Source organism: Epinephelus fuscoguttatus, linkage group LG7, assembly GCF_011397635.1.
Source record: "Epinephelus fuscoguttatus linkage group LG7, E.fuscoguttatus.final_Chr_v1".
NCBI lineage: Eukaryota > Metazoa > Chordata > Actinopteri > Perciformes > Serranidae > Epinephelus > Epinephelus fuscoguttatus.
In genome coordinates, this window is record NC_064758.1 from 10,721,227 (window position 1) to 10,865,405 (window position 144,179).

General features: G+C 40.5%; 1 protein-coding gene across 1 annotated transcript; it reads right to left on the reverse strand.

The window, feature by feature from the left end:
* Positions 1-497: 497 nt before the first annotated feature.
* On the reverse strand, positions 498-105,916 carry ctnnbl1 (catenin, beta like 1). The gene is made up of 16 exons (XM_049581821.1): positions 105,755-105,916; positions 104,571-104,810; positions 97,430-97,536; positions 96,987-97,126; positions 95,250-95,347; positions 81,947-82,040; positions 77,633-77,724; positions 75,247-75,319; positions 70,624-70,682; positions 69,917-70,065; positions 61,013-61,194; positions 42,978-43,075; positions 40,362-40,442; positions 16,380-16,517; positions 14,841-14,913; positions 498-1,562 (listed from the first exon to the last, which is right to left on the reverse strand). The coding sequence occupies exons 1-16, from the start codon at positions 105,782-105,784 to the stop codon at positions 1,474-1,476; spliced, it is 1,743 nt and encodes a 580-aa protein (XP_049437778.1). The 5' UTR covers positions 105,785-105,916; the 3' UTR covers positions 498-1,473.
* Between the last annotated feature and the right edge of the window lie 38,263 nt (positions 105,917-144,179).

The window sequence follows — 144,179 nt, forward strand, 5'->3', positions numbered from 1 at the left end:
TCAGCTCTGCACTTCTCTCTCACACTCAAAATGCATGAGTGATTGGGAATGTTTTTTTTTTCTTACTCCTAAGCATAAAGACTGCAACAGTGAAGTATGGTGCATAGACAGGGAGAATAATACAGTAGGTTTGTTTGTGTGTACAGCTCAACCATAATACACCTCCACACTGATGTGTGTGAACAGCATCACAAAGAAAAAACAGCAGTGGGCTGAGAGCTCCGGGAGGCTGCTGAGATCCAGCAGTGGGTGGGTTCAGACAAATAAAGAAGAAGCAGGTCTGGCTTTCTGCAACGATTCTGTCTCTCTCTCTCTCTTTCTCTCTCTGCAAAGGAAGCTGCAGATATAGGTTTGTTGTCTCCATCTGTGCCTCTGTGCAACAGTAACCAAGCGAAGGCATAATGAGATTCATGTGCACAGACGGTTATCAACAAGCTGTGCCAATCTCGCTCGCTAAACCGTGACATTAATCAAACAAACCAAACATGCAATCAGGATTTTATTACCAAATGTTTTATTAGAAAATATTTTACACGCAAATCCAAAACAAACAAACAAACCAGGTAAAGTGGGAGAGCCGAGGGATAGATATTAAGTTTGCAGATCTGTGCAGAGTCTGTCCATAGCTCCAGGTACACCTTGTTTTTGCTGTGTTTCCATCAAGCTACAATATTCTGCTACTGTTTCTACATGTACAGTGAGCAGCTTTACATGCACAGCAAAATTTCATGTGGACCATTTCTCTAGCACATAAAGACTGTTTACGAGATGAATTTGATTAATTAATTAAGTGGTGCAAGGATGACCTTTCTGTGTAGGACAGCGCTGCAGTTAGCGTCGCCCTGGTTCCCTCGTCAAAAAGCTTATGGGATTTTTAAATTGGATTTTAAATTATGGCACAAACTAAACTTGTGGCCAACAAAAGTTTATGATACTTACACATTTTGTTCAGCAAAATAAACACCACTTTTGTGATTTTTGAAGGCTAAATGGTCACATGACTTCTCATTTAGCCACTCATTAGCAACCGCCTTTTTTATGCCACAGAAAGCTTCAAATTCACAGTTGGGTATTTACTGAAATTCATGTCATAGAACAAAACGTGAAAATAGGGGACTCATTCCTGCAGTTATCAGGTTATTTGAAAAATTATATTTCTTTGAACATAAGTCTGGTCCAGCTTTTAGCAGACTAGTAATCACAGTGTTGCTGTGCATGTAAACATAGCTAGTGACTTTAGCTACAGAAAAACACACCACTGCCTTTTGGTTCGTATACTGGCTCAAGGTCACCATCAGTCCCAGCTCAGGTCAGATGGGTCTGAATGTGTAGGAACATATTGTTTGTGTTTGATGTTCAGTGTGTGTGTGTAATGTGACTCTGTGTGTGTGTGTGTGTGTGTGTGTGTGTAATGTGACTCTGTGTGTGTGTGTGTGTGTGTGTGTGTGTGTGTGTGTGTGTGAGAAAGTGAGATTAGAAGTTGTCTACAAGGTCCATGATCCTCTTCCGCTCGGCTTCTTTGAACTCGTCACTCTTCCCATCCCCGATGCTCTCAGCGTACTCTGCCAAAGACAAATAAGAGTCAGAGGATTAGTTAACTTGACAGCACGGGCGTGACTGTTTGACTTCTGAGGTTATAGAGAACATGTTTGGAGCCAGAAACTGGCTGACTAAGATCAACTCGAATCACTATATGGAAGATAAATGTGAGTTTGAAAATAATAAAAGTTTTATGAATGTCTCTGGGTATGAGCTAAAGTTACTCCATCACAAAACATAAGGAGTAAAAGATGAGGCCCTTTGTGTTCTCGCATAATTCCTGAGGGCACAGGTTATGTAGAAGTGAAGAAGAATTTAAATCACAACATAGAGCCTGACCACCAAAACTGTGTAAATTATATTCAGTTTACAATAAAATAAAACACACAAAAGCAGCATACTGTCACACATTGACACTGAAACCAGCAAATATTTGGCTTTTTTGCTTGAAAATGGACTCAAACTTTGTATATCAGAACAACTCTTATTCTAATGTGTTCCTTTCATTGTTAAGCACTTTGTAAATCCTCTTGCTGTGAGGAAACAATGTCAACCACTGCACCACTGTGCTGCCAGTTTTTTGAAACATAAAATGTGTCTGAAAATACACATTTACACGAATCTGACATTAATAGTGAAGTTAAATTGACCTTTTCATAAAACCTATTTAATTCACTGTACACAACATTAATGACAGGCTAACTGTTACCCATGCTGCCTTGTGCAATCGTGAGCTAACACTAAATCACTTTGTGGCACCTTTTATTCTCCACATATTGGCCATTTAGCTGCATTATTACCAGGATATCAAGTGTACAAACATTCTTGTGAGCCACAATGGGTTGGTTCATATCTTTATCGATCAAGAGATCTGACATACCATCCAATTCAGAAACCATCAGTGAGGGGTAGAGCTAACACATCTAGCCATGCTACATCTGATGCTGATTTAGCAGCTACAGGCACGTGAAAACGAAAGACCTGAAGACCTGACTTGAAAATATTCAGGGAATTATATCAAGTGCAACTCAGTGTTATACGAAATATGTACTAGGGGGTCCCTGCTCCATCTCTCCTTGAGCAAAGTTGTTCTTCGCCTGAAAATGTTGAAGACCCCTGCACTAGACCTTTAAATGACCGCAAACTAATTGCCACGCAGTGAACCTGATGGTCTGGGGCCCTGGTGCAGTTGCCCTCTTTTCCTGGTTCACTGGTTCCTTAGTTGTAAACCCGGTCAAAGATCTCTCCTTCCCCCATTTAAAATGCATACTTTGAAAGAGGAAGTCAAGAGATGTAACTTTAGGGAAGAGTGAACCCTTTCCAGTAGATCTCATTGTACTCACTTATGAATGAACAATGAAATGAAGCTTTGTATTAAAAGGACAAAGCTGAGAGACACAGTGCATTAAGGAGCTACCTTTATTAAACAGCCTTTCACAGTAGTCTAAACAGTTTTGAGTCTGTCCATCACTTTGTAACAAAAAGTCATATTACAAGATCTTTCCTTTGAAAATGTGCTTATAGACCATGAGCGGTCCCAGGACATCAGCTGTACTGAAATCTGCTGTGTCCTCTGGCTCTGAACAGTAGCCAGTCCAGGTGTACCGTGCAGTGCTCGTACTTCATTGTGTGATTCTGAGCATCTGACTGTTTTCTTCATTTTGTGCATCTGCCTCCCACACAAGGCCTTCGAGACCGTCCGACGGTCGATTTGTGAGTCTAATGTGCAGAAAGAGAAAGCTGCAGCTGCCGCAGCCCCGGTGGAGTCCAGGCATTCGCTCTGTCTCTCAGCCAGCCTCTGAGGCAGGGATTACACATTAAACCCAGGGATGTCGAGACGGAAAGATGAAAAAGACTAGTTTTCTCTGGGAGACACTGCAGTGAGAAGAGAATGAAGGGGGCTTTCCTGACAAGAGCCCGCAGGGTTTACGAGGACGATACATGGCTGTCAAAGACACTGAGGAGATTTTGTTTTTTGAGGGGGGAGGGTTGTTTTTATGTTATTAGATAGTACATAAAGGATAGTGACAGACATAATGGGACTGCAGAGAGACCTCAGAGGTATTGTGGAAGAACACTACTTGTCTATACAAGTGCTGGAAGAACACATTTCTAGGTTATTACAACTAAAGTCTTATTTCTGTAGTTTTGGTCATCATTTATATGGCATGCTATCACCGTACACACTGATGGTATTGCAGAGATGTTGGAACATGGCACTAACACAAATTAAGACTAGTCAAGAAATGTGCACTGAGATGACTGGTCAAACAGGTTGTAACCAAGCCACCAGTGTAGCCTGATTATCTAGACTAGTTCATCTGGAGGTGAAACCAAAAGTGAGGGCATCCGTATGGTATACACAGAAAAATGATAAGCGTTGATATGCAACAGGCCATCTGAGTAGGGAGAAGTGGAACATACTTTTAAAGGTTGACTTCATTTAATTTCTTTACTGAATACATTTGGGTAACCTAAAGATTTGTTTAAAACCTGCCTGATCATTTGATTGCTTTTAGCTGCATCACCCCATTAACTGATCACAACAAGTACAATAACAATAGGAATGATGGCCAAAACTATGAAAAAGACCCCCCTTTTAATGAACCAGAATAGTCCATTGAGTTACTCAGGTGATAACAAGGTTGTATTCTTAAACCAACATTTCCCCCAGAGTTAAATATTGGGAATTTAGAGCAATAATACCCTAATGTTTAACCCAATCGCCATAATAAATGTGATATTGTATGTTTCTGCAATATTTGTATGTTTATACGTAGCAAATTTGTTGAAACTTCATGCTTCAAATTTATATTTTTTTGTGTTTTAAATGGCTAACTTTTGGCACAAACGCACAGGATCAGGGTTCGGACAAGATCATGCTTGGCTTAAAATACCCAGTTTGGTAGCTACATATGTGGCTGAAAATGCCCTGAGCCCCTTTAAAAATACCTTCTTTTGTTGCTACAAACACAGCTGGAAATGTCCCTAACTCCTGTTAAAAAATACCTGCTTTTGTTGCTACTAACATGGCTGGAAATGTCCCAAACTCTTGTTTAAAAACACCCACTTTTGTTGCAACAAAGATGGCTTGAAATATCCCAACATGTACAGTAGCTCAAAAATACCCGCTTTTGCTGGTCTCGAACAGTCGTATGCTGCCAACAACAATGCCAACATTTTATTCTGGCAAATGGGCTGTGATGTAGCATCTAAATCCAGACCTGAAGTATGCAGGCACTTTCCTTAAAGCAATACTTAGGATCATTTGAAGTGGGGTTGTTTAAGGTACTTCTATAGTCAAAATATGGCATACAATACAATGTCTGTACACAGCAAAACGTATTTTAGCCACATAAAAAATGCCCATCTAAATTTAGAATATTGCCATCAGACAGCCCTTTCTGACTTGGAACTGAAGTTCTGATCTATGTGGTCTTCAAAGCCAGACTCCACTGACAAAAATATTATCACCATTTTACCTTGCAGAACACGGGAGCTGCTGTGTACAGCTGCCTCTGTTAGTTGGTCTGTATTACTAAATGACTTTTAAATAGTGAGTTCGGGTTCACTAAGTTACTTTTCACCACTGCACAATAGAGGAGTGAAGAAATAAATCAGGCAGGTATATATTTAATTTGAGAGAAGCATCAGATATCAGCAGAGTCAGAAGGTAGGTTGACCAGTACAGTACGTGAACAGTTTCTTGAGAGACGCATTTTCAGTTCAAGTCAGACACACAGCATGACAATCGTCCACTCTGGAGTATGGAGGTCACCCCATCATTGGGTATTCTGAGGAGAGTTGGACTACGAAAGACCATAAAGTTGGGAGTAAAGTTATAAAAGTGTAAGGCTGGACAGCTATCTGGAGCTTTGGGGTGTGGGAGATATGTGCCTTCCACAGCAGCCTTGAATGGCAGTGACAGGGATTTGCATTTGATCCACACAAGTGTGGGATGTTACTGAAGTAAAAAATGGCAGAATTTTAGGGTTGACTGAGAAAAGCAGGTAAGGGGACACGCAGAGAGCAACTCAACAATAACACGAAAATCTACAGCCCCTTTCATTGCCAGCCTGTCATTGTGCCTGTGTGTGTGTGTGTGTGTGTGTGTGTGTGTGTGTGTGTGTGTGTGTCTCCACGTCTCTAAATGGTGGTGCAGTCAGCCACACAGACAGAAAGGTCAGAGATTCTGTGACTCTTCAACTCTCTGCAGAACCTTTTCTTTGGCATGCTGCTACTCTCTCCTTCTGTCACCACGGCAACGCGGCAGAGGACAATACAGTACTGAGCATCGCCATTACTCAGGTCAGTGACTGGGACTGATCTGCCATGAGTACAAGGAGAATCATTTCCAGGAGCAGTCTCTGCAGCAGCAGCCAAGGATAGGGACACACTGGAGGACTTATAGTGTGATTACAGCTGCAGCTGGGACACCACCACTCGTTCAAAACACCGTTATACCAGTCTGAAACTGGTCTGATCCAGCTGGCACACCTGTGGTGTGACAGTGTAACCACAATAATACTTTTATGAGCGTCAGTCGCCATGTAGAGTGGCACTGACACGAACCAGTTGATTAACAAAAACCAAATTGAAGCCTTTCGTGTTCTGTTTTCAAATCTGTTACTATGTGAAGCTTCAATGAAGAGGCAAATAGGAAGGTGCAAGGTCTAATATAATGAATACTGCAAAGAGATCTCTAAAATATGACCATCAAAAGTACACCTTGAGAAAGATCCAGCTGATCTGTAAGGCTCCATTTAGTCAGCCATCTGCAGAGCTGTTCTGTGAAAAATCTAGATCTTGGAACAGGAATAATGTTTAATATATTTCTTAAAAGTAATTAACAACTCTTAATATATACCAGAAAGAATGTATAAAGTTATAGTACCTTATAGTAGCCCTAAATGACTCAGTTCAAGAATACAAAATTTGGCCAACAAAAACAAAACCAAGTGACTCCTTTTGTGACTAACATAGCCTGTTTATACCTGGTATCAACATGCCTCTCAGGTGATTTGATCACATGTGGACAGTTTTAAAATAAAAGTCAACAACCACCAAGACATGATGTGATCTGATCACTCAAACCACTTGCTGAGTTGGTTTGGGCTACGTATGGCCACATTCTTTAAGCAGTGTGAACGTTAATGTGTCCTGGGCCACACTGAACAACCGACTACTTAGCTGATATCCTTCCTTTTCTGACGTCCCACCGGATTAAAAAAAACTTTTGCTGGTGCAGTTTCTCTCTCTCAGAGAGAATGGGAGAGAGTGGAAGGGAAGAGCTGTCAATACAATGCGCACATCCCTACAATTAAATACGGAAATAAAATAAACATAAAATAAAATTTTACTCCCTTTACATAGTAAAGGCTGTAGGGGAACATATAGCGCTACAAATGGGTAAAGACAAAACCACATTTGGTCAATGCAGGCAGAAATGATTCACGTGTTTATTTGCATATAATGCGGGAAAATGACATCTGATCACTCAAGAAGCATGTGGAGACGTATTCTAGTGCCTGGTGTGAACAAACAGACATAGAGCTGTCCACTTAAGATCAGATCATCCACGACACATAATAATACGTATACGCATACACAGGCTCACGGATAAGCTTAGCAAAGCTCTGACAACACTGCAGTTACCTCCATAATCTGGCTGGTGTGTTGCAGTCAGCTCCCGGGGACGGACGGCCTGGGAGCTGAGCGGTTTGCTGGTTGATTTATGGAGTGGAGGAACTTGTTGGAGGGTAAAAGTACAAAGACGGACTTTTCGGATTGTTGCTAGGGGTTGCCAAGCTAATGATTATCAGGACTGTTCCCTTCCACTCCAAAAGTGCAGCTCAAGGCTACCGGTAAGCTATGCTGTATCATCTTTGAAGTGTTGTTTTATTTTTCTTTGCATGAGTAGGAGAGGGGACAGGAGAGGAAAAAATGGAAGAACTGTAGCGCCCAAACACAATATTGAGGTCAGCAAAATGATTGCGGTCATGTCCATATATTGTATCGTATTAGTCGATAACGTAACTATCGTGAAAGACCAATAAACCCGTACTGCAGGTGTAACTATTCAATAAAAAAGCCCTGCTTCTGCATTTGCATGACTTGATTATTATTACTGCGTTTTTAGAGAGTAAGTCTATGCTGGGCAGATGCCACTGCACATGCTCAGACCCTGATCTATCTTAATACCATTTTGCCAATTTTGTCAAATTACATATCCCACATCAATGTGGCTTTTCAATAGTTTCTGGACAACAGTGGAGTTCTTTGGCACGGAAGCTGTTTTTCTTGTCTTTTCATTGGTTAGAAAAAGATTAAATAACTACAACCTTCCCTTAATGTTTTGTAACATCATCTATATGCCAAGATTTTGAGCACCAGAGGGGGCAGTGGATACTTCAATAGTGTCTGAAGTGTCTGAAGGATACATACAGTACTCCAATACAGGTCCACTGCCCAAATTAGGAATCCCAAAGCACTGTGACTGGCCCACGAAACCAAAATACTCTGAGGGTAAAGGCGCAAATATGCTTCATCAGAAGTGCATGTCGGGTGATTGAAAAGCTTCAGAAACCCCCTTCCCCCCACACGCTTTTTGATGTTGGAACTAGGGGGGAACGACAATTTCTGTAACTTTCCAAAACCGACAATCTGACATTCACACCCACTTCACGCACTGCCTGGACAGCTGTGCAGAGGTGAGAACGGAGCCAGGCTTTGAACTTCTCTTGCAGGCTCTCTTTTCATGTGAATAATCGAGAGCAACACTATGAATGTCTTCCAAGAGAGACTGTCTGAAAATGTGTGCTGTTATCCCTGTATTTAAATGATGTCACGTCTCTCCTCTCTCTATGACAGCCTGCTTCTCACTTCACCTTCCAGTGTGGCCATTTAAAACAACTATAAACACTTTTCTTCCAATGAGTTGAGGCAACATGTTGTACAAACTAGTTCTGATCAAGCATAACCTGACCCTAAGGCAAAGGAGAAACTAGCTTGTCACTCTTGAAAATCCCTATACAAGTTGTTGTGGTGTTGCCCAGAGCTGTGGACTGAAACATGTCCACCAGAATGTCCTTGAATCCTATTCATGTCATATAGATTTAGAGTTGGGTCAATTCGAGATACTGTTTGGCAACCGACTGAACCGGCATTTGTCATTATGAGAAGTTTTGACAAATAAAAAGTACCATGCATCAGAAACGTGTGCTGATGGCATCACAGCATTAAATTCAACTCATATTGCATTAGTAATAAGCAATATGACAATGTGATTAATATAATATTATATTAACGTGTTTATAGGGAGTTAACAGAACCACTAGTATCAGGCTGTGCGCAATTTGCTGCTGAGTCCAGGCAGGTGTTGGCAACATAAAGGAGATTAAATTTCAGTAGAGCGGGGAGGGAGGATGGGCGGTAAACACTGTTTACTAAATGTGCATGTGTTGCGCCCATGTTAACCGATTGTGTCATCCACACCGGCCGCGCCGCGCAGCTCCACGGCTGGTGCTGCAGCGATTGTTTCGGCGTCTGGTCTATTTTCTCTGCGAGCCGCGAGCGAATGTGTCAAGCCGGGCAGGAATATAGGCTATACATATTAGTCAGTGGTATCTAAACAGAGCGCGAGAGAGATGAACACACACACACACACACACTCACACCCACTAACAGACAGAGACACACACACACGAAAGAGAGAGAGAGAGAGAGAGAGAGAGAGAGAGAGAGAGAGAGAGAGAGAGAGAGAGAGAGAGAGAGAGAGAGAGAGAGAGAGGCCCCGTTTAGACGACAACGACTTCAACTGAAAACGGTAAACGTTGCGTTTTGGCCGATCGTTTACACGACAGCGGCGTTTTGGCTGCCTGAAAACGCAACGATTTGAAAACGGGTTCCAGAGTGCAACGTTTTGGAAATGGTACCGTCTCCGTTGTCATGTAAACTTGCAATATACAGTTCCTCTGGAAACGCACTTTTCGCACATGCGCATTACGGTTCCAGTCACTAGGCATGCCGATCGTCACAACAACAATCCTGAGCTCTGTTTGTGCTGCTCACCCTGCTGATTTGAAGTGAAGTGTAGATCTGTTACTGTAGCAACTCCACCTCATCGTCCATCCAGACAAAGTTATCTGTGCATGCTTTCGCCATTGTGTCTTTTTTGTTTGGGTTTGTAATCACGGCGTCGTAGAGGAAGGCGCTTCAGCACAGGTGCATGGCGTCATGCCGTGGTGTTGCTTTGCAAATTTACACTGCCACCCATTGGCCTGGTGTGCATACTACAGCGTTTCCAGTAGATTTTGCGGCTCCGTGTGAACGGGGATCGTTTCAATAACGTCGTCATATAAACGCAGAAGTTTTTTAAAACGCAAAGGACAGACTTTTCCGTTTTTTACTGAAATTGTTGTCGTATAAACGGCCCGAGTGTGGGCCAGCTATAGGGGGTGGGGGTTGGGGCACACAGACACAAACAGAGAGAGATACCCATGATGGAAAAACAGCCCCAAATGTGAGGGAGACAACAGCTGGGAGCAGAAGGGCTTGTCGACTGGCGTGGAGAAATGCGCGTCTGATGTGAACGGGCTCGCACGAGAATTTCGGTGCGCTGCGCTTCCCAGCAGTTCGTTGGCAATGTGGTCCTGGCGTTAGTCTCTCAAGAAAACTGAAACTGCACCAACATGTACGTAAAGCCGACAAAAGAAGACATGTCACTGGCTGCAAGCTCTGTTTTGAGCTGAATTTTCATAACATGCTGTGTTTCCATTTCCTGTCATTTGCTTTGAAAGCATTGCAATGGACAGGAAACAGCTGATTCGTACAGTTAAAAGGAGGAATTCCATATAGGATACCTCCTCATTTCATTACAAAAACCTAAATAAGGTGGAGACTGGCTTGAGGGAGATCACTGGGGAGCTGAACCTTTCTGGTAAGCTAAATGACAGTCGCTAATAAGGCTACTTGCTGTTTGCTATATTGTATGCCATTTCCAGTAAATATCAGAACATAAAACTTGTGTTTTCTGTTTTAAAACATTACAAACATAGGAACGAAGACAGCAACTAGGCTACTCACCCATCTTTACATGAGCATGTTTCTAGTCTGATCCTGAGTGTATATTTAACAGATTCAGTGTGGACAGAGAGCTTTGATGTTACACAGTAGTCAGACACTAGTTTTCTGTTAGGACACAGTGTTACTTCACACCTGAAAAAATAATCTAACCTAGCTTTAGTTTCTGAGGAGGAACACCTCACAGCAGGTTTTCACAACATTAGTGAAATCAGTGTTCTCACTTCCAGTGTGCTAAGCCTTCCTTCCTGCATAGCTGCTTCTTATTCAGTGAGCTAAAGCCATTAAGGTCAAGATGGCAGAGCTGGCGACACACTATGCATGTGCTTAACCTTTTTATGCAGTTTCACACTGACCGGGTAGGGCACTTGAAATGGGAGAGGGCTCCACAGTGTGGCCTAATGGAAAGGGTGAGGGCACGCACTACGAACCACACACACGCTATGATGGACAGATGCAGAGGCGTAACAGCATAACACAGCGTAGATGTACACACACACTCAAACACCTCATAAAAATACACATGACCGCAATTTATGACAAATAAATAAATAAATAAATAAATAAGTCACGTCAAGATCATGCAAGGACAAGTACACACAACATGCAAATGAATATGTATAAAGTGTTGCATCTAAATATACACATGCAAGGGTACACATGAATAAAATATGCAAGGTGAACCACAAAGGAAAACTGAACATACACACCTGTGCAGGCGAAGATATGTTAAATGCAAAACATATGCACACGCAAGCAAGCAAGGACATGTTTGCAAACATAAATATGTAGACGTGCTAAAGGCAAACATGATGTGCACACCAGAACAAAAAAAAAATGTTAGTAAGCAAAAATGTACTGTTGAAACTACCTTGACAAGCCAGGCACACGTGTATGCAAATATACAGATGAAAACAAAAGTAACACACTAACACATTTCACATTCCCACACACACACACAGTGACTGGAGAATTGCCACACTTGCTGGCAGCGCCATGCGTGACGGATGGCTCTATCTACAGTGCTACATGCCACAGAGAGCCAGAGGGTGTGTGAACGGAGACTCGTCCTCGAGCTTTATCCGACAATGATACAGAAAGGATGGATGTCGCACCGGGAGGAAAATAACACACCTGCTAGGTCTTTGAAAACCAAGCAGAAAACAAATACGGCAGGACAGAAAATCTTTGGGACGGGGAAAATAAAGGATGAATGACAGATAGACAGGCGGGCAGGCAGCCTCCACTCCTCTCACAATGTCAATATGATTAGATTACAATGCATATTTACACGCCGGGATGCATTTCTGCATATTGTTTTACCATCTGTACACAGGTAATGTGAAAGGCAATAAACACTTGTACATATACATTCCTACGTGGATATTTCTGATGCTGGATTTTTCTGTTATTTACTGCTGTCATAACTTTAATTGTTAATTAGTTTTTCACCTGCATTTTATATCTTATGACCATCCGAAAGGCTGTCAGCGTTAACACGTTAATTGTGATGCAGTTAAGGCCCATACATAATGTCTGTGTTATTGTTTTTAAAACCGCAATAATAACATGCTGCTATTTTGTCTCTTCGAGGCACCCTGACTCGTAGTCAAGCCGCCATAGCAGCTTTCTGCTGCTACAGTGAATATAAAATAAGACACCACTGTGCTTTTAAATGGCTTCTTGCACTTTAAAAAACTCCAAGACTGCTCAGTTGACGAGTCAAAAGTAAAATGCATCTTGTGTCAAATGGAATCAAAATGCATCACCAAAGCTGTTGGGCTGCAGACTGTTTCCCTGTCGACACGTCTTTCCCCTCCAGCTAAACCCTTAGCGCTTACCCTAACCACCGAGGGGGGGTGGGGTGGGGCTATATATCAAGAGGGAGGGGAGGAAACACTGTTTGATGGGTGAACACATTTCAATACAGCACCGGCAAAGCACTATTTTGGAGTGTGCGAATCGCCACAGACCTGTGAAGAAGTTAATTACAGCACATGCTAATTTGTGGCAACTGCAGATCTGCACTTCAAGTCCAGCGTGTGATTTTTCCTGGCTTTAGAGGAAAACCTCACAGGCTGCTAGGCTTATTTACGGAATGTGACATGTCATATGCTTATGCTAATAACGTTAGCATGTTGTATTTGTATGGAAAACGTGTCTAATAGAAGACAATAAATTTGTCTGTGAAATTTGTGAGTTGCAACTGAAGTGAATTTTGTAACATTATCTCTGTTAAATGTTGCTGTTGTTCCTGGCTTAATATGAGTAGTTGAAAATTCTGCTAGCTGCCAGGCTAATTTAGGTAATGTGAAACGCCATAGGCTTGTGCTAAAAACATTAGCATGTTGGAATTGTGGGGAAAATGTGTCCAGCAAAAGAGAAAAGTGTTTTGTCTGTGAATCTTGTGCGATATAATGAAGCCACTTTGTGTACTTGTGTTTGAAATTGTCTTTATTACGTCATGTTTAAGGACGTGAGTTTGTGAGTTTTGAATAAATTTAACTTTACAGCACTTCGCAGAAACCCCACCACCACAGACACAACACTGCATAAGTATATTGTGTCTTAAGGGGTCATCCTCAGGTCGACATGTTGTGACCAGTCATATGCTTTACTGAAGTTGTCTACCTCTAAGTCATGGTTTCAAGACCACAATGTTGGAGCAGTGCAGCACTGATTTGAAAGAAAGAAATCTAAAAGTCAAGATCATAGTAAAAAAAAAAAAAAAAAATAGTAAGTAAATCTTTTTGTATTCATTTGATTCCCACTGAAGACAGTCTGGTAAGACTTGCTTCACCTTTTGACTGTTTTGAAATGCAAAATATTGGAATTTTAAACATGCAATTATAAATGTGATTAACTGCAAATAACTATTAAAATTCAGCATTTAATTGTGAAAGCAGAAATGGTTTGATAGCCCTAATTATTACCTATATGCTCCCCTGTCCCTCTGCTCTAGTAGGTCTCCTAATAACTACAAGTGTGTGAACAGCACTGTTTATTTGTGTAAGTGAGCACATGTATGCTTTTAGGGATGTACTGGACAGAAACATGCACAAAACAGTGGCTGGGATAATGTAAAAACACAGACACCACAGTTCCAAGGTTTGCCTGGGCCTTTTCCCTTTGTGTCTAAAAGAATAAGGAAGAATGACATTATTCATAGTATTTCATTACATTCCATCACAACCACTTTGGCAGGCAAACAGCATGGGCTTACTATCAAACAACAACCACAGCCAAAGAGTAGTGATTATACCAACATTCCCCCCCTGAAATGTTGCTTCCTCGCCAGGCTGCAAAGCACTCGGAACCAGGATTTAAAAACAACCGTCAATAAAATGTTTCTCCTAAAGTGATGTGAATTGTTTTTGGTGCGGCTACCTTAGGTATAATGTGTTTTTATGCCTTGTAAAAATATGTTTTCTTATTTTATTCATTTTCACTTGGAAATGCAGGATGTAGACCTGTACATCTGATAAGGACTTATAGTTTTACTCAGACACTCCCACTTAGGTTTGTCAATGGGGTCAAACCATACCTAGTTCATTCATACATTCAACTTAAATGTAGGTAAAATAGCTGAGTAAAATACAAGTTGTGATGTATGTTAACATAAACTGCATATAAGAAGACTTCTTTATGTCACATGTTAGAATAACATGCTTGAACTAAAGACAAGCCTTTGTGGAGCATTTGAGGCAGTTCAGCATTTAATTAAGTTGATGTAGTCCCATGAGTCTTGGAATGTTTGGGTTGTATCCACACAGCTGAATACACTTATTGTAAGTCATTCTGGATAAAAGCTTCCAGCCACATGCCTTTATTTTTCACCCTCTTATATACGTTTATTTTTTTTATTTTATTTTTTTTTATCATAATTTAATAATAAATCATATTAATTTGTTCACAACTCCTCCATATGTTTAACATTAAAAAACCCCCAGCAGTGTGAAGAGGTATCATCTCTTGTTGTGAAACATCTGCAAGAAGTGCTGCAATAACAGCAGAGGAGCACAGACAAAGCAGAGCAAAGTAGAACTGATTTAAATTAATTTATCAGAGTGTGGAAATTGTGTTTTCTACTAAAAATAGACACTGAAAGCAGCATGGCTCAAATATGTTATTATACTGGAAACATAGCAGTGCATGGGTTTATCATTAGACCTTGATTATAATTAAGAAATGTCTATATTAAAGAAAATAAAGTGACTTACCTCTCATGATGTGGCGCACTACTTTGACAGAGCCTCCTCTCAGGTTGAGAATTTGATGGACCCTCTGCTGCAGCTAAACACAGAGAAAGAGAAGATCAGGAACGTACCGTAAAATTACAATTCATTTTTACTAAGAAATCGCCTTTGGTGTTTGTTTGTGTCAGTATTTGGTCAACATTATGTCATTGTGAGTGAAATACAAACACGATGGGTCCAAATGTTGAATGTTGTTAAGGTACAAATTGCTTGCTAGCACCAGGTAACATTACCAGGCTTGTTAAAAGGAAAGGGATGTACTGTATGAATGTTCATAAGCTATAGCACATCACATAAGTTGACAACAAGTCTCCTAGCAATGCTGATTCTCAAACACCTGAACTGTTAGTTTACATATGTTGGGTACTGTAATTATAACGGTTGCGCATACTGCTTTTTTACATCTTTCCCCCAAGGTCGCCCCTTTCTTGAGATGGATTTTTAGCTTTTACAGTGATCTCTCACGTTCTTCCACAACCTACAGCAAAAAGCCTTTTCTTTCCTCAGTGCGGTGGCTGTTTCTTTTCAACAATTAAAGGCCATTTGACCGTCTATGTGGTCTTTGAAGGGAGAGTCGTAGAGATGTCTCTGCAGGCGAACCTTCTCAGCCAGTTTTCTCTGCGTGCACAGTGAGTGCCTAGTTACAATAATTGAGAGGCGCCCAACGAAGTGCCACAACAACTTTTAGAGCCTTCACACTTGATGTAAAAGGGGTTATCGGACTCTATAAAGATGCTGAAAAATGTACTTATTCTTATGCTTTTATTTTAAATAGATCAGATAATTGTGATGCCTTTTTACTGGCCTTCTGAAACAGTCAATTGGAAAATGTCTTATTCAGAACTGTGCTGCTAGACTTTTGACCACCACAAGGAAAAAAGAGCATATTTCCCCACTTTTAGCAACAGTCCACTGGCTCCTAGTCACTTTTAGAATAAATTTTAAAATTATTTTTTAACTTGTTTTTAAAGCTCTTAATGGTTTGGGAAAACTGGAAATCACAGACTGTTGTTTTGTAATCCTCTACGAGCTCTTGGATCTGCTGCTGCTGGGTTTTTAAATGCAAACAATTATACACACAAGAAAAGAGGCAGCGCAGCTTTTGTTAACTATGCTCTACATACTTGAGACACCACCTAAAACCTATTTATTTAGTTTAACTTTTGATTTATGTCCTTCTTCTTCGACGTCTTCTTTTTACCTTCACTTACACATTTTGTCTCTTATTGTCTAATTTTGTTGTCCTTTTTGCTTTTGTGTAAATGTGTTGCTTTTCTATTGTGAAGCACTTCTCTTGTATTAAAAGTGCACTATAAATAAGCTTTATTAATAGGATTATTAATCAGTGGAGTCTGGTAAAAGCCACACTTGTGTTGAAGTGAATAAACCGTCTGACTCCTGCCTGCTTTTAAAGCTCGGCTGATTTGATGTCCTAACAATAATTAATGTGTGAAGAGTCCACCTCAGACCACCAATGGTCAGTGTGTGTGTCTGTGTGTGTACCTGTGATATCCCTGAGTTGCTGATCTCCACCATAATATAGCAGATCAACTGAAGGACAAATAGTCCAGCATCCAGGCGGCGAAGGTAGAACTCATCCTCCATGCTGTCATCGAGGATCTCCCCCCGGCGAACCATCTCCTGCACACACAAACACACACAGACAAAAGGGTAAAACACACTCATAAAAAGAAAACATTTTTTTATGCATGACGAGGTGAATAAATCACAATTTACTTTCTATTGTTCTCTGCACCCTTAAAACAAATTCAACAAACAAAGAAAACCACAGACTAAGTTTAATTTAGGTGTTGTTTTTCAGCGTTTTCCACAAATCCATTTTCTCCATCGACCAGAGACACAAATCAATTGATTTCACGGCTAAGCTGCAAAAAGGTGGGGGCTCCGCTGCTGGGTCTCGCACGCTCACACATACATACACTCTCTTGCATAGTTATCCATCTTAACAACCCTGTCAGTATGCCAATAACACAGTGCTGCCAATAAGCACACAGCCCACATTAATCATCATTAGAGATTAAGAAGCAGACCTGAGGGGGAGAGGGGAGTCTGGAGTGTAAACCATTGAAGTGGTACAAAATACAGACAGTGTGTTAAATATTTTGCTGTCACACAGTTTTACCTCTGTGCATTGACAGGAGCAAGAAAGTTAAAGGGTAAGTTTGGTCTCTTTTTTTTTCAGCCTGGACCCTATTTTCCCATGTTTTTGTGTCCAAGTGACTAATGGGGACAACAGTTTTTAAAACTGGTCCAGTATTAATGGAGAATGCTTCAGCCAGCAGCAGCAAAACAGGCTGCAATGTAATCCCTGCAGGTAATTGAGTACTGTCAATTTAGGTCCACTAAAAGTGCTTGTTTTTGCCACTGTCACATTCAGATTCTTACAGTAGGTGTCCGACAACATTATGGAAAGGATCCCTACAGATGCTGACCCTTTTGTTAAAGGGTAAGATCATATTTGTTTAAGCAGAAACAGCCCAAAAACAGTAGCTGACAAACTCACCAAATTCCATTTAAATAGACAGTAATTTTAGCATCAATAAAGCCAGCATATTTTTCTATCTAAATGGGTGAATTAAAGGTTTATTTATATCAGAGTTACTGAATGTTGGAACAGCGGAGAGACAAACCAAGACAACTTTTGTGTTTTATTTTGGTCATGTTGACTTTAAATCAAACATGTATTACAATAAGATTGCTGTTTTTAATATGGAGCCTTATGAGTTTGACGATAGCAATTTCGGGGCTATTTCTAAACAAAAAGGTCGACTTCTGTAGGGATTGTTCCCATAATTCTGTCAGAAACTTTATTTACTTACTTAAAGTGCATATGAAGTGACAGTGCACAGTTGCCTGTGGGGATTACATTGCAGTCTCTCAGTCTTTGGTCAAAAGGAGGATGAAAAAAAATATTTTTAAAGCCCTGATGACATCTATTACAATCAACTGAAGCCTTTATTTGATTATATGACCCTTCATTATAAAGTGTCACTGTAGGCTATCAGTATTTCTAACAGAGTCCATGTCTTCTCTCTCTCTGAAAAATCATTTAATATATTTTTTTTCAATGGATTTAATGGAACAATTCATACCATATACTAAAGGATTATCATTTCCCAATAGAATTTAACCAGTCAGTTTAGTTCATAGAAAGAAACATAGTACCTACTGACACATTTAGCCTAACATACTGAAAGTCTACCTTAAGAAATTTCAGTATCAACTGTATTTGATTTATGTTCTCAGGTCGGCTCAATCTGTTTTAGTCTAGGAGAGGATGGCCCAACACACGCACACACAAAAAAATCCAAAATGTGCTACAGTATGTGACACAGTAAATCAAGAAAAAGGGCAACTTTTCAAACTGTTCCTAATGAAAACAAATAGCTTTCAGCGTGGAGCTAAAGGGTACTGCACATGACATTTACATCCCAATGATTTAATCTCAGGGAAAAAGAAAGCTTTCAAAAGGCCTTGTCCTTAAAGAGATCAATTACACTGTAAAACTCAATTATAGCTGTGAAGTTCAGCTCATTAACATGCCTCAATCAAAGGGCAACTCCTGAGGACTACAGTACAAGACTATTCTGGGAAAACCGTCTGAGCTGCAGGTTGCTGGGACACAAAACAACATATCCATTTTTGTGACATTGCCTTCTAAAAGCAGGATGTCATCCAGCTTTAATGACTTCATCCTGAGAGGAAAAAAAGACAAGCAGATACAACCTCAGAACAAAGCCCTACTGTACAATGTCAACTGTAGCTTATTAAAGATGTAAAACAATGCGGATAATTAAAACAAGAACCTTTAATAAAGCCAGTGAATGTAGGGCATTCTCTTCTGTGTCCTCTGGGTAAAACACTGGCCCAGAATTCTGTTTTATTACAAAGCGGAGAGTTATCGCATTGTAAAATAGTCCCAAAGCTTGGCCTTGTTGCTGTCAACTAGTGCCCATTAAAAATGCAAAAAAAAACTTGAAACAAAGCTATTTGAATGTAACCTGTGTTTCCTCTCTTTCCTGTAGGAAAAAAAAAAGATTATCTCAGTTTCCAGGACAACTCTGCTCATTATTCAGAACCGATACAGTAGCTTGCGGCAAAGTTATACAAATCTCACAAGCCAACTTCAGCAAAGATACAACACACAGGATGTAAATGGCTAATAGGCAGGGCACAATACATACATGTGACCCCTGAGGGAGAGTGAAAAACAGCATACATATATACACATATATGCAATACACACTCTTGTGTTTGCATTTTTGCTAACTGTTTTACACAGGCAGTCTTTTTCCTATTGTATTAATTACAGCTCATGGCCACCACTGCAAAGCAAAGCTGGATGCATATTCTTAAAAGGTCTTGGACAACTCAATTGCTATTTATTTTACAGCTGTCAGCCTATCAGCTGCTGAGGGATGGGACTTTATCCCAACAATATATAAAACAATGTGACAGCAGCTCAGTCTGTGATGTGTGTACTGGAAAGATTAGTGGAAATACAGTGAAGTGGAGTTAAGTGTTTGTCAGTAATCAGAATTTAATTCTAAGACAAGGTAAAAAAAAAATTGAAAATAAAGCATCAAAAAATGGAAATATTTGTGTTTAGGTTGAACATGGGTACAGACATGACAGTTTATGTTGGTGCTCCAGCAGCATAAGCACTGCAGTCACTCACTTGGCTCGAGCTGCATTCAGAGACAAATCGCAGTGTAGGTTTGTTTTTCTTTTTTTGACAAAGATCAGTCTTTTAAAACAGTGTATTAAGCCATTTTGAATTTAGTTGTAACACTAATTACTTAGAAATATAAAACTGCAGACAAAACCAAACTTTTCATTCCAGGTTTTATGAAGGCCAACCTCCCGTTGGGGGCCTGGTAATCAGTCCCACTGTTCCCCCGACTACGACGCCTCTGCCAACCTGAGTCAATTGAAACACTATATAACCATGTGTTGCTATTAAGAGTACATGAAAACTAGTTAGCAAGCTACAATAGAAGTCCAGAAAGTTAGCTAAGAGTAACAAATAAATGGCTTAAAATGTAGCAAATAGATATTTGAAAGAATTCGGCAAAAGTAATGGATAAACTATTTAAATAATTAGCTAAAAGAAAATGATAAATGGCTGAAATAATTACCTTTACTTATCGGATGAATGGCTGAAAAAAGTAGTAGTAAAATGGTTAAAAAAGTGAGCTTAATGTAATGGATTAACAGCTTAAATATTTATCTAAAATGAATGAATAAAGGGCATAAACAGTTAACTGCAAGGAATGCATAAATGCTCAATAAAACTAACTGCCTAAAATGGAAGGAGTCTCTGTATGTACGTACTGTGCTATGTCCTTCGATGTCTCTAAAATCATTTATCAGATCAACTTCATGCTCTCCAGATGTATTGGTAGGAATCCATGAAGTGCAGTGTCCAGTGTGAGCTCTTGAGATCTATGGCATATATCAATTAATAGTGCCTTACTACGCCACAAGTACATACTGTTGTGTATTTAGAGAGCACCCCATTACAATTTGCACCACTAAACAGTATGCTGGGTACTCTCCGTCACTGCCTACAGTGCATTCAAGAACAGTTTAGGAAGGAGAGACTGGAAAGGGCAACAGCGCAGAGATGTTACATTGTACCAAACTCAAACATTTAAGCACCCGGAGCGATGTAACTTTCAGAATCAATGTTTTTGTTCCTGGAGATAGCCTGGCTTTGACTTCACTGAGGCCATAAAATGTTCATGTGAGTTTCTGCACCCAAATGAAACATACACCCTAGCACTGCTAGGGGATGCAACTATGTTATGGCAGGTGTATTGATTAGGACCCAAGGCAGCGCAGTGTTGAGTATGAAGTTGTTCGGATGAGTAATTCTTGAGAAAGCTGCAAGCAGAAATACCAGCGGCCAAGCAACCGGTCCCACTGTACGACACTGCACTATAAAAGAAGTGTTTGAAAGAGCCAGCCTATGCTACTCCAAGTGGTAGCAGTCCAGATGCAAACCAACCTAAATAATACTAATTCAATTATTGCATGAAAAAATTGTAACAGTATCCAGTTTTTGTAGTGTTATTTAGCATCCACTCTAAAATCAATTGAAATGAACCTATTTGGGACATGATGGGTGATGTTAATGAAGAGAGTTCATCTGATAGCGATACATCAGATAAAAAAAAGGGAACAACTGATGTAGAGACTAGAGTCATCCTTGTTTAATCATTCTGCTACACTTCAGCTACACATATGCTGCATGACTGAGGGTGTAATCAATGAAACTAACAGCTTCCACCTGGATTCACCTGGTTAACCTTCAGACAAAAATCATGTTCCTGAACGTCTTATATAGTCACTGTAAAAAGAAGTCTCAGCAAATACTACTGCCGTAGCTTACACTATGGACTTCTAATATTATACTGAAGGCAAAATGGTTTTAATGTGTCAAGATTTGGAGATTTGTAAGTACCAAATTGTCATGATTTGTATTCTGTGAACCTGCAGTCAGAGGCTCTGTTTATTTTATTTAGTGCACAAAGAATCTGCCCAGGAGGAAGATGTGGTTGTCAAAATAACAGAGGAGGAAGATGAGAAAGCTAGAGAAGGGGACAACCCTCCTCTGTATCAACTTGGCAGGGACAAATGTAGTCTTAAGTGCTTCATCAGCTCCACCTCTAAAGGAGAGAGAGAGTGTCCTCAGATACCGACCCAAAACATATTCAGTGTATACGTTTTAATGTCTGTCTTTGGGTGGGACTGTGTGACTTGTCCAGGTTAGGAAAGGCAAGAGAAGTCATGAGGAATCAAAGAAAGAAATCAAATTACAGTTAAGCTTAAAAGTGTGACAGAAAATGTCATGCAAAGGCATGAGTGAACAGATACATAGTTTCCTTGCTGCTGCTATCTGAATGAGCTAGAAGGGCAGAAAGGCAGCAGAGCTGAAAGCTAAGCTGATGACCACTGTGGTGTGTTGACTGGCCCTGAGTCAAGCAGTGCTAGAGTGTCCCAAAGGACTCATCAGACAGTTCATCAAAATAACTGACAGGTGTTAGGAGCTTGTCCCAAATGCATTTCCTACTTCAAACCAATAAATGTAGCCACCAATCAGAGCTGTGACAAATCAAGAATGCCTGTTGTTGGAATTGTCAAGTCTTAGTTGATGTCTCCTTGTTTTTTTATGCCGCTACACTGGCCCATACCTTTGACTTTCTAAAACAAAGAAGCAGGTATTTCCAAACCAGCCCAGTCACCAGAAGAAAACACTGGCATTGTACGTTTCTGCAAACCATGGATATGTCACATCTGTACATTTCATTCGTATCATATCAACGTTTCTATGTATAAGAGCTTACTTTTGTCATCAGGAGGTGGAGGGAATGGTGTATGGCAGTACACCTAGGTAAGACTCCTGCCAAGCTGGAGAGCACTGTTCAAGACCAAAACTGGCCGTTTTTAGGCGAGTCATTGTTGTGTGTACAGCAGCTTTTTAGTCACCAAACGGGTGTTTTTAGTGACCTGAGGCTGTGTTTCCACTAGGGGATTGTGCCATGACAAGTGGCTGTTTTTTTACACAAACACTGTTGTGTTATCTGCCAGGATAGCTCCACAAAAAGCAGTTGTTTTTGCCAAATCATTGGTGCACTTCCTGCTGGAATTGTGCCACTAAAAATGGGTATTTCATATCAGGTCAAGTCATGATCATTTTCTAACCATAACCAAGCGTTTTTGTTTTTTTTTTTGGTATCAAACCACATGGTAACCACAGCATTGTTGAAACTCAAAGATACTTTAGTTTCAACAAATCTGCTACATATTTATTTACAAATGTAACACATCTGTGGTTAGCAGAAACATACAAGGCCATCATTCATTCTGAGGATTGGGTTTTTTAGGGATGATTAACCCAGAGGAGTTTTATGTCCATCAAAGCCTTAAAAATGCTCCAACTGCAAGTTACTTTACATTGTCCATGCGGGACATGTACTGTACTTCTGTAACCCTTGACACCAGCAATAACTCCTCCCTCTTAACCACTCTGTAGCAATAAGTGGACTCTTCAAAGAGAAAAAGAAAGAAAAACATTGTCAAATAAGGTCTCAGACAAGTCAATTGCTGCACCCTCCAGGGAGCATCACCGTAATGGAAAGGAGAAAAGATGTTCAACACACATGATGAATCAAGCCAGACCTTTGAATGTGTATGGGGAGAGAGGAAGGTTTTGAACAATGACAGCCGCATTAAATATTCATTATTGTGAGCAGCGGAGCTGGACATTTGGGATATTAAAACCCGAGCCGACGCGGGCAGTGTGGCAGTATTCATTACAGCGGCAGAGTTTTGTCCACTCGTGAGTTTTGACGTTGCGGCCAATATCTTTTGTGTGGCAGCTCGGTCCCTCTGGCAAACACCGGACAGAAGAAGCGGAGAAAGAATAACGTGTTGAAAGGAGGGATTGGACAAGTCAATTACTGCAACCTCAGGGGAGCCTGGCAGCCTGGCTACAGTACAGACAAAGTAATAAGTAGTGATTTTCAGTCTCAGTCCCTTTATTGTAACCCAGCCGCATTGTGCGTGTGTTTGTGCTACAGGGTGTGTATGATTTATGGAAGACTGTGTGTACAGTGTTGTTGTGCATATCAGAAACCATGTATGTGTCTTAGTGCCTGTGTATGACATGCTTATAAGGAATGTGTGTGTCTTTGAACAAGAAACTTTATCGTATGTGTTGTGTCATTGTGTGCATGACAAAATGTGTTTGCTTTCCTGTGCATAAGGCAGTGTGTGTGTGTGTGTGTGTGTGTGTGTGTGTGTGTGTGTGTGTGTGTGTGTGTGTATGTGTGTGGCTGTTTGTTATTCCTGTGCTTTCTTTTCCGCTGGGATGCTTAGATGCAGAATTAAAGTGATTTCTTTGTCAGCACTTTGCAAAAACCCACTGTGACTGTGCGTGTATGTGTGTGTGTGTGTGTGTGTGTGTGTGTAGGACGTAATGCTCTTTATGAGGCTTAAGCAAATACCAGAAAGACAGAGGTTAGATATCCTCATTAAAAAACACAGATACTGAGGTTGATAATGAGGTAAACTTTCAGGGAAAAAAAAAATGGAAGTTTGGGAGAGTGCAAGGCAACATGCTGATTTAAAAGTTATGATAATCTCCCAGAAAAAGAACAGCCCTGTGCTTTGGGTGCACATCAATTAAGAGTTTGTTCACAAAGTGGGGCGAAGCAAAACAGCAGTGTTGCCGGGAGGGAGGAGGTACTTGCTACCAAGAACACCTCGTCATTCAGCTCCACTCAAACTGCCAACATATGGCAAAAAAAGACTCACAAACTACGCATGTGACTGCAGTCTCTGATGTTAAGCATGATGAACTTATCTGCGCTGCATCAATAATTTATCTTCTGGGATGTCATATTAAAGGGATAGTGCACCAAAAATGAAAATTCAGCCATTATCTACTCACCTATATGCCGAGGGAGGCCCTGGTCAAGTTTTAGAGTCCTCACAACACTTACGGAGATCCGAGGGGGGGGTGGGTAGCAGCACAACTGCACACTTAATAGCTGTCGGCGACCTAGATTAAAACGTTGATACAAAATATCTCCAACATGCTCGTCCATAGTGATCCAAGTGTCCTGAAGCCCCGACATAAAAAGTTGGGACTGCAAGCGCACACACGTGAGCGCAGTGCACAGAGAGGCAGTCAGAGCTACAGGCTACAATGAGGCTAAAAACAAAGTTTAAATGACGTTTTTCCAAACAACTTTTTATGTCGGGGCTTCAGGACACTACGGACGAGCAGTATGGAGATATTTTGTGGTTTCAATTATATGTTCTTGGACGTTTTAATCTGGGTCGCCCCCCCTCGGATCTCCGTAAGTGTTGTGAGAACTCTAAAACTTCACCAGAGCCTCCCTCAGCATATGGGTGAGTAGATAATGGCTGAATTTTCATTTTTGGGTGCACTATCCCTTTAATGGTGAGGTGTGTAACATTTAGGGTGATTTGATGGCGTTGAGCAGTGAATTGCAAATTGCAACAAGGTAAAACCGCTTCTAGCTAGAATTCCTTCAGTGTTATTTTTTCAGGAGGAGCCTAATTAGCTCTCCTATGGCAAGGTCTTCTCCTCTCCCTAACAAATGTACCATGTGATTAAAACCGGTAAACAGACTTAATAAAGTAGTTTCACCTTACCATTCAGGTTATCTCTGATGCTGTTTGACATGTTGGTATGGGCAGCTTGTCCACCTGCTATTGTGTGCTCACCTTTTTTCTCCAATAACTTGAGATCCAGATTTTCAGGAAGTTTTTACTATGACCCAAATTATCTGAAGAGGTGTCCTCCTCTCCACAACAAACGGACCCCATAAATTAGACCGGTAAAAACACTAAATAAAGTAGTTTCATGTTACAAACTAGTGTAACCCCCCATACTGCTAGTTGCAGGTGGGTTTCTAAATATGGTGGCCGATGCAAAAATGTGAGATGCAAATGGTCCTATCTAGAGCCAATGTTTGGTTTGTCCGTTATGGGCTTCTGTAGAAACATGGTTGTGCAACATGGCAATCTCCACAAACGAAGACCTGCTGCCTATGTAAGATATAAACAGCTCATTCTAAGATAACGAAAAGACAACAATTCTTTTTTTCAGGGAATTATACACTTTAGAAAACATTCTTATTGTATTATATTCCATTTCTGCTAATATATCCCCCATATCCTACACAGTGACCCGTTAAAACATTGACCTAGCCCTGTTCAGGACCGTCTTATCTACTGCAGTCCCAGAAACTTCACTCAATTTAGGCAAGCAGCTTCATACTGCTCTTTATCAGAGGTGGGGAAGCTAACAAGATAAACATTTGCAAAACCAACCAACTGAGTGTTAATCCTTGAAGTCTGTTCTCTTGTTTGGAAAAACTTCAGATAAAACATTAATCTTATGTTTACCTTGTCAAAGTTAGTTTTGGAGTGTGGAATGCTTGTTGTTGCCCATTGTGGCCCCTGGGGGAAAAATACTCCCGACAACGGTGGTTCTCACCACATTTCAAGTTTTCAGGGAGGTGAAGAAGCTGCTTATCTCTAGGTCTAAAAAGTGAAGCCAACGTGAAAATGCCTTAAAACTGTATCTTTCTAATGCCCAGCAGGGAGCACTCCACTGGTTGCAAAAAAAAAGGCTAACTGTACAGAGTGCTGCAGGGATGATGCTTATTCGTAGCATGGAGCTTACCATCGCCCCGGCTCTCTCAACAAAAAGCCAATGGGATTTTTATTTTGGATTATCACAGAAAATAAGCTCTGTGACAAACAAATGTTTATGATACTAATATGTTTTGTTCAGCAAGATAATCTTCACAAATAAACACCACTTTTATAATTTATTACTGATTTATTTTATGTTGCAGAACAAAAAGTTAAAGTCTCTCACAGACCAGCTTCTCATTTGAATCACTGACAAACATCGCTGGCAACAGGACAAATCAGCTGTTGCTAATTAACAATAATTTCGCAAGTAACTTGGTGGTAGGCCAAAACTTTGAACTTAAAATGCTCTCTGTGCAGCTGGTATTTGTACTCAGCCAAACAGAAAACTCCACTCTGTAACACCACTTCACAACCCTGAGTGGACAGTGTTTTTGTGGTTCCCACAACACAGAGTGACACATCTTCTCTAGTAAAATGATCTAGCTGATCATGTCTTGCCACATTTTAAACTTAAATTAAGCTCAAATCAACAATTCAACTTTAGCAGGTTAATTGTTCTGAATTAGGACCTCCAGTATTTGGAGAAAGTTAATAGCTACTGTTACATCAATGTGTCAGATAGATTATCAAAATTTCACACCTTTTGTCATTATGAACATTCACAAAATTTTATTATTTAACATCTTTGGAACAAAAATATATTTTGCAATGAACTGAGTTCTATATTATCATATCTCATTTTCAGGCTGTAGCTACAGGTTGTGAACATTTATTAGGTTGTCACTCAAAAGTGTTTTTGTCTTCACCTTACAGATTTCAGCTGTAGTTATTCATAATTTTAGTTTCTTCAAAAATTGAATGCTAAACCTAAACAGATTTAACGAGGGATTTGAACAGATTCAGATTCCATAAGCAGATTCAATACTGACATTAAACTCAGATTGGATAAAATGCTGTCAAACCCAAACGCTAATTGTAACGGCTCACAAGAATAAGCAACTTCTACGATGTTCGAAAAGACACAACGCATTCCTGTCCATTGTTAGGTCTCCTGTATTGAAAAGTACTCTTTTTGCAGGAAAAGCACAGTTCCTCCGAAACTCAGCATTACAAATCAATTGCGTGTGAACATTATTCATAGGAGATACATTTAACAAGCTGCTCCACAGTTCTTTAAGCAGAGACATTTTCAGGCATCTTGGTGCCATTTTTTGGTGCAACGTAACAATGAATAACCTGAAAATGAACTGGACTTGAGATGTAAAGGCTCTGAAGTTGAAATAAACCAATCCAAATGCGAAGGCGCTGGTTGCACTGCAGGAGCAGTACACTTTGGAACCAAATTTGTCAGCACTGCTGTGTGCTCCACTCAGTAAATTAATGAATGGTGATTTTTGAAGGAGTGATAGATGAGGAAAATTGACGAGAGGAGTGGGCAATCATGGAGGAAGGATAAACAAGCTGTGACACAAACACAAGTTCACAGAAGATGTGAGGAAAAAAAAGAGGAGAGAGAACATTTACTCTTGGCTCTTGGAGGACATTTAAGAAAACTAAATATATCACATCCAGGTGCAAAACCAATTCCAACTTAACGCAGACTTGTGTTAAAACGTCTACTGTCAGCAGTGCTAAACCAGCCCATTTCTGCACTACACTCTTGCTACAGCCCAGTAGAGGAAACACACACATTCTCTCTCTCTCTCTCACACTCACACACACACACACACACACACACACACACACACACACACACAAAACACGGTGGGCAACTGGGTTCTTAGGTGCTACGAAAGTGCACTCAGGCATTTTACAGTATTGAGGTCGGCCTCAGCCATGTTTTGCTGAGCTTCATCAATCTCCAAGAGCTGTTTCCAACAAGCTGAGAGCAGGGGGAAGGTTTGGACTGAAAAGAGGTGGAGAAAGAGAGGTGAAGGCAGTTGCATTAGAGGGGAAGAAGAAATAGGAGAAAGAAGAGGGACGGAAGGTCCAGGAGATGGTGTGAAGGGGTGATGGAGGGAAGGAGGAAACAATGTGAAAGATGGGAAGCGAGACAAATGGAGAAAGAGACAGAATGAAGTACAAGAAAAAGACACAAAAGAAGGAAATGGTGTAATATAGTGGATCACAAGCAAGTACAGAAAGCAGGTAAGATGCAGCAACAAGAAAGAGAGAATGTGAAAATGAAGGGGACCACATAGGGAGAGTAAAAACAAGACACTTGAGAGAGGAGGGAGAAGTAATGGATGTGGGGGGTGAGTAAAAGACAGGAAAAGAGGGTTAGAAGAAACAGAGGGGGGACAAGGGAGTCAAACATGAAAAATATCGAAGGATGGCAAAAGCAGCTTTAAGGGGGAGAAGGAAAGAATCAGAAGGATAGAAAGAGAGGAAAGATACTAAGGTGGGAGGGAAATAAGCAGCTTATTAAAAGGGACTGGGCTGGAGACGGAGAGAAAAAGCAGCAGCAGCTTTTTCTTTGCTATCCTCCTGAGAAATCTGTGGATAATATGTTGCAGAGGAAAAACATTTTGCTTACCGCCCCTTAAAAACAGGCTTAACTAGGGGAAACCAAAAGGCACAGCAGAGAGAGATAAAACACGGTTGCTGACGGCAGCCGATTCAGCTGAGGCGCTGGACAGAACTGGGTTGGCGTCTTTATCACCTTATTTAACATAACGTGACATTTGGTGGGAGCTGTGATTCGCACAGACTTACAGTATCATCTGGGTGTTTAAGTATTAGACTTGTGTAAAAAGAATGAAACCGCAGCCTTTTGCTTAATCCACTGGGCTACACGAGGAAAGAAACCCAATATTTAATGTGTTACAGCAGAATCAGTTTAGACCCAACACAATACATTTAAAAAAAGGAATAACTACACTGAAAAAAATGTCCACCCACAAACAGCGAGTAACAAGCTGAAAGCATTTCTTGAAACTAGCTTCAAAATTAGGCCAATGCAAAACACTATCCGACCTTTAAACTAATCAAAGGAATACTTTACCCACAAAATGATCATTTTTATGTCCATTACTCACCTGTGTTACCTTGAATTCATAAAGAAACATTGCTTTTCTTGCATGCCTCCACAGTTAAGGAAGAATCCAAAAACATTGAAAACTCTTGATGAATAGCAGTAAAATGGAGACTGTGTTTAAGAACAACAACAAAACTATATCAGATCATCAGTTTATGAACCTAAAACACTTTTGCATTAACAGTCACAGGCACATAGAAGTAGCACGACTGGGCAAGCGTGTGCGTTGGAACTCTGCTCAGCAGATTTCAAATTCATGCCCAGATGTGCTTTTGTATGTATGTGTTTTAAATAGTAAGGTTTTAGTAATGAATGTGTTAGGATATACTGAGAGCATACAATTGGATGAATGAGACTTGGATTATACTGCACGGGTTGTGTCAGTGTTTGTACACAGATGTTTTGATGTAGTTCTGCTGTTGTTGAATAAGGTTCCTGTTACTACAATTCCTTGAGAATTTTCTCAGTTTTTGAATCCTTCGTTCACTGTGTGTACTTCGTTCAGTATGCGAGAAATCAAGGCCACGAGGGGCAAGTCACTGACAAACAAATTGATATTTTGTGAGTCAAGTATTCCTTTTAAAAGTTTTGAAATAGACAGTGAGACTTTAACCTCTCTAACTCCGCCAGGACGCCGACGTCCTCGCTCCACCCCTCCCCCCCTCCTCTGTTAAATGGTATCTCCCAGGTGCACTACGTCATCAAACCATGTGATGTTTGGTATTGCCGGATTCAGGAAGCTCTCGACTTTTCAGAAATAGCATTGTTTTTCTTTTATTTATTATGTATTTCACACCAGAGCAGCCTAATCACACAAAGTCCAAAATTGCAATGAGTGGTGACAAGTCATGTCATGGCATTTTTCAACGGGAAAAGTAAAAGGATTACTCGCGATCTTATGTGGAGCCACTAGTGGGGACTTAGCTCTTTTATAAAAGGTAAGAGTCTCACTCCTACTACTATTTTTGGCTGAGATATACCGTCTAGAAAGTGGGATCATAACTTTCACGTTTCATATGGCTTTATTTGGTGATATTTTATGGCGTTTCTGTGTCAAAAACAACGTCAATCATAATCACACCTGATTTCAATAAGGTACAATGTTTGAAGCTGGCTGAGTGCTGCTTGATAACTGATAGTATTGTTTTGAAGCCGAGTGACCGACTTGTCTTTTGATACTCCGCCTGGATCTTTTCATGGAAAAAACAATGTAGAATGGTCATACTTTGAGCAATCTTCTTCAAATTTGAAACAAATGTTCATTGATAGTGTCCCTACAGCCCCACAGTGTCATTTACCTGCTCAGATGAAGCCACAGACAGTTATTCATCCTGAAAAACATTTTTTATTTTATTTTAGGCAAAATCTTCAATTTTTTATTGACTTCGGAGGCCCATTACTCTGTCTCTATATCACCTAGAGTGTTTCAGACAATTTCACAAGAAACTTCAGAGAGTTTTCTTTCTGGCAAGACCTCATGCATGCATGTAGTCACAGCGGTTCAGAAGGTACAGTCTTTTAATTTGGGTATGTCATTTTAGGCGTTTTTGCTACAAAATGGGGGTGGAGTATTAATATATTATTTTAAAATAAAAAAGTGCTTTATGAGATGCAATAATCTGTCCTTAGTTTAGATTAACAAAACATCAATTCTTTAGGGGTGAATTCTGCTTCTTTGCACCTGTATACTCACAAGGCTATAAACCTGAAAACATTCCATTGAGCCGGGCTCAGACAACATAAGTTTTAAAATCCTAACCGAATTTGAAATCAGGTTGCATCATGCTCACAGGTAGACACTTCACAGATGTTTTTCTCTCCCATCTAAAACAAGCACACACTACAAGCCTGAATGCACCACCTCACGTCTTCTCACGGGGAAGCAGATGTAAATAAAGAGACTGACATGAAGCGACAACTTGCTGTAATGCTTACAATGCTTTGCTTTGAGTAAAACAAAAGCAGAAGGCTAAATGAGTCTGGATGAGAAGAAGATGGTTGGAGAGATGCAGTCAACACTGGCTGTCTATTCTTCAGCGAGATCTAGATGTGAGATTTTAACTGTCAGTTTTAATATGTGTCAACAGCTAGCTCACGTTAGCCTCAAGGCCTAGACTGTTTCAGCTACTCTGTAATGACATTATCATAACCTTAGCAATGTAGATTTTCAATCCTAAAGAAAAAATATCTCAGATATTTGAAACTACAGAGGCATTCCAATGAGCCTGCGAGCAGCTCAGGAGGCTTTAAGGTTCAGTACAAAGGATTTAGAAGGATATATTGGCAGAGATAGAATATAATGTAATAAGTATGTTTTCTTAAGTGTACAATCACCGAGAAAAAAAAAGAAGAAAAAAAAAGGCATGTGTTTGACACCAAAGAATAAGCCATTTATATCTACATAGGAAGAAGCTCGTTGTCCACTGGAGTCCACCATGTCTCTGCAATAGCCCAGAACGTACAAATCAAACACTGGCATTAGGTATGGCCATCCACGTTTTCACACTGACTATTGTAGTTAGCAGCCACTCAGTGACAAACTGTTTTAGTCACCTGGTCCCTTTGTTTTGGAGAGGAAGAGACAGATAATTTGGTTCATGGTAAAAACCTCCTAAAAAATGAACACTGAAGGAATTCTAACTGGGACAGTCTTCACTACTAGACGCCACAAAATCCCCCTAAATCTTACACAGGAAATCATTTAAAACTGGATCTGTTCACCTGTCACATTACCTGATACTATGGGCCAAACATCAGTACCCACCAAGGTCCATGAACAAATTTCTCCTCTGACTGACGGGAGGGGTGAATCAGGGACAATAGTTCAATTAATTTTCTAGCATGGGGTGTCAATTTTTTCAATACTAATGCAGCAAATATATCATTTCAAATATATCATTTTGCATATTTAGATATAGTTTTGCTCTTAAGACTCTACCTTTAACCAGTTCAACCAAAATTTTGCTTTTGTCTTGACTATTTTTTAAAGACTGATCTGATGCTAAAGATACATTTTCTCCTAAAGATTCTTGGAATATAAGTGTAATGGCAATACAATCATGCTAGCTGCTGTTCAAGTCTGTAAAAGGACAATGTCCAGCAGGACAGACTCTAATCTATTGATACATACTGTATATAACATGCTGGTATTCATTTCATAGTGCCAGCAGTCTGAGAGAGTTCAACATGCAGTAAAAGGATAATACGATATTCCAACTTTTCTGAATAACCCTTTTTTGGGTGTACAATAAATAGAATATTGTTGTTCAGCAAATAGATATTTTATCACTTTCTGCCTCATGTGTGTCTGGCTCACAGTATGGCTCTGAACAGGGGAAGGCCAACAGTGTGGCTTCAAAGATAGTAGCAAACGCAGACAAGGCTCCTTATCACCGGGGTATCACAAAGTCATACTTTCGCCATCCCGGAGGAAGAGATGGGAGAGCGACAGGAGTAGACAGGGAGAGAGAAGAGGAGAGAGAAAAGAGAGAGAGGGGGAGAGAAAATGTCAAACTGTCTGGCCTTTTCTTGGCAATCCCACCACGATGTCTGTCTGAGAAATTAATCTTCTGTCATCTTTAGATAGGAATCTCACACTTATCTGTCTCCACCCCCCCCCTTCCCTCCTTCACTCAAATTCATTCTCTCTCCCTTTTTATATTTCTCATTTTCAGCTCATTTCCCCTTTTTAAACATTCACCTCTCCTTTTTTAACTGCATTTCCTGTTCTAACATTCATAGCATCTCTACCTGCCTTTTTTTTTATTGTCTTCTTACCTTTCTGAGGACAGGATGCTCTTTCCTTCTCTGTTGAAGCCATTATCCCCTGCCTGGCTACTTATCTTCTATCTATATCCCTCCATCGGTCCGTCTGGCCCACAGCTCAACACACTGACATGCACACACACACAATCGCAGCTCAATAGGGCCCTCACATACAGCTATCAAGCTTTCCATTCCTCTGTAAACTGTCATATTGTTATCAGCAGGATTGTGATGGTTTCTTTGGTCTCTTCCCTCATGGCTTTGGATGTGACACTGTGTGGAACTGCACATCTTATCTACCATAAAGAGACAACCTTTTGATCAAACATCCCGGCCCTTTATAACAAGGACTGCGTTTGATATCTGAACATCTGTAATGCAATTTGAATTTTTTTTGTTATCTAGTTGGCGATAAAGAAAACCATGAATGTGTGATGGGATTGCGCTGGAGTCCTTTTTTCTGTCAGTAGACAATTCTAATGGAGGGTTATCGTACCTGCTGTGTTTGTACCTCAGCAGGTTCATTTGGGGTTTTCTAAAAAAAATTAGTTTGTAGAAAGATTAGAGCCACAGCAATCTCTTAAAACTTGTTTTGCTAAAACTAAAACTATTTGTTGCCTCATTTCCAGTGCCATTTTCTGTTCAAAATTCTTCTGATCATTACTAGTTTTTAAATCATCTGACAGTGTTGTCACCCCTCGTTACTGACGAGGACCACTAATGAAAATGGATGAACATTATGACGATGGCAACACTCTCTAGTCTCTGTGTAATATCACCATATATGGTGATACTGCACTGCACATACAGTGTTGCCTCAAGGTAACAAACCCATATTTGGCTGTTTACACGCATAAATTAAATCCTCAGTTATGATGCATACTTTGAGAAAGAACCATGGACCTGAGGAAACGACTGTTTTATAGTCACATGACTCTCTGAAGGCCATGTTGAATCCCTTTTTGCAGCATTCATGAAAACATGAATGCTTTACACACATCTCCCCCCGGCAGCACAGAAGATTTATACAATCAGCACAGCTTCAAGGTGGACACCCAAGATTAGTGTCATCAATTCAGTATTTGACCAAATGAGTAATGGCCAGAAAGGTGTTTTTGAAGAACATTATAATGTTACAGTGAAGCTGACCTTTGACTTTTTGGATATAAAATGTCATTGCTTTATTATTCTTATATCATTTTGGACATTTGTGTGAAATTTTGTCATAATTAGTGTATGAATTTTTTGGTTATGGCCAAAAACATGTTTTGTGGAGTCACAGTGACCTTGACCTTTGACTGCCAAATTCTAATCAGTTCATTTGTTTGTGCCAAATTTGGGGAAACTCCCTCAAGACTTGCTTGAGATATTGCGTTCACCAAAGTAAGACGTACACAAGGTCACGGGGACCTTGATGTTTGATCATCAAGTTCTAGTAAGTTCATCTGTGACTTAAAGCTATAGTTGGTAATGTTGGAGAGCTAGCAAGATTTGAAAGCGACACCTCCTCTAAGCTCCACCACCCTCCTCCCCCTCCCGTCAGTGCTCCGTCCAAAGCCACGCCCCCACAAACTTGAATGCGCATCCTGTAGTAAACCGACAGAGAAGCTGTTAGCATTGGGCTAATACGAGCTACAGAAGTAGCTAAGTTGGCTAACATTACATATTTCATGAAAATAACAAATCCCCCCGAAGCAAAACAAATAATTACCTGTCTAACAGAAAGACAGCAACCTCTGCATCACTTTTCAGGCCCTTCAGCTCCCTCAGTTGCCGTTCAAAAGCTGCGATGTTGGTTGACTCTGGTTTGTCCTCTCACTTTATCCAAAGCCTTTTTCGTCGCAGCCTTTTCTGCCTCCGACTTTCTTTTCTTAGCCTGTTTAGCGGGGCGAGCCGTTACAAGTAACGCTGGAAGTGGAACTTTTGGCTGCATTTTCTCTGCCATTGTTCAGCAAACTTATTCTCCGGCTAACTCTGTATTTCTGCTGAGGAGTGTGCTGAATATTTCCGGCAACGGTGACACGTGATGAGTGCACGCAGGAAGGAGGGAGGGACAGAGGGGGGTGTGGGCAGGACGAGACATGAAGGCATCTGATTGTTTCTTTCCACTCGCACCGAAAGGCAGGGATTGGTCAGAGGTTTTACAGGCCTGCAGCTGCCAGCTCACCCAGTATAACAAAAAGTGTTTCTGAACAGGATTACCAACTATAGCTTTAAAGTGGATGTTTGTGCCAAGTTTGAAGAAACTCCTTCAAGGTGTTCTTGAGGTATTGCATTCATGAGAAAGCAACTGATAGGGTCACAGTGACCTTGACCGGCAAAATCTAATCAGTTCATCATTGAGTCCAAGTGGAAGTCTGTATCAAAGTTAAAGAAATTCCCTCAAGGAATTTTTCTAAAAATCATGTTTACGAGATGGACGGACAACCTGAAAACATAATCCCTCCTGCCACAGCTATTGCCGGTCTGGAGGCATAAAAATGGTCTGGAAAAGTCTTTTTCTGTCATTTTACAATCTGGAAAAAAATGGATTCACAATAATATGTGGGTGAGGTTTAATTTTTAATAGTTTTCTGCTCTTTATTCAATAATTGTTGCTTTGAGGTAACACCGTATGTTTATGAGGTCACTCCATTTTTTATATTGTGGATACAGTTGTGTTCAACAGCACGGCCATCTTCAATTTTTTTTTTTTTATCTCTACAAATTAATCTAGATACATTTAATAATGTTAGTTGTAATTAAAATCAGGCTATGACACTGTATAGTCGATTATAACAGTACACCTTTTGAGTCCTGTTCCCCAATGGTGCAATGTTGTCTGAGGGTAGCATTCAGACAAAAAATCTTTTTATTTCCAATTGCATGCATTGTAAACTGGGGAGGTCACTAAATATTTTCCCATGAGTATGTAATACATTTTTTTTTTAAACTGTTAACAATAAGTCTTTTTTTAATTTGTTACCATTATGTTTTTGTGATGCTATAAAATGACAAAGGTGTACCCTCCAAAAATATTTCTTGAATATTTTGTTAAATTATGTTTACTTGGTCAACTTTATGATGAAAAAACATTCCAAGCTTTATTTATTTATTTTTTTTTACCAAGTGCATTATCATGCGTACCATAGAGGGTTAAACCATCCTCAGGTTCGGAGGTTAAGAAGTTGGGAGATCATGAGGGTTGCTCAACTCAATTCTTTTGTTCACTTCCCTTTTAGCATATGTTGAACACATTAATTATTTAACACAGCACTACAAATTGCCTCCAGGCCCGAAATTCACTCATCGAAATTTCTTTATTCTTCTTTGCTTTTTTTAAGACTGTGTAAATGAGCTCAGCCACTGTTCCTCTGCTTTGCATAAAGTGACGCTAAATAAGATTGGGAGCCATAATGTTTTGACGCGCGTTGTGGAAAGTAAGAGAGTGCAAAACAAAGTGTTTTCTGAACTTGGAATAATGGTTAGTGAGAAAACGTTTTTGGAACTGCAAGTGTGCAAACATCCAGCAAAAGGAGAGCTGTATGTAAGGAAATATCAGTCACATAGCCAGATGTCCTCAACTCAACAAAAACATCAGTGATTGAAAAAATCAGTGGGAGATTACTGATAAAACTTCTAAATGTCCTTTGACTAGATTATTTCTGTAAACAGAAAATATAAAGGCCTACTTAATCACTATTACCAGCTGCTTTAATCATATCTAACTGGACTGGAGCTGCTACAAAGGACTTAAAGTCAGGAAAAACAGAGAAGAGAGACCTACATAAACCAAAAAGGTGAAGACATGTCAAAAAAAAAATAATAATAACAGACACACTTGCAGTGCTGTACTTTTGTCTTGTGTCTTGATCCTCAACTGAGAGCTCCAGTAATGCGTCTTTGAATATGCATTTCTCTGTCTGCCTCCCTTCATGTTTTGGCCTGGCTATAATCTCTCACCCCCTGCATGTGTCAGACAAAACAGTGCAGCAGATTTTACACCTTCTGAGACATTTAATTTCAGACACAATTTCCTCTGCCGCAGTGGTCAGTCAACAGTGATACATCAGCTGCAGCAGACAATTCTATAAATTTCCATTCCCTCCTCTCATATTTTGCCCCTCTAAACAGGAATGCCCCAAAATACACATAAAAAGAGACCAAACAAGACATTTTCAACGGGACACAATACCTCTGCACAGTCCTTTGATAAAAGCACAAATGCATTTAGGATGTTTAGCACCTAAAAAGAGCCACAAAGCCTGAGTATATATCCGCATGGTCTCTGTAGCTGCAGCCCACTCTGACACAAGCACAGTAAAGAAGAACCTCTGACAGACTACATGATGTGCTCTGTACTTATCTCAGCAGAATGATAACACAACAAAGTTATTTATTTTGTTCCTGTTTCTGTGCACATTAATCACTGAAGGCTTTTTGACATAAAGATCGGTCTGGGCTTACTTTATTGTAAAGGTATACTGTTTATTGATGCTTGTCATCGTACAGCAACAACAACAAAGGAAATGTTTAAGATTAAAAGCTGTTGTAATGTTGTCTGTCACCGACTTATGGAGGAATCACTCAAGTGGAAATTAAACTCCATGTTGGGAATTTTTGGAGGGAAGTGATTGATGCTGATGATGAATGGCAGTCATTAGGTTAACACCGCCTGCCATTATTAAAGCCTCTGGAAACCCAAATCTACAATAGCCTTCTAAGTATGTAATTTAGGGTCTTATGTACATAATATTAAACATGTAAAAACAATTAGAAATCAGTTTCCATCCAAATTCAAAACATCTGTCTTTTAAGTTTTTGTACATTCTTGAAATTGGGTTTGATTTGGCCGTGGTTATCTCTGAGATTTATTACGCAATAAATTCCAAACCAATCATAAATCATCCGTCAGTTGTCTCATCCCGCCCCCCAGTGGCAGTGCAACAAAACCTCTGTGCTCCAGCTAAATCTGCCTCTTTGAGTCTGAGCCAACAAACAGCTTTCTAGTCTGATGTTTAGAAAATACAGATCGTAAACTGGCCGAACCGCTCAACTGCAACCCAGCGGAGGCTCTGCCTGCAGGAAGAGGCGGCTTGTGAGTGGCCGGGCCCGGTGCCGTTGTCGGCTTGCGTGGAGGGGACATAATGTGCACCCTTCCTCACCCCTAACCCCAACCCCAAGCAGTTAGCTTTGCTATGCATAAACATATACCCAATCGCGGAGGTGATGCTGTGGGAAACAACACAATTTTAGCCGGAGGGGAACATTATTCGAGGCGGGCAAATACTTCTACACAACACCAGAGAGACGGCCGGCCGGCACCGGTCTCTCCCGCTTTGAGGGTCGGTGTGTGTGTCAGAGTAAAGACATATTTAATCTATTAAGACTGGATGTGTTTGAATGAAAAAGGCTATTACCAGAAAAACGGAGCAGATTTATGTTTTCAATGAAAACGTATCTCAATGAAGAAAGGCAAAGCGCTAGCCTCCCGTTGTCATCCATCTCGGCTAACATTGCATGTAAAAGTTATGCTAACTATTCTACAAAGATTAAACATTAATATGAATCACAAAACATTTTGAATCTTACCATTCAGTGACCACCTGAAAGGAATCATTTTCAACTGGCAGGGCTTCTGCTTCGTCCTCTGAATCATCAGAGGGCTCAAACATGTACGGCTGGATTAAATTTGAGGCAGCCATTGCTGAGCCAGGGAGATGTCAATCAAAACGAGGGAGCTGTCAATAAGAGCGTTATCTGCCACGCCCTCTCTGTCCTGGCAAGTGGTCTAAACAGCAAAATTAGCTGTTTTTAAACCAGGTTTTCTAATAGTTATGAATAAATATTTTCACTCAGACTTTTGTGGATGATTAATGAGACACTCGACTTTGATATAATATATGCATTTTTACTATTTCACGCTGTGTTTCCAAAGGCTTTAATACATTATTAATACCATTAATGAGCTGTACTGGTTTTACAGGTGCAGTCTGGTATTTGGCTTGTGGCCAGTTTCTGATCAGGTTTGGATCAGGACTTCTCAGGCTGCAATCAGTTCAGCGTCAAACTCAATCATTCTACTGCTCAAGTTGGGCTCACACAAAGCGGAAACTTCACAGGCTAAAATATGAAGCCAATGCAGAGCCAAAAACTGTAGTTCCTCTAATGGCCACTAGAGGTTAGCTCCAAGAGCGAGTCAATCTCCATGGAGCCCCATGTCAAAATGCCGAACTTTATGACAGAATTAAACATGTTCGCAGCCTGGTGCAAAAACGGTTTTGGTGTCTGTAGCCTGGGTCTTCAAAGGAGGTCCACGACCTTTCGGGGGCCCTGAAAGTGTCGACAAATTACTGCTTGACAATCTAAGATTTCATTTAATTTTTTTTGGTCAAAAATCAAAAGGTGTCTGAAAATACACATTGACATGAGTCCAATATATTATTGGTGAAGATAAATGGGTCTGCTCATAAAAATCATTTAATTTACATAATAACAAGATAGTTAGCTAACAGTTATGTACTAAACATGCTGGCAAATTAGCTATATTATTATTTCAAGTGTACAGACATTCATGTGAGTCACAGTAAATCGTTTTGTAACTTCACAAGTAAGAAACTCTGACACACCATCCACCTCAGAAACCACTGGTGAAAATGCAGAGAGTGAGGGTAACCCACCCAGCCATGCTACAACTGCTACTGACTTAGCAGCTCCCGGCAAGTGCTAATGAGAGAAGACCCGAAAATATTCAGAGAACTATCTCAAGTTCAACTCAGTTTAATACAATATATAAAGTAGGTGGCCCCTGCCCCTTTTCTCATTCAGCTAAAGGGTCCTTGGCCTGAAAAACCTTGAAGACTCCCCCCTCCCCACCCCCCCGGGACCCTCTTGCGTTGAGACGACCATGCTAACCACTGCACCACCATGCCGCGTAGCCTTCCTAATATAAGTTTTTAGCTGTACTAAAAGACCTTTAAAGGAGTTGGATATTTCATATTTCCAGTAAGTTTTGTTCTGATGGTTTCATGACTGTCTCTTGCTGGCAAATATTAGCATTATCACAGTTAACCATAGCTGTGAATGCACCCTGCTAACCAAGCTAGCAGCTAGCAAAAGAAGTAGCTCCACCTTCTCGTCCAAATATAGTCGCTACTGGCTCCAAAAATCCAAGATGACAGCCAAAATGCCAAACTCAAGCTTTACAACAGGATTCCACAACCCATTGGGTGACATCACAGTGGCTACCATTAATCCATTAATTTATACAGTCTATGGTTCATCCACGCATAATAAAACACCACTCGAGACACACAACTGAAGTTAACAATGCAAAGCCAAAATCATCAATGTTTCATGTGAATACATCCATCCAACAAGCTGCCTGATATAAAGCTAGTGTAAACGAGACAACACAGGGAGGAGGATGGAGGGTGAGAGGCTGGGAGGGAGGGAGGGGTGGAAGGAAAAGGAGAGATGCTTACGTGTTTCTCTCCTTCAATCCTCTTGTCAGCCTGTTGAACAGCCTCCAGGTACTTAAAATGCATCTCCATCAGTCGATCAACCTGGAGAGAGAACGAAACAGACAGAGAGAAAGTGAGAGACTGCAGCAACAAAAAAAGAGAAATATGAGGGGAAAACAAGAGAGCACAAACAAGAGGCAGAACAAGATGAGACTTGATTCTTCTTAACTGTTTGCTGCCAAACACTTGATTGTTATGTGGATGGTTTATTGAATGGAAAACAAAGACAAGCAAAAATACATTTTTAAGATTCTAATTGGTTGTATTACCACATAGTCTAAGACATTAAACATAAGTTAACAAATAACCGAGACAGTGGATGCTGAAAAATGAGACTCTGGGATGTCTCAGTGCTGAAGAAGACAGCCACGTTTGATTTGCACGACAGACAGTTCTCTACATCAAAAGTCATGCATCCTATTAAAATGGCCTTGAGCAACACATTGAATGAGACATTTTTGCATATGTGAGGGGAACTGTGGGAGTAACAGAAAAAAATGCAGCTGAGGTGTCAGGTTTGATATTTTAATCACTCTCTAAAGTTCTGTAACATGTGACAGACAGGTACACACAGGTACAGAGTAGTGACTGACTGAGTGACCTGAATGTGAACCTAAATGTACTTAACCTGCCTCGCAAATGTCTGCCTCTTCCCTCTGGTAAAAATATGATGAGAATGATACATACTCAGATATAGTGACTTTATGATAATCACACATTTCATCTGGTGATTTGTCGCAGCCAAATGTCTTCTGTTTCACTCTTGACGTTTTAAAGGCCTGCTTATGCAACGCGTGGCCTTGATAAACACGTGAATGAAGAGAGTGACGTCTGTCCAAAGGGCAACGAGTGCTGATTAGCACCAAAGGCAACAGCATTGTTTGAATATTCTCACATTTTGATTTTCTTTACAATCTATTTGATCATTACAGTCAAAGCATCAACATTTGTGTATCAAAAACACACAGGAAAATAATAAGACAATATCATGCTCATGATTAGGCCCTGAACAAATAAATAATTAGTATTTAAAGCAATTTATCAATGCTTTACTGTTTACACATTTAAGCTACCTGGCATTAAAAATCAACATCAAATGGAGTTTTTATTTCCAAGTTAACAACAGATAATGAGAACTATAAAAGTATTAATGGGCAGTCCAAGAAAATAGTAATTTATTAAAGGATAACACAAAAGAAAAAAAAAACAATGTTTTTGCAAACAGTTACATTTCAATCTAAGGATGCATGCATGAAAAACATGTACAGCTGCAGTTAAGTATGATTTTCATTATCGATCTTGCTGGTTATTCTCCATATTAATTGTTTAATTTAGGGCAGCCTGTGAGACATCAAAAAGCAGATAAAAAAATGCTCACCAGGGATCATCCCAGAGCCAAAGTGATGTCCTTAAACTGATAATGTCTGTATATCTGTCCAAAACCTAAAATATATTTTGCTTATCGTAACATGTGATAAAAACAAGCAGCGTATGCTCACATTTGAGAGGCTGGTAACTGCAAATATTTTGAGCTTTTGCTTGAAAATGACTAAAACCATTAATTATCAAAATAGTAAGTTTCGGTTCATTAATTGATTAATCAACTAATGGTGGGTGGCAGCCCTAAAAAAGAATGAACAATTAAAACTAAAGTAAAACAATAGTAAAATAACCTTGTGTTGCAAGTGCAGTATGATGAAAACCAACTTTTATTCTAAAACATGAAATTTTAATGACTGGATGAGCAACAATAAAAGTTAAAGTTCAGAGAGAGATTTGTAAAGATACCATTTATCAAAATTTTAACACTGAAAAATTCAGATAATTTGAGTCATCGGGACTGTGTGGGTGTGGACTGATCAGGGCTGATTTTCAGTGGCCTGGCAACATAAGCAAACAAACCCACAACAGCCAGCACATTTTGATTTAAATGCTGCTGATTGCTGCTTTGGTCTTCATCCAAACTTGTGTTCGGATGTTTTTATCATCCTGTCCATGATGTGTCAGTATTTTTGTTCCGGTGCTCAACCACCCACCCTCATCCCCAGCCTTCTAAATCTGCTGCTGATGGCACAGAGGAGCCCAAGGACCGCTGGTAAACAATAACCTAATTTTGTGCTCAGAAAATGTACCCAAAATCAAAAACACGTAGGGTATTACTGCAGACATTCCTGTAATCTTACATTACAATGTTTACTGTAACAGCAGATGCTGTGTTCTCTCATGTTGTTGTTGGTTGTTTTTTTTTTTGTTTAATTTTCAGGTGCATTTTCAACATACATGAATACAACCATATTTATAACCAACCAAATAACATCCAACACTAGTTTAACACTACAGTTTGTCAAAAAAACACAAATTTTATCGGATACCCACTGAAACAACCATCTGTGGGTCCTGGGGACTCGCTACATTGAAAACCTAATGAAATCCCTGCAGTATGACACACAAACAATTCAGCTTACGCATCCTGATGAAGCAATCTGCTGGCAATCAAAAACAGCAGATACAAAAAAAGAAAGTGAGGGAAGAAGGAGGATAAAAAAGGAAAACAGGCAGAGGATGATGAAAACTAACCTTCTCACAGTCATTCTCTGTGAACTTGTTGAGGAGTCTGCTTCTCTGTTGGGACTTGAGATTTCTCAGCATGGAGGCGATGATGGAGCAGACGTGTTCTGAGGAGAGAAAAATGAGAAGTAAAGCTAAAGGTTTTGTTTAAATCACAGGGACCATATCTCAAACATTTTTCTAGAGAGAGGCGAACCCCCTCCCCTTCCAGTGTCCCTCATGGGACCTTATTTCAGAAAAAATATGTACAGTAGTCACAAGCGATAGATAAACATTTTATCATCTTGTTTGAATATAAGCTTCCCTTTGGGTATTTTTGAGCTACAGTGCGTAATTGTTTTGTTTGTTGCGCCACTGGAAGATATTTAGCGCATCCACTGACACAGAAAGGATGTTAGTCACATATTTGTACACAGTTGCAGATGTCAAATTCCATTTAATGAAATGATTTCCATATCAACTATGCGATTACTATCACTCCTGCAAGTGGCCGCAGATGTAACATTTGACATCTAGTGTTTTAATCAATAGTGTTACTCTGACATTGCTTGATGACTGTTAATGAGTACAATAATTTGTATCTAAATAGTTGAAGAGGTTTTGAGTTATGACATCAAAACAAAAATTGTTACCATTGCCCCCGGTCTCCCGTAATCAACCCTGCATTTCAAGTCACAGAGACGAAATAAATCAAATCCTGGAGAAACGCAGAAGAGAAAGAGCTGGTATACATAAAGATGCCATGTCCGTCATGGGAACAGGACAAAGCAAAGCTAAAGTAAACACAGTCAGAAAACAGTGGAGTGTGTTGCAGCCTCTACAGAATTGTTCAATGCGGTTTGTGGCTAGCTACGAGATGATGTGTCTGTACTCGGGACAGGCAGGTGAGCTGGAAGTCAGGTTAGCAGTAAACTTGAATGTAACACTGAATGTTCAGTGTGAGCTACAGTTTGACAGAACTGCCAGACCAGAGAAGCTATTTAGCAGCACATAAAGACACGGTCTTGCATGTTTTGTGTCCTAAGATCAGCCCTTCCACTTCACCTTCAAACTATTTAGAACAAAAATCAGCCAATTAGGATCTGTGGCTACGTTTCACAGCACCCTTAGCTGATGGTTCTCGGTTTGTAATCTTTGCTCGTCCCCAACTTTTCCAGTTTAAAGTAGAGATAGAGAGTTTATTGAGTATAGGGATGATTTTATATAGCAGCAGTGCTAATCATTTAGTAGCACTACTGCTAAATGCAAATACACTGGACTGTGCCATAAATTACACATATGATGTTTGTCAATTAAAAAAGATCATTTTGCAAGCAAAGAAAGTCACAGTTTGCCGTAGGTTGTCATAGTACCATTTAGTTTTGTGTGAAACTGCTCACTGAACTCCATCCCTCGCCTTGCAAAATGCATGTCATCAGCATAAGTGACTGAGCTAGCTTGCTTTTATCCAGTGATTCCTGGTCTTTTTGTCAGTGGGGTAGGGAAAGAACAAGCAAGGCTTGTTGCTTGTGTGAGTATACTATTGTGCAAAACTCGCAGTCATCGTAGCTTCAGCCAGAGAGAAAGTGATGATGTCACCTTGTATAATCTTTTAACACATATTTTTACAGTCTTACACTTGAACAGTTATGATAAATTGGGATTTGGTTTGAATAATTACCTTTGACAAATTGACAAGCATCATAAATTATATGTAATTCATCACACAATTCATTTAAAAAATGATTTCTCTCTCACCATTAACTACAGTAATATTTTTTCTAAAATAGTGTCCCATGGCCATCCACCATAAAGGGAGGGTCTTCACCTCTCTAAATGGGGTCTTTACACACATGCATTCCTTTCTTGATGGCATCACTGTGTGCCTCTCTCCACTAACACATACAGTATGTAAGCCTCCCACATGATAACACATCATTAAAGAACGTACTGTGTTTTTCACTAAACCCTAAAGGTGGTACATGTGCTGTAACTTACACGTGAGCTACTCTTATGCTCCTCAGTTAAAACAGCAAACTCAAAAAACTGATCCCTGCACGGCTCATTCACACCCACACCCACAGCCCAAAGAAAGACCAAATCGATTAGCACGTGATAATTTGCAATTACAGCACGCAGCCAGCTAAGCATGGATACAGAGAGTGCACAGAACAAGAGGAGGAGAAAATGTTAATGAAATTTAGAAATCAATTTTCATTTTAGGGCATGCAGGAACATGCATAACCGTTTTGGCTGTGGCTGAATTACATTTCTTACAGTGATAGAAATTTGTCTGAAGCAGCTCTGGGGCCATTTAGCGAGGGGGGAGGTCTAAAAACATGTTAATTGACTAAATTAGCAACAAAAACTAGTTAGTCCCATTGAGTGCCCTTGTTAACCTAATTCATGCTATGTAAAATGTGTTATCTCATTCAAAGACCTTCTTATTCACAGGCGGCACCAGTAGATGACAATCATAGTGTAATATTTCTGTATTATATTGAATGAACAATACACTGTGCACACGGGGGAGCAGAATATGACATTGTAAAATCTCTGGATATACAGAGTGGGGGAAAAAATGTAATTGGACTTTATCAACAAGAGGTCAATATCCTCTCTCATCGAGGCTTTGCAGTTGCTAAGCAACAAGAGTACAGGAATCAATCCCATTTCTGCTTTTTAAAAGGGGTCGTGTTTGCTGTCAGCTCCCTTTGTGCAGTCCCCTACGACCCACAGCGCTGGTTCTCACAAGCCTTGAGTAGGCTGAGAAAACTGAAGGCTATAACACCTGCTAACATCAAATCCATCAGAATATACAGATATACGTCTGCATTAGAAATATAACTGGCAGCACAAAAAGGCAGGAAAATGCATGAAACAATACAAAACAAAATGGAGTTGTGTTCCTTTAGAAAGAAGATCCATTAGAAAGTATCTCCAAAATCTGAAGTGAATTGAATAACCGCCAATTACTGCTCAATCTGTGATCCTGATTCCTTTGAATGAAAAGCAAATTTTTGATTTGAACTCCTCAGACTCCTCTGTTCTCCTTCTTACTATTACACTGAAACCCTCAACATATCCCTCAAATATCGTAACAACATTAATATGGATTGCCATGAAATTTCATGGTCCCCAGAGGATGCTGCAGACTGACTTAGGTTATCTTCCGACTTTTCTTTTAACGCTACGAGCTGGTTGATATTTTGTGTTAGAGATATTTACATTCTGCTAAGGATGAATTGGTGATCTCGCAGCTTTTCACGTAGCGCCATCAGGTCAAAAATTCTTACTTTAGTTTATGATTGCACACCATTGCCATCAGCTGCACTTTGTGTTAAGTGTTAACAAGCAAATGTTAGCATTTCCAATATGCTAAAGTAAGGTCAGCATTGTCACTGTGACCATAATAGCATGCTGATGTTAGCATTTAGCTCTGAGCTTCTTCGTGCAGGAACAGTTTAACAGAATAGATAGCATGGCTGTAGACTCTTAGGCTCCAAACTATTTAAAGTACAATGTGTAGGATTTAGTGGCATCTAGCTGTGAGGTAGCAGAGCTAAATCTTCTTCCATATGCCAAGCGTGTAGTAAACTACCCTCCATCTTGCCAGTTCTTTGATCTCCCTACTCGTCTCCCATCTCAAAAAAGAAACGCGCAAAACTCAAAATGCGTCATCCTGACGAGACAGAGAGCTGCCCCTTTTTGTCTCTCTTGCTTAAGGCCGTGACACACCGAGTCAACGGTCAGCTGTCGGTCGAAGTTTGGCCTTTGGTGAGCATCTGCTACCCTCGATGGTGTGGTGTGTCCCACACCGTTGGCCCTCAAGAGGGTGAAAAACAGACTTGTTGCATAAGGTAAGATGATTTTTCTTTTGCCAATAAGCTCTTGGGTTTGGTTGGGTTTGGTTGAAGGTGGCGGTGCTGTTTGGGCTGAGAAAGCCATGTGTATGTAAGATAAAGGAGGTTATTGGGTTGGTGTGGGGAGCAGTGAGACCTGGCATTAGGGGAGTGTCTCTGGGACGCCAGAGATCACTGTCTAGCCTCCTGGAGGTGTTGTGGGACCAACTAGACGAAACACTGGTGAAAGGAGGTTCCCACCCAATGACCCCAAAGACATGTTAGTTATCACTTCTCACTGGTCTGTATAGTTAAGCCTTGCCATAATAGCTTATCATAGGGCTTAGGAGGTTATTCACTGAGTGCTGATCCTTTTCTAGAGCACAAACTTCTTGTGTTTATTTGAACTGGGCAGAAACATTTCCTGATGGTTTGTGATTATGCTCACTGGAGCACAGTAAATACGCTCTATTCTTTTTAACATTGGATTGTGTTGTTAATGTGCTAACTGGCTAACTAGCATCAAGACAGTTGTCTAGTTTCCCTTTTTGAATGAGGATTACAGACTGATACTGTCTGCTGGGGTGGAGGGTTATTTCCTCTCACGCAGGCGCAGAACGTCCGTACTGGCTGACTCTCAGATGTAGTCATCGCAGCGTGTTCATGTGCAACTTTTTTGACCAATGCACTGCAACATCAGGTGATGCAGCAGGGGGGCTTATGTCACCCACCAGTGGGAGCATTTATTGGTTCGGCATAGTGCAGTGCATTCTGGTAGTTGTAGGTTTTCTACCTTTGAGTAAAAGCGAATGTCACAGCCCTTTTACTCAGTTTTCTCTATTATACAGCACCAATTTCAAAAATGTTTGCGTCTCTCTACAGCATAGACAGCCTAGCTTTACGAAAAGACCATCTTTCCGTAGTAAAATAATCTACAGCTATAATACAAACAACATCTTTACATCTGTCTTTACATGTGTTACATTAACGCACATGTTTTCAACTATTCTTCATATACATTGCACAAAGCTGCACAAAACTACTACTAAAACTGTCCAGCTCTTTCATTTAAAAACAAATCAATTGTAGCCTATATATTTTTATAGCATTTTTCATATTTTTAATTGTAAGTTCCCTATTCTATATTTATGACTCTTGACTTAACTATTTGATTTGGATTAAGTTAATTCCTGGGTCTTCAGGGGTATATTAAGTGTAAATGCACAGTTTTACTGGCTGCCTAAGTGGTTGACTGGTATGACTGGTACAGTATTACATGTAGTTAAAACTGTGTGCACTAGTTGTACATCAGGTACTTTCAGTCCAAGGTTCCCTTATTTTAATGTAGACAACCTTATTTCCTGTACACAATGACAAGGAGGCTAACTGCCATTTCCGAAAGGACGCTACTTTATCAACTTGATCCGAGTGGTAATTGATGTCGCCACCTCCACGCCCTGCCGGGGAGGCTATTGATCGCTGGATGTGGAATGTTCTCTCCAAAGAGTTTAAAACTGAACAGCAACTGCTCTGCTGAGATTCGTGAAAGGGTGGAGACAGGATTACAACTTGAGTACAAGATGGAGGGCAAGGCTGGGTAAAAAGAGCCTTTAGAAAGGTGTTGAATCGATACTTCATTTACATGCTTTGCTTCACACTTAAATCTTAGTATAAAAACAAGGAACAAACAAGAAAACAAGGACAACTTCCATCTTTAACACAAGCAACATCAATCACTAAACCTCTATAAAAGTCATGAAAAACAGTAATTATCTAATGCATGCTACAGAAGCAAAACCTGTTTGTTGTACAGTGCTGTCACACATTTTGTCGGGTGTCCGGCAGCAGTATGTGCTGGCCTTGTTGTATGATCTCACAATAGCATCAAAGGTTGACAGTCACTGTTCTGGGTAAGTGAAGGAGTTTTTGTTGGAGTGTTCACCAAGAAAAGTAAAGACAGCATCCTATAATTAATAAGCTACATAGTTACAAATAGCTACATGGTGTTCAAAACAGCACAGAACACTGTAGCAATTGACTATCACATGAACACAGGCTTCCCTTGGAGCCAACATATTAAAGATGTAAACAACTACAGCCTCTGAGTTTACTTAAGCATTTGTAGAGACCTGCGCAGACTTTCATCTTTTACAAGAAGCACAAAGCTCGGCACTACTGTACAGACCAACAGTATCACAAACAGTGTGAGCATCACAGTGTGTGAGCAGGAGAGAACATCAAACGTCCACTTGCTGTAAACAGAAACTGCTTCAACAATTGCCAACAATGAAAGACTGTTGTTGGAGTTGGCACCTCCAAAAAGGAATTCCATGAAAATCTAACCCTCACATGGAACTACTTCACAGCAGCAAAAAAGTTCTCAGTCAATTTTTGCATGAGGTATATTTGAATTCAAAACTATGCAGTGCTTTGCATGTCCAAATGCTGGTGTTCACCCATCCTCCACTAATCATTCACCATTTGCCTCATCTTTGCCCCAGGGGATCCATAGCACTAAGTTAACATGCAAATAACCCTGAGAGGCCTGAATTCATGTATTGATTGACAGCTGAGGGAAGTGCTGTGTAGTTCGGAATGACAGAGGAGAACAGATAGGTGGTACTTCACCGACAGACTGGACTAACTGTGCCCTGGGGAGAGCAATCAGCCTCCCTGCACCACAGGCTAACCTGTCAGGGGTTACAGAGACTGCATTCACTGTCTGAAGGAGCAGGAATGAATTCTGACTCTAAACTCTCAGGCCACATCCACAGTAACATGTTTTCATTTTAAAATGATACCCATACACACAGGCATTTTAGCACCTTTCCAGAGATAATGTCTGTCCATACCAACACATCTGGAAATGTCTATCATGTGACTATTCATGTATAATGGGCACTACAGCGTAGCAGTAAGAACTGTTACTGAAAGTAACATAAGTATAAGGCAGTCAAGGTGGCAGAAAACGGACTGGGAGTCAATGCAAAGCAAATACAGCCACATATCAAAGCAGTAATGGGAGCAGTATCCATCGATGGCAGAAGCCATGGCAATAGGATAAAATTACAAAAGGTATGTAGCTATATTGTTAAACCCAAAAGATACACAAACACGGGTATCTGCATCATTGTTTTCAAAAGTCTCCCTTCCACCAACCCTGGCTATTTATGTATCTGATTTAGGGGTTTCAAAAGGCCAGAGTAGTCATGAAAAGAACATTCCCCATGCTTGTCTCCATACTGATACTAGGGAGCACCACTGCTTACTTACAATCTGAATGCTATACAGATATTGTAGTGGTCTCACGGTTCATGTTTGATCAATTTGCCACATTAAGCACTGCAAACTTCACCTCCACAGTTCCTGGACCATAGAAAGCATTACCTGTTGGGCATTTACACTTCAGGAACTTTCCTCTGGGGACCACGGACCTCGTGAGGAACCATATGTAACTAAAGTTGTGTTCTGACCTGGGGAACTAGGAACTAGATTTAGTTTCCATTCAATAGTTCCAGGTGGTAAAAAGTACTTTCTTAAAGTTATGGAACACTAAGGGTGAGAGTTGCAATGGCAAATGTTGTTGCATGGTCAAACACAGGTGCCACACAACTACAACTCATGTACAGTTTCATTCTCAAAACTGAGACACACCAGAAGAATGGCGAGATTACTGAGATTAAAATGTAAGAAAAGTTAAGAATTCTTGAGAAGGGTTCCTGGAAAAGTTCTTGTATAAAAAAAAAATGGTAACAGAATGGTAACTGTAAATAGAACCCATAACAAATAGCTGAATATTTTCTAATACAGTATTACAGCACTGTTTACTGAATGAAGCACCACATGCTCTGTACAAAGCATACAAACTCTACCTTAAACAGAATGGTTGCTTTGTTCCCTTCTCTAAGAGATATTCTGTGACTACAGATGGAAAAAAATCTCATATTTCTTTCTGTCTATATACAAAACAAGGAATTATGGCTCTCATTCAAATTTCTTATGAAACAAACAACATATAATCATTTTAGGTTCCTCTTCAAAATGGCTGATATACAAAGGTCTGAGTTATTAAAGTCTAACTGAAATGTAGCCATCCCTTTCTGTGGTGAGAAATAATGTCAATGTGTTTTTTTAAAGCTGACATTAGCAGTGTGCTCTTGAATGTCTGTTGTCGTTAGTGTCTCGTTCAACAGGCTAAGGTTCAACAAAGGACATGTGTTCATGTTTGTAAGTTAGATAAGAATGAGCTTTTAGAGGAAAGCTAACGTGGTTGTTGTTTAGAGTCTGTGGCTCTTGTGTTTTGTATCAGGATGCTGTCCGGGTCAGTGTGACCGTCTGCTCTGCCTAGGATAAAACACTGACATTACTGCTTTATCCAAGATTTGACTGACTGTGTCAAATTAAGGTCTCTATCTACCAGGGTCCTTCCAGATCTTCTATTTCAAAGTTCCATTCATTTCCAGACTCAAATATTTTTCAGACAGTATTTGACATCTGAGTACAAATAGCTATATCAGGACAGTATCGGGAGCATTATCCATCACCAGAAAAAGCCAAGGCTATATGAGAGGAGTAGCCTCACAAGAAGGATGAAATTACAAAGGGTATGTAGACCTAGCGATAATGTTCTGGCGTCACATGTTGTGACTGAAAAGACTCAATGGGAAGCAAACATGACTATGTGTCTCTGTTTCCGCCCATTCAGACAAAAACCCAACCCCGGAGTCTAAAACAGGGTAGGCAGCGTTTTCAAAGGTCTCCATTTAAGGAGCTCCAAAACACCACAGTAGTGTGGACAGAGCAACAGTAGTGCATTTTAAAACAAAAATGTATTGCCGTGGATGTAGCCTCAGAGAAACAAGACGAAAGCGCAGGGTTCCTTCACATCAGTTCCTTATCAAAAGATTTTCAGACCACATTTAACATCTGAGTAAAAATAGCTAGGTGTTTATTATGTAAATTGTTGTTTTTAAAAAACAACTGTTGATGTACAGTTTGACTATGCATGCTATTAAACTGCCAAATAATTGCCAGAATATTGTAGTCAGGTACTGCACCTCATACAAATCAATTAACAAATCAGTTCCACTTAATGTTCCACTGTGAAACATTTCTGCCCAAAGAGGAAGTAAACCCACCGGTGCTTCCTACATTCGTATTCCGTGAAACAGAGGTTAGAGTGTCCAGTCAAATCCTTTGCAATTGATTGGACCACTTAAAAGTGGGCAGGCTTAGAGATTAGCATGATACAGAGCTACAGCGAACTGTTGGCCCCACATACCTCACTCACTTTTAGACCAGGAGGAGGATGTGGTAACGATGAATGAATCAGACCTCCTCCACACTGGTTTGGAAATAAAACAAAGGTTTTGCAAACTGATATCCAAACACACATCTCCTCCTACCTCTCCATATTACTCTGTTAGCTAGCTACTACTAGCTACTCTTTATAAATCCATGACGACCTACTACAACCCACTAGCAGTAAGCATGGTTTTATATAACCAGTATGGCTGGCTAGTCAGCTAAAGTCTATTTGATTGGATGAACTTTAGTAAACACCCCTGAGGAGGAGTCATAACACATTTGAAACATGTTACCTGGTTTTACATAAAAGTAAAAAAGGGATTTGGTGTAAAAGTTCTCTGATACTTGTTTTTTGACATATACTTGGCATATAACAAGAGATAAATGATAGATTAACACAGGGACATAGAATTAAAACTAGGAAAATTTATTTTTCATTTAATGGACATTAAGGGACTTTAACATATAAAATAAATTATATTATTGTTCCCCAAATATTTTTAGTCTTTAATAAGTAAGAACCAAATACAAGTTAAGAGTTAAATAATTTAATTTTTATGTCTGTGCAGCTTTGTCAATATTCCATGGAAACGACAATGAACACAACTGTAAAAATATGGTTTTCACTTTGCAAAAAAGACAGATCTTTTCGCTTTTTGGTTTTCTGATAACTACATCACTGCATAACTCATAAATCTTCAGACAAGCTTTCTATTTGGTTATTTGTGTTGCTATGTACATATGCCATTAAAAGATATAGCTTCATTTTCTTTCAAACTAATTTGGTCACAGTTGTAAAACGGCACTTGGGGCAGAGCTGTATGGCAGGCTGTAATGCACAGGCGTATCGCTCTGCTTCGGCGTGTGCCTTCATCCACACCATATTTCTTGGCTTGCTTTTGATGATATCAAGCTCGCTCTGGCCCGCACTCTCTTTCACAGAGGTAAGACTTGGTCTGCAACAGTGTTTAGGTGGGGGGAGCCTGTTAAGTTGCATCAACGTAAATGTCAAGAGCCATGGATACCCAGCAGAACACTGCACTGTAACAAGTTTATCAATGTTATGCACATATGTCATGTTATTACCTGCCAATGTTGTAGCTGAACGGTGTTAATTATACATTATAAATCATCTGGTTTCAGATGTTTTTCTTATATGTACAGTGGTGGAAAAAAGTTTTCGGACACCCCATGCATTTGTGAAATATCGCATTAAGAATCACTCTTAGGTCTTCAAGTGCAATTTCTTTTAGTACAGTCACAGCCAAAATACTAAGTAAATCCTAAAAAAGCCATTAAAAACTTAAAATTGATTGGTTCCATAAAAATACATAAGAAATTTTGAGTATTGGGTCATTTTGGTACCAGTGATGAAGGTCGTTCTTTTTATTAAAATTTTTGTTGCCAAGCTTCGTGTCTACATAAAGCCAGCACATTTGAAAGTTCTTAAGACACAAAAATGGCTAAAACAAGGAACCTAACGCAGGAAACACGCCTGAAGATAAAGATTCTCAGCCAGGAAAGGTACAGCTGCCGCCAGATAGCCAGGAAGTGCAGATGCAGTCCTTCAGCAGTTGGATACACTCTGCAGAAATACAGACGAACCAACAGCTTGGAAGACAAACCAAGATCTGGGCGTCCAAGGGTTTCTTCAGCAACAAATGACCACATCCTGATCCGCATGTGCAAGCAAAACCGCCGAATGACATCACAGGAGCTTCAGCAGCAGTGGTCAAACCAAACTGGTGTCCAGTGTTCCACCCGCACTGTACGTGGCCGACTTTTAGATCATGGCTTAAGGTCCTACAAGGCTATCAAGAAGCCCCTGATCAATGAGAGACAGAGGTTAGCCCAGGCACACAAGAACTGGACAGCCAGGAACTGGAAGAAGATTTTGTGGTCAGATGAGTCCAGTTTCCAGCTTTATCTTCCTGCTACTAATGTGAGGGTACGCAGAAGGCCGGGCGAAGCATTATCTCCAGCATGTACAGTACCTACTGTCAAGCATGGTGGAGGCAGTATCATGGTTTGGGGATGCATGAGTGCTGCTGGTGTTGGTCATCTCACTGCCTGTGATGGCACATTGAACTCTACCAAGTATTGTACCATTCTCGAAACCCACATGCTCCCTTCTGCGCGTGCACTGTTCCGTCGAGGTAAAAACTGGATGTTTCAACAAGATAATGCCCCTTGCCACACATCCAAGGCCAGTAGAACTTGGCTGCAGGAGCACAGTGTCCAGGTCTTAGAGTGGCCAGCTCAATCCCCGGACATGAGCCCCATTGAAAATCTGTGGTGGATTATCAAAAGGTCTGTTTCAAAGCATAAACCAAAGAATTTAGAAGAATTAAAAGCAGTAATTCAAGAAGAATGGGACAAGATTACCCCTCAGCAGTGTGAAAGGCTCGTGGGGAACATGCCAGCCAGGATTAGAGCTCTACTACGTGCCAATGGCAGGACTACTAAATATTAATTTGATGATGTGATGGTTTATTTATTTTTTGTTCAGTTTTGAACACATTCTCTGTTATTTGTTGACTTTGATACCGACAATGTTGAGAACTGACATATTGAAACTGTCAAGAATTTAGTTTTGTTAGTTTTTCTTGTAAACAATAAACAATAAAATATAATTTGTATTTGTTTGTATCTGTCTAATGCAGCCACACCTTTTGAAACACAAGAAAGATTTTTCCACAAATATTTCATGATAATATTTGAGATTGTGTAAAATTTTAAGGGTGTCTAAAAACTTTTTTCCACCACTGTATGCTGTAGCAGTCAAAAAAGTTGTGACTCAATTTCAGCTGTATTACTGAATTATACATTTCATCTAAATGTTGATCTTACTCTGTCCTCCACAGAATATTTAGCGCTCTGAACTAAAACCTTATTACATACGACTAAATATACCACATGTTTCATCAGCGTATGAGTTTACCAAGATTGAACATGATCAATCCCCACCAGAGGAAAAGACCAAACGTGAAGATGTTAATTAGATGTGTCTTTACACAGGGATCTAACAGCAAATCTCTCCCTCTGAAATACACTAATAATAGGATTACACAGCATGACTCTGACAACACAGATTACAATCAAACTTGAATCATGTAAAAATGTTACTGATCTCAATCTGAGCCAAAGGCGCTCCGTGCCGGGAGGGGAGATGATCAAATGAGAGCTCCGTTTGATTCTCTGCTTTTGACTGAAATATTTGACGCAAGTTTCATCATTAAATCCAGATAACCAAGTTTCTCTATTACAGGCACTTATCTAGTCTCATATATTATGCTATGCAGTCATGCTCGTTAAATCTCCATTTGTTAATATCAGAGGCTAGATACTGGTGATAAAGTAATGGGCTGATAAAGTTCCATCTTTTATCTTTGTAATGAAACTGCTATCTTTTTTTTAATAAACGTGTCTTATTTTCACATTCTCCCTCCTCGCTGCATACTTCCAACACAACTACAGAGCCACAAAATGTGACAGTTTTTCTAATACCAGTCTCTTTGTGCTAGCATGCCTCACTCATTAGTTATTTTAGTGCATTCATTAGAAAATAAGGGTCACGCCAAGAGCATCCGCTTCACTCGAAGGTGTTTGCATGGCGTTCAAAACATATCAACTACAAAGGCCCCCGTTCCCTCCCTGAGCCTCTCCCTTGTGCGCTCTCTCTCCACCAAACAAACACCCACACGCATGCGAGCACACAAAGAAGCGCTCTTCGGAGTTGGAGCGGGGAGACGGAGCTATGACTATTGTGCCTTGCCATGTAAATTAGTTGTTTACTTCTGCTCCCTCTCACACTCGCTCGCATCATTAGCTGCCTAAATATAACAACCGGCTGCCACCAATTTCCATCATACAACCTCATTTCAGTGGTAATGACAGAGTACATACACCAATAAACTGAGACCCTAAAAGCAAGGTGAATGGCAGTGTTGTGACAAGGATATTTATGAGCAGAGAAATGTAATTTGTTGTTTGGATTTTTTTTCTTCCTCTCCACTTAGAATGTCTCTATTAATTATGCCGTTCTGTGTGCTAATAATGGCCTGGCAATCCCTGGTCATTTGGACTGTGTCAATTTCAGAAAGGATTTCACGGGGATCAATCTATGCACCGAGGTTTATGATAGAGAGAGCAGTGGAAAGAATGTGAGAGAGAGAGCGCACTAAGAATAGAAGGACAGAGAGGTCCCTACCTCCTAATTACTTTTGTTTGAAGCGCCTGATAGTTAATTAATCTACAGTGTTATTGTGTTATTCTGGAGAACCACTTGATTCACAGCATTTTCAATTAGTGGTCTTACAGAGAAAGAGGGTTCACTCAATAGGCCTTATTATGACAGGCATCTCATTACGCCTATGGTAGAGAAATCAATGGAGACATGATGGGAAATTCTATACAGGCTGCATCTCTTATAGAAAAAATAACATTGATTAATTATAGAAAACTCATTCCAAAACTATACTTGCATGAGCATATTTAATTGTTAAAACTGTTCATTTGTATAGTTGAAAACTGACTAATCTGATAGTTGATACGTTTTGCTATGGCAAGCTGTTTTAACATTTAGTAAAACCACACTCCTATCTGTAATTACATCTTAGATATACATAATAGCATTTCTCTAATATTAAAATAATATTCTTACCAATCAGAATGGTAATTAAAGATATCCACAATAACATTCTCAAGAGTAGAAATTTCATCTCAAGATATACAGTTTGTACTGTAATGGGCAAAACTAAATTCAAGACATCTTTAAATCCTTAAAAAGTATAAGTGGCCATTCTAACATTTAAAAACTTGACTGGACATATATTGCGGATATCTGTAATTCAATTCTTCCTAGTCAAAAAAAAACAAAAAAACAAAAAAAAAAAACAATTCAGATATCCACAATGACATTCTTCCGAAAACAAATGACTTCACTGTTGCCATTCATGTGTAACGGGTTTTCAATTTCAAATATCCATGGAAAGGTCATTTTTTTCCAATAGGATTCTTTCTACGAAACACTCCTATTTCAGATATCTACAATTCAATTGTTAGTTGTCATTATTCTAATTTCAGATATCCAAATTGGGGAAAAAATTCTACATATCCATAATGTTAATTTGAATATCCAAAAATCCATTTTGACTGGAAATATTTCAGTACAGATATCCACAATTGGCATTATGACTAGTAAAAATGCAATTTCAGATACCTCTGAGTAGAATTATTATTAACAATGCAATTGCAGATATCCAAAAATGTATTGTGGATTTTTCAGACTGAATATCATAAATTAAAATTATGACTAGTAAAAACTGAAGATATCTAAAATGAAAGTTTTTATGAACATAATTCTACTGCAGGTATCCAGAATGCTCATACCATGAAAGCACAAATGGCTGAATTGCATGTTTATTCTGGATATCAAAAATGACATTGTGGATATCAGACATTAAAAGCCAATTATACACGAATGGCAAAAATGATGTCATTTGTCCAAGGAAGTATGATGTTATGGATTATTTTTGACTAGGAAGAACTGAATTAATTGGCGATTAAATGTTAAGATGGCTCAACATAGTTCTGTTTTCTAACAACAATGCCATCACTGTGGTGGCAAAGTCCAACTAAAGCATCGCAATCTTACCATGAAACAAATGGCTGAATTGAACACAGTTAGAAACCACTCTTATTTTAATTTTTTCCCATCATATTGGCTATTCATGTGTGCATGGGTGCTTTATGTGTTTGTATGTAATAACGCTCTCTTACTTTTGAACTTAGTCCATTCTTTTTGCTTTGCATGATGTGTATTGAGTGCTGCTGTGCTACATGTTTGAATGACTGTAGTAGCTGACAGTGTAGCAGTGATACACTTTCAGTGATGTCATGCCTTGTTTTGTGTGAGCAACAGTCCTAAACCCTAAAATTGCAATATGATGTGATAAAGGCATCTGATCCTCACATTTGAAAAGCTGAAACCATCAAATGTTTAACATTGTTGCCTAGGAAAAAATGAAAGAATCAATTGATTGTTTAAATAGTTTCGGACTGATTTTCTGATCAATTAATTAACCAATGGTTCCCATGCTTATGAACTATTTCAATAACTTAATTGTGAAAGTTTATTCTTAACCTTGGGAACACATACATATAAACAACGTTAACTCACTGAACATTGAGTTTAGAATTTATGTCACGGTATTTCAGTAATGGTTTTAATTGCAATCTGCCATTATTCTTAGTAGAGATGCACCGATCCAGCTTTTTTAGTTTTGATACCGATCCCGATGCTGTGGCTTTGAGTATCAGCCGATACCCGATCCAATACCACGGTTGACCTAAAAAGCTATATACCTTTACACGTAGAACAGAAAAGACTGGGCATCAGGCATTGATGACTACACAGTTCTTCCCTAAGAAATCACAATAGATTTAAAGTGAAAGGATCGCCTCAGGTATAGGCTGCATTTTCCGATACCCGATCCATCTATTTTGATGATACTGGGGCCGATATTCCATCCAGATACCGGATCGGTGCATCCCTAATTATTAGGGTATACTAGTTTAAAAATGGTTTGATGTTTGTGGCTTTGGGGTAAAATATAATATTAACATATCATTCTATGTGGCTATGTGAAAGTTGTGTAGTATTAAGCCCTAACTGGAGTTCACAATTTTCTAGCTTATGAATATACTGTAAATTATAAAACTTGCAATTCATGATTTCTTGCACTGTTATCAGATGAAATACAGTATTTCATAAAAGTCTGAAACTTATGAATATGCACAAGTGTAATTCTCCTCTTGGCTTGGAGACCTTATGCAGAGAGAGTGGATTTCATGAAGATGTATTAAAATGAACATGAACTTCTGGACAGACACTGAATTTATTATTGGAGCAACTCATGAGTAGCCTAGTTTTGTGATTTACAGGTAACAAGATTCTAAACCATTAACTAGATTTGGTTATTGTCTTGTTATTTTTTTAGATGTCTAAATCCCATATGACCAAAAATATTTTGTTATTTGAACTTGTAGTACAGTATATCCACAGGATATCTTGAAGATGCTAGCAAGTAATGTTTCTCCATTTATGCTTATTTAAACAATATGACATTACGAAGCACGTGGAAGTTACGGCCAAGTTGGCTGTGAAGTATCCTAAATTGCTTTTACCATTTAACTTCAAAGCAGGTTTCAACAAACAGAGCAGCTGAGTTAAAAGGCCAACATCATACTGATTTTCACCCTTCCAAAAATACACTATCATACTGTGGCTCTCAAGATGCAGTTTCGGTTGAGAGATACACATAAATCTCGACCACACGTGCTAAGCCTCACAGGGAGAAAGAGCCTCCAGGGTGGATTTCCACATCTCTTTTTAAAGCCTGTCTTCTAAGCGTGTGTCCGCTTTGCCGGCGGCTTCAACACACAGGGAGGAGAAGGTTTAACTGTTAGGACGGGTTATCTTCCCACTCTTCCTCCTGCTGCTCGAGGAGGTCAAAGGTTAATTCATCCAGTCCCTGGGTGAGACGGGACACAATGGAAGACAATTTGTTCTCCTCTGCAGGGCTGGGAAGCCCCACCGGATGAATCAAACTTAATTAATACAGACAGAGAGAGAGGAAGGGTTCCACATTTTGGACGTAGGTAATCAAACAAAGAGCAGAGAGATGGACGGGGCTTCTACCTTTTTCTTCCACTCTCTTCTCTATTTGATTCTCTCACCCTGTATCACATGGACATCCTCTCTTTTTCCCTCTCTGGCTCTTGTTTGCACTTCCTCTATCTCTCACTCAGAGACAAGAGAGGTTCGAGAGCGCAGGCAGGAAAATCAATCAAGATTGGATTGATAGTGTAAACTGACAGGCCGAAGAGGCAGCAAAGCGTGATACATGAGCAGATTAGGATCGAGTGCGTCTGCAGGAAAAGGGTGCGACTACACATTGCAGAAAACTAGACGCAGGACAAGAAAGAAATTAACCCGTGGTGATTAGTGCAATAGCTTAAATTAGTACAGTCAGCAAACTAAAAATTTTTTTCTTGACAAATAACAAAAATGATGAGACTTGACGGACGTTAAAAAAGTATCCCCAGCACTGTCAGTCATCATCTAAACTAACATGTTACCACAACCTAGTCCGCAACAGCGATTCTCCCGGGCATGTGGAAACGCTAGAAATAATTTCCCAAACATTTTTTCACTGTGTGTGCAGAAGCCATTGATCTGAACTGTGTCATTATCAGAGAGGCGACTTATGTGCTTTTGTCCCAGTGGTTTGATTTCCAATGTTTCCCCTATAATTGCACAGGCATGGCGAGCCACCAAGCCAACAGGGAGAAAAAAACTTTATTTAAATGCCAAACTAAAATCACCGCTTTGTGATGTATGCCTCCACTAACAATCAAGTTGCAGTTACAGTTTACATACATGTCTTATGTAACATTGTTGTTACAGGCTGCAATGTGGAGTTGCAGTAGCCTGCAGATGAGACGTCTACGGACATCTGTAATTTATACCTTCAGACATAAACCTGGGTTCAACTAAGGTTACTTATTACTAAATTGTATTAAGAGGCAGCACCACCTCTACTCCTTCTGTATATTTTTGAATGAATTGAATTTTTTTCAATAAAGTTGTAAAAAAACTTCCTGAGTCATATTTCCAGCAGATTAGATGCCTCACAGTGGGCAAAACCACTTGGCACAAGTCCAAAAAAAATTGTTCTGATTAACACACACACACACACACACACACACACACACACACACACACACACACACACACACGTGCTTTCACTGCTTGCTCAACAGATCAAACTACTAGAACAGGTCAAAACAGCTCATTCCAGCCTTCATGAAGAAATCGTGTCTGCTGTTGCCTCGTTGTAATTAGTGACTGACCTTCATGCTCCTTCTCTGAAGTACCAGTTTTTTTCATCTTCTTGGGGGTTTTCATGAAAAGTGGAAAGATGGTTCGCAATCCCAGGATGTCCACAAACTTATGGCAGTTATCTGCTCCCTCTGGTCCAATCATCCCGTGGTCCAGGACCTTCAGAGCACTGGTTCGAGACATTTTCTTTTCTCTGCAGCACAGAGGGGAAACGATGCTGAGTTACTGACAGTTATTCATTGTTTCAATAAATATACAGAGCATGCACATTGGCAATGAAGTGTTTTGGTTTTCTTTCAGATTCAACCACTTCTAACTCAGAATGATGCTGAAGCACTGATACATGCTTTTATCACAAGTCCTTTAGATTATTGCAGCTCTCTTTTTCCCTAATAAGACTTTGAGAAAATTACAGTCAATTCAGAACACTGCAGCCAGAATTAATAACCAAATAACCAGTATAGTTTGGACAACATAAGCCCTCTGCTTGCATGCACTTCACTGGCTACCTGTCCTATATCTTTTAGAAATCATTTTAAAGTCCTTTTACTTGCCTGCAGAGTCTTGCATAGTCTAGCACCTTCATATATCAGTGGCCACCTTTCATTTTATGTCCCAACAAGAACCCTCAGATCTTCCACTGCCGTTCTTTTAGAAGTTCCTAAAGACTCACAGAAGACATCTGGTGAGGCTGCTTTCGGTTCACACTCACAATTCATACTTTGACTTTAAATATATTACAAGAATTTTTTTTTTTTTTTTTTTTAAATATTCTTACCACTACGTTCACCACATCCCCATTACATGGCTTAATCTTTTCCCCTTGTTCCATTTTGTTTGAGCAAGATGTTTTTTAGCATCAAGCTCAAAGTCAAACCATTTAATCTTTATTTATGTCACAGTGCAGTACGGATCTGATGACACTATTCTATTAATACTTAATAGCTCTTTCAGGTTTCCGAATATTACTGACACTTCTACATTAGTTATATTTCCGTCTGGTGATTTCTTACAGCAGCTTTGCAGGGGGGAAATACTTCTTTTAAGTCTCTGGTAACATGGCAAAAAGTTCAGGATAACGATGTGAAAATGTTCTTGCATGAGGCCCACTGAGATTTGACTCCACATATCTCTGCTCACTGAATATATTTAATTGATATTATTTTTACTTGTTACTGTCAGCTCATCAGAGTCCATTAGTCTGCACGAGAACTAGTGAGAAACGCCCAAAAGCAAAGAAAATGTTCCCAAATGTTTTCTTACCCCAACTCACAGGTGAGTTATAACAAAATCAGAGTCTGCCTTTAACTAAATTACTGATTATTGTCATTGTGAGCCCACAAAGTAATAGAAAGTTAAAAAAAATACATTCTAAATAAGATAAAACGAGCAATTCTTTTGCTGTTAATTCTGAAAAGCTGTTTCACGATGTCAAACAAATTAGTCAAACAATAAACTACCACGATAAAAGAAAATGTGTGTTCTGTCAAACAAATAAATTCTAATGCAGATATTCATCTGTTTTCCATCATTAAAGCATTGGCACGATAAAGGGACCAACTGTTTCCTGCTCCGTCTAAACCCCCCCAACCCCCACCCCACGCCTCCTCTCGGGAAATGTAGCTGTCTGTCACACTGTCATTTCCTCCATTCCCACCAATGACAGATGACAGTGTTTATCTCAGAGGAGGGACACATATTTCAGGCAGTTGAGTCTGGTTCTCCAGACACACACATTATATATGATGGACGGCTGAAGAGGCCAGGGGGGAGCGATACACTGTGTACTTTCTGAAGGGAAACTAGGCAATTCAGTTGGTGACTTAACTCAACATCCTGGTGTCGTGAACTCTACTAGTGTTGATGTCTAGTGGGTGTTAACATGGCAGCAGCAGGTTTTATATTCAAATGAAACTGTAAATGACACTTCATCACTCAAAGATATGCCCTTGCTGAGAAGTTTTCTTACCTGTGCTGATGGACATAATCAGCCTATACACCCCAAAGTCAGACCAAAATATTCTCGTAGTGTAATCAGAAAATGGCCAAATTCCCACAAAAAATAGGGGAACTGTACATTCAAAAATCTCAAAGGCACTTTAACCTTTTTCACTCCATTTGGACACTGGCGTCCTCGGCTAACACGTAATGCTAACTTGTCAGGCAAAGGGTTAAATAACACTCCAAATTTAGGCCAATATTTGGCAAGGGAAAAACTGGCACGGCCATTTTTAAAGCCGTCATTTGATCTCTCACCTCAACATATCTGAATCATACATTGACAGACATGTCCACTATGTGTTAGTCCAATTAAGTGTGGTGCAAAAACCATGTTGTTTTTCTCATGCAGTACAAATGTGTTATTTTTGCCAAATGTATTTGAATATTTCTGCATACTGGGGTCCCTGAACAGTCTTGAAATTGCATAAATTTGATATGACTGGAAAACCTTATTCATGTGGGATGATGTTAGTCCCCAATGTAGCCATTATACTGAAGTAAGACCATTTTTAAACAGACCTGTCCAACAGACCTTCACTGCATAAAATGACCTATTGTGACCTTTAGGATAATCACAACCTTGTCAAACTTTACAGCCACAAACTAGAGACTGAGGGCATTCAGAGGTTATATGGCTTTCATCGATATACTGAAAATATGGGAGTTTCTCAGCAGTTTCCAGAACAAAAGCACTCGCCATCCAATCACTGAGAAATGCAATTCTTATAGAAATCTCAAAATGTCAAAGGTTTTTGATACCAAATCACAGCATGGCTTTTTATATGGTGTTCCTCAAGATCTTGGTATCTTAATGTGGTATTTTGGAGGGATTTTTGACCATTTTCATCAATTTTTGAGTGGTAAAAATGCTTAAATTTAGTATCAAATATATAATATATATAATAACATTGATATCGACTCAAAAAATTGCTTCTAACAAGATATTGTTGAACATCGGAATAGCCATCAAATGCTTACATCATAATGTTCTAAGTTTAAATAGACACCGACCAAAACACAACGTGCTGAGCTGCATTTATTAATCATCAGGCTCCAGTTTTCAGATGATGTCTATGTGGCATATAGTGTTGACCTGCAATCTTCCCCTGAGGATCCCCAGTCCTGCCTGGGGACAAAATTGGGTTTATAGCAGGGTGGTGTGAGTAGAGGAGGTTAAATACCCCATCAAATAAAAATCAAGTTTTTAACCTTGTTAACATGTGCATATGGGTTTTTTCTATGCTACCAGACAAATCATGAGCAATATAAGCAGTCAATGCCATGGCTGAGCGTCTCCCCCAGCCCCCATGACACGCTCAAAAACATGGATTTAGACAGACAGCTTTTTATTGGTCACATGTCTGAGGAACCAATCCCATCAAATTGCGAGGAGAAGCTAGGTGTAGCTAGGTACTGGTATTTTGCAAGCTAGTTGGCAGTCAGGGACGAGGTTTATCTAACATTGGTAACACCTTATTAGCTGCTTGATATTGTACTCAAGTCGAAGGCTCATGTCATCTATTACTGTTATTTTTCTAATGTTGTAGAGAACGATGAGCAGATTCAAAGGTGAGCAGGTACACTCAAGTTGCAGGCGAGCAGCTGAGAGGCAGGACTAGTTTGCACATAATAAATGAGGCAAAGGTGGAGAGGTACATCAAAGACATTTTAAGGCATGATGGGCTTTTTTTAAATGGAAAAACCTTCTTAATATGTAACTTTTTCTGAACAAAGATTAAATTGTAGGGCTTTAATGTATGCCAGGAAAGGAAATATTAAATTATTCAATACTTTTGTACAACTACTGGTGCTATACTCACCATAAACTGCTAACAGGTTCTTAGACGTGTATGTAAAAATGGCAGCAGCACATTACAGTTTTAGGGAGAAGGTGTCTGGTCTGGCAAACATTTAGCTGCGCCAGGAATTCATCAAGACACCAGGTGTGAAATCTGTATGTAGCACAAGACTAAAAAGGCCTGGTAGGAACTGAAATTGAGTTTTTGATGGAAAACCAATAAATGTGTCTTAGTGAGAGGAGAGGATTTTGTTGTTTTGTTTTTTTTTTTTGCATCCTATGCTCTGTCTTGTTTTCGCACTTGCACTGTGTTGGCGAGAAAGCAAGAGCTGATCTTTTGAAAACTATAATTAAACTGATAATGCAGGATACGGTTAAAAAAAAAAAAAAAAAAAAAAGCTGATTTAAAGGAGTCCTCTGGCGATTTAGTAACTTCCACAAAGTTGAGCTCCACAAATCTGGATCCTAATAACTCTAAAGCCTACTATCTTTATTTAAAACATCTTTCTCTGACTGGTAGACGTATACATCTTTAAAACCCCACATCTCCAGTTTGTAATGCAAGCTTTCTGTTAAAAATTTGAAGCCTAAAGCCCAGTCTGAGATAGACAAACTTATTATCTCAAACTTTAGAAAGCCCAATTTCCACATTGCAGATCCTATTGCAGATCGCTGTTTACCACACAAGTATAAATCCACCTGCCCTTACCAATGTTCATCTTGTTTCAGACAAAGCTCATGTTCTGTACTCCCTGCACTGTTAAGTATTATGCAGAGTGAAAAGGATAAGAAATGAAATTCTCTTCCATTCTTACAAATTCACTATTAGTTTCTCAAAGTCATATCTTGGTTTGCTCTTCCTCATCCTCCTCCCTATCTGTCTTTTTCTTCCTCTGTTTCCCTGGTGGATGATTTCGCAGAAAAGGGTTTTTGCATCCAATAATGAGATATTGATCCGAGCCTTAAATCTACGTGTCCAATGATGTGATTATCAACGCACGGGTGCAGAGGCTGTGAAGGTTTCATAAATGCGTGTAATGTGTCTTTATGACTCTTTAAGGTCACATCTCTGCCTTGCTGCGCTCCACCAACTGTTGATTGATTGGACTGGCAGACTCGCCAGGCAATAGAGTAGACAGACATGCTGTTCTGTGCAGCGCTACAAACTGTTTTGCTATGAGTGTTCAAATTTTCACAGTACAGAGATCACTGGGGGGAAAGGCTCTGAAGTGAGACAGTATATAGACAGATGTTCTGTACTGAGATCAACACTGCATATTTTCTCTTTAAATAAGCTTTTTATAGCACTGAAGCACTTAGTGTTGTAAATTCTACATTAATGTACCTCTTTAATGTGTGTAGGAGGTTAATGTTACACTGGGAACATATTTCATATGTAATGCCTTTATGTTGCGAGGGTCCTAAGGACAGAGGGATGTCGCATGCTGTAAAGCCCTGTGAGGCAAATTGTGATTTGTGACATTGGGTTTACAAATAAAATTGATTGAATTGACTGACTGATGTTTCTGGAAATCTTATGAAGAATTTGTAAAAACTAACCTAACTGACACTGAATATTATACCTAGTTATTAACTGCAGTACTGCAATAAATATCTTTTTGTAGCTCTGACTTGCTGAAATGGTGTTTTTTTTTGTTTGTTTTTTTTTTTAAAATATTAACAGTCTGCAATGTCTCTACATGTTTGTTTTTCTTGTCTAACAAGCATTGTTATTATTGTTTACAAAGAAACCCATTGTAGCATCAATACTTGCTGAACAGTAATTAATTACCTGTAACAATAGCCTGAAATTATTTCTCAACCAAGAATAGTGGTGAAGCAAAAACTGTAACTTGCTGGTTGAATAAAAGTGACTTTAAGTCAAAATTTGCCAGGGGTATGAATAATTTTGGGCTTGACTGTATATATATATGAAAACCTTTATCTAATCAGGTAAGTCCCTGAGTACTGAGTACATAAATAGCAACATAAAATAAAACAATCATTTACAAAAAAAAAATGTTAGCTGTGGATCAAATGTATTCATTGCTACAGATTGAAACTATGCAAACAAAAGTTCCTTGGTATTAATCATGAATGGATGTTGGTTATTTAAGTGCAGTAACTGAAAATATGTTTATTAGCTCCATTAACTGATTTCCACTGTGATACTGAACTACATTTTGTATGCAGTGATACTTATCACTGCCAGTGATAACAGCATTTCCTAAATAAAACCACTGCAGGGTGATGGAGTGAGCAGTAAGAGCTGGCATGGCTAAAAAATACATTGGCCGTGTAATAGAAATTCCTGCAGCCAGTTTTACCTTATTCACTTATCAACAGTTGCAAATATGCAAAGAAATACAGTAATGCTCCAAAAAAGGCAAGGAAGAAGAAGACTGAAAGGTAGCATGGATGTAAACAAGACTAGATCAAAACCTAGTATATGACTGGAACGTACAGTACAGGCCAAACGTTTGGACACACCTTCTCATTCAATGCGTTTTCTTTATTTTCATGACTATTTACATTGTAGATTCTCACTGAAGGCATCAAAACTATGAATGAACACATGTGGAGTCATGTACTTAACAAAAAAAGGTGAAATAACTGAAAACATGTTTTATATTCTAGTTTCTTCAAAATAGCCACCCTTTGCTCTGATTACTGCTTTGCACACTCTTGGCATTCTCTCCATGAGCTTCAAGAGGTAGTCACCTGAAATGGTTTCCACTTCACAGGTGTGCCTTATCAGGGTTAATTAGTGGAATTTCTTGCTTTATCAATGGGGTTGGGAACATCAGTTGTGTTGTGCAGAAGTCAGGTTAATACACAGCCGACAGCCCTATTGGACAACTGTTAAAATTCATATTATGGCAAGAACCAATCAGCTAACTAAAGAAAAACGAGTGGCCATCATTACTTTAAGAAATGAAGGTCAGTCAGTCCGGAAAATTGCAAAAACTTTAAATGTGTCCCCAAGTGGAGTCGCAAAACCATCAAGCGCTACAACGAAACTGGCACACATGAGGACCCACCCAGGAAAGGAAGACCAAGAGTCACCTCTGCTTCTGAGGATAAGTTCATCCGAGTCACCAGCCTCAGAAATCGCAAGTTAACAGCAGCTCAGATCAGAGACCAGATGAATGCCACACAGAGTTCTAGCAGCAGACCCATCTCTAGAACAACTGTTAAGAGGAGACTGCGCGAATCAGGCCTTCATGGTCAAATAGCTGCTAGGAAACCACTGCTAAGGAGAGGCAACAAGCAGAAGAGATTTGTTTGGGCCAAGAAACACAAGGAATGGACATTAGACCAGTGGAAATCTGTGCTTCGGTCTGATGAGTCCAAATTTGAGATCTTTGGTTCCAACCGCCGTGTCTTTGTGAGACGCAGAAAAGGTGAACGGATGGATTCCACATGCCTGGTTCCCACTGTGAAGCATGGAGGAGGAGGTGTGATGGTGTGGGGGTGTTTTGCTGGTGACACTGTTGGGGATTTATTCAAAATTGAAGGCACACTGAACCAGCATGGCTACCACAGCATCCTGCAGCAACATGCCATCCCATCCGGTTTGCGTTTAGTTGGACGATCATTTATTTTTCAACAGGACAATGACCCCAAACACACCTCCAGGCTGTGTAAGGGCTATTTGACCAAGAAGGAGAGTGATGGAGTGCTGCGGCAGATGACCTGGCCTCCACAGTCACCGGACCCGAACCCAATCGAGATGGTTTGGGGTGAGCTGGACCGCAGAGTGAAGGCAAAGGGGCCAACAAGTGCTAAACACCTTTGGGAACTCCTTCAAGACTGTTGGAAAACCATTTCAGGTGACTACCTCTTGAAGCTCATGGAGAGAATGCCAAGAGTGTGCAAAGCAGTAATCAGAGCAAAGGGTGGCTATTTTGAAGAAACTAGAATATAAAACATGTTTTCAGTTATTTCACCTTTTTTTGTTAAGTACATAACTCCACATGTGTTCATTTATAGTTTTGATGCCTTCAGTGAGAATCTACAATGTAAATAGTCATGAAAATAAAGAAAACGCATTGAATGAGAAGGTGTGTCCAAACTTTTGGCCTGTACTGTATATGGAACGCTAGAGTGCTTTCAATCTCATGACATCAGCTAATGGGGATCCTAGAAATGAACAAATAAACAAATAAATCTGAAACAGGAAGTGGTGGCATTCACTCAGTCACAGACTTCGCCCCGCCGTTGTGGTCCAGCCCAAAAATTCATGTTAATACATGTTAAAAGAGAAATACAGTACACTTAGACACAGTCACAGAGCAGAAGGGACTTGCTTACTCTGGAGCTGTACCCACTGACTATGTAACACAACCCTTGTTTCTTCAGCACCAGTCTGTGATATATGCACTCATGTGACTGGTAGAGGCTGCCCAGCCATTGGCCACTATCGAAGCCAAGTTTAACCTTTAAATATAGTTTGTATAGGCACCGACTAAACGGCCAAACCGACTAATTAATCGACCTCTAGTTTCAGGTTGCCAGTTCTGGTTGGTGGCACTTTGGTAGTTACAATGTCTTATTTCCATTTCATCTTTACGACGGTGGCAGAATTCCAATCTGACACTGTAACACTCATTATTCAGCATACAGCATAACTCGTAAATTTTAAGGCTTGTGTTTCATACCAACACAGCTCTTCCTAAAACAAACTGAGGAGGTGATCCTCTTTTTCCTCCATCTGAAACTGCCATTTGAAATCACCTGGCTAGTTAGCTAGCTAGCTTGCTAAGTCCATCATGCTTTAATGCCAATCTCACAGTGTTTACTGGAAATGACCTGAGCAAAGTTGTCACTTATCTGGTGATAGCAATGTGCTTTCCTACGCTGTGTAACGATGATGCATTAGGTTGGTAAAATTTACTCACAAAGCACCAAGCTAGTTAGCTAGCTTGCTAATTTCTCTATGCTATCATGCTACACTGGTTAAAGAAAATGAGGGAAAAAAGTAGTACAGGACTGTCAGCCACCACAATCAGATTTGCAAATGTTTTATGAGGAAGGAAATGTACCCAACACTTCCATAAGTAGCCTAGGAGTGAGTCCCAGTGCTGGCATTTCTTAGACTGTACTGCAGCCTCACCTGAGCATGAGATTCATTAGCTGAAGCCCCTCCCCTCTGAGGAAGCGGTCCCGATTGGCTGGCAGCATTAGGCAAGAACACAAAGCATCGAAGAGGTTCTCCATCATCTCCTGCTCCTCGGCTGTGGACGGGTTGTGGCGTTTGAACACCTGAGAGTGAAGTGGGCATTTAGACAGAAATCCCAGGCAGGCGTGTTTGAGAAGGAAATTCTTTAAACCACTGTAACAGCTTGTGGAGTAGTTTATTAGGGTAGTTTGGGAATGTGGGTGATATGAGAAGGAAACATGTACAATAGTCAAAGGCAAGACAAAGTTTTTGACCCCATTTGAATTGTGCCATGAATTACACTCATGGTTACCAGTTTAATAGATCATTTTTCAGGTCCCATGATGGCTCACCAGAAGGGGAGGGACTTCGCATCTCTATTTGATGGGTAACTATTGTCCGCCCACAGTATGTATAGGTGGGGTGATTTGTAAGGCTGGAAATAAAGTAAAACATTTGCTTAGGGTTATACTGGAAGTGATGTGCACCTACAGGTTAGAGCACCAACATACAGTACACTGCTGATGTTAAATCTTGGCTCAGGAGACGCTCATGTTTGAGAATTGACTGAGATTTACTCTTGCGAGGCTGCAATGAATGATGGATAATAAGAAGGGTAGTGGTAAAGCAAACTAAAAATAGAGAGTAAAGCAAAATCTTACAGATAGTTGCTGCAGTAACACATCAATGCCATCCATCTCTCCCAATAGTTCTCTTGTATCTGTGGAAAAAAGAAGAAATGCAGTAGGAGGAAGATGAAGAGATAAAAATGGAGTAACAAGACAACAGGGAGATTAAATTGAGATGGTAGCAAAAAACAGACATTTAGGGAGCGGAAGGGAGGACAGAAAAAAAGGGTTTAAGTGGACAGATGAAGGAAAGCAAAAGAGAAAAGAACAAAGAAAGGGAGGGAATGACTGAAGCGCTACAAAGGCATACAGTGAGCATAAACAGTGACTAACACATTGGCTACAAGGACCTCCAGGGAGAGAAAATGAGGGAAAATGAGGGCACTGAAAAATATTCATCCACACAGGTTATTCCACCTAGGCCTAAGTAGTAAAATGTTTTATAAAACACACAATTCTACTTCTCTGTGGCCCTGAATGGCAGTGAGGGCCACATGTCTTAAATTTAAGGCTGTCAACACCCAGGAATCCTTTACATTGACATCAGCAAATGGCAGACCGTACGCCCATGTCTAGTGACAATATTTTGTGCTTTTACTTTCTATGGGCTAGGGCTGGGCAGATGCCATCATCTAAGGCTGACAGCTGTCAGTCATCAGATTGTGGTGGCCCTGATGGCAGTCACTGGTGCTTCAAAATAGGCTTAGGCAGTAATATGATATACCAGGGTACTGAAAGATCCTGATGGTATGATTTTCAATGCCGTTAAAAATACAGACACTCCTCTTTCCATCAAACTTATTGTATGTGATGCACATCAAGCACCACCAGAGGTCAGTCTTTGGTCTCTACCGGTGGAACAGGCAGCTGGTGGTGGTAGGGACAATGTCACAGGACTGTTAAGAGCTGGCCATCAACAGCAGAGAGAGAGATAGGCTGTGGGGAAAAATGGCATATTTTCATGTCTAACTCAGTGAATTAAGGATTTATTTTGTTCAAACCAGAGTTGGAGATTGTTGGAACAGTCAACTGACTAAGCAGTTGACTAACAAGACTTAATAAACTGTTTTGGTGAGTTTTATTTTGTTTCTGTCTAGTTTGAATAACGTGTGCGTTTCAGTGTTTTAACCAGGCAACTGACCCTTTGCTAAATCCTGTTCCCAGATGCAGACTGACCAATCATAGCGTAGCGTTGGGGCCAGCTCAGATTAGGGTCCGAAAACAACACAGCTGTGCTCCACTGTCTCTCATGCAACCATTTCAGATTTCCTTCAGGCTAGTTTTGTTGATTTCGAGCTAAACATTAAGCCTGGGGCACATGTATTAATGATACTCGCTACCTGGAGACGTTGGAAGGAGATATACATTTCTTCCCTGTTCCAGAACCAAAATCAAACCCTGAAAAGTGTAGGGTTTGCTAGCTAGCTACTGAAGGTTTAGCCTACTGAATATATACACATGCAGCATCTGCTTTTTAATGATTACAACACTGCAAAAAGACCTACCCTGCTGTACAAGAACCAGTTAAGGGAAGCAGGGAAACTTTGCAGATATCCAACCAGCTGTGTGTCATCACAGTGTGTGCAGATGAACATTGTTTGGCTTCTCCCAGAGCTCCGTGCATGTCTGGCATCAGAGGTCCAAGTGCTGGCGGCAGCATGGGGGTAGCCAGATACCTTAATCTGCACACACTGCGATGCCACACAGCTAGTTCAATATTGGCATTGTTTCCCTTTATATTCATTGTCTTCTGTGTCGATCAGCAGTGATGGGGTGGTTCACTTTTACACTGTGATCTGTAGCCTATAGTTTGGCTTTAGCTTCAAACTATGTCTTTTTAACCTGTTGTTGCTGCTGAGTGAGTCTGACATCCTAGATATATCCTTCAAACACACATTTTAGACCCTTCTGTCGGGCAGTAGCTCAGTCCATAGGGACTTGGGTTGGGAACCGGAGGGTCGCCGGTTCGAGTCCCCGTCCGGACCAAAATATGGAGCGTGGGCTGGTGGCTGGAGAGCTGCCGAAGTGCCCTTGAGCAAGGCTTGAGCATGGGGCTTAGCGAGGAGTCAATTAAGCTGTGGTAAGTCTTAGTCTTTTTGTTTAGTTTCTGTTTAGGTATAAGAACTTGGAGCTTGGGGAAAGTAGAGAACATGCCAGGTGTCATGTGGAAATGGGGAGGGATACCACTGCACACTAACACCAAATAACTTACACCCCACTGAGATTTCACGAGGGTATGAAAAAAAAGATACCACTCAAGCCGTCTTAAAGGGATAGTGCACCTTAAAATGAAAATTCAGCCATTATCTACTCACCCATATGCCGACGGAGGTCCTGGTGAAGTTTTAGAGTCCTCACATCCCTTGCAGAGATCGGCGGGGGGAGCGGCCAGCACACCTAATGGCATACGCCGCCCCAGACTAACGTCCAAGAACACAAAATTGAATCCACAAAGTATCTCCATATTGCTCATCCATAGTGATCCAAGTGAGCTGCAGCCCCGACATAAAAAGTTGTTTTGAAAAACAACCCGAAAAAAAAAGAACTCTGTTTTTAGCCTCACTGTAGCCTGTAGCTCTGACTGCTTCTCTGTGCTCGGCACTCACGTGTGCGCGCCTGCGCGAGACCAGCGAAAGCATGAGCTTTGCTCACCCTTGTTTACATCACGTGACACGTGCACCGCACGGGGAGACAACAATAACCACAGTAGCTAAAAGATAATTTGCACTACGGTCTTTTAGCAAAGGACAGCCCAACATGTCTGAAGACTCTGAAGTTGAGGAGGAACAGCATTTCTTTGTTGAGCCGTATTTGTTTGAGCCTGAGTATACGGACAGAACTCAGGCTACTGGACGAAGCAGCCGCCTCAGCTCATGAGCCTAACCCTCAGCCAGTCACAGAATACCGGAGTCGAGCACTGGAAACCCGGTGGTGTCGTTGTTTCAAATGCAAAGCAATGCCAACAGATGAGGAAAGTCTTTGCTGATCAGACATCGAATTGGCGATGCCTGCACTTGAGAATCTGGACATCAGTACTGACGAGACTGCTGCTGTTCGGAGATCACCGATCACCCTGAGCGCGCACACGTGAGCACGGAGCACAGAGAAGCAGTCAGAGCTACAGGCTACAGTGAGGCTAAAAACAGAGTTCATATGACGTTTTTTGAAATAACTTTTTATGTCGGGGCTTCAGGACACTTGGATCACTACAGATGAGCAGTATGGAGATACTTTGTGGATTCAATTTTGTGTTCTTAGACGTTAGTCTGGGGCGGCGTATGCCATTAGGTGAGCTGGCCTCTGCCCCCGCCGATCTCCGCAAGGGATGTGAGGACTCTAAAACTTCACCAGGGCCTCCATCGGCATATGGGTGAGTAGATAATGGCTGAATTTTCATTTTTGGGTGCACTATCCCTTTAAGAGGTAACAATTCTGATTCATTTACAAGAATCAAAGTAATTCCCTTTATAGTAACCAACTTTGTTGCTGCAATCATTACAATTTACTGCTGTCACTGATCAATATCTGCTGGGTGGATGAATCTCATCATCCACTGAGATGTTTCACTGTGGACATTGCCCAACCCTACTCTGTGCAGAGAAGTGCTCGTCATTAACAGCAGAATTTGATTTGAAAAATACAGTGAAGCTACAGAGATAATTAATTAGCGGAGATGAGATGCTTTTCTCATTCACAGCAGCTAGTATTTACACATGTATAAAGTCAGAGTGAGGTTTTAAAATTTGACAGCAGGAAGTGCTAATTACATTCAAAGTAGCACATCAAGGTTTTTTTCCTAAATGTAATTTTCTTTGTAGCCATGTGATTTTTCTTATTGTTACTTCAAGGTACTGTCAACGTTATTCATTGGAGCACGTTTCCTTTATGAAAAATAACATTTTTGTTAAGTTTGACTTTGTATTAGAAAGAGCAGCAGGGAGAGGATTACTAAAGGCAGCACTGGTGAAGGCGAGGAGAAGGAGTGTAAAATGAGACACGACTCCCACTGAATATCAATATGGCTTGTACCATTAATGAGAACCTATCCAAGGACCTGATAGTCCTGTGGCTATCTGAAGCTTTACAAGGTTTTAGTGAGGAAGGGAAAGGATGGAGAAGAAGGCAAATAAACAAGGAGAGAGGAAGAAAAGAAGCCAGACAGGGAGACTGAAAAAAGGTGTGGGAGAAAGAGGAATGGAAACATCAAAGGTAACAGGAAATCAAAGAGTGATGGAAGAAAATGACAGAACCAAAGGAAAACAAGAAAAGAAAAGAGGGAAGGAAGGACAAAGGAAATGAATGAAAGGGCAATGTAAATATGAGACATTGCTAGGAGTGGTAATAGAAAGAGAAAGATCGAAAGGACACAAAAAGGAAAGAGAAAAGAAGGGAAAAACAGAAAGAGGAGAGGCTGAAAGAGAATAAGAATAATCCAAGATGGGCAGTAAAAGAGAAAAGGATGCAAAGCCAAAGCAAGGAGTGGGATGAAATTACCAGAACAGATGAAATGAAGAAACAAAGAAAAAATATAGAGGAAAAGGGGAAAAAGGGACAGTGCATTTTCTCTCTGTTTTAGAAAGCTGAGAGGTGACAGAAAAGTGGAAGATAAACAGACATCATTTGAAAGCCATACACCATTTAGTGAGACGCACTTACTGTCATTGTTTTGTAGCAAGATGGCCAGGATTTCACTGCAGTACAGCTTGTTAGCATCAAAAGGCATCTTTGCCTGAGAAGGAGAGGGGAGAGGCCAAATTCCAATTACCACTCATCTAAATAAACCCTGTTCTCCAGAGTCTACACAATTAGAAAATCACCCTGTATTCTACAACAAAATGGGTTTTTTTCCACCTTTTTTTTCCTGAGATCCTGCCTCATGAATTGTTTATGGTAGCAGTATACAGCAACTTTAGGGGCCCTATTCAAACACTCTATAGCATCTGGTCTGAAGTGCATGGCACAGGTGCATTTTGGCCATGTCCACCTTCACTTTTGCTATTCAAACAGTGCATAGTCTGCGTGAAAAGTGGGTGCAAGGGAAAAGGGGGTTGTATTTAGTCCCTTAATTAATCATATGTGGGTATTGGGTATAACATAAATTCAACCAATTAGACTGTCATCATCCATTCTCTTTAAAAGACAGGTGCCCCCGCAGATGGCACACTGCTATTTACATGGCACATTCGGCAAATTGGAGAAGCACCTCTGCTGAGAGTAATGCAGTAGGAGGAGCACTGATGTCACTGCAGCAAAAAGCGTGGGACATTTGAGCAGTAAAACTAAAAATTGCAGTAATAAACATGACAGAGGAAAATTAACTAAATTTTTAGCTTCTCAAATAATCAATAAAGTTAAGCTGCTCCACGTAGGAAAACGCGCAGAGCATCACTCTTAATGTGGAGATGAACAGAAGCTCTGTCGTTATCTCTGCTACATTCACATTCCTCATTAACGATGTATTATTTCACCTACACAGAGCCCATGCAAGTGTGTAACAAGCAGAGTGTAGGCACATTGCAAACCTGTCTATATAGGCGCATCTCACTATCTGCTTTATGCACCCTATGAATAGCAGGAAAAATGCTGTGCCATTGAGGCCCTGTTTAGACGACAACGGTTTCTCTAAAAAGGGAAAAGTCTGTCCTTTGCGTTTATATGACGACGTTATTAAAACGATCCCTGTTCACACAGAGCCGCAAAATCTACTGGAAACGCTGTAGTATGCACACCAGGCCAATGGGTGGCAGTGTAAATTTGCAAAGCAACACCACGGCATGACGCCATGTGCCTGCGCTGAAGCGCCTTCCTCTACGACGCCGTGATTACAAACCCAAACAAAAAAGACACAATGGCGAAAGCATGCACAGATAACTTTGTCTGGATGGACGATGAGGTGGAGTTGCTACAGTAACAGATCTACACTTCACTTCAAATCAACAGGGTGAGCAGCACAAACAGAGCTTGGCATTGTTGTTGTGAAGGTCGGCATGCCTAGTGACTGGAACCGTAATACGCATGTGCGAAAAGTCCCCGTTTTCAGAGGAACTGCATATTGCAAGTTTACATGACAACGGAGATGCTGCAATTTCCAAAAAGTTGCACTCTGGAAACCGTTTTCAAAATGTTGCGTTTTCAGGCACACAAAACGCCACTGTCGTGTAAACGATCGGCCAAAATGCAACTAAAGTTTACCGTTTTCAGTTGAAATCGTTGTCGTATAAACAGGGCCTAACTTTCAGTGTCAATGGTGCAATCGCTTTCTGCTGACTCAAAACAGCAATACACCAACAATATCCCTGACCACACCTTATTTCAAAACCTATGGGCACACAGATAGGCATAGGCAGGTATATTTGCTCCTCACAGGTCTGCGCTGCCTGTAAAAAAAATGACAACAGTGCTGGTCTGAAACTAGCAATGACAGTGGTGCTGCACTGTGCGCCACTTTGAGCTGGGTGTAATATAGGGCCCACTATCTTTTAAATGCCGGATAAAATGGTTTACATTACAGGTTATCTGAACATGCATTTCATTGCATGCACATAAGCAAATTTATTTTAAAACTAAAACTACTTCAACCTTCAGTCAAAAGAACATTTTCTTAATTAACCTGTTTTCGAGGACTCTAACTTAATACTACATGCAATCAGTTGTGGAACAGACCATTTTGGAGTAAAGCTGAAGAAAATAGCAAGGGCTGTAACTACCAATTATTTCCTTTATTGGTTAGTCTAGGCATCCTTTGATATGAAAAACACTTGTAATGGCCATCATAAATTCCTACAATCCACGGTGATGTCAGGAAATCATAATTTTTCTGAACAACAGGCCAAAACATAAAAATTTTCAATGTAGTATAGTGTTACGAAAAGGAAAAACATCAACTTTTCTCAATTTAAAAGTTTAAACAAGAGCATATTTGAATTTTGTACTTAAACAACTCTAAATGATTAATCAATTCTAAACAGTTGCAGATTAATCCATCAATTAACTAATTGTAGCTCTAAAAATTACTCAAGCCAATGCTCTGACACATTCTTACCTTGATTCTCTTGAGCAGCCACTGCATGAGTCCCTGTTGAGCTGCCTCGGTGCACAGGCCTGGTCTGAACTCTGCCATATTTTCTATGATCGCTGAGGAGGACAAAACATCAAAAATCAAGATTAACCTGCAAGTTTGGTGTCTGCCCTGCTAAAGTATCCTTGAGCAAGTCACTATAAACTTAAAAGCTCCATGGCCACCACTTTTGCTGACACCTAGAATTTCCTGACAGAAACCAAATAAGTTGGGATAGACCAATCTGAATTGGTGGGTCGATGTCAGTACAGATACTGATCTCATTTAGTGGACAGGGTATCGGCAAGTTACGACTAATCCCCATTAAACACGTACAAATCCTTTCTAAATGTCATTGTGAAATTCAGTGTTTGCCCTATCTAGGAAAAACTGAACACTGATATGGGATCAGTGTCAGCATACACCATCAGTTAGGATCTTGGACAGAAAATGTTGGCTTCATGCATCCATACAAATAAATATCAAACACTACTTATTATGTGTCAGATTGACAAACTGTACATTTGTCTCAGGCTGTCAAAGATGCTAAACTCAAACACAGGTGGTTGGATGTAAGGGAATTTTCAGCATGAGTTAAAGTGATCCACAACAACCCAAACATGAGACTAATCAAAGATACATTTTTAAGGACTGTCCACACCAAGAATGAGAACAACAACTAAAAATACATAGTTTTATAAATTGCTCTAACTCAAGTCAATGGAGGAGTCCACACCACAACTAAAACGACAACAGCAGTGGCAAATTATATTGTTGGTATCCCTTTCAAACAACAGCCAATCAAAATCTATCATAAATTACTGGCTGTTACCACAGACAGGTAAAAGAAAACTGTCCTGATAAAGATACTATCAAGAATGATATCTGGGATACAATAGGGTTCATCTTTAGAAGACAATTACGAATAGTTAACGCCATTATCGGAACCCATCGGCTGTATTCGGCGTCTGACTTCGGGCAGCCAGCGATACAGCCTCTGGGCCGCCGACCCCCGATTTTTGGCATTCCTGTTTGATTAGGTGAATTTCCGTTTCTGACTTCCGTTTATATATAAGGAAATATGCTGAACCACTGCGATGGATGCAGAGTTTGCAGTGACGCCAATTATGTTCCGCCTCGTTAGTTCACTGCACGGACCGTTCAACCTGGCAACAACTGCAGCCAGCTCAAACGTGATTGATCAATATCACGCGGACTACAAACAGCCTACAACCGGAAACCAGGGCTCTTCCACTCTTCTTCCGGAGGCAAGATCTCCGGGGTTTGCCTACAGACTCTACATTCACTGAATGTAGAGTCTGTATATAGAGACTAAGTTAACGCTAGCTCCAGCATACATGGGGTGGTTTGCAGCTGCTTGTGAAGTGGTCAGGATAACAGTCAGCATCTCCAAGTCTGAGGCCATGGTTCTCAGTCAGAAAACGGTGGATTGCTCCCTCTGGGTTAGAAGCAAGGTACTGCCCCAAGCGAAGAACTTCAAATATCTCAGGGCCTTGTCCACGAGTGATGGTAAAATAAAGTGTGAGATGGACAAGCAGTCTGGCACGGCATCGCAAGTGATGTGGTGGTTGTGCCGGACTGTCATGGTGAAGAAGGAGCTGAGCAAAAAGGCAAAGCGCCCAATTTACCGGTCCATCTACGTTCTAACCTTCACCTACGGTCATGAGCTTTGGGTACTGACCGAAACAATGAGATCGCAGATGCAAGCGGTTGAAATCAGCTTCCTCCATAGGGTGTCTGGGCTTAGCCATAGAGATAGGGTGAGGAGCTCAGACATCCAGCGGGAGCTCAAAGTAGAGCCACTGCTCCTTCAAGGTGAAAGGGGCCAGTTGAGGTGGTTTGGGCATGCTTGTAGCTTGCACGTCATCTACAGAAGCCCATGTCACAGTGTCCAGCGCTACTATAAACAAAGCTTCAGACTTGTTTTCTCTGTGCTGGTGCATCTGCCTCAATACATGCTGCAACTTCAGTACAGTCTTTAATCAAAGTCCTCTAACTATCACAAGTTAACATACAGATGGTATGCAAACACACTTTGAAGCAGAACTGTGAAATACAAGTCATCTTTTTATAGAGGGTTCATCTGGGTTCTGTCCCAGCTACTTCTAATATTATCTATCTTTATTAGAAAGCTGTCTCTGCCACATGATATCTCTATCAGAGCAGACTGCAGCAGAAGGGGACAGAGAGAGAGAAAGAGATTGTGGGGTGGTGATGAAAGGAGGGAGAAGAGGAAAACTACGGGGATGGAGGGGAGGGAAATAAATTGAGAGGAAACGCAGAAGGGAGGCAAAAGGGTGGGAAGCCAAAGTCAAAGATGAGGGATGGGAAGCTGAGGGAATGAGGGACATGAGGAGAGAGGGAGTGAGGGAATGTAACAACATCACAACAAACATACACAGAGTTTGGAGAGAAGACAAAACAAATAAGACAGAAAACGAGCAACATCTGGAGAGAGGGGCAGCAGATGATAGAGAAATGTTGAGTGAAAGAGAAATGTTGGGAGAAAGAAACAGAAGAGGGGATGGAGAGGGAGGGCGCTGAGGGAGAGAGAGGAAGGGCCTTTATCAGTGATTCAAACAGAGCAGACAGACAGCATCCTGGTGGACAGCAGGCTCAGAGCAGAGAGCAGCCAAGGCAGACAAAAGGCTTATTCAAGCTTGGAGAGCTCCCTTGATAACACACACACCCACACACACACACACGCACACACTTGAATAGAAGATCTGCACAAGCACTGCTCCCTCGATATAACCCACACTTGCACAAAGAGCCAAATACACACACCTAAACAGCCCTCCTGACACTCGGCCTCAATCTGGCAACAAAGAAAAAAATCATCTCAGTAGACTCATTCAACACAAAAAGAGCTGAGAGGCAGAAAAGTCTGATTCATGGGAGGCTAAATACAGAGAGCATGACTTCTCAAACTATCCGCTGGCCCGTGCCCTCTCCTAGCCCTCATGTCTACATTTAAAGCTGTTAAATCTATCCCACAAACACGTGATTCTGACTCTCCATAACTAAGAGGCCACGCCTCAGATTTAAAAAACAGTGTTTAAAAGTGCTTCCTCTTTGCTAAAACATTTAAATGAGAGTCTGACGGCTTCCTTTCGCTGTCACTGGAAAAAGTCTAGGACACTTGGCAGCAGGGGGACTCACTGTTAAAGCTTAAAGAATACAAATAAAGTTAGTCTACGCCCTCTGTGTAATGTCAAATCTAGGTCCAGGAGGACTAGCTGTCACTGTACTGCCCAGAGCTCTAACACTGGCTCATACACACCTTAAAGGCATAGCTCCCTCCGGAAAGGCTTGTCATGTTTCTGCACTAAACATGACAAGGATGATCAATTATTCTTGCTCTGAATATTCAAATGCTACTGAGCTGCTATCTTTATCCAAGCCTGTTTTTTTTATCATGTGCAGTATAGAAGCAGCAAAGAGTCTGTGGCACCTACAGTGTGCAGTGAAATTTGTCCCAGATTTCTTCCAGATATTTGTCCCACATGTTTTGAATATAAATGAATGCACTGAAAGCACCTTCCAGTCTAGTTATTTTGTGGATATACTGCTCATAAGAACATGGCCTGATGTTATGCTGAGATGTATGCATGAGTAGATTGGTTAATGACATGTTTGTCCTATTGACCTTGCGCATTTTAGCAACATGGAAGTGCTCAGACACTGTTGATCCTGTCTATATCAGAAGTTTCACATTATGTTGGTTAACATCTGCTGCTTGTGGTCAACTTTTGTTAGCATTTTAGCATATTTCTAACAGTTTTATAATATAAAGTACACAAACAAACACTGAGATACTTCTTGTTTTGTTACTTAACAAAAGGACAGCAACAGTCTTTGTAAGCAAAACAGCTCCATATTTCATTCCTGGAACCTGCTTTGTTGGCAGTTTAATTAGTCTAGGATTCAGTTCAAAACATGATGAATGTTTGAACGCAGTATGCCAAGCTTTCAGCTGTTTGATTCAGATGAATTTTGCGTACACTGGGCAGGTGACAGTGGATGATTGTAGCTCTGTCTGTCCTTTAACAATTTCAGTAAATTCATCTATGCCAGCGAACAAAACTGTGGTTGCCGGGTTCCAGGTTGGCCTAAAAAAAATAAAACATCATCCCTGCAGCACTCTATACAGCAATGAAGTTTTTGGGGAATCAAATTTTAACTACATAAGATTTTTGTTAATGTTGATGACAGTTTGCTTCAGGACAAACAGTGACAGAAACGTCACTGTTAAGGACTTCGTATACGTCTCCTTACCCAGTGTGTTATAGATGCCATCAGCCTCCTCCTTCACCTGCTCATCCAGCCGCTCCATATTCTGCACCAGCAAAGCCACCACCTGGCCCTCCAACTGCAGACACAGAAAGATCGAGCTCAAGTCTTATACGTAAGTGCTATAAAATCTTGCCAGAGTTTTCCCGACATGATTTTCATTTCACAAAAAGAATAACGTTTATTGATCAGTGGGCAACTACGACCGCTTTCCACCTTCATTAAATTACATTTTACACTTATTCTACGCTGGTTCTGTTTCGCTGGATGCTACAATGTGTATTAGATCATTTCTGGGTGTAAGGCTCGTTGCCTTACAGAGATTATACAACTAAAGGAACATTAGACTTGACCTTGCTAATGATAACTCATGTCATCATTAAAATATGTCAGCAACCAACCCTATCTGTTCTTTTCCAAATCTCTTTAATGTTACCACAGACACGAGGACAAAGCACACCTGGCTGACATCGTTGATCTGACATTAATTCTCTTGGTAAATGGTAAATGGACCTGCACTTATATCAGGGGCCGACATTAAGGTTTTTTCCTACTTGTCCTGCCGGGCAAGTACTTCTCAAATCTACTTGCCCCATCTAAATTCTTACTTGCCCTGCTTAAGAGGTTCTTTTTCTGGCTGTGTGGTGCATATTTTCGCTCATTTCGCAACATTCCAACTCTTCTCCGTGAGACAGTGAGCCTGGCGGGCTCATGGGCTCTCGGCTCAGTTGGAGTTGGAGCGTTAGAGTGGCAGCCAAGTAGTGCTAACGCTAACAGGAAAGCAGGGTTTTAGGTTTTAGGTTTTATTTCCTCGCCCCTGTGGTGAGTGAATCTGCTTGCAGTGAAAGCAGGGCTAACCGGTGTTTCCTCCTCATGCTCCACTTCACTCAGCTGCCAACACAGTCAGTTAGCCTCCACTAGCTCTCTGTTTGAATCCAACCGGAGCACCGAGCCCCTGGGTGTTGGAGAGCAGAGGTAGAGGGAGGTGTGGCTCATGACACACTTTGTTTTGCTCTACAGGCAGTGCACAACAGCGAACCTAGCAGTGAAACGATTTCACTTATTGTCCCTTTAATTATATAATTATTTATATGTCTCTATGTATATTTTTACATAAATCCCCAATATTTTATCTGACTTTAAAAAAAATCCTCTTCCTTCATTTAATTTGACAATGTTTATTGTATCATATGTATTAATTCTCTACAGGATCTTGTATGTTCTTTAATGTGCGCTCAATTTATTAGAAGAAAAAAAAACATTTTGGTGAACCCTGCAGCAAAGTGAACCCTCTTCCTCAGAGAGGATCTTTGCCTCCCAGTTTGTTCCTGGCGGCAGAGCAGAGTGAACAGTCTTCCTTCTCAGAGGATCTTTGTCCCATGAGAGCAGGCAGTGTAAACAACTTTCGCTGGTGATTTGACAGTCACTAGAAGCACATTATGACCCTTTGTAAAAGTTTCTGTGTGGTACCTGTGTTGTACATGAGCTAACGTTAGCGGCTAAGGACTGAGAGGCTGTCTGGTATATGTGTGTCTGTCTGTCTGAGGAGTGTCAGTACCTTAACTTGTTAGCCGTAGCCTTGCTGTTTGTCATGTTAATGTTAAAAAAAAACAGGACATGCTACACTGGCCGTATGGGTAGGAGGGGGATTACAGCACTGGCCGTTTGGCCGTGGTATAATTCCTGCCCTGCGATTAGAAATAAACAAAAAACAAACAAACAAAAAAAATCCGAGTCAGTGCTGCTTGCCCGATCGGGCATGTCTGCGCAGGGTCTGCTGGCCCGCCGGCTATTTTTACTTGCCCTGGGCATTCGGGCAACCATTAATGTCAGACCCTGTATATTGTGCCTTTCTAGTCATCCAACCACTCAAAGCTCTTTTAACACTACGAGTCACATTCACCCATTCACACACAGATTCATACACTGGTGGCTGAGGCTACCATATTAGGTGCCATCTGCTACTCAGTTTTTAACACACTCACACACCGATGGAACAGCCATCAGGAGCAATTTGGCGTTCAGTGTTTTGCTCAAGGATACTTCCGACACGCAGACAAGTGGACTGCGATTAGTGGACGACCTGCTCTACCTCCTGAGCCACAGCTACCTCTTACGCCCCTTGGTGTGGCGATATATTGGCTAGCTAGTTAGCCATTATTTTGGGAACATTAGCTAACTTAGGATGTGAATATATACAATTTATTATGTCCATGACACCACTATGTTGTGACACCAATGTAATGAGTGTTGCTTTTACCGGTTTCCCACTGACATTTTTTAACCACCTTCAAACTTTGGTTTTCTTTGCAACATAGACAAGCCTGGCTCATAGCACATGGAAGCATAACTGGAAAGGGGAAAGCTGACCATGGTTCTGCTGAAGCTTGTTCAACTGTTACTGAAGCAGAGAGCAAAAAAAGGTGACTAATGAAAGGCTAATTGCATTTTCAATCCACAACTACAACGGTGGAAATATGTAAGTGGTGCAGCGGTTCCAAACCAGTGAGGGAGCAGCCACTAGCCAGTTAGCAAGCTCAACTACTAGCAAGAAAGCAACAACAAAGCATGTTTGACACTTGTGAAAGGAGTCAAGACGAGACCAAGTGCCTGTATTCAATTTGGTGAGACAAATGTTGGGCTGTTTTGCCAGCAAGCTGCAAGCGTTTAGACACACAGAGCCGGATTGGTGAGTTGATATGAGGTGCCCAATTTTCCGCCTCGTAGGGTAGACGTATTGGCAGAACCTTTTTGGTTTAAGGTTTAACGAGGCGGCCTTCTGCCATGGGAGGGGCTGTTGAAGACTTGTGGGAGGAGCTGTTGATGACACCGCATGTGCAACCCAGTGGCGGTGGATAAATAGGAAACAGCTGATAGCAGGAATTGGTGAGCAGCTAGTAGCAAGAGGGAAACGCAAACCTGACAGACACTGTAAAGATGAGAAACTGGGGAGACAAAGGAATTGCGCACCCTCCTTGTCCTCGCAAATGAAGAGGCCATTAACAATCAAATGATGGGAACGACTTACGAGAGAATCGCCGAAGGACTGACCACCCACGGCTTCCCTCGGAGCAAGGCTGCTTACGTCACACGCTGAGCTACACGTTTTGTTACTTGCTCACGCCCCCCATTGCCCCCAAAAAGGCACATTCTGTATAAACAAACGTAGGCAGGCGGCATTTTGCAGCACTCCCTGATTTTGTTTTTATGCTGCCAATGCTGAATGAAGACTGATTGGGCTTTCCTGCAAATTTGCACAATTCCTGTTTAAAAAGGGCTTAAAGTACACAACATAAATTGGCAATTCATTTCACAACAAATTTTTTGCTTTTGTTTTTTTGGACCTGCATAAATGGGAGATTTGACGTTTGGTTGTTTGAGCTAGACAGAGCGACGGAATCTTTATGTGGACACTGGAGACACATATAAATACTAGGGGTGCAACAATACACGTATTCGTATTGAACCGTTCGATACAATGGTCTCGGTTCGGTAGGCACTATGAAACGAACAATACGCAATTTTATTTATTTATTTTATCAACTTCTGACGATGCGCTCTATGCTGAAAGCTCAGTGGATCTGCGCTCGAGCGCAGATCTGCGCTCGAGCGCAGATCCACTAAGCTGCGCCTCTCACATTCATTCAGACCAAAACAAGCTGCTGAGACAGAAGCTACATGCGAAGCTAGCTCGTTGCAACATGGCTAATGCCTCAAATATACCTGAAATCGAAGATCCTCCACCATCCTTCAGATCTGGCGTGTGGAATTACTTTGGTTTTCGTGTTAAGTATGACCCTGATGGCAAGCGTGTCGTGGACAAAAATACAACGGTATGTCGTAAGTGTCACACAACGATAAACTACAACAGTGGAAATACAATAAACATGACAACACATTTGCGCCGACATCACTCCGATGCGAAAATAGGTGGAACCAAACAAAAACAAGGAGCGACAACAACACACAGGCTACAAACTTTACCCGGGGCATTTAGAGAGCCATTAGCACATGATTCAAAGAAGGCAAAAGAAATCGACTGGGCGATTGCTACTTTTATTGCTGTCGACATGCAACCCTTTTCTGTTGTGGAAAACGCCGGGTTTCAGGACATGCTGCGGACACTTGAGCCCCGTTACAAGATTCCTTCACGAACCTATTTCACCGATACCGTAGTTCCTGCTTTGTACAACAAGACAAAAGCCCAATTTGAGACAGCAGTGTCCGTAGCACCCGCTGTTGCTCTGACCTCAGACGGCTGGACGTCAAGAGCTACACAGAGCTACCTGACTGTTACGGCACATAGGGAGCTATTTCTTTGTAACATATACTCTGCTGCTAAGAATGCACCACAGAAGATGGGTGATTTATCAGATGCATTTATTTTATTATTATTATTTTTTACAAGGTGCTGTTTTTGTTTTATATGGTGCTAAGTATGCACAGCAGAAAATGGGGCAGATATAGCTGCACCAGATACATTTAATTTAATTTAAAAACTGTACTTTTGAGTTGAAACAAAAATGTTGATAATTTTAATAAACTACAAGTAAAAAAAGGCATGGAAATTTTTTTTTGTATCGAAAAAATATCGAACCGTGACACTAAAATATTGAACCGAACCGAACCGTGAATTCTGTGTATCCTTGCACCCCTAATAAATACCAGGTGTAAATGTAATCAGGTTAAATTATATACTATACCAGATACTATCTGGATATGAGACACATTTTAATTCAAGATGTAAAGGGTGTCTAAGACAGTAACACTGCATAACAGTGACACATTCTTGCACCTACAACACTCTTCTTGTATCAAAATGAAATGTACATGTCATCACTCAACCTGAAAACATGTTTTCCGCTCTCATTATGACTTAATGACTGCTGTGTAAGATGAGGTATGACTGACTGGGCTGAGAACACGATTCTTACCAATTTCTCTCTGTTAATACATTTTTCATCATTATCATTTTAAACAGAGCACTTTTCAAATCTCACAACTTTCAACTTTTTCCACTGTAAGTCTGTCAGCTGAGTCCTTATCTTTATATTTTGCACCATGATGATGTGAAGAAAACTGACAAACTCATTTCACAAACTGAAAAAATGCAGAGCCAGAGATGACAAAGCGAATGCTCACTTTTAAGCCTCAGTCTTGGCAAAAGAAACTCGGTTACTGCCTGAGCTTTTCTGAACATGTTCAAGTGTTATCAGTCAAGTCAAGATTGGAGACTCATAACTAAACAGAGCTCGCGGGGTGCCGACTGGCTGGATAAAAGTACTATTACAAATGAAAGAAGACGGACAGTCAACACAGATTTATGAGCCACCGGAGACCGTCGTGGATCATTTTGATTCATCTTATCAAGGATACCACCTGGCCTTCTGGCAACAAGGACAGAGGAGCTGGAAGCATTACAGCAAAGAGGAGAGAGAAATGGATTCAACCAAGCCTCGCTGCCCTGAAACCGTTTCCCTTGGAAGCAGCTGTAAAGACGAGTGTGGTTTATGGGCGCTCCATTGCATGGTAAATGGACTGCATTTATATAATGCCTTTATCCTGTGAGCACTGCAAAGCGACCTGAGCTACTGTCTCATCCACTATCACATCACAAGCCAATTCACACTCTCTCACACACACACACACACACACACACACACACACACACACACACACACACAGTGCAGTATTTCTGTCAAGGGTCTTTGACATTCATTCAATTGTCCCTTCAAGACCTCAAGATACGTTCTCAAGACGTTATTTCATCTTTTTAGTGTAAAATTACATTACATCATTTCAGCCAACAACATATAATGCTGATATAGAAAAACAATGTTATTGTCATTTAGGGCTGGGTATAGTTTTAAAAAAATATGATACCAGTATCCCAAAAGAAATAACAATACCAAAAGAGTATTGCATTTAATGCCCATAGTGTGAATGTAGTGGCATGTAGTACACTATAAAACTTTAATTAATAGCCCGGGCTTTTATTTGCTTCAATTGCTGAACTTCACCAGCATATATTTGGACAGGGGTCTATATGGGACAGGCCTTAAATTCCTTTTACAAAAAAACTTTTGTCCAGCAAACATGGGAAATACTATCAAACTTTTTATCGAAACAGTAAGAATATTAGTTTTATAATCACAACTACTGCCCTTTTCTGTTATAGTTTGCATCCATGTCTGTGAAAAACTGTCAGCACAGAGTAACTATACAAAGAGCACATTTTCAAGGTGGGCATCCAAGATGCAGTACAGCCAGAAAAGTGAAATTGGCCTTCGGGATATGAAATGTCATCACATCATTTCATCCCATTAGATCAAGTTTTGTCATAATTAGCATAACAGTTCTTGATGTTTTGTGAGGTCACACTGACATTGACCTTTGAACACAAAATTGTCATCAGTCCAAGTGGATGTTTGTGTGAAACTTGAGGAAATTCCCTCAAGGTGTTCTTGAGATATCTCATTCATGAAAAATGAGACAGACAAGCTCACAGTGGCCTTGACCTTTGGCCACCAAAATGTAATCAGTTCATCGTTGAGTCCAAGAGGATATTTGTGCCCAATCTGAGGAAATTCTCTGAAGGTGTTCTTAAGATATCTCGTTCACAAGAATGGGATGGACAGTCGGACAGACACACTGCCTCCGGCTTTTGCTGTCGCCAGCATAGAGGCATAAAAATTAGGCTATCTAATAACAAATCAATTACGAATCATTCATTTGATCTAGCTCCGACAGACAGCGTGAGAGAGTGTTACAATGCTCCTTAGGAACTAAAATAATATAAATAATCAAGGAGTGGACACATTCGAACTTTAAGACCACTTCAGAGGTAGGAAGTCACCACCTTTTTTCGTCTCTCTTGTTAACCATGCCGGTAAACACTGATGAATTATACTTTGGTGCTCATAGTTTCAGTAAAATGAACTTAACAACTGAATTGTTGAAAACCTAACCAAGCTAATGATGTGTAGTATCTTGATACTGACAAAAATTGAAATATTTTTATTTGTATGCATGGTCTTAGCAGCTAACTAATATTTGCCCGAGCAGGTTGCTGACGATTCACTGTGGGCTTTAAGCGGTTTTCTACATCCAAAGAACTTCTGTAAAAATGAACTGCTTTGGAGACCTGTCTAGTGGAGACCTGCGTTTATTTGCCAAAATTTGCAGCCACAGTAGCCATCGATGTGAGTGTTTTGGTGGCATCTCGGCACGCTGAACTGCACTACACTTTTTCAAATACACCACACCTGACTTTACCAGCCTCCCAGCACAAAAAATACCGAATGCGGGTGTAGTTTGACTGGAGACATTTCGATACTACCCAGCACTGGGTTATTTCAGTACCCAACCCGGCTACCATTACAGTGTCAGATGGTCTATAGAGCCAGTAACATACAGACTTTTGCTTGCATCCTTGAGCACATGTAGGCTGGACAATCCAACAGTAGATCTGTGTTTGGATGTGTTTGTGAAACTGGTGACAAATAGAAGAGTGTTGTGGTTTGGAACCAAACAACTGCCTGCACTCTGCAATACACTTTGCCTCCTCTTTTCTGTGTCAGTCAGTCCAGGTCATGAGTGCTCCTCTAAAAGGCTGACATTTCCTCAGCTCTGAAAACACTCCGCTCTGCCTTAGGGGTGGGCGATGTATCGAATATATCTGATATACTTTAAAATCATTTTATTTTATATAGCACATAAAATGATTTTAAAGTATACTTTAAAATCATTTTATGTGCTATATGGCAGATGACCATATGGTCATATATTCCTTGCGCATTTTGGTAATTTATTTATGCATTAAAAGTAGGCCACATTTACATGATGGAGACTTGCTCTCCCTCTCAAACACACAAACAAACACACACAGACAGCCCAAACCGATCTACTACACCAACTATTTTGTCAGTCACTGAGTTCAAGTCAAATCAAAATGGAGGAAGATCCCAGAGTTTGTCTTTTATCTGGGGTTTTTCAGTTTCAGGAGGGCAAATGTGGAGCGGACTACTAACCTCTGCAAAATATGACACAAATGTGCTCCAACACTTAAAATACCACCCAATGCAGAGCACTGCAGTATAGACAGCCCCCAGCCTTTAAAAAGTGAGCCAAACTCACTCCTACATTATTTTACAGTACCTGTGTATACTTGGTGTTACAGTAAGAGCACATAATAACTGACTTGAAAATACAATCGATCTTCCTGGGGATTTCACATTTATTCAATAAATCAATCAGTATCGGTAATAAAAGAAATATAAAGAAATACATGCAAAAATTACCAAAAAATATAATAACTTTAAAAAAAAATGACAGTCTACCAAGTCAGTCAGACAATACCAGGACATTCTGATGTGGAATTTCAAAATTAAAGCCCACTAAATTCAGATTAATTTACTAGAATGGTTACACTGGTGAGACCATACACATCAAGTAAAATCAAACAGTTACGTTATCATAAAAAAAAAAGGTGAAAATATTAAAATGTATCATATATTGCGGCATAGCCTAAAAAGATCAATATTATTTATTAGACATAATGTCCAGCCCTACCCTGCCTTAAAACAAGCAAACCATTGCTTATTGGTTACAAATTGTGTCCAATAACAGACAATAATAATAATATTTCAATTTCATATACATTATGGTGTGCCTCACTGTAAGGACCCGACACTTAACTACTGAACTAAAGAATAAAATATGTAGCTAGACTGCTTAAAGGCCCTTGAAACATCAGACAAAGCAGGTAATTCATTGTAGTAAGAAACAACTACCCTGATGAAGGCCGTTGGGATGCACAAAACTTGGCACGTTCAAGCCAATGGAGTCTTTGATGAAGTGTCACTGTGACAGCTGTGAAGGAGCAGGGCCACACAGTTCTTTCCTCCATTATAGGAATATCAGTACATTATTGCAGTTTGACCTTTGTCTGTGTCGCTCTAAATGTCAGCGCATATAATGGGGTATCAAAAAATCTTCCCTGGTTCATAGATAGCACGACAGGTTCATCGACAAAAAAAAGGGGAGAGTGGGCTAAATGTACAGAGAGATGGAGAGACAGAGGGAGGATGTTAAACACAGAGCTGATGCCAACAGACACAGCTGGAGGGTGACAAAGGAAAGCTTTAAATAACTGAAACGTGTGAGAGGAGGTGCTATAATTATATGTATGACATTACACTTTTTTTTCCTTTGACCATGCTCTTGTCACTTGGTAATTCATTTCATTGCCACAGCAACTCACACTTGCATATAGCTAAAAAAAAAAAATGTAGATATAGATATTTGTGCCCCAGTTTAATTACAATATGTTTTTCCAAGTTAAACAATTTGCATTGTAACGACAAAAGTTAAAACAAATTCATATGAAGTTTTTTTTTTTTGTTTTTTTTTTAAATAAATTTACATTTAATAATCTGTCAGTTGTCTCTCCTGCAGACAGAAAAATTATTTTATAGTATGAATCATTATATAAAATGTAGAAAGACACTGGTCTGTAGCAGCGCCATGGTAACAGCTTGACAGAAAACTCCAGTGGACCAGCCATCTGTCTAACATCTGCAAACGTGCTGGACATCGTCTCGGAATATTACAGAAGTTGGCCAACAAGCCCGTCCTAGATGCAGAGCTGTCATCTAAACCTGTTACGATAACTACTTGTGTTGGACGAGATAATGTCCCAGAATATATAATCAATAAATAGTGGCAATAAACAATATTATCATAATTGGACCATTTCATGCCACTGATATAATGATAATACAGTAGCATAAAAATGCAAGCATACCCTGTCAACGAGCAATGAAGTTAGCCCCATAGTCTGGTGTACTGCAGTCAGCCAGGGGTGGACTACCTGGGAGCTGAGTGGCGTGCTGGTGGATTTGCGAAGTGGAGGATGAAGTTGCTGAAGGGTAAAACTGCAGACGACAGACTTTTTGGCTCGTTGTCAGGGGTTGGCAAGCCAACAGCTATCAGGTCTGTGCCTCCTTCACTCCAAAAGTCAAGCTGCAGGTTACTGGTGAGCTACGTTGTAGGGATGCGCCAACTCTTGAATACTGGGCTGATACCGATAACCGATACCAATACCGATGTTTTTGTATGAGTTTTTCTGTTTTTGTTAAAGTTAAAGTTGCACTATAAAAAAACGGAACTGTTTAAAGGTAATTAAGACCTTCATTACACTATCTTTGAATGAGCATAAATTCAATCATACAAATGTATGAAACAACCTTTAAAGCAACACTTACCTTTCTGGAAATTTTTACACTTTTCTTTGTTTAGGTTAAAATGCTATTAATAAGCTAAGGGCACACTGAAATGTAAGTGAATTCCACCAGAAATAAAAACTCATAACTGCACTATTCTCATATGGTTCTAAGAAAACTCCGACCAATCATTGCATTCGGACTGCATGCAGTGATTGGTCAGAGTTTTCTCCTGTCCTGTCTGTCTTCCCCACGTGAAGGCCTCCAACAGATGTAACCGCTCGTGTAACTCCCCCCCGCCCCCCCCCCACCCCACACACCCTCCACCCCTGAGTCTGTGAGACAACAAATATGCTAGTAACAGGGACACCTGTAGATATAAAGTAGTAACAGGGACGCTTGTGGATATAAACTAGTAACCTGAGATGACCATGGTTTCGCCTGGAGCTATCCCGAAGGGAAGACGCTGGCAGCGCTGTGACAGGACACGGAAGTGGGGGAAACGCGGAGGGGTTAGCTCTATGCTAACAGCTAACCCCATCAAACCAGCTGTTCCCAGTGGCCTTCTGGCGAACATCCGCTCGCTGGACACGAAATGGATTACATCCGACAATGGAGATCCACTCACTGAGGAGTGAGGGACTGCTGTGTCCTTGTGTTCACTGAGACATGGATGAATGGTAACATATAAGACACCGGTGCTGAGCTATGGAGGCTAACACTACATAGAGCAGACAGACAGGCTGCATTGTCTGGTAAGCTCCGTGGTGTATACACAAACAATTCACGGTGCTGTGATGTGAAGAGGATCTCCCAGTTCTGCTCTCAGGATGTGGAGTTTTTGACTGTGAAATGTCGACCCTTTTCATCTTACTATTGCACCATATGTTCTTTCTTGTATGCTACACAAATTGTTTATAAATGTTTTGTTTCTTTTTGCTTTGAGAATGCGAAATGTCAGTTCGTTTTTTGTGCTGCGCATAAAAATGACAAAGACATTCACTTCAGTTCATAATGTTATACGTGACAACACAGCATCCAGTTGCTAATGGCTAACGTTAGCCTACTGTAGCGTAGCCTCTGAAACATTAACGTTATCTTCCTTGTGCGTTTCCACTTACTAGTAACGTTAACATTACTATCTTACCTTGGCACTTTAACCTTATTCTAAAGCTCATCAGTCATCACTGACTCCGGTTAAGTTTTAAAACTCTGGGGATGCATTTGTAACGTTACACTCGCCCTCCTTTTCTGTGTATCTAACGTTACAATGCCAACGCCTACGTCTCTCATAGACATAATGAGGACATAATGGAGGAGCGGGGAGTAGGCCTTTGGAGGGAGGTGGAGTTGCAGGAGTGAAAGTAAGTGCTGTGTGAAATGCAAAAAAGGTAAGAGTTGCTTTAATATAACCTTTCACATGAAAAACAAAAAAAAAAATAACTGCTTCAAAAATGTTTAATATAATAAATTTTTAATAATATTTCGTAATTCTCTGTTTAATTTTTTATTCTATCTTTATATCTTTACTTACTTCTCCCTCAAACAACTGTATTCATTTGAGTTTCTCATTAAAAACTACATTTTACAAGATTTCATGGAACACATCCTATTTACCTTTGCCCCTATTCATTTTTACTGAATAGAGCTTAAACACATCACAATGCAGCCTCCGTGAGCTGTTAGTTAAAGCCACCGGCTGCTTAGAGCTAACGTTAATTAGCTTTCTTCCTGCTTATTTTAACACAAATTTGTTGTTAACAATGTTGTTTTATCAGAAAAACAATAAGTTGTGTTCCAATGATACTGAGTTTACTATGCATCCCAAAGGCAGAGATCTCTGTTCATCCAAAACATGTTTTCTACTGTCCCAGGATGACAGGATGATGGCTGCTACTTGCCATCTCGTCACACAACAGTGACATCAGAAAGCCCATTTGCCAAACAGTCATTGTGCTCTTCAACATGCTTATGAATTTAAGTTTGTGGCTGTTAGTCTTGAACTCTGCTTTTTAGCCTGCGCAAAACTAATGTGACACAACAGAAAAACATCAGCCACTGCCATCTGTGAATATCATCTTATTTAGGCAAACAGCAGTCAACAAGACAAATATTGGCTGATACTGATGTTCACTGAATAAATCAGTGCATCCCTACTACGTTGTGTTGTCTTTAAAGTGTTGTTTTATGTTTCTTTGGACTCGCACAAGTAGGCGGGGGTGGACATTAAAAAAAAGGAGAATCGCTGATGACATAACTATCGTGACAGGTCTACCAAAATCTACAAAACTCAGGTAAGGAGTATCATGGAGTATTCCTGCCTTGCCTGGATCAATTCCTCACAAACATCTCTTAGGCAGCTAGAAATCATTCAGAAAAAGGCATAAAACATTCTAAGTATTGATGAGGACTATGCTCTAAAGGACTCTGACTAAGCCATTGCTGAGCAGTTGCTGCAATAACTGTTCTTTTCAAGGTGCACACTCCCAACTGTCCAGCAGCCCTGAAAGCACTGCTACCCTTAGTTCACGTCCCAGGTTGAACCACCCAGAGGTTACCACCAAGCCATGCCTTGTCACTTCCCTGGGCTAACACCAAATGCCTTGACAGGAGCTTTCTTCACTCTGCTGTAACAACATGGAACAGCCTTCCCCCTGCTGTCATTAGAGACGTCACATCAAGTAGTGTTCAAGAGGAGGCTGAATAAACACCTCCTCAGCATGAGTCTGCAATCCTAAAGCTCAACAACTTCAGACATACACAAAACAGCTTCATACGTATTCCTGAGTAGCTGCAGATCAGTGAAAGTGTTTCTGAATGGTATTCATGAAGCGTGTATCTGCAAAAGCAAAAAAGAAAGAAAAGACAAAAACAGCTTGCAGTCCAAACAGACAACAACTTAAAATGTCTTTCTAAAGCCAACTGAAACCTTGCTTTTGGTTCATTAAAACCGTAAATCAATCCCTTCGGCCTGGTTTGGAAACCAGCCCTGAAACTCAAGTACTGACTCCACAGAGTGCTGCTTCATCAATACCATCAAATAATGATGTAAATCCTAAACTCACCAGAGCATCTATGAGCACCTCAGCACCCTCCTCGCTCTCATGGAGTGTGTCGATATCTGTCAGCTCCTGCAGCAGGTCCACCACTGCTATGGCAACATGTGGTTCAAGCTAAGGACAATAAGCTTGTGTTAAAAGAGCACTCCACTGATTTACCATTGGGATGGACAGTTAAAAAAGGATGAAATTGGATCCAGCATTTTTCTTCCTTGCCTAAATCTGGCACCTACATTACCCACAATGAAACTTGACCACTGACAGTTCGCTTGAAGATTTGATGACAGAGTCAACAGAGAAATACATGGGCCTTTTTTCAGTAGACATTTTGACTTGTCACTGTAGGAAAAGCCCAAGTGATGATGGCTGTTCTGTTCTAGTGTTACTGTTTAGTTATATCCTCTCACATCTAAAGACTCCCTTTAAGAAATCGAATATATTATCTCCTCATGTGTCTAGAAGAACACATAAAAGCACAAGGTAAAAGGTGTCATATGTCGACAGTATTCTTGTCAATTCAGCATCATCCATGTATCATCCATAAAGATAAACTGTATTTGCTTGCAAAATTTACATTTTAGATTCTGCTGCCTTAACCCCCAGCTATTGGTTGTTCATAATGTTCACATGACTGAACTTTACTATTTGCATGAGCTAAGAGTAAAATCTTACGATACTATTAGACATGTTTGATTTTTATCGGAACATCAAAACTAAAAAAAGACTTATGACAGCTCTGACTGAGTGTTATGACCACCTTACACCAAACAATCAAGATCATGGGTGTGTGCACGAACTGAGGTAAAACTCTCATAATCTTATTTCAACATTGAAACTTTGTCTGCGACAGTTAAAGCACATTAAAAGTCGTTTGGTTTAAGGCCGACACAAATGAAAGTCAGCCATCATTCATTTCATCATTGACACCTGTGCTTTTCCTACTATGACAAATCCAAATGTCAAATGTCAAGTCCAAAGGCCTATTCAATGATTTTTGTGTTTTGTTATTGTGCATAGTTTGATTATGTTTGGGTTGTATTTTTGTTTGCCTTGCGTATGTATCTTCATTTTAACCAATTTTCTTTTGAATGTTCCCTCTTTTTAGCTATGGTTAATAAATTGTTCTATCATTTAGTAAAATGTATAGCTACATCACATCACATAATTTAAATGAAAATGCTAAGTATATTATTGTATCATAATGACAGAATAAAGCTGGTAAAATTTATACTTTTTGCATTGTAAACAAATCCCAGGACAAGGACCAATAATGTCTTGTTCTATCTCTCTAAACCGCATTAATGCCATTTTCGGGGCGGGGTAGTCTAGGAAGTATGGTACCCACCCTCTCGTTGCCCCCTTGTTAACACTGACAGCTCTGTCAGCACTGATGCAATCATTTAACACTGTTTAGCCCCAGCTCAGCCACCTCTGTGGTGAGAACTATGTCAAGACAACTCGTCTCTGAATTTTGCATAGAGCCCCTTACTTGTATACACTGTTTTTGTTGTACTATTATTGTTCAAATTTAGCTTTCTTTTAGCTCTTAAATTGTATGGCATTTTACTAGGTGAGAGGAAAACAGCATTTCGATTCTCTGTATGTCCTGTACATATAGCAATTGACAACAAAAAACTTTTGAACTTTTTTTAAAAGACAAATGTTAAAAAAAGAAATTTTGTTTACAGAATAAATGGATCAAAATGGACAGACAGTCTGAATCAATTTGAAATAAAAGGATATCAGTGTTTTCATGACTGAGAAGGCCCAGCAGTGAGTGGATGGCGTTAAGCTCCACCAGCAGGTGGTAGAGGTCTGGCATTGTGGCGATGACATGCATCTCCTGGATAATGTCGTTCAGATCCAACTCCGACTCCATGAACCTGGTTTAAGGAGCAAGACATTTTGGTTAGCATGCCAGCATTCCATGTTACCATTAATCTCAAAGTGCAGTAGAGTAATTCACTTATTACACTGTAAGTACTGGACTACTGTCTTTTTAATACATTTCATTTTGGTGTTCATGAGGCACACAGTATAAATTTACAAGCAAATACATTTAAGGATTTAAGAAAACTTTGGCTTAATTCACACACAATATGTCAGGTATTTAAACAAGCTTTAAATCAAATCCTTATACAAGACCAAGACAGCCAAACATTGTGAACTGTCAGTAATGGGCTTACTTCTCTGGGTTGTCCGGAAACTTAATCCTCAGTTCCTGATTTTTGTACGACCTTTTCTCAAAGGTCAGGATCATTTTCTTCACTGAGCTCTCATCCACTGGTTCTGCCTGTTTGATTCATGCATAAGAGAAGGAGAAGGGAGGAAAAGATTTAAATTGGACAATGGAGCGAAAGGGAAAAAAAGCCTTTTATTGCAGCAATTGCTGCAATATCAACAAAGAGACATCAGGGTCACCCTAATTATGTGGGTGGAGCACAATAGCCAGAAGTTTTCTACAATCTGGGGGAGTGTGAGAGCATTTCACTGGAAAGGGAATGGGTTTGACCTACTGATGGCTTAAAAGCCTGTAAAGTGTTGGACAGATAATGACAGGTTAGGAAATTACAATTGTCTGACATTATGGAACCGTGCAGCACTTTGCTCTGAGTAGCTCTTGACACAGTGAATACTTAAAAAGGCTGCTGTGTCGGATAATAAGAACAGGATAATAGATGTGCAGTTTTCTAATGCACCACATAATACAGCAACACTGGTACTGACAATGGGTTCTTTTTGTCCTCAGAAAGAACTATATGGAAACTCTCCTGCTCTAGACATTTCTCGCAAAAATTTTAAAAAAGCGCTACATCCACAAAATTCTCACCGTGCTAGTGCTGTAGTACTTAAAGTCTGGACTCAACTTGGGATGAGTAACTTAGACTCAGGCCTAAACAATCCAACCTTAATTTGGACCTGGGGACATGATCACATTAGTCTCTGGCTACGCTCAAATTTTGTAGCTGACATGTATTAAATCTTGTTCATAGATTCAAATATTGATCACCAGTGTTGGGCAAGTTACTCTCAAAATGTAATTTCTTACATATCACTAGTTACCTTCATTTAAAAGTTGTAAGTTATATTACAATATTACTCTCTGTGTGAGTAATCAGTTACTTATTACATTACTTTCACCAAAATGATCTCAGGAGAATGAACAGGCATTTTAGATGGATGAGGGTCATGTTGTTTCACAGCAGCTAATCAAACCACAGAGGCTCCAGTTTATCACAATTCATTTCAAATCCAGTGCTGCACAGTTCTGACCCAGTCATGCATTCACATACAGTGGTTACCACTTTGTATTCAAATCCCCTGCTTACATTAATAATAGCGTGATGATATAGAACAATCAAACAGCCGTTTATTAATAAATGAATAGCCTTGGACACAGGAAGGGTCAGGCAGAGGATCAAAGTCTGATAATTATGAGATATGGATGAATACTTTTGAGCCTATGATATGAAACACAGTGAATAAATATTGAGGTTAACACACCAAAAGAAATGGCATGCTTGTAAATCACTATGACAAGCACAAATAAGTACACCAGAGCCGGACGACCCACGTGCCAGTTCCTGGACTGCCGGTCAGCTACAGTAGCACCAGAAAGAATTATGCATAATGACAGGACTGTGAGTCTGTGTTGCTCTGCAGTTGTAGGGCATGTGAATGGAAACACATCCAACATCATCCATGCTGATCACCGGGACAAGGAAAGAAACAGCCTTAGGACGCAAAACCGAAATGGGATATGTTGTAAGTATATGAATGGAAACACACTGGACATGATGACGCACACAATCATCACCATTCTACAGGTAGTGTATAATGAATGACACAACAACACACAATAACCTAAATATATAACAACAAAATAGTTTATATAAGGAATTTAGGCTACCAGTCACAATAATGAAATGAAATGGTTGTCACATTAAGAATGGTTTCTCACACTCACCATCATGTCCCCCTATATTCATTGACATAGGGAACGGTATCATTTAAAAGTACCGGTATCCCTAAAGTGATACTGATACCAATGGAGTACTTAATTTGATACCCATGATGTGAATGGCGTCTCGTGTAGTGTAACCATACAACTGTCAACTCTGTCAATACACAACGCTCGACTTCACCACACCACAGACTGTATGTTACTGCTGCAGAAGTGTGAGCTCCACACCAGGAACTAGGGATGCACCGAATATTCGGTAACCAAATATATTCGGCCGAATATTGCATTCGTGGAATAAGTAAAAAGCAAGGCCGAATAATAGCGGCGTGTTTTGATAACGCAATCAAACAGCGTGCGGTGACGGATGGAGTATGGAGTAAAATGTCGGCAGTGTGGCAATATTTTACTTGCATTTGCGACAAAAAAAAGTTTTGTGCAGGCAAAATAAATCATTCAGCACGCTATGCGAGCACAGATTTCAACCAGCAGCAGAAACGAAAGGCGAATCCCACTGGTTGTGGGTTGAACAGGGGTCACAGACAGAGACAGGAATACGTATTCCTGTCAAATACGGCGGCCATAGGTTTACCAGCGACGGATAAGTCTGGCTCCAATAATGTCCTCTTCTTGGCGTCATGACTGACCAAAAGTACCTGGACAGCCGAGCCGTGGCGGCACACAGATATGTGACGTGTCAGAGGAGAAATGAGCCATTCACATTTCTATCTTTGTGGCAGGTAACGGTCCACAAACCTCACCACACTTTAGGGACTATTCTTTACTTATGAAGGGACTGTTCTTTACTTGTCAGGGGAGGAGGGTGGCTGGTTGATTTTTATTTTATTTATTTATTTTATTTTGATGATACTCCTCCAAGAACTGTCACCTTATCGTGGTGGAGGAGTTTGAGTGTCCTAATGACCCTAGGAGCTGTGCTGTCGGGGCATTTCGCCCCTGGTAGGGTTTCCCATGGCAGATTGGTTCCGGGCGAAGGGTCAGACGAAGAACGATTCAAAAGACCCTTCATGATGGAAAATAACAAGAGTTGGCGTACCCGGCCTGGAGGGTTACCGGGGCCCCGCCCTGGAGCCAGGCCTGGGACTGGGGCCCATGGACGAGCGCCTGGTGGCCGGGCCTTCGCCCATGGGGTCCGGCCGGGCCCAGCCCAAACCGGCTACATGGGCTCGTCCCCCTGCAGGCCCACCACCTGCAGAGGGATCCAGAAAGGTTCGGTGCAGTGTGGATCGGGCAGCAGACCAAGGCGGGGGCCTTGGCAGTCCAATCCCCGGCTACGGAAGTTGGCTCTTGGGACATGGAATGTCACCTCTCTGGCGGGGAAGGAGCCGGAGCTTGTGGAAGAGGTTGAGCGCTACCGGCTAGATATAGTCGGCCTCACCTCGACACATAGTTCCGGCTCTGGAACCCAAGTCCTTGAGAGGGGCTGGACTCTCTCATTTGCTGGAGTTGCTCCGGGTGAGAGGCGGAGGGCCGGGGTGGGCTTTCTGATAGGGATGGGAATTGAGAACCGGTTCCTGTTAAGAACCGGTTCCAACTGGTTCAATTCACCGACATCATTAGCCTTTATGCTTAACGATTCCCTTATCGATTCTTTTCATTACGCCGAATCTATGCCTGTCAGTCTGCAGTACGTTCAACAACAAAGAAGACGTAATGGCGGAGAGACAGAAGCGGTCAAAGCCGTTAATAGCTGTTAATAGCCTCCCTGAAGCTGCTAGCCCACTGTGGAGCCTCGCGCATCCCCGCTCCAGGTACACGGCAGCAGGACACTGTTGTTGTTAGCCTCACTGGAGCTGCTAGCCCGCTGTGGAACTTCGGTGCATCCCCGCTCCAGGTAGACGGCGGCAGGACGCTGTTCCCTGGAGCTGCTAGCCCGCTGTGGAGCCTCGGCACGTCCCCGCTCCTGTGTCGGATTTCATGGGAACACCAAGGATGGTAAGATGAGGGCAGTTGAGTTGATTTGCACGCCATTTGTTGTTATAATATGCTGGGCTAGCTGCGTTAGCTGCCTCACCTGAGTTAGCTGCACTAGCTGCGTGGTGCACACGCACACACGCAGGCTGTGGGCTGGGATTTATCTCTAGATCACAGCTAGGAGTAACATTAATGACAACTCATTGTGGCTGTTGTTGTGACATAGATAAGTGTATGTCAGTGCTGGCTTATGACTGTGAAAGCTGCCGTTAGTTTTTTGTGTGGTTAGACGACGTCAAAACATTTCTATGCAGGAGGAGGTGATATCATTAATTCACAGGAGGAATCGATAAGGGAATTGATAAAGAATCGGATCGATAAGCAGAATCGATAATGGCATTGATATCAATAAAATCCTATCAATTCCCATCCCTACTTTCTGATAGCCCCCAGACTCTCTGCCTGTATGTTGGGGTTCACCCCAGTGGACGAAAGGGTTGCGTTCCTGCGCCTTCGGGTCGGGGAACGGGTCCTGACTGTTGTCTGCGCTTATGCGCCGAACAGCAGTTCAGAGTACCCGCCCTTTTTGGAGTCCCTGGGACAGGTGCTGGACAGTACCCCGACCGGGGACTCCATTGTTCTGCTGGGGGACTTCAACGCTCACGTGGGCAATGACAGCAGGACCTGGAGGGGCGTGATTGGAGGAACGGCCTGCCCGATCTGAACCCGAGTGGTGTGCAGTTATTGGACTTCTGTGTGGGTCACAGTTTGGCCATAACTAACACCATGTTCAAACATAAGGATGTCCATCGGTGCACATGGCACCAGGACAGCCTAGGTCGCAGGTCAGTGATTGACTTTGTAGTCGTATCATTTGACCTGCAGCCATATGTTCTGGACACTCGGGTGAAGAGAGGAGCAGAGCTGTCAACTGATCACCACCTGGTGGTGAGTTGGATCAGGTGGCAGGGGAGGACGCCGCACAGACCTGACAGGTCCAAATGAGCAGTGAGGGTCTGCTGGGAACGCCTGGCGGAAGAACCTGTCAAGATGATCTTCAACTCCCACCTCCGGCAGAGCTTTGACCGCGTCCCGAGGGCAGAGGGGGGACACTGAGTCCGAATGAGCCTTGTTCCACTCTGCCATTGTCGAGGCGGCTGTTGCGAGCTGTGGCTGCAAGGCCGCGGGGGCCAGTCGCTGCGGTAACCCCCGAACCCACTGGTGGACACCAGCGGTGAGGGGAGCCTCAGGCTGAAGAAGGAGGCCTACAGGGCATGGTTGGTCTGTGGGTCTCCAAAAGCAGCTGACGGGTACCGTCGGGCCAAGCGGAGCGCAGCAGCGGCAGTCGCGGAGGCAAAAACTCCAGTGTGGGAGGAGTTCGGTGAGGCCATGGAGAAAGACTATCGATCGGCTCCAAAGAGGTTCTGGCAAAACCGTCCGGCGCCCCGGGGGGGAAGGCAGCAACTTAGTCACATGGTTTACAGTGGGGGCAGGGAGCTGCTGACGTCAACTGGGACATTGTCAGGTGGTGGAAGGAATACTTTGAGGAGCTCCTCAATCCCACCAACACATATTCCAGTGAGGAAGCAGAGCCGGGGGTCTCGGGGGCGGGTCGTCCAATTTCTGGGGCAGAAGTCGCCGAGGTAGTGAAGGAACCGCGCGGCGGCGGAGCCCCGGGGGTGGACGAGATTCGCCCTGGATATCTCAAGGACTCTGGATGTTGTATGGCTGTCCTGGCTGACACGCCTCTGCAACATTGCGTGGACATCGGGGGCAGTGCCTCTGGAGTGGCAGACCGGGGTAGTGGTCTGCCACTTTATTCGGCTTCGGCCACAAATTTTCATTTCGGTGCATCCCTACCAGGAACGGTTGTTAGAGTCTGTCGATCACACAACCGATGCTACCAAATGATTATTAATGGTTTTAAGTTGAGCCGTTTTGGTGTTGGTATGATTTTGTTGGAACAGTTAAATGGTTCACTGTTGGATGTTAATCGCTGCTGTCGTGCTAATTCGACAGACATTGAACTGACCAATGGGAGAGTGACTCAGGACAAAGTAGCAACAGAGAATTTGCTAATACTGCTGGGAGTCTGGACAGTTCAAGATCAGACCCCCCCCCACACAAAAAGGATCAATTGCAGGTATCGTTTGACTGTATAAGTTTTGATACTACTTGGTACTCTGTATCCTATGCTGAAGGAGATAAGAAAGGAAGCACTGGAGCTTATTTCCTAAGTATTTAAAGAACTCAACCAGCTGTTATCATAGCTCCCACTTAGACACTTCTGGGTCATTTCACTCAGTCAGGAACCTTCCTCAGCAAAAAAGACTACTGAACCACAGCCTAAGACTACAGTAGAGCTGCAATTATCGATGACTCGTCATGCCATTAAACTGAATATGTTTGGTTTGTGGACAAAAGACATTGAGGAGGAAATTTTGGGCTTTAGGAAGCACTGATCAACATTTTAACCATTTTATGACATTTAATAGACCAAACAACAAATCAGTTAATCGATAAATTAATCAACAGCTTCATCAACAATGAAAACAATCATTAGTTGCAGCCCTTGATTACAATACACAGTACTCTTAAGACGGACATTCTGTGAGGAAAGGTCAAACATGTTGTAAAGCAGGGTTTGTCTGCATATCTAAATGTGAGCCAGGCTAGGTTAAGCCTCTGGCTTAAAGCACCAATGCTGAGGCTTACAGTGTACAGAGTCTCAGGGGACCAAAGTCATGCAGACTAGTAACAGAAACAAACAAGCGTGCAATAAGGCAATGCATCCTGCACATTCACTAAGCTATGGACAATTTGGATTTTCACAAAACTCAAACCTCCAGAGACAACTGAGATAAGCAACACCCTTGCCATGCCACCTCTACCATGTGAATACAACTATTCCACTCTGACTTTTGTAACTACAGACAGGCCATACTGACCTCATACTTGTTCTTATGAGAGGAACAGTAGGTGTGGTTGAGGGGGGATGAATTTCTAAGTGCTGACAACTCAACTTAAGTGTTATCCTATTGCTACATGAGCATGCAGATGAGTAGCAGTGCTGCAGTGGACAATGTCAGCAAAATCAGCAATGAAACAACAGCAACAACACCTGCAAATTCATTAGATGTGTTTACAATAGTTTACATGTTATTTATGGGAAACAGCAATAAAAATTTTACTGAGAAATAATAAAAAAAAATAAAAAGTAAAATAAATAAATTTGAGTGCGTGCGCATATTCACTTTTTGTGAGTTGACAGTAATTCCTTTTCCAAATTGTGCTACACTTCTGTGGTGAAATACACTTTTAATATAACCATAATAAACAAAGGCTTTAGATGTTATTGTTTATTGTTTTTTTAATATTTCAACATGCAAAAAACAAATGTAACAACTCTGTCTGTAAATAATTCGACCCACCTCTGGTTCTTCCTCATCCTGGTCCATCAGTTTCTCCAAGATTTTTTTCTTGTCCCCAGTCAGTTCCTCAGGCTCCCTCATTTCACCCCCTCCTTCTATTCCTACTCCTGCTGCTGCTTCGCGGTATCTGGCCAACTCCCTGGCACTCAGCCCCTTTTGCTGCTTCCCTCCTCTGGAATCCTCATCTCCTCCCGCTGCACCTCCATCCTCCTCCCTGGGACGCTTTGCTCCTCTATCAGGCTGCAAGAAGAGAGGAGATGGTGAAATTTAAAAATGTGCAGGAAGTTGGTCTGTTTGTGTATAGAGGGATGTTGTGAGGTCTTGAAATCACTAAGGTGTAGTTCACATATAATGGTGTGAAACTTAGAAGTACTCTGCCTGACATTTAATGCATAAGAACTGATCTGAGATAAGTAGTAAGATGCACCGTTATGTCCCACACCTAAGTATCTTTTTGATCTGCTTCTTACATCTTTCACACAGCAGCAGCTTTTCCAACATTAGTAGTTGCTTTGAGAAAATGAAAACTTAGCTGCAGCAGGCAGTCTGATCTCATATGAAAAAGGTAAGATTGTACCCAAATAAAACTGTATTTATAGGGTCACTGGTGTGCCGAATTTGCAAACAACTACCAACGATTAGTAAAATACATTTCTTCATCTGATTAGGTTTGTATGTTTAGTATAATAAACAAAACTGCTTCAATTGCAGGATTTTTTATTGGCCATTGGCGTACAAGTAGACGTATGCGAACTGACTGTCTTTGACAAACGATGCCCTCCGAACCAGTGTGGAAATGCTAAATGTTAAATGTCTCTGTATGTAAAAGTAGGTAAAGCAATTATAGCTAGCATCAATGGAAGTTGGTGTCTTACCCTCCACATTCATTCACTGCAGCCAGAAAGCTAGCAACCTGTCTAGCTAGCATGCTAACTGCTATCGTTATTTGTCGGCAAGTAATGAATAGAATTAAGTTTATCTCCTGTCATGCAGCAGTATACAAGGCTAACACAATGCACTTCACTGGTGGTTAAATAACTCACGTAGACGAACACAACGAAGTAAATAACGAGACTTAAGTAAAGCTTGCTAACGGCTATCAGGAACTGCTAGCAAGCCAATGAATGAGATAAGTTAAGTTTAGCTAAGTTTCCCAACATTGTTGAACACAATAAGATGTCTACCTGATAGTTCAGGAGCTCTCCAACATCCATGTCTCCGGGTTAAAAACGTAAACGTAAGAATGTTTTATTCAAGGTTCGGAAATATTTAAGAGCGTACACTTCAGCAGTTAGCTATACGGCTAACAACAAGCTCCCCACATACACATGCTTGCCGTAAAGCGTTTGTGTTCACTGTCGTAGCAAGATACTGTCGTAAACTTTGCCTGTTTCTCATAAAATCATCACAACTCATTACCCATTTACTTATCTCTGTAAATATGGACAAAAATGTTTAATACACATAATAATATTTTCCTATTTTCATTCTCTGCAATTTAATAAAATGTATCTATTTTGTTATGGGCTTATGTGCACAGAGGTGCTGCAAGCAAGAATGCAAATATGATTTACTTTGAAATATTTTGAACAATACCTTTATAACATTTTACATATGACTCACACATACAGATTCACACGTCACATATTAAGCAAATAAAATAAAATAAAAAAATAAAATAAAAGACACTTTAAATAAAAGAAACAAAACTGCAAAGTTGTAGAAACACTCAGCAACACCACCAGCAATTTCAATGTGACCGTGTGCCTTGATGTCCAAGATACTCCATTTTCCTGCCCTCCCTCTGGTTATGCAAGTGTGTCTCTCCAATACAACATGTCTTATCCTTCACACATATATTCTGCATTATTTGTGAACAAATGACAGTGTAGTTAATTTTGGTTTTCAGTACAGATAACAAGGGCGGCACGGCAGTGGTGTGGTGGTTAGCACTGTCGCCTCACAGCAAGAGGGTTCCCAGTTCGATCCTGGGTGTGGGAGCCCTTCTGTGCAGAGTTTGCATGTTCTCCCTGTGTCAGCGTGGGTTCTCTCCGGGCACTCCGGCAAAGACATGCAGATTGGGGACTAGGTTAATTGATAACTCTAAATTGTCTGTAGGTGTGAATGTGAGCATGAATGTTTGTCTGTCTCTATGTGTCAGCCCTGTGATAGTCTGGCGACCTGTCCAGGATGTCAGCTGGGATAGGCTCCAGCCCCCCCGCGACCCTCAAGAGGAAGAAGATGGAAGTATAGATAACAACTGTCATAATTCAGATCTTGGTCTGTGACACAGGGAGACATGAGTATGGACAGTAGCAAAGCACACATTCATTATTATTCCACATTATTCACATTATTCATTATTATTACACAGACCACAAGTCAGTGGGTCAAGTCACCATAGCAGGTAGAACAGATGTGCCCAGGTGTGTCTCATGCCTCTAACGTTCCCTGAAAAACACAAAGAGCAGGACACCAGCAGGCAGGGCAGAAGGGCCCTCATACTGACAAAGAGACTCATACTATTTGTAACACCTGTGTTTACAAGGAACAAGGAATATGAATATATGCACAATATAAAAAAAACACATACAGCTGTATCATAAATCTACGGAGCCCCTTAAAGGTCAAGTCAGGAGATTTTTTTTGGACTGACTTTTGCGTCCCCTCGCAATACTTTTGCGTTACCTCACAATAAATTTTGCGTTCCCTCGCAAAAAATGTTGTGTTCCCTCGCAATACTTTTGCATTCCCTCGCAATAAATTTTGCATTCCCTCGCAATAGTTTTGCGTCCCCTCACAATAGTTTTGCATTCCCTTGCAATAACGTTTTGGATTCCCATGAGCCACCACTGTCACTTCCTCTTAGATGCCCGCATTGATCGGTGACCAACATAAACTTGTATAAAGCTGGCGAGATCTCCTTTTAAACTGTAGTGTTGTTATTATTGTCTATCATGCCGTTTTAAATAGCCTACTTAATTAGGTTCAGGAACCGGCACCGTGCCCGTTTTGTCAGTCGAAATGCGCTATTTGTGACTCCGGGCCCAACTCTGCCACTGATTGGTCAGTCTGACATACTTCGTAATACATAAAGAACGTTACATAGGCCTAACAGAAACATGCGTTCGTTTGGGGACAAGTTAGAGGTCATGTTACTCGTTCCACAGACGAAGGACCCCGGACACATACAGTAAATACACCGGTTATAATTAACTTTTAACATACGTGAGTCTTTGTGACTCTTGGATCTTGTACCCTAACTAACGTTTGTTTCTGTTTCACTAACGATATTTTCACCTGATTAAGTCACATCCTGTTATTTCCTGTTATTTCCTCTGTAAACGTAACGTTACAGCAGCCTACAAGCATGCTGTGTCAATAAATCAGCTAAGACAGTGTCAGAAATGTAGTATTTAGCCTAATAACCTCATGCTACAGCAGTGATGTCAGCTTTAGTCAAATGGCAATAGCTCTCCCGGTAAATGTCATAAACTCTGGACACATTTTCCCTGCAAAAAGTATTGCGAGGCAACACAAAAGTATTGCGAGGGGATGCAAAAGTCTCTCGACTTGACCTTTAAGGGGCTCCATACCGATCAATGAGGAAGTGACAGTGGTGGCTCATGAGAATCCAAAATGTTATTGCAAGGGAACGCAAAACTATTGGGAGGGGATGCAAAAGTATTACAAAGGAACGCAGAATTTATTGCGAGGGAACACTTTTGCGTTTGCGAGGGAACGCAAAAAGTATTGCGAGGTAATGCAAAAGCCAAAAAAAATCTCCCGACGTGACCTTTAAGGGGCTCCGTATAAATCCTATCTCTATATTGGGAAGTTTATGATGTACAGTTTTTGTTGACACTGTGTCAGATAGTGGTTGATTAAATGCTTTGCCATTGTGTGTTGGAGTGTTGTATTGAACTGCATTATACAGTACAGGTGTTATTGTGTCCACTTGCTGTATTGGTTAACACTAACAGCTGCAACACGTTTCACTAAAGATGTTGTCACACTGGCTCCATACACACTTAAAAAAATGCTGGGTCAATTTAACTCAATTTGGATCAATCATGGTAGCCAGTACTGGGTCAAACTGTACCAGAACTTGGTGAAGTTTACCCTGCACACATGGGTATAAAAACCACTGAGTGATCAATAACATCCAAAATACAGGGTTATTCTGACCCAGTTTCAGTGTTGTTTGTGTTATTTCTATTGAACTACTCAGCTGTACCAGTATGTGATTATTTTGACCCAGTAATGACGTTACATTTCTGTTAGGTCCTAAAATAAACCCAAAAGGGTGGTTACTTTACCCAGTGTAATGTTTTATGCATGGATCTATTATGCATATTTCTATCCATTGTCATACTTTTATGCATCTCTAGCTTAAATAAACTCTATCATTCAGCATGTGTGACATATTAATAAACATCTTTTTTCAGGTTGTATTATTTGGAGCAAAGTAATGCAAGAATATGTTTTTTCCCCCAACAGAATCCTTCCAGCTCATTCACCAATCCTGAAATAAACCCCCTTAATGATACAAGTAAAATTAGACATGACCGTTTCCTCATCAGACCTTGCAGAGAAAATCCTGGTCTTAAGGGCTCAATTTTGCTGTATTCATTCCAAGAGAGCTTTATATGCCAAGCTGTCTTATTGTTCCAGACAGGCAGAAAATCACCTTTTCAATGAGCATCATTGGGAAATGTATGAGTGGTGCATTGTGTAGAAGCCTCCATTGCCACTCCAGTCTCTGGCCAGTGATCTGTGACAGTAGAGCAATAGAAACAACATTTAAAAGGAAGGCCACTGCCAAGCAGTCAAGCTTGACATCCCAGAAAACACGAGGGAAAAAGCACTTGATCAAAGGAAAGAGAGAGAAATGGGGTGAAAGAGAATAAAAGGGTGCAAGAGGGGTGAAAAGAGAAATTTATATGGAAATCCCAAAGCTAGAGACAGGGAGGCAGCTTCAGATGAATACAAAGCCTTGATTGAGCAGACTCTTTTTTTATGAGGCTGACAACTTAATTTGGATTAAAAATAATAACTTTATCCATGTCTGTGCTCTGTGTATGTTTAAATTGGTTGAAAGATCAGACCAGTATTTGCAAATTCATATGTTAATGCTAGAAAAAATTCTTGATGGTGACTTATCAAAAGAAGATGTGTATTTATCGCAGGACACCATCATGTTCAGGATTAAATGTTTAGTGTTGCTGACAAAACTTGTTCCCTGCACACTGGACGGTGGGCATTATGCTTCTGCACTGACGCAGGAGTGGGAAGTGGGTGCTGAGGGTGCCACAGCACCCCCTATTGACAAAGGGTGGGAAAACACAGTGTAAATAGTTGGCTATTGTACCATAAATGATGGGCTATCGAAACATTTGTTTGAAATTTTAAACAGCATACAAGAAGGTGCATGTCAGGAAATATACGACAAAAAGATGTTCAAAATGTGCAAATATAATTAATTCCCCCTGTCTGACATGACAACATCATCATGTCATCAAGTGTAAGAGCTACCATTATCCAGCGGTCAGCTAAACATGGGAGAGATTTGTGTTAGCAGGAGCTAATCTATGGTGCAGACGGGCTGAACTGCCTGAGAAAGGCTAGAAAATTGCCAGGACAGTTGTGGAGCTGCTTGTTTCGTGCTATAAAATTCCTCGGACTCAAAAGACTTACACTGAGAGGGCATAGCTATCGGCTTGTACTTATTTTGGCAGCTAATCATGGAGCGGAGAACGAATGGATGTACAATTTGCCCAGGTGATATAAGTAGCTACAGTGAAGAGACAACTGGATGTCTGACACCACTCAAAATGAAATCCTCACAAAAGAAAAATACATTGCTTTGCTTTGAACAAAGGATCCACTTAATGTCCAAGGACATCTGAGGCTGATACTGAAGGATGTGATTCTCCCTGTTTCTCATTTCTTTCCTAAACATTTCACAGCATTAGAAATTTTGGTACATGCAGTCCAGAGAGAAATTTTATTTGACGTGAGGGAGCGCACATTCTTAGCAGCTGATGGAACCACTAATGTAAGTATGACCTGAGCTAAAACATGTTCCTGCATGCATGGGATGATGCCATTCTGCCACAGTGGGTCAGGGTGGTGTTATCAGCAGTAATCGCCATATGAGCAAAGTGCAGAATGGCAGTGTTTAGCTAGCTGCCTGTGGGATACGCGCATACAAACTATCATGCACGCACTCCTGAACCGTGCGTCACAACAATGAACACAGAAACTTGGATTACAACACACAAAGTGGGGTTGTGACGTCATTTTCTGCTCAGGACGCAATTACTCCACTTTATCTTTACATAGCAAATAGCAGTTTGCTGCAACATTAATGTCGTCAATGTGGCATACAGCTCCTTTAAACGAAAGACAGACAGGCAACAAGGAATTTATAATCAAACTGAAACATAACACCTTGTATAGCCTATTTTCATACAAAAATGTCAAATACAGTCAACCAGCAACCCACGAATGAACTAACTCAGAATTTCCTCCTCTGCTGCAGCTGCCTTGAAGCCTCCATTATAACAAATCCTTTCTGTTCTACACAATGATTAACACATTCCACAATCCCTGAAGGAGCCAAAAGCTTTTCATACACAACTGTCTGCCTAATGACATCGCCTCATCATTTCCCCGCAGAATTATTCTGGGGCGACGCTGTAGGATCATTTCCACAGAATCATACCCCATTTCCTTTGAAACAGAACAATACAATTTCACACAAGCTGTGAGGGCTGATTGCATTAAATCACATGAGGTCAGTGTGATTGTATCATGCTGTGGAGGCCAACATAAGTGTGCTCAAAATTCAGAGTGGCAATGCTATTATTAAAAGAGAGAGAGATGATGAGGACTGATGGCCCTTATCATTTCACCCCTGCCAAGTCAAGTGGTGCAATCAAATGATTTTCTCTCTTCTTAGATATGATTTGAGTTATGAATCACATCAGCAGCACCTCCACCACTAACACACAAATCACCGCAAAGTACTTATCTAGATTTCCACAATAGTGAGGAGTTAACAAGTCATTTGAGTTATGAAGTATAATGGTATTCCAGGGATGGGCTAGTAACAAGCTTCTCTATCAGTTCTGTATCATCCTCTTCACTTGGCAACCACTTGATTTGGAAAAAGCCTAAGGTGACAAAAACACAAATTATTCCAACAGAGAAAAATCAAAACCATCTAAAATCAAAAATGGTGCTTGATTCCTTAGGTTACTGAGTGTGGAATAGTCCTGCATAGCCAGATCTGCCTCCACAGCGCTGTGACAGCGCTTGAGAAAGGTCCAGAATCATCACATTTGCATTCTGCTATAGCGGAAAAAACCCCTGGCTTGTTCGTGTTTCTCTAAACCAATGGCAATCGTCCTGGGTGGCCCTAAGTCCAGGATGAAGCAATAGTGCTCTTGCTAAATATTGTCAGATGAGAACACACACCGTGACAGGGCTAAATGTTAGCATCGGGCGGTTAACAGTATCTTACAGTAATTATCAGGTTAACGACAGAGTCGAGCTGTTTCGGTATTCATGAGTTTGTTGGGACTGTTAATGGCTGTGTTGGGACTGTTAAGTGTTGGGTGTTAGTGCTGCTGCGGTGTTAGTTGTGCTAACCAAATTTGTGGGAGGAGAGCAACTCCAGAGGCAGCAGCAACAGAAAGTTTGCTGACCCAGCGGGTAGTTGGGATGGTCAGAGATCAGACTCCTGATGCAAAACGTATTGAATTCATCATCGCTGACTGGAGATGATTCAAAAGATGTGGCAAATCAACTCCGCCTGGCTGTGTCAGAAAACGTAGCAACATCAGCTATGAGAGCTCTGCAAGGCGAAATCTAGGCTTTTCAAATGTGCCTTCGTAAGTTCTTCGATTCATTGTAGATTGTTGTAGAACGACAATTCACCAGAAGAGCAAAGTAAGCGTGCCTTTTTGCACAATTCAAATCTTTGTCAAAACTTTACATTTTTATCGTGCAAGTTTTTAGCTTGGAATTTGTAGTTTCCTGTAGCAAAGCAGATTTTGAACACATAGCACGCAGCTAGCAGAAGGGAGGGATAATGCTGGTCTAAATAGCCGGACAATGGCAGGTTTATAGTCACAGTCTACACCTGGTGAATCAGACTGAGCTTTGAAGCAGTCCTGCACCAACATGGTTTACACTGAATTTAATGAAGGAGACCCCTTTTTTTTTTTATAGCTGCCTGACATCATTTTCGGCAGCCTACAGTTTCCTAAGCAAAATGTTTCTAAAATCCAGTCAGTTGTATATTTAACAACATTTTTCCTTGTAACAAATTTTGTAAGTGGATCTGTCACAGAGATGTCAGTCTGCTGGTTTAGAAAATGGATGGATGGATGGAAACATAATACTGCCATTTTGAAACCTCTGCCTCGCAATATGGTGGTCCAATCATTTTTAATGCCCAGCTTTACATTGAACCTTTTGAGTGACCCTTTCCCTTGTCTGCGAAGGTTCATAACAATTCCCTTTTGCAATGAAATTTCTAAACAGAGTAAGTAGTAGGGAGGCGGTAGATTCATTCTAGGCTGAGGCATGGACAACACATGGGTAGAGATCAGGGCCAGATGTAATTGCAGTATTCACTAAGCCATCAGCTTAGATATATGAACACACACACACACACACACACACACACACACACACACGGTGGCCGGTGGTTGTTATATGTGTTATGTGTTTGTAATAATTGTTTGCTGTGAAACTTAAGCCCATTCACTGTGTGTGTTAAGTATGGCAAAGCAGATTAGAGCACAGCACTTCCAAGTTGTCACTTTATTTATATTGTCAAAGCAACATTACATTTTCGACTAATGTACATTATCGCCACTGCACCTTAAAAAGGTTTTTTCAGTGACTCACCTGCTGTAATGAAAACAAACGTTGGCTTTACTCTGGCTTATTTAAGGACTGAAGAACTATTTACCAATCCATCTCAGGGCTCAGAAACTCACTCTCATTCTGCTCTTCCTGTAACTTAAACGTTAACAGCAGCTCATTAGCATGCGCATTAGCACTCATTTGCATAGGTTGCGTGAGGAAAATTCACTTTTTTGCATTGTGCAAACACATTGCAAACGACTAATGGATAGATAGATACATGGTAGCATGGAGCTCTCACGATAAGAGAGCATAAGGACAAGCTCAAGCCTATTTTCTGTAAATGCTTTCAAAGAAGCAAGCAAGTGTTTAATAGCTCTCCTCTCTATTGTCTGTTACACAGACCTGACAGATAGAAGCTGGAGGCTGCTGCCTGGCCAGCTATAACATGGTAGACAGACAGGGAAAGAAAGGAAGGGAAATAGAAGGTGGAGAGAGAAGGTGGAAAGAGGCAGGACACATACACATACAGTACTAGACTTAAGAGATAAATGTATGTAGGAACAGTGTAGGAGGGGAGAGAAGGAGGGAGGGAGAACAAGAGATAGTGGAGGTGGAGAGTGGCAGGCAGAGATAGAGGAGGGGAAAGCAAATTAATTTTATCTCCATTATGAATATGATGGCTGTGGTATGCTGTGGTGGTGGCCCATGCCTTTGGGCAAGAGCGGACCAGGGGTAGCTAATAGAAGCAGCCTGCACACACACACACACACACACACACACACACACTGTTCTTTGCAGGGTGGAAAATCCTCTGAAACACAATTTAGAACAAGATGTGATACAAAAACTCTCCAATGAAACTGATACTGATGAAAGTGTTTTAGGTGGATTAGCAGCTCCTTAAAGGCATGAAATTAATTAAATTAATTAATCTGCTCACCCCCGTGTATAGTAAGTGGAAACTCAATTTAAAGTCACACAGCTACCAAACACACAAGCTTCAATTGCAGTTGCATCTTAAGAACTTGCATCGTCTTATAGGGCTTAGAATACATAAATAAATATGGCAGAAATACAGCAAAAACAGCAGACTGGCACAAGACAAAAGAAAAATGGTGGTTGGAACCATCATGTTTAATACTGTGTTGGACCACTGGACTATTAGATATGCTTTTAGCTGCAAACTGACAATATGACACTGTCATACTGAGAGACACAGATGTTAAACTTGCTAAAAGCTCTTTTTGTTTACTTGCACTATGACAAGCTTTTTGGAATCTCACTCAGTAAGGGACATAGGAGTTTGTTCCTTTAGATCTGAATCAAGGGTTTAAGAATATGAGAGCTGTACTTATTCTTTGTCACATAAACATCCTTTTGGAATCTTTGTATTCCCTTATCAGGCCACTCTTAAAGGTGCCTTTCAACAGAAGAAAACAATGTTCTGTCATAGCTAAATAATAGACTAGGTCAATTTCCACAGACTTCCAAATGACTTAAATGACTGGCCCCTAAACTACATTTAAAAAACTACATGACTGGCCCTAAAACTGTTCTAATGGTGACAGTTTTAAACACATCCTTATCATTATGAAACAGTCACAGTTCAGCTCCAAAACTGCCTGGTTAGGTTTAGGCAACAAAACTATGTGGTTAGGTTTAGGAACAAAATCATGGTTTGGCATTTAGTAAGTACTTTTGTAACTAACGTTACATGTACTGTATGTCACGTGACATATGTCACATACATCACTGGCGTAGCATGCTACACATACGAGCATACTAGGCCATGTTATTGTTAATAGAAGTCAACACTGACTTAGGGATGTGAACACAGTCTCCTGGGTGAAAGTCCTATGTTTGTTTGAGCTGCCCACCACCACTCTCACCCACCCTATAGAGCCCTTTTCAATATTATTACAACAATACATGTAATTCTTTGCATTTCATGTTACATCAGACAACTTCCTCCCCTGCTACTGTGATACTTACAGTATTACGGCAACTAGAGGGTGCCGCCTTCCAATAAATGTAACTATGAGTCGTAATAAACTGCTTGCACAGTTGACTTATGTGGTCATTTTCTTTGGTGAGAGTTGGCTGGAAGAAAATGTTGGCATTAAACATTTCTGCAAACCACAGATTTGTTACATTTGAACTTTTCATAAGTATCATATTTACATCTCTAAAGTAGCATGATTCAGATTACATGCATATGAGCTGAGTTTCTCATCAAGAGGAGGAGGAAGGGATGGTTGAGACCTTGATGAGACTGATTTTTAACAACACATTGTGACAATTCCAGCCATGGTTGGTTAGACAACAACCAGGTAATTTTTTTGGGCAAGCTCGGCATATTTCCAGCAGTTGTGGCATCCAAACTGGATACTTTAAGCCAAAACACAATCTTTTCCTAACCATAACCAAGTTCTTTTTTTGTGCCCAAGCCATGGATTTAGCTAGCGTGACATTACTCATTAGTTTGTGGAGTGCCATGTTGAAACCTTGAGTTCGTCATTTTGGCTGTCGCTATCTTGGTTTTTTGAGGGCAAGAAGGGTAGAGCTGTCGAGGAACAAGGGGTGGATTTGACTTATAAACTCAAAGTTGCCTTAACCTCAAATATGTGTAACTTACTTAAGGGTGAGTTATAAAAAGTCATGCAAAAATGTTTATTTTTGCTGTTCAGTTGGGCATTTCATCATGTGTGCCCATGGGGACTGACTCGCTTTTGGAGCCAGCCTCAAGTGGCCATTCAAGGAACTGCAGTAAGGGGACAAATTACTTTTTCTTATGGAGGGAAAAAAAGAAGAAAGCAAGCAGTGTCAAGGTATACCATGCCTGGCTGTTCAAATAACAACAAAAGCCCCTAAAAATACGTTGTGTCTCAAATATATGCTGCAAGTGAGAGATCCACAAAGATGGCCACAGTGTATGTCTGTGTGTCTCCTCTATGACAGATTTCGTTCTGTTTGCTGAATTTCAGTGTAAAGAGGTTACTCTGAAATTGGTACATGAACTTCCTGGAAAACTGTGACTTTCTGGGAAAAGTGAAGATATTCCGTGGTGACATCTGGCTGCACTAGAGGGTGTAACGTAATGTTTCCGTAACATGTCCATGTATTGTAGAAACATACAACATTCATTTTGATCATTGGGTTGTACATATTCTTGTAGACACAAGTTACTTTTTTCTTTTATAGATACTCACCAAAACACATTGTGTGTCTCTTTGATGTCTAACAAATGAGTCGAGTGCATTTCCCTCCTCATAAAACATTTCCAAAATCCAGCATTATTTACATCCATGCTCACTTGCTTGCAGTCTTCTTCTTCCCTGCCTTTGTTGGCTGCTTTAAGAGGTAAGTTCAAGTCACAAGTGATGCTTGAAAATGAAATGTGTCATTATCTCACATTTTTAATGAATTATTCACAACACTGAAGAAATCCTTTTGGATTAATCCCTCCATCGCTTCTTCTTAGTGCTCACACACAGGATCAGGTCCCTGAAGCTTAACTTGACTTGAATGACATTTCCACACACAAACACAAACACATTTAAGGAACACATGCATACAAACAAATGTATGTGTGCACAGATGGAGTTGTACACACCATTTGTTCCCATTCAGATCCTCTTTATCTTTCCCTCACTCAAATGCTTCCACACATAATCAAATTCCCACAATACAGAGATCTGATAGTGGGATTAGCTGTTCAGAAAATTTTGCAATACACGTCGGAGCCCTACAACATTAAATCTAAGCTTCGGGTTCAGAGATTAATTTCTGCCAATTAGAGACAGAGGAAAGCAGACTTTGTTTGAGGGTGTGTGAAGACAGACACTTTTCTATCTGAGTCCAGGGACAATACCAACTTCTGCAAATGTGCTTGAATCTTTTGGGAAAACCCCATCACCAACACAGGTTAGATACAAGATAAATGAAGAGACAGTTTCAAAAGTATCAGCTCTGTCAAGTCACACAGTAACCAATTTGGAGTGAGAAACAACACAACACACATAAAAAAACACTTTGAACTAATATAAAGAAAAACGTCTATCCATATTTGGCTGAAGTTGCTGACGAGCAGCATGTTTCAACTTTAAGAGAAGCGACAAAGAGATGAAAAGAGGACTGACAGTTGATGCCGACATGACAAGAGAACATTAATGAGCTCAGTTGTAAATTGTTGCATGAATTGGTTTTATGCGTTTGGACACTGCATAAGTCCTTGGTGGGCTACCCTAACCTTAAAGGAATAGTTGGACAACTTTAAAAATGTGGTTATATCTTTCTTGCTGAGAGTTAGAGGAGAAGATTGATGCTACACTCAGACATGAGAGAGGTATCAATCTTCTCATCATCAACAAAATGAAAAAGCATATTTCCTAAGCCACTATATGTGTAAACCTGTACTCATTATGTGTAAATAAGGTGATAAATACAACATATAGGGTACAAATTTTAAAAAAGAGTACCCTCCTTGTCTTTTTAAAGCATACAAACACTTGTAGTTTTGACATGGCACAACTGAACTTCGTCTGTTTGTCTGTTATGCCAGAAAGTCCTTTCTGACAGAAATTAGCCCCTGAGCAGTACAGCAACAGGCTACAAGTCATTTTTAATGGAAGCCAGTGACATAAAGCTACACACTGTGTTATTAAGCTAAGTTAGCTGATGCTATGCTAGCTTTCGGTGCATTGCAGTGCACACAATCAGACACTGAACAAAAGCACAGATACATTTATTACCACAAACAAACTTAAGTTGCTTTGTGGCAAGTAGCAGACATGCACAAGCTTAGGATGACATAATTATGTTAACGATCATTAGAAGTTTAAGGCAAATTTAGTCTGCTGATTTTAAAGTGTAATTTATCACTGGCAGCCTGTAAAAAACATGTTTTTGTGACAAAAAGTTACACATAATATGTCAAGTCATAAAGGCTGGTGAAATCATCACTGGCACTGTACTGTAGCTAATAATGTCAACTGTAACAGTGGAATCAGTGATCTCTGATTTCCAGCTTTAGGAGAAAAGAGTGGTCATGTTTGCAGTTACTGACTAAAACACCATAGGGCACAGGAAGAACACTCTTAAAATTGGTGATATTACCCTTTGTTAACAACAGATGACTGCAACAACTGTCCAACACAATTATAGTTAGTATTAATAATAATACTGTAGCTACCAGTGTTCTAACCTTTCTGACAGGAAGACAATCAATTTATATAGCTGCCAGTAAAAACTGCAAAAATGTTTCTGACAGAAGCACGGTTGCATGCTTCCAGCAATGACTGCTTTAACGTTTCAGACAAAGACATAATCTATATTGTTTTAGCTACCAGTGATAGTAGCATTAACTGTTGTGAGAGAACCTACCTAACATCACGAACTTTTATCTCACTAGCTGTCAGTGGTAAAACTTTTAACTTCAGCAGACAACCTGATCTCACAGAAATATGTGAAATGACCACGACCTCTTAACACCGCATTCCGTGGTGGCAGCACGTAATGGGTTGAAATTACGTGCTGCCACCACGAAAACAATGCCAATGTAAAGTCATTTAGGGTCCTCTCCCGTGGTGGACACACGGATTCCCTGATTCAATCATGTCACGTCAACCTCGTTTTCCTCAGTGATATCTTTAACATTCCTGTACACACACAAAAACGCGGAAGTGTTCTTGATATTAAAACGGCAAATACATTCCTCTGTTATAATTTCCCACCAATAATAATAATAATGATAATAACGTGATAGTTCGGCTGTTCTAGATATTTGTTATAGCCTATTCAAATATTCAATCACAAAAACGCCGTTTCTAGAGAACTTGCTAAAATATCTGAAATGAACCATCATGCCTACTTTTTCTTAACATATTTCATCTAGGTGCAGTGTCATTACTAGTTCAGCTTTACTAGACATTTGATATATTCAGTAGATGTATCTTTTTACGACCCTGTTTTACAACAAGCCACAAAAAAACCTACCGTCCCAAAAACGCCGTTTTTAGAGTACTATCTAAAATAACTACGATTAGCCAACATCCTTGCTTTTTTTCTTAACATAGTTCATCTAGATGCAGTGTAATAACTACTTCGGCTTTACAAGATATTAGATTTATTCAGTAGATCTATCTTTTTACGACCCGATTTTACAAGCCGCAAACAAACCTACTGTCCCAAAAACACAGTTTCTAGTGTATTAGCTAAAATATCGAAAATTAGCCAACATCTTTATTTTTTCTTACCATATTTCATCTAGGTGGAGTGTAATAACTAGTTCGGCTTTACTTGATATTAGATATATTCAGTAGATATATCTTTTTACAACCCTATTTAGAACCCTGCTTTGCAAATCAGAAGAACTACAACTTGATATGTATCAAACTGCATGGTGCGGTCCCAGGGAATTGTAGTTTTTTAAAAATCTAAGTGTTTTTCCCAGATTTGGAAGTTGTAAATACTGAATTAAGAGTACACTGTGGACTTTAAGGGGATGGTAAACACATTTGTGAAATCAGATTTTAAATATCTAATTTCTAAATGGGTGAAAATTAATTTTATCCATATTTTATCCATATCTGACAGCACCCCCAGTTGTTGACTACACTCACATGATAGCTGAGGTCAAGAGCTCTCTATAACAGCTGGTCCCATGTCTGTACCCCCTTTAGTTGCTGAGTTATAAGCCCTCAAACATGCACTGAGGTCAAGGTTCAAAGGTCAATGGCTGAAAGCAGGAGCCATGTAGAATCTTCATACTGACATATGTTACTCTCCATGTTGAGACCTTTCCAATGATGTATTTGGTTTAGCACTACGACAAAGTTTAGATTTTTTCATTTTTTGGACACAAGCCATGCCAGGTGTAGTTTCAGAGAGCGCTTTGAAGGCCCAGTGTATAAAATGAGTTTTGTTTGTTTCTTTGCTTGTTTTTTTTTTACTGTAGATAGTTACTAACATCAGTCATCCTCAGACAATACAATACTACTAAAAAGTAAAACCAATAACAACAATAATGAACTAAGCAAAAATAATATTAAAATCATCAATTTTAAAATCTATTTACAGAGTTGAATGGTAGCCTAATAGATAACTTAGATAATATTTATTATTGTTTATTATCAGGTATAACCAGCGGGGCAGCCGCTGGTTCTGTGGCGCTGGCTTGGGGTCCACTCTCCCCTGGTGTAGTGGAGGGTGGCCGGGTTGCCAGGGGCAGACGGCTCCATGTGATGGTGTTTCCTCTCTGGTTCTTCCGTGCTCAGCCTTATTTTTATCTTCTTATTTATTTATTTATTAGTGGCATTTGGATTCAGTTACGGCAGACGGATGGCAATCTGAAATGGAATGAAGCCCACAGATGGCAGAGAGCAGCTACAAAACAGTAGTGGAACGCGCCCCATCCGCCCACAGCACAATGCTCTTAAAGCTCTACGCTATCAAAAGCTGGCAAAATACATTTATTTTATTTTATGGCCTTGACATTAACCTGTCATATTGTTGAGTTATCAAGGACACTTCCGCGTTTTTGTGTGTGTACAGGAATGTTAAAGATATCATTGAGGAAAATGAGGTTGATGTGACGTGATTGAATCAGGGAATCCGTGTGTCCACCACGGGAGAGGATCCTAATTGACTTTACATTGGCATTGTTTTTGTGGTGGCAGCACGTAATTTCAACCCATTACGTGCTGCCACCACGGAATGCGGTGTTAAGAGGTCGTGGTCATTTCACATATTTCTGTGAGATCAGGTTGTCAGCAGATTAAATTTGCCTTCAGTGGCTAAGTGGCTAATGTTGAATTCTGTCAGAATACCCAAAGGGAGACTTTCTTACTTGTGACAGATGAAATGTATCACCACCACAGACTGTGTAAAATACATCACCACTGGTTTTGTAGATCAGCTAACATTTAAAATCACTGACATAATTATGTATGGAACCATTGCATAACATGCTAACATGCTCACCCAGTCCGTTTAAATTCAGCAGCATCTCTGTAAAGGTTTTCATTTGTCCAGGTCACTGGATATTCGGTAGTCCTGAATTTAGTCACACAGCCAATTCAGAAGTGATTGATAAAAATATCCTCTAGACCAGTGGTTCCCAATTCGTGCAGCCATGGGGTCCAGTTAACTCCCTCCCATCATGCTTGCATTTGGCAATGTTGTCAAACTAGTTTGCTGTCTCTGTCAAGTAACTGTCTGTTAGTCACTCAGTCTACAGCAGGAGACAGCATCTCAAAGTAAAAGCTCTGTACCGCAAACTCACTGTACTTCAAAATTAGGTTTGTTTTATATGAACTTGACATGTTTAAGAATCAAGTGTGGTCCATTAAGAATGGGTCCGCAACCCCCTTTTGGACTGTGACCCAGTGGCTGGGAATGACTGCTCTACACCAAACAGACAAAGTCCTGTTGCTTTAAATGAAGGACTCCTCTTTTGTCATGTAGTATACTCTAAGATGACAAGGAGAGTACTCTGTTTTGAAATAATTACACTATGCAATGAATTTATTATTATAATTTAACTTTTTTGCAGTTTATAGTTTAATAATTTTCTCATAATGTACTGATTTATTACATTGCAGCCCAACTCGCTACTGTCAGTAGGCCTCAGCATCAGACACCAATGCACAGAGGCACCCTTTGCAGAAGTAGGAAAAGAATCAGATGGCAGCTGTTTCTGAAGCAAAAGGGCAACAACTGTACTATAAAGAGCGAGAAAGTCCACATAGAGTGGGGCTGGGGTGGAGGTGAATGGGTCAGACAAACTCCTGACTTTCACCTGGCAGGCCACTGTTTGTTTTCCATGTGAAACCAAAAGTCAGTTGTGTGTACCATACAACACTAGTGACGTATGTCGAATGACATATGTCACGTGACATTAACATTATGTTAGTAATAGCCGTACTTATTCTGTGCCAAATCATGATGTTTTTTCTTAACCTAAGCACAGACTTTTGTTGCCTAAACTTTAAAACAGAGTGTTTTACCTATGTAATAAGTTCATTTTGAAAAAGATTGTATGCATTTAACGAGCAGAAACTGCCCATTTCCAGAGATGTATTTTGAAAAGACACAATACATGTAACAAGCGTAAATTGACACATCATCAGCCTGAATGTCCAAAACTGATGTGGAAGGTTAGCTAGCATGTCAGTTTTTGACGTTTAGATCCAATCACAGAGCAGCAGTGTTTGACAAGTTGGGATGAGTATGTGTTGTGAATTGTGTGACAAACCCTCCCTCTTTGGTGGTTGTTCCTGTGGTGTCCTTTTTTCTGCTCCTCTGCAGGAGGCGGGCCAGCATGCAGAGGTGTGGCTGGAGGATGACCCACACCTGAATCCAGTTTTCTGATTTAGCCACTGAGTCTATATAGAGGACTGGATCTATCAGTTCCAGTCTCTCTCTGCTCCTGGCTAACAGGGTTTGTGGGTTGTTTTGTTATGCTAGTTTGATTTGCGTTCCCTCACACTCACCTACACTACACAATCATTCCATTCAAGCACTCCCTGCATCACTGATAATACTGATTTATACTTTTCACCTTATTTTTAGTAATGTTTAATATTGGTAAATTAAAATTTATTTTACCTTAACCTGAATTGTGCGGTCTCCTTGTTTATCTGAACACTGAGCCAGTTCATGACAATTGTGAACAAAACTGTTGCTACATCATATGCTCATTGTTCTCTTACAATATGTGCTGATTATACATCATGAACTTTTATCACATTATTATTATTATTATTGTTATATTATGCACAGTTATTACATTATATACCCCTAACAAAAAGCCAACCAAAAGTTAACCATTTGGGGACCGGCTTTTTTTCTGCAAATCGGAGGTGACATCCAACAACAAAATTGTTTTTCTCCCCAGTTCTCTCAGTGTGTTATGAGCTAATAGCAGAGTGGATTGGCCTAATGGAAGCAGATGTGAGATGTGAGATGTCAGCATGAGCATTAAGCTAACAGCTGGGAGCTTGCACTAGAGTGGGAAAAACATTGTGTTTGGGTTTTTCTAATCCTCCTCAAAGGCATGACCACAACAGAGATAAGAACCTGCACTGGACACACTTAAGTGCCTTGCTCCAAGACACTTAAGTGGCGGATGTGGAGGAAACAAAGCACCATCCAGGCCCCCTCACCCTTCACCAAAGGCTTGAGCGATTAGTAAACATGTAGCATGTAAGCATGCCTAGATATTCAGCCTTCTACTGCTTATCAGCTTCAGTACTATCAGGATACTACTGCACCAGCATGTTTAAATTTATTTCTCTGAGCAAGGATATGTGCATGTGCAGGATACCACCTCCCCTTCCCAGACACCCTGAGGTGGCCTAAATAGTTAATGTAAAGCAACTCAAATCCGCATAAAGCCAACTACAGACAGAAATAAAACAAATCAAACTGCCAACAGGCGGCTGCGATTGTGAAATACTTGTCAAAAATGGGACACTTGTGGGTGAACAACAAGCAAGATGAGATGTTTACTGTCAGTTTTGAAGGACGTAAAGGACACAATCTGCATTTGGGTGAGGGAAAGAGAAATCCAATTTCACTGTGTATACCGCAGTCGCATTTTAATGTCAGGCGCAAATGTACTCCAGCTGAATCATATCCAGAAGCAAACTGGATGTGAGATGAATGTTAAAGGGGCTATAAGTAAAACTGTTACTGCCTAGTAGCACAAAATGGCTGTAATATATATCTGCAGGGCTTTGAGAAAGGCCTCTGCGGTAATTGCCAAGCCTATTTGTCACTTTCGTGACAGCCTGATTTCATTGTTTTGTGACAGTTACAGGCCACCGTAGCTCAAGGCGACGGGAGACGGGGTCAGAAACTTGAGCTACAGTTCAAGTGATTTTTTCTTGCAGTTACTTTTGTATCTGACAATGCAGAACATTTGAGGTCAAAGATTACGCAACTTCAGGTGTAAGGAGAGTCGGCGTCTGTCTGTATGTCATTCTGTCAGTCCGTCTCTCCGTCCATGTAATCCCTTCCAGTCCTCTGCAATGGCGAGCCACAGGCGGTTGGCCTCTCTCTGTATGAGTCTGATCCCCACCGCCTGTGAAGTCAAATGTTGACAGAGAATCACAAACCACATCAGAATACTAAAGAGGCCAGAGAGTGCCTTTATGTGAAAGAGCGAGAGAGATAAAGAGAGCAGGAGTGTGTGTTTGTGTGTGTGTGTTCGTGTCCTCATATTCCTGCACTGTAAAAATTACAAGCTCGGTGAGGGCTTGTATTTTGTAGCAAGAATTATCACCCTCACTTCAGGGTGTTTTTGTGAAACTATACTGCTGCTCGTTCTGTTGAATTCTTCCAGTTCCACTTCAAATGACCTCTTTCAGGGAATAATCATAAAGTCTCCAAACAAAAAAACGCTCGGAGACAGTTTCTCTTTTTTGCAGCAAATGTCCTGAAACAATTCACATTACGCGCGGAGTCTGCAGCAAAGTGAGTTGACTGAAACTATCTTAAAACGAGGCTGATAAGCTTTGATAGTGAATAAAATCTCTTGCCAACCTTGTCATTTTTTTGCAGTGTGTGCCTATTATTCTTTTGTGCCTGGCAGTGTGAGCGTGAGCCCGTGTGAAGAAAGAGAATAGGAGAGTAAAAGGAGATAGAGATAGAGATGAAAGGCCAGTGTTGACTACAGTGGCCGGCCTGCACGGCTCCGTGGTTTCTGAAGGGTGTCTTGGCCTCTCATGCAAATGAGCTCGCATCTTATCAGCTTTTCACGACACCCAAGTCCAAATAATGAATCCTGGCCATAGTGGTCGGGTGCGCTTGGTTTGGTCTGTCGAGCATATTGAAACCTCTAGAATAAAAAAGCCCTAAGCTGGAGTCGCAATGAGAGTCGGGCTTAATGAAGTGTGTGTACCCTCGACTGAAGAGATGTAATCTTTGTGCATAAAGATTTTAGCATATATCAACAGTGTTCTTCAGTAGTGTCACAGAGTTTCATTTTCTAGTCTGCTGTAGATTTAACGAACCATTAAGTGAAAGCTTCAGGGTGATGATGTGAATATCTAACAGCACAGCATTAAACCAACTGTATATATGTCGAAGTTGTTCCATCTGTTAATCTGATAATGATGAAGCCCTAATTATGCACACATGCACATCTGTTCACACTTATGGCTCATATATTTTTCAACTTTTATGTGAAATCAAGTGAATTTGTTTTTGTCTGTTTTAAATATTAAAAAATGGTGATAATGGATTTTTTTTTTTAAAAAAAAATATAGTTGTCAGCACTCTGCAGTTTAATTATGTTTTTTTTTTTAGTTATTTAGAGAGACTCTGGTGTACAGCATAATCAGAAGCTCATTTACATTCTGCTCACATTGTGTATCAGGAATTTGAGCTGCTCTTGTCACAGGGACCCACTTTACTGTTTACTATGAAACTACAGCAATCAGCATGTTTTTGCAACATAACATAGTCGTGCCTGGAGACACTGATTCTGAGGGAAGCTGATGTTCATCTTAAAAATATATATACATCGTTGTTGTTGTTGTTGTTGTTGTTGGTAATAATCTAAAATGATGAATCATATTAGTGCTCCAACCAAGATTTTAGAAGCTGTGGCCACAGACATCAAGGGGACAGGGGCACAGAGGGCAAGACAGTTCCTCCAGGATTGTTTCAAACACTTTCAGTGTTTGGTAGAAACAGGAACCTCAAGTAACATTTCAGACATGAGACCAAGACCCTAGGTCTGTTTAGTGTTTCCACTGCAAACAATACCCTCAAATGTTACTCACTGCTCCATCCAGCACTCACAGTATTTCCTCATAGACGCAACATCTGCACCTTGTTTATTGTCTGCATAATGGGGTTGCATGCCGACATTTCACAACAAAATAGAACAGGCTGCAGTGAGAGTCTCTCTCAATGGGATATTTAAAAATAGTGGGTGTGTGCATGTGGTCCTTCTCAGGCAAAAGCAGCCAGTCAGAGCCCACGGGAACGATGCTCTGTGATGCTTTCCTCCAAGTAAGAATAAAAATATATGCAGTTCACATAATCCGGTCAAAATGAATATATATATATATAAATATATATATATATATATATATATATATATATATATATACATAGATATATATATATTAACATTTTAAGATCCACTCATTACTAAGAGTCATCCAAGAGAGACAAAAAAAAAGTAATGGTCATAGTTGTCATATTGAAATTTAAGGTGTGCTGATGGATTCACATCATGCATTGAGTAACATTACAAGTAAACATTCCACCTTAAAAGTTGCCGGCAGTCGGCCCAGTGAATTGAGTTTTTTTTTTTTTGTTTTTTTTTTCTCAGACTACAGCTGCTATGACAGCAAAACATCCTTTCATTTTATATAGTTTACTGATGTAAAACTTGCTATTGACCAGTCAATAGACTGAAGTGTTCACAGCTCCACCTTTTAGTACCAGATTCTCATGCTAGGTACCGCAACAGAGGAGGTACCAAAAATGGAGACGGTATGGAACGGTTGCATTGGTACCATCCACAACTTTTCACAGTGGAAATGGAAAAAATGTGTACCGAACTGGACTAAACTGTACTGAATTGCCTGTTGGAAACAGGGCTTTACTCTGCCTTGCTCTGCCGCTGATGGCTTACCCTAAAATTCTTACCCTAAATCTAACCAATCCCCCTCCATTTGCCTAAGCCTAACTAATCCTACCAACGAAGGCAACGAGTACAAGCCAATTATAGGGACAGTAGGGTGGGTCATTCCTTCGCTATCCCAGCATTTGCACATTTGTGTCCCAGGCACAGAGCTCACACTCCCTCAGCAGTCTCTGATAAACTGAGCTACAGTGGGGCAAGAAGGGGCTGAGTGAATCACATGCTGCACGCAGCTCTACAATTTTAAATAGTCACATTTGCAGTACAGTTGCAGGTACAACATTGTAAGTTTGCACAGAATTTACAGGGACTGGCTAAATTTGAGTTAATTTTTCCTATCACAACAGGACAACATCCTGGGGGGACGGGTAACAGTTCACCTTAGTGAATGCAGCTGTCGGTCGTGTCAATCACTGCTGGTGAACTGCAGTCAAACTAAGCAGCACTGATCAAATATGAATCACGACTGTGGTACTGCAGTGCCTATTCTCACCTCAGATGTATTCAGAAACATATTTTAGTGTACTGTTTAGCTGTAAAAGGAGAAAGTTGGTGACCTCGCCCCCAAAACGAAGCATGACCCGCTGGTCGGAGCCAACTTTCTCAATGAAGCAAAGGCTACGCTCTCGCTTTAATTAATCACCTTTCGGTAATTGTTGATTATTAAGTTTTTCAAACAGTAAAAATATAACTTGTAATTTCATTTGAATGTGAGCATCTCCCCAACTGTAAACTTGCTGTCTATCTGCTGGCTAATTGACTTGTTATCCTACATATTTTTCTTACCAGATGGACACAGTTTTCTGTTGTGATAATGATACAGCTAAAATTAGAAAACATCACATCAGTTAAAAAAAAGTTCTGGACATTTTTATCTGCAGTGTGGACATACTGCCTTCACTCTTAGTTGCTCTGATGAAGACACTTATGTCTTGCTTTATTCTTGCTGTTCAGTCTCCAGCACCATCTTTTGCATTATCTTACATTACACGTCCTCTTTGTTGTGCTTTCTATATTCTGCTGTCTTCCTGCTGCAGTCATCCCTTATCCTCATGGCAATCATTTAACCTTAACCTTATCTTGGGATCACATTGATTTTCTTGGCACTGTTATTGCTATTAAAACACCTACGTGAGGACACTAAGTCAATGTCAGTGTCTTTGTCGGTGTGAGAGGATGTTGTGTGCTTCCCCTCCCGGGCGCCTCTTTTCCTGTGACATTATCCAAATTCAGGAGTTTGTTTACCGACACAAAAGGCGTGGGTTTGAAAATGACTGACTCGTTGCTCTGCCCTGCTGATGAAGTGAGCAGATTGGAAATGGGAAGGTTAATGAGATTTTTACAAAGTGTCCGTCTAGCGGTTTGAACTCAGATTAAATTGACACACTCTGATTAAAATTAATTGACCTGTGAAATGAGTGTGTCCCTCAACAGTTAAGGATTGATGGGCATCGCAGAGGGGTCGAGAGGGAAGAAGACAGTGATGGAAAAAAGGGAAAATTAACTTAGTTTGGATGCAGTAAAGGAGAGATATGGTAAGAGACAGCTCATACGCCCTACTAATGACTAAACAGGAGAGTGCTCTGGCATACAGTACTGTGCATGCTTTGAGCTAAACTTTAACATCAGCATGATGCTAGATTGCTCACAGTGACAATGCTAACAGGCTTATCATTGATTGTTTTAATTAGGACACTAGGGAGATTTGGCATTAGCCAGGGCATACTTAAAATGGCATACAGAAGTCCAATTGAAAGCATTGTATTATCTAACACAACAACATGGTGTGGCAGCTTGAGTGCAAAAAAGCAAAAACATGCTCTACAAGATTGTTAACATTGCAGGGAAAGTTATTGGCAAGTCACAGAAATAACTTAGCAATATATCTGACGGTGCTGTGGGCTACACAGGATGGCCAAACATATAATTGTTAGACTACATGTCACATTCACCCACTCATATACAGTACTTGTGGCTGAGGCTACTATACAAGCTGTTATCCATTCACACATAATTTGGGGTTCAGTATCTTGCTGAAGGATACTTCCACATGCAGACTGGAGGAACTGAAGATCAAACCGCCAATCTTCCGATTAGTGGACGACCTGCTCTAGCTCCTCAGCCATAGCCGCAGACACCTTACACCTGGTACACTCAAAGTTTGAGCTGCTCCCATCTGACTATCGATTTATGGCGTCAAAGACCAGGCAGAACATATAGAAGAAGTCCTTCATTCTCTATGATATACAGGCACTGAACACAGAATGGCTTTGCACTTGTTATTTTATAAGATGTGCTCTTTCTTTTATCATTGATATAACCTACTGCTGCTACATGCCCATTTGCACAACTGTATCTTGTATACTGTATATTTGTATGTTTTTAATGGTGTATTGTGTTATGTGCATTGTAGGTACCCTGACTATAATTGGGAAAAGCCAAAGAAAAAATTCTAATACAATATAATGTAATGTAATATAATATAATATACCAGGTGGAACTTCTCCCGTGCGCCAAGCGTGAACTCCAGGTTTGGATTCCTTCAGTGTTTATTATTAAGGAGTTTTTTAACGGGAACCAATTTATCCGCAGTGGTGTCTTCTTCTCTAAAACAAATGGACCAAATGATTAAAAGGGTAAAAACACAGCATAAAGCTGTTTAACTTTAAAAAAAAAAAAAAAAGAAAAAAAAAGAAAAAGTTTTTCCAACGCTGTTCGGCTTGTTGCAGACAGGCCACTAGCCCAGCACCTGCCAATATGTACTTACCTTTTCAATTCTGATAACTTAAAGGGAAATTTCGGTTTATTTCAACCCGTCTCCTATCGTTCTAAATTTGTTTCAAGTCACTAGTGACATAGAAATAATAGTTAGCATGTTAGCCGTTAGCCTAGATACAGCCATAGCGTCAGACCTGTTAAAATGTAAGTGAATGGGCATACCTTCAAGTGCAAAGTTAGTCCACTAAACAAGCTTTTTCTCCACAAAGACCGCCTCATATCGTTAGGATAAATGTCAGAGAACATATAGAAAACGACATGTAAACGTGTTGTCTTACCTTACCGGTGTGTTGCCATGTTTGTTTATCCCTCTAGCTCTGCTTTCCAAAGCACGGCCGAAATATCGCGAGAACAAGCAGCGATCTCATAGCGTGCCTGAACAAGCAGCAACAGCTGGAAGGCAGAACAGGACAGTAGCCTGAAAAGTTCATTCATTTATTTTATGAAAGATTTATAGAATAATGGCTGACTTTTTGTCAGACTTCGACTTTGTGGAGGAGGAATTTTATTTTGCAGAGTTATTATTATTTATTTGAGTCAGAAGAGGACGAGAGGGGAGGAATGGCTGCTGCAAGGCTGTGTAGCTCTGGAGATTGGTGGTGTACCTGTGAATGCTGTGCCCCAGTGCCCACAGAAGAGGAATGCCTCTGTTGCAAGGAATGGGACCGGTTGCAGCCTTATTTTCAAGGTCTGCATGTGACCGAGGATGAGACACCTCCACCTGGAGTAATGTTAGTATCCAGCTGGGCTTTATCTAGAGCTGGCGAGATATATTTCGGCTGTGCTTTGGAAAGCAGAGCTAGAGGGATAAACAAACATGGCAGCACACCGGCAAGGTAAAACAACACGTTTACATGTCGTTTTCTATATGTTCTCTGACATTTATCCTAACAATATGAGGCGGTCTTTGTGGAGAAAAAGCTTGTTTAGTGGACTAACTTTGCACTTGAAAGGATGCCCGTTCAATTACGTTTTAACAGGTCTGACGCTACGGCTGTATTTAGGCTAACGGCTAACATGCTAACTATTATTTCTATGTCACTAGTGACTTGAAACAAATTTAGGACGATAGGAGACGGGTTGAAATAAGCCGAAATTTCCCTTTAAAATCCAGACTTTCAGGAGGTTTTTAATGAGAGCCAAATTATCCAGAAGTCTCCTCTTCTCCAAAACAAACATACCAGGTGATTAAACACAAAACACTAAAACACTGTTCATACTAGTTTAGTGTAGTTTACTATTTTCCATGTTCACTATCCTAGTTCACCATCTTAGTTTAATAATAGTAATAGACGCTCAAGTATTTCTCAGGGTAAATAAAAATTTGACTTGCCAGTGGCGGCTTGCTGTGATTCAGAGGTAGAGCGGGTCATCCACCAATCAGAAGATCAGCGGTTTGATTCCTGGCTCCTCCAGCCTGCATGTCGAAGTATCCTTGAGCAAGATACCGAACCCCAAATTGCTCCCGATGATGCCTCCATCGGTGTGTGAGTGTGTTAAAAACTGAGTAGCAGGTGGCACCTTGTATGGTAGCCTCGGCCACTAGTGTGTGAATGGGTGAATGTGACTCATAGTGTAAAAAGCACTTTGAGTGGTCAGATGACTAGAGAGGCGCTATACAAATGCAGGTCCATTTACCATTTACCATTTAGGTGGTGCTTATCCAGGTCACCTGGCATTAAAATCATGAAAGTGGCAGAGAACATTTATACCATACATTGCTACAGAAAAGGCACACATTGGTGCATTAACTTTAACCAGAATGCAGGAATTTAAGTGTCCAAACACCACATTTCATGTGTCTCCCCTTGTGTTGAAATGAAACCTATGTCCTTGCAAAAATGTCAAGACATTTCACTAAGAGCCAAAAATGAAAAAGCTCATGGTGGCACTACAGGTAAAGTAGGCTTCATCTTTTGGGGAACATATCTGTATGTAACCTGTAATTTGAATTCCATCCAGTAGGTGCTGAGATATTACAGTTTTGACCAAAGTGTGGGACCGCCTGACTGACCAAAACTGCAATCACTGGGGCCATGCAGCTACCATGGCTAAAAAATACACTAATTATCACTGTAGATCACAACACTCCATTGCATTAGCACTGATGCCATATTTGCGTTCGTACCAAGTGCAATTTTAATAGTGAGTATGGACACTGTTTACAAAGGTTCACTACACAAGAAGGCATAAATGAAGAAAACAGAGGCATTGAAACTGGGTCGGGGTGCGTAAGCGGGACTAGGAATGTTTTTTTGCGATTTTTTTTGTAAAAGAAAGAAAGAAAGAAAGACAGAAAGAAAGAAAGAAGGAAAGAAGCAGTGTCAATGTGTAACACACCTGGTTGTTGAAGTGGTGACTTAAGCCCCCTAAAAGATGTCGTGTCTATCATATGCTGCCAATGTCAGGTCCACAGATGTAATTATCCATTAAGGGCCACAGTGAAATTGGTCTGTGTGCCTCTATGACAGATTTCTCCCTGACTGCTGAATTTCAGTATAAAGTGGTGACTCTGAAATGGGTACATGAACTTCTTGGAAAACTGTTATTTCTCGGAAAACTGAGTATATTCAGTGCTGACCTCCTCATGCTGCAATAATGGATGTAATTTAAAAGTCCATCTAATAAAGTCATCTCAAATTTTCCAGTAATACTTTCTCTCTATGTGTCCTATCAAACCAAACGGCTTTTCTCTCCATAACTAATGGCTATTATTGGAAATGATAAATACATTAAACAACAAAATTGGCCCAGAAATGAATCATACAACAAATGACTGCTTTTGTATTTTGTTGAAGTGCTGAGATATAAAGGTGTGAATGTCTATGTATAGTATGAGCAGAGAAGCAGTTTTTGACTTGTTCTGTACAAGTACATATTACTCCTCTTATATGTAATATTTGCCAAATGTGGACATGTATGCAATTAGCTAACGTCACTAAGATTACTTTAATACTTACCTCTAAAATTTACCTCGAATTATGGAGCCTAACTTTGTTAGCAGTGATTTAGCACAGCAGAGCCAGGTGCAGCGTTCAGTTGGGTTGGTGGTGGAGGTGAGTGTGCATAGTGTCCTTTGGCTCCCTCAGTCAGATCCACCCCTTGATCCTCCATAGCTGCACCCTCTCATCCAAATTTGCATGTCTGGCTCCAGAAATCCAAGATGGCAACAGCCAAAATGCCAAACTCAAGACTTCATAACGGCAGTCTACGAACCAATGGGTGATGTCACGATGGCTACGCCCATTTCTTTTACAGTCTATGATACAGATTTAATGTAATATCTGATAAGTTGATCTTACTTAAAAACATCTAGGAAAATGTGAGTAAATATAGCTATTGGCCTAAATCATGTTTATTTTCTATCTAATTGTAAGGTTTATTTAAAATGTACTTCATTGTGTGAAGTTGTTGCAACAAAAAAATGACAAGTGATAATATCTTGTATTTTCTGTTAGCTGCTAAATCTAACAAAGTTAAAGTTAGATTAAGTTGAAGTTGATGTTACTTAAATTGCTAGAAGTTATGTAACTGAACAGCTGTCTTTACTAATAATTCAAGAAACCCTTGGTAAATGAAGCACAACAAAAAATGAGTAGTTTGCATTTTTTTTTATTTCATTTTTAAAAAAAATAAATAAAATGCCATTCTGAGCATCTTAAGACAAGGCCAATGTTTAGGGATGCATTCAAGCTTCAGTCAACTTACAAGCTAAATGGTAAATACCATTAAACGATGCATATAATTCAAATGCTTTGAACTGTAATAAAACTACACTTTAGGTGTTACCGTTGCAGTAGATATCTGCGTACTGCTTGATGCAAAGTAATCAATCACATTTGGATATTCTTAAACATGATAACAAAACAGATCTGCAGATATCCTAACTCCACTGCAAGTAAACCTTTTTGTCACAGTCAAGTTAAGTCAGACTAACTTGGGTTAACTTAAGTTGCTAACACTTAGAAAGAACAAGGTAATATAACTTGTCACATTTAAGTCGCAACAATTTCACAAAATGAAAAAATAAATAAATAAAAAAAATAAAACCAAATAATTAGTTATAAATTAAACATGATTTAAGACTATTAAATAAATGTACTTACCCGTTTCAGGGCAATGGCAAATTTTACAGTGATTTGGTCTACATGGGAGGGAAATCATCTTTTTTCTAATTACCATGGTAGACTTTTGAAGGAACACTGGACACAGTTAGAAAGACTCATCCATTTGCAATTGTTGCTAACTCTGAGGAAGATACTGTATGTTTGGATTTTGTTTCAAAGCTAGATCGTCTTTACATTAAACCTAAAGAGTTTGACACCACTCATCCGAGGTTCATTAAATGTTTTCTTCCTCTCTTTTTACAGTAATTGATACTTGATAGTGTAAATCATTGGCTGGTGAAGAATTTTGGAGTCCACATATACATTATTCCCTCAACATTCAGTTTATGTTAGGATGACACTGTATAGTCCCTCATTATTGTAACAGCCCTATGATTTCATCCCTGAGGTAAAAACCATTTTAATGTCCTGAATGGCCCCTTTGTGCAAAGAGTTGACTGCGGTTCATAGACTGCAGCGTTGGGCTAATTCACTTTCAATTCAAAGTGATGGAAACTCTAATTGAACAGCCATTAAGACAGTAATGAGAAAGCCACTTCAGGAATTAACTGAAAGGAAACAGAGTTGGGTATTTATTCTATGGAGGGGAAACAGTTTATCATACTGCTGATCAAATGTTTATCAGAAAGACTTTAACTGCTTAATTACTGTATTCACTAAAAAGTATTGTCCTGGTAAAGACGCACGGCCAGATAGGAAGACTAAAGATGCTACAAACCTTGCTGGAAGCAGGGATATAAAAATCAATGTTCCTCGCATTTGGCAAGGCCATGCCTCACAAACATAACAAGGATGGTAATGGCTGATGGTAATAACGACAGTCCAATGAGTGGGCATTATAGCTGCAAGGCCATAAGTGGGGTGTGGTGGATGGATGGCAATACAGAGAGAATGTCATGCTTGGTAAGACTTTATTGTGTGTTTCATAAAAGAATATACTGCATGACTGGCAAAGGGTCAGACAGGTTGATACAGCAGAGATGTGACTGCCCTACACAAGCCTCAGCTTTCTTTTTGACTATATGCTCTACAAAGTCTGCTGTTATTTCTTTGTATATTTTGCTATCCTAAGTGGATGGACACCACTTTCAGGGTACTTATCACTGAACATCTAAGTAAAAAACAATATGGGGTGACTCTTAAAGCCTGAAAACTGCACTGCTTACCCCTCTATTCATAACCTAATTAATTAGAATTTTTGCTCATTACATTCTACTGAGTCTTTAAACAAATTTCCGTGTTCACAGGAAACCTAGGTTTCGGCAACTACTTCAACATGTAATTTATAGTTCTGCGTTGAATCGACGCATAGGTTACTGTGTAGGCTCTACGTCAATTTGAAGCCTACACCGTAACCTACGCCATAACCTAATGTGCACCTCCCCATAATTGTAACTACGCGTCGCAGAGACGCAGACCCCCTGTCTATTGCTGTATACTGACACCATTTCCCTCAGTGGAAACGGAGCTTGTAGCCTATTTACTTTTAGTTCACAGATAAAAAACAATAAATTGTCAGACAGTAAAGCCTCCACTAAAATAGCATTTTCAGTCTTGTGTGTGACTTATCCTTCAGGGATTTCTACTTCGGGATTTATCCAGGTTTCATATGAGAAGAGGGAAAGATCGTCGGCCGCTAGGCTAATCAATACAATGTAAAATACCATAGACTTGTGCTAATAATATTAGCATGTTGTATTTGTTTAAAAAGCGTGTTTAGTACAGGACATTTGTTTTGTCAGTGAACCTTGCGAGTTGTAATGGAGCCAAACTGTGTGCCATTACCTTTGTTAAATGTTGCCGTTGTCCCTGGGTTTATATGAGAAGAGGAAAAGATCGCTAGTTGCTAGGCTAATTTATACAATGTAAAATGCCATAGGCTTGTGCTAATAAAGTTAGCATGTTGTATTTGTGGGGAAAATGTGTTTGTCTGTGAATGCTGCGAGTTATTCTGAAGCCAATTTGTGTACTTGTTTTTCAAATTGTCTTTATTAAGCCATGTTTCATGTATGTTTTGGGTGTGTTTTGAATCAATTAAACTTGACAGCACTTCACAGAAACCTCTGCCGCTGACTAGTGTTTTGGAGGTGTAACTGCAGAGTGACACAGACACACCACCGCAGAAGTAAATTGCTCACAACGGCATAAGCGGCGTGCGTAGGCTACGTGTGTAGGGTCTGCGCACAACCATAAATCCCCTTTATGCAACAAATCACTTGGTTAGATTTACAAAAAGATCATGGTTTGGATTAAAATTAGTAATTTGTCCATCACTTCACTGGTGTAAGAAAGTTAACAACTATGTCACATGGCATTACCTAGCCTATGTTATGTCTTTAAGAAAACCTCAATGTTGACTTTTGGTTTCACATGGAAAATGAAGAGCAGTTTCCTGGTAGAAAGTCCTGTGTTTGTTGGACTTCCACCTCACCTTTAAACTACGTCTGTTGCTCTCAACATTTAATAATGATGCGGATGGGTTTACAATGGAATCCCATGACCTGAACAAACACAGCAATCATTAAGTAAGCAGCTATCACTTAGAGTTTCCATCTTTGTTTGTTTCAGGGAATGGCGATGCATCATGAGGAACAGGTTAAAATTGTGCTTCACCTACACTGTGGGGAACGCTGTTTGGACTTGTTGTGTAGGGTTGCTGCTCTGGGAGCTAGATTTAGATAAAGAAAGTATCGGCAGGGGATTGTATCCAAATGTGAACAGACATCTTTAACCACATTTCCCCCTTCCTGCTCAAATAAAGCACTTTAAATTCTCCTTCAAACACAGCTGCACCACGGGGACGATAATCCAGGAACAGTTAGATTATATACTTATTCTATTATCCAACGTTGTGGCACCATTACCCACCATGTAACTTGTTAATATGCAGATCACCTTCTTCCTCTTGCTCGGCGGTGACACTGCATAAAGGGAAACGTAGCATGAAAATACAATTACCATGCAAATAAGTCATGGAAATGACACCACTGTAGGAACCTGCTGTCTCTATCACTGCTGTGCTATCTCTGCTATCTATTCAGGGGCAGGGATGATATATAATACATTAAAGTAATCGTTTTCAACTCTGTCCAAACCTATATTTGCCTTTTTTTTATGTTTGATTGTTTTTTTTTTATGTCAGGACAGCTGAAGAGACAAGAAATGTGGGAGAGAGAGGGGGGATGACATGTAGCCGAGGGCTGCAGGTTGGAATCGAGCCCTGGCCACTGCGAAGGGCCCAGCCTACATGGGGCACTCACACTCTTCTGAGCTAGAGGATCCACCTGGTAGATAGAATGACTGTATAAAGACTTTATCTGTAAATATGCCTTCTCATTCCCTTTCCACCTCTTTCCATCATTCCTTCCTTCTCTTGCTCCTTCACTTACCATTTCCCCCTCTCCTCCTCACCTCCATCACCTCTTCCTGCCTCGCTTACTCCTTCTCTATCTCATTTCCTTCCCCTTATCAGCCCGTTTCCTGCCATCTCTGTTCATCCTTCCCTTACTTTTATCCTTTCTATATCCCCTCCCCTCTTGCTCTCCCTTCTTCCCTCTTTTCTCTCCCCACTTCCTTACTACCTCTCTCCTTACTCCTCTTCCTCAAACCCCTTCCCTCACTTGTTTCCCCTCTCTCTCCATTCTTCCCTCCGTCTCTCCCAAGCCTGACTGATGGTGTGCTGAGGTGAGGCAGACGGACGGTGGGTGAGGGATTGCCCCTGCCAGCCTCTGACATTGGGCCCCATTCAGGCCGGGGAAATGATCGATGTTAAATCTAATTTTAAACACCCCAGTTTAACTCCAGCAGACAGACGGGGAGTGGAGGCCAGCGTCTGGCAACACAGCTGGGGCGACCTGATAAGACCTACGGTTCAAGTCTACCTGCAAGTGTGTTTGTGTGCACAAGAGTGTGTTGCCTTCTTACTTGAAACAGCTTACTTGACACAGGCGCCATCTGTCCTGTACTTAAAGGGGAGTTGGAGGGCGCTACTTTATAGACAGAGATGAGGATTTCTGTGTGCCCAATTCTAAATCCACCAATATTACCCAATGCAAATACACACAAACCAATTAACTGCTGATACACAGCTAGATTAAAGTCCTGTTGAAGTTTGTGCAACTGTTTCCAATTTATGACCAGAAAGGCACTCACAGAGTGTATAAAAATAATGTATGTAGCCAATGTCACCCAGTGGTTTGTGGACTCAAGTTTGGCATTTTGACCAATTGTCCATCTATGATTTGCAAATCTGCAAGCTCAACAAATATGTACTCTTTTAATTCTGTAAAAATTTGCTTGTGCCAAGCTGAAGCTGAATTGGAAATATGTCACAAACTTTAAGAAAACCAAAACCCCTTATTATCATGTATACAGGTCCTATGTGAAATAACATCTGACATGGCAACTTGTTATCAAAAACAGTTATTATGACAAAGTAGTAGTAAGCTAGTTCGTACCATAGACTGTCTGTCTACTGTCTTTTTTTTTTTTTTTTTTAAAAAGTAACCAGTTACTTTACTGCATTACTCCCTGAGTAAGGTAAGTCAAGTACTTTTAAAGTACTTCCAATGTTACTCCCTGAGAAAAGTAACTCAAGCACTTTTAAAGTACTTTTGAGTATTCTACATTTCCTATGGGGCAATGGACCACAGGGCGCTAAGCCTACATTTTTTTGTCTCCAAAATTAAAGTTATGGACCACTTGTCCTTCACTGAGATCCAATTCTCCCATCACAGCCGTCACTTTGACCAGTAGAAACACAGAACGATCTGCTGCCGTACACAACTGTATGACAACAACACCCCAGCATTTTTATTATTTCCTCTAGGGATGTTACCACACAGAGTAAAAGAGGGAAATGATGGTGTGAAACAGCAGAGGCACTTTGTCAACCTGCTGAGTTAACGTTACTGTCATTAGCATCAAGCTAGCTAACAATGGTACATCCTCACGGTCGGACATAAAGTAATAACATTAACAAATAGCGGCGGGGCTTTTACTCACCACAACTGCAGAGGCTCCCAGCTTCATTTGAAACAGACTACATTATAGACGCTCCGTTATTTATTAATCCCTCTGTATCTTTATATTTTTACTTTTTATCGGCTCTGTTGTCTTTGTAAAGTTAACACATTGCGCCATCATTGCAAACTCAATGCTTCCTGATTTTCATCAAATTAAAAGCCCCTTATAACCTCGGCTGAGAGAATCCCTCCATTTTCTAAATAGGCTTTTATTGTGAAACATTTGTCAGAACTTCCTATGGAGGATACAGTAGCTTGAATGTTTGCCTACGGCACTTCAAATGTAGCTCCTGCCATCTGCTGGTGCTTTTAGGTGACTACAACAGCATGTCGGCTGGCACATGAACAGACACAGTGACTCAAATAATTGTAAAAGTAATAAAAATAGGACAAGAATAACCCGATGACATCACACACGCCGTGAAAGACGACGGGGGATAATTGGTGAGTACCATCATGTAGTGTGTCATGTCTGTCGGCCAAGTCATGGCACGATTTTATGACTCCACAATCCTGTAATGTGACATAGTGACTTTCATAACGGGCAGAAAAGTTGTGTAGTGTGTACCAGGCATAATGCAAGTCCCGAGTCTGACCTGTCAGTCAGTGAGTCCTCCTCCACCTTTTTTTAGACTCAACCGTAGACAATAGCAGGATTTCTTCTCCACGTAGCGAGCCACAAGCTTCATGACTTCTTTCAGACTGATAGGTTTAACATTATCTCTGTTATTAGAACCAAACGACAGCCGTTGCTGTTTCAGAGCTGAAGGACCAGCGTTCTAAAAGTAATGGAAGTAACTGATGGGTTGTAGAAAATGTACTCAAGTATTTGATTACTCAAACAGCAAACTAACGTGTTAGGTTACTCGTTACTGCAAAAAGTAATCAAAGTACTCTAACGCGTTACTTTGTATTGCATCATACCCAACTCTGGTGGTTAGTCCCAGTGGCTACTCTTGGTGGCTAACCACCAAGGCTGGTTCTTTTTGAAAGTAATTTGCCTTCAGTTTAGCAAATAGGCTATTCATTTATTTTTTCACAAATATTTAACTAATGTTAACTTAGCGTTTTCTTTGTCTTTGCGGAGCTTAGGTAACTGTTGCACTAATACTACTACTACTTCGTGTCTGTAACGACAAACAACCAGTCCAAGCTAAATTTTTGTCCTCAGCAACTGTGTGTTGAACATGTAACCAGAAGAAAAAGGGATTGTTCCTGTTGCCAAAGGCATCATTAATATGAGAAATAAGTACACAAGAGTTTCACAAGACATAGCAAGAAAGTATTAAATCAGAATTTGCAGAAGAGAATGTCACCTAGACTGACAGGTCTGTCACTCAACGTCAGTACCTGATATCCCTGTCTATCCCCGTCTGACTTCATTCTCAACCTACATTAGAAAATTGCTTGTTAGAAAATAAACTCAGCAATATACCTTGAAATATGTATTTAGTCATTAGGGCTGAGAATGTGTTACTGCTTTATCGTACTTTCTTTATGTCATATAAAAATAGACGAATGCCAAAGGTTACTTCTTTATTACTCTATAGCCTATTACTCTATTACTTTTACTGAAGTCTGCTGCTAAATTTAGCATCATGTTTCGCTCTGAACAGTTAAAAACACGTGTAAACTGCATCATTAGCGCAGACAAGCGGATGATGAGCTGGGAAACATCACATTTTTTCACTTTACGTGGAGCTACAGTTAATACTAAATTATGTTAAATGTTTGTCGAATGTGTTAGTATCTCTTAATAAGTCATCAGAAATTATAAATCAGAGCAGATGTTTACCTTAAGCTAGTTAACAATATTTTAAAGGAGCAAGGCAAGCTAATCGCTAGCGTGCTCGGTTGAAAGAAAACAAAACAATGCTTTGAGATGGCTGTCAGAGATGGCAGAGGTATGATCATATAATCCTGTTTGAGCTATAACAGGTGGTGTGTTACACATTTTATTTCCCCATTTGCTCTTGGACAGAAGAATAGAGTACTGTAAACAAAAAATGTTACCATTGGAAATCGCCAGTTTTGGTTCAATGCCAGAAGTTGCACACATAATTCATGCAAGGTATCAAGTGGGCTAGGAATAAGGTGGCTAAGGTTAAATTATAAAATTTGCTGACAATAAGATTAATTAATTACAGTAAGGTGCAAAATATAACAAAATAGTTAACTGTACAAAGCATGCAACATACAAAGACTAAAATGCAGAGGACAGCAGAAAAAGCAAATTTATACCAAATATAAAATACAATATAGCATATATTAACTAAGTATAAAACTAGATAAGAGTAAGGTGCAAAACATAACAATACAGTAAGTTGCAAATAGGTACAAACCAATGCATAAAATATATATATAATGAGAAAAACAGGTTATCAGTATGCATATAAATGTGGTTGTTTACATGCCTGTATTTATTTTTCAATAGAAACACCTTAGTTTGGGTAAAGTGTTGTTGTGGTGTTACTGGTGTACCAGTTCTTCCATGGAACCACTGTCTTCAAGTGCACCTTAATGATTGCTTTCTGTATGAAGTTTGAGCAGTTACATGTGAAGGCTAGCCCTGAGGATTATTGGTACCTGTTAATGTGGATCATAATATGGAGCATGGTATTTCTAGAATTGCCTATATTTTATCACTATTGAACTTTCCTGGTGGGCGGCACGGTGGTGTGGTGGTTAGTACTCTCGCCTCACAGCAAGAGGGTTGCCGGTTCGATCCCGGGCGTGGGAGCCCTTCTGTGTGGAGTTTGCATGTTCTCCCCGTGTCAGCGTGGGTTCTCTCCGGGCACTCCGGCTTCCTCCCACAGTCCAAAGACAGGTTAATTGGTAACTCTAAATTGTCCGTAGGTGTGAATGTGAGCGTGAATGGTTGTCTGTCTCTATGTGTCAGCCCTGCGATAGTCTGGCGACCTGTCCAGGGTGTACCCTGCCTCTCGCCCGATGTCAGCTGGGATAGGCTCCAGCCCCCCCACGACCCTACTGGATTTTAACATGTATAGCATTTACAGTATCTATTTTATTTATTTATATTTTATTATATATTTTATTATATCTTTTCATGGGACAACACTATAGAAATGACACTTTGATATAACTTAAAGTAGTCAGTGTACAGCTTGTATAGTAGTATAGATTTATCGTCCTCTGAAAATTATTCAAAACACAGCCATCAACATCTAAACGGCTGGCAACATAAGTGAGTACACCACACAGTGAACATGTCCAAATTGTGCCTGAAGTGTCAATATTTTGTGTGCCAACCATTATTATCTAGCACTGCCTTAACCCTTTTGGGCATGGAACTCACCAGAGCTCACAGGTTGCTTCAGGAATCCTCTCCCACTCCTCCATGATGACATCATGGAGCAGATGAATGTGAAGACACCTTGCGCTACCCCGCCTTCAGCTTGAGGATGCCCCACAGGTGCATAGGTGAGTTTAGGACTGGATACATACTTGGCCAGTCCATCACCTTTACCTTCAGCTTCCTCAGCAGTTGTCACCTTCTAGGTGTGTTTTGGGTCATTATCATGTTGGAAAACTGCATTGCGGCTCATTTCTGTCATTTCTATAGTGTTGTCTCATGAAAAGATATAATAAAATATTTCCAAAAATGTATGTGAGATACTGTATTTCGCCAAGGCCAAATGCCCTATCTTGAAATGGTAACAAAAGAGAAGAATAATTTGGGCATCTGCCCTGTGATTTGGATCAACTCTAAAATCGAATGGGCTCTTGGCCCATGCTACACCCTTCCACCAAGTTTAATGAAAATCAAGTGAGACAAACAGACAAACAAACTGAACTGAAAACATGACTCTTGGCAGAGGTAATAAAGTCCATGGATTATTTAATGGCCCTTGAAATGTGTTTTACAAAAGGCATTTGGGCACACAGTAGCAGTCTCTTCCCCATGAGGACTGAAGAGGCCAACAAGAGGTAAAGTGCCAAATATGAGAACTTGGTGGATGAGTGTCGTAGGCAGGGGTGGCTTGCATGCTGTTTGCCTGTTGAGTGAATTGTCAAAGGCTTAGGTCTCTCTGCAGGCCTGTCAGGATTTTGGGCATTGCATGTTCAGACAAAGTCTAGGCTGAGCAGAATGCCTATAGATTAAGAGGTGGGATATTTGGGGTATACTTGCTACTGGAGGGTGTGAAGAAGGCTTTGAGACACCTATTAGAAATAACATTTACAGAACATTGTTTTGAAAAATAAAATCGTTAGAAAGAAAGAAGAAACACTTGTGATATATATTTCACTATAATATATTTGCAAGCAGGTCTTTTTATTTATATTTCAGAAAATACATATCCTAAGTCATGGTTGGATACAGCCCTTAATAAGGTACGCCATGTTGATGACAATCCACCAGCACACAACAGAGATAAACAAAAACAGCATTCAATTAAGTGTGTTACAATATATTCCTCCATGAGTCAGGAAATCAAGGGAATTATCAAAAAACACTGGCATGTGTTAACTTCTGATCATGTATGTGAAAAACTCTTTGCTCAGTCACCTCTGTTTTGTCATTACAGACCCAGAAACATCAGGGATTCCCTGGTCAGGGCAGACACATACACCCCCCCCCCACAACTCACTGAAATGACAGGCTTTTTTCCTTGTCGCTCTTGTACAGCGTGTAGAGATTCATGCAAGCATACTAGCACTTTTTTTTCAGTCATACTACTGGCAAAAAGTATGATATAAGACAGTTTTCCACATGCAGTTCTAGTAACGTCATATATCTAATTTCATGTCCATGTGGACTCCAATATGTTGGCAAAATGACAAGACAAATAAAAACAAGAATAATTGAACACAAAAGTGCAATTAGGAGGGTAGATGAAAAATCCTCTATTGCTCGTCATTTCAGAGATGCTAACCACCCTGTTTCCTCTCTCACCTTCTGTGTTATCCAGCAGATTAAAGCACCATGTAGGGGAGGTGACATGGAACGTCTTCTTTTACAGGCAGAGTGTAAATGGATATTTTATCTCCAAACTCTGCATCCAAAAGGTTTAAACGAAGAAATGGTATTAAATTGTTTTATTTAGAACCCTTGGGGTAGTGTGTGTATGTTGTCTGCCATGATCAGGGATGAGAAATGTGTCTTTCTGTCCTTCTA

What these genes read in the sequence shown, in the direction of transcription:
- ctnnbl1 (XM_049581821.1), bottom strand. Translation starts at nt 105,784, where the DNA reads ATGGATGTTGGAGAGCTCCTGAACTATCAG. An exon ending in CTAATGAATCTCATGCTCAG is followed by an intron (nt 61,195 to 69,916) that starts GTGAGGCTGCAG and finishes TCTGTGCTGCAG; the next exon opens with AGAAAAGAAAATGTCTCGAA. An exon ending in AGTGCGCCACATCATGAGAG is followed by an intron (nt 1,563 to 14,840) that starts GTAAGTCACTTT and finishes TGTCTTTGGCAG; the next exon opens with AGTACGCTGAGAGCATCGGG.